Source organism: Phocoena phocoena, chromosome 10, assembly GCF_963924675.1.
Source record: "Phocoena phocoena chromosome 10, mPhoPho1.1, whole genome shotgun sequence".
NCBI lineage: Eukaryota > Metazoa > Chordata > Mammalia > Artiodactyla > Phocoenidae > Phocoena > Phocoena phocoena.
The window spans coordinates 47,723,889-47,868,067 of NC_089228.1; the positions used below are offsets into that span (position 1 = coordinate 47,723,889).

The 144,179-nt window shown below is 41.7% G+C and overlaps 3 protein-coding genes, 1 long non-coding RNA gene and 1 pseudogene across 4 annotated transcripts; 3 read left to right on the top strand and 2 right to left on the bottom strand.

The window, feature by feature from the left end:
• The first annotated feature begins 7,654 nt into the window (after positions 1-7,654).
• ZNF501 (zinc finger protein 501) lies at positions 7,655-8,470 on the top strand. The gene has a single exon (XM_065886223.1). It carries the CDS (start codon positions 7,655-7,657, stop codon positions 8,468-8,470), a length of 816 nt encoding a protein of 271 aa, XP_065742295.1.
• An 11,607-nt stretch (positions 8,471-20,077) lies between these two features.
• On the bottom strand, positions 20,078-24,299 carry KIAA1143 (KIAA1143 ortholog). The gene is made up of 3 exons (XM_065886323.1): positions 24,192-24,299; positions 21,175-21,319; positions 20,078-20,295 (listed from the first exon to the last, which is right to left on the bottom strand). The coding sequence occupies exons 1-3, from the start codon at positions 24,297-24,299 to the stop codon at positions 20,078-20,080; spliced, it is 471 nt and encodes a 156-aa protein (XP_065742395.1).
• A 227-nt stretch (positions 24,300-24,526) lies between these two features.
• KIF15 (kinesin family member 15) lies at positions 24,527-98,895 on the top strand. The gene is made up of 35 exons (XM_065885384.1): positions 24,527-24,578; positions 30,492-30,534; positions 31,026-31,209; positions 33,968-34,044; positions 38,040-38,077; positions 47,687-47,784; positions 49,117-49,296; positions 59,860-60,069; positions 61,702-61,827; positions 61,994-62,116; positions 64,071-64,194; positions 64,735-64,811; positions 65,033-65,242; positions 66,369-66,546; positions 68,526-68,667; positions 69,482-69,623; positions 76,175-76,372; positions 77,121-77,228; positions 77,494-77,599; positions 78,499-78,664; positions 81,080-81,230; positions 81,392-81,477; positions 82,455-82,524; positions 82,915-83,001; positions 83,602-83,706; positions 84,520-84,642; positions 86,440-86,586; positions 87,498-87,599; positions 87,895-88,059; positions 89,591-89,700; positions 92,513-92,582; positions 93,620-93,657; positions 97,448-97,613; positions 97,852-97,983; positions 98,315-98,895. The coding sequence occupies exons 1-35, from the start codon at positions 24,560-24,562 to the stop codon at positions 98,363-98,365; spliced, it is 4,152 nt and encodes a 1,383-aa protein (XP_065741456.1). The 5' UTR covers positions 24,527-24,559; the 3' UTR covers positions 98,366-98,895.
• On the bottom strand, positions 74,558-75,764 carry LOC136128933 (protein LTO1 homolog pseudogene; annotated as a pseudogene).
• A 17,210-nt stretch (positions 98,896-116,105) lies between the features above and the next one.
• On the top strand, positions 116,106-117,515 carry LOC136130009 (uncharacterized). The gene is made up of 2 exons (XR_010656270.1): positions 116,106-116,254; positions 116,872-117,515. It is a non-coding gene; the product is annotated as an uncharacterized lncRNA (long non-coding RNA).
• The last annotated feature ends 26,664 nt before the right edge of the window (positions 117,516-144,179 follow it).

Below are 144,179 nucleotides of genomic sequence, written 5' to 3' on the forward strand. Positions count from 1 at the left end.
TGTCCATTCCTCCAATCCATTTTCCACCTCTCATTGAAAAATCTCAACCCAAATTGCAGTTAAGCCCCAGATTCCTGTTTCTAACCTGCTCTGCCTAGGGTACCCCACTCCAGGGTTAGTTTCCACCCAGTGGAGCCTGCTGATTTAGAGATTCTTTGAAGCCTAAAAGTTAGGGGGGAAATCAGTAGGCCTAGGCTCTGTGGTATGTGGGATGTTAGGGCTATGGAGGAAGAACCTGCTATCTTGCTGAGACTGTGACATTGGGTAAAAAGAAAGGCAAGCCCAACATTGTTCCCTGGCATGTCAGCTAACAGTTCTACAAAGGGTCCCCTTTTAGCTGAAGATGGTTAGTGATGGTTTCAGTCTGGCATCTCCACTCCTGTTTTCAGCATCCTAAATGGATTCCATGTTGGGAAAACAGTCCATCTGGAAATTTGAGCAGGTAACTGCTGCATCTCATTCAGTTATTAATTGTTTACTGAGAGCCTACTCACACTAGGGATATGATGGTAAGCAGACAGCCCTATTTTCCTGAGCTTGCAGATCAGTGGGAATGCCTGGAAGTAGGTCAGGTGCCGCATTGCCCATGCCTTCATCCCTGGGATACATTTGTCAGGATGAGCCCTTATGCGCAAATATTCCTTAATGAAGATCAGCAGGATCTAAAGTTTCCCCAAAGGGGGGCAGGGGTGCTACCTGGAAGACTTGAAACGTCCTGGAAGCCAATTCAGTCAATGGGGGACTGGAGCTGGGATTTGGGGAACATGATAGGACGAACATTTATTGAGCATTTTTCAAGTACCAGGAATTCTTGGTAATTTACACGAGTTAGCCTCATTTAATCCTCACAACCCTGTGAAACTTGGTATCATTAAGGAGTGCGCACAGAGAGGTAACGCCCAAGTTCACACACTGAGAATCTGAGCTCTTGTCTTTTGGCTGATTGTTGAACAAAGATGCGGAAGGGTGTTTGCGGTTCCTCTGAGGAAGCCAATTATCCAGCAGGTGAGAATGTGTATAAGAGTGTTCTATAAGCTTTGGGAAAACCTTTAGAAGACCTCCAAAGGACCGTGACCTGGAAAAGAGTTTTTAGGAAGATCAGTGTGTTCGAATTGCTGGGTGAATTAACCTGGAGTAAGAGCTCCCTGTGGCGTCCCCCAGTCTCACTTGCGGTCAGCCTCCTTATTCTGGGAGGAGGTATACTGATGGATTTGCCACTGTTTCTGAGCCGGGGAGGAAGCCCCCCGCCCTCCTAGGGAGACAGCTGCGGTTGCTGGCGCGGCGCGGACTGGTGACGTCATTAGCGGCCCAGAGCGCCCAGGAAGAGCTGCGCGGGCGGCCCAGGAGCGCGCAGATGACAGAGGGTGGAGAGGTGTGGCCGGCGGTGCGGCGGGGAGCGCGTGGTGAGCGGAGTCGGCCGTACCCGGCTGCGGCTGGTTCCAGGAGGAACCCAGCCGGCCGCAGCCCCTCTTCATTCCGGCCGAGCAGGGCCCTTTGGAGCGGAGGCCCGGGGACCGGAACCGGCTCACCTGAAGAGGGAGGGGCGAAGGCTGTTCCAGAGCCCTGGTCTGGGAGTCGGGAGGCCGGGGTTGCATTTGCATGTACTTGAGCCAGCGAACCCCTAAGTTCCGTTTTCTGTGTTCCAGAAGCGAATACTATTCCTCGCTTTGCCACTTCACAGAGTTGTACGGGTTAAGTATATGTGCAATTTATCTCTTTCATTAAGTTTATATTCCTCTCTAATAGCAACAGGATAGGTGCTGTACAAAGACATCAATAATAATTAACAGCAGATACTATTTATTGAGTGCTTATCAGTCAGTATTCTTCTAAATACGTTCCATGTGTTAACTCATTTATGCATCATCACCCTATGAAGTAGTTACTATCAGCTCCACTTAACATTTGTTAAAAATGGAGTACAGAAAGAGTAACTTACCCAATATCACTTAGTTAATAAATGGTGGAACAGGGATTCAAACCCAGAGACCACTAGCCCTGAGCCCATGCTATATTTGTTTTCAAGTTTGGTAGAGGAAAACGGGATGTAATCAGAGTGTTAAACACAGAGTGGAAGGAGCTATAGTAGAGACGTGTGAAATTTTTCCAGAATGTTGAGGAAGTGCCTTGGAAGCGTGAAGAAAACTTTTCCTCAAGGAAGAAATATAGTGGTTCATACTTGACCTGAATATTAAAATTGTTTAGTAGAGTAACTTAATCTAATTAGAAGATTGAAGATAATTAGTTGTTCAGTGTCAAGAGGTGCTAGTGGATTGGGGTGGATTAGACTGGAAACCGGGTCACTGCCTTTTGATATGGTGGTCTTTCCTTTCTATTCAGAGGGGTTCTTAAAACCTTTCCTTTTAGGAGGAGTTCTTAACATCTTCCAACAGACAACCCTGTCTTTTGTTGGAGATTTTGCTTCAAACCGAGGCAGTCTTATTTGCCTGAAATTAATAGGCCTCTGATTTTGGGAGACTAAGTGCTGGGGTGTTGCCCTGCTATTGACTCAGCCTATTCTTAACAAGAGGGCATCTCACTGCTGGACACATAGTAGCTGCTCAGTTAGTACTTTTCACAGAAATGAATAACCAGCTTCAATCAAAGAGGGATTGGAAGGGCTTGATTTGAGGTTCTTGCTCTTTTCCATCTGTTTTTAGAGTCAAAGAATCACAAAGTGTTGGTACTAGAGGAAGCTTTAGATATCATCTAGTTTTTCATTTCACGGATTTAAAAAGTCACAGTTGAAATTGAGTGACTTGCTTCAGGTCATTAAGCAAGTTAGGGGCAGAGCAGAGACTAGAACCCAACCTCTTGACTGAGTCCACTGCTTATCTCACTGCCTTTTACTGTAGCCCCATAGTCTTTGATTTCTGAAGTCAGTGACTTCTCCGTTAGGTTTGGGGGTGGGGAGGTGCCTTTGGGCTCCAGTCTTATCTCTGGTGGAGGAATTTTTACCCCAGGATGCTTGGTCCTTAAGAGCACCTGCCCTCTTTCTTTGTGCATTGTCACATCTCACTGACTTTTTGTCATTGGTGATACATGCCTACGAGAACAAGGACATTCATTCAGATTTAAAATATTCATTTGGTTAGGGATGGGCTATTCCTGGATTCCCTTGAATCCAGAGTATGAAGGAAGTAGGCTGACAATTTATGGGTGCTCTTTCTCCTCCCTCTGTGCCTCAAATTCCTGCTCTTCCTCATGAGAAGAGTCCCCAGGAGACAAACTGTAGTCACTTGTATTCCTAACAGCTTGTCTCTGGGTAAGTGAAATCTAACTAGAGAGCCCAAGATGGGGCTGCTCAGTAGGCAGACCTAAGGTGGGACCCAGCAGTGACCACTATACCTAAACCCTGCAGACTGAAAACACAGAACCATCCAGAAATGGGACCATCTTACTTAAATCAGATTTAGAATGGCTTATTGTGAAAGAAGGCTATGGAGTAATTGGTAATAGGATAGATCAGAGTGTGCAGTAATTTTTTAAATATAAATTTATTTATTTATTTATGGCTGCGTTGGGTCTTTGTTGCTGCGCACGGGCTTCTAGTTGCAGTGACTTCTCGTTGCAGAGCACCGGCTCTAGGCATGTGGGCTTCAGTAGTTGTGGCATGCGGGCTCAGTACTTGTGGCTCGTGGGCTCTAGAGCACAGGCTCAGTAGTTGTGGCGCATGGGCTTAGCTGCGGCATGTGGGATCTTCCTGGACCAGGGCTCGACTCCGTGTCCCCTGCATTGGCAGGCGGGTTTGTAACCACTGCGCACCAGGGAAGTCTCAGTAATTTCTTATCACATGAACTTAAACTGCAGTCATCTGGTGGAACACCCTGAAACCACTTGCTGAACTGCTAAATATGATGCTCTAATGGTGTAGCGGTCAGAAACTGATAGTAAATTATTGGAAGACCCATTGCAAAGGTGATTAAGTGTTTCCTCAGAGGGTATGCAATGGGCTTCTGGCCTCGTTTGGAACAAGAGCTTAAGTAATCACAACTGCCATTGTTATTGGCCATCAGAAGGCAGTGTGGAGCCTGGGTATCTGTTAAAGTAAGTAAGAATAGTACTGGGTGAACTGGATTTTTAGGTAATGGGAACTTTTTGAAGAGATATAATAGACTATTTATGTCCTGCAGAATTCAGTCTAGTCTAGTATGTACACATAATACATGTACACATATGTGCCCATATGTGCATTGAGAGATCCTAGAAGAAAATTCATCAAAATACCAACTGTTTCTTTTGGGTGGTAGGATTTCAAGTAATTTCATTTTTGGACTAACTGACTGTTTTACAGAATGAGCTTTTTTTTTTTTTCTCCCTGTATGATTAAGAAAAGAAAACCTTTTTATTTTGGACAATAAAAATAAAGGAAATAAAGGTGTGGTTAGAGTTTTGGTTTTATGTTTAGCTATTTAAACCACTTAGAGTTTATTTTTGTATATATATGTCCATACTGGAAGTTTATACAGCAGATAAAGATAGATTTACACAAAATAGTCAATATATTAACAACCAGTGTGGTACAAGACTGCCCAATCAAATCAGTCTCTTGACTGTAAACCATTAAAAATTTTATTGGATTATAGTTGATTTACAATGTTGTGTTAGTTTCAGGTGTACAGCAAAGTGATTCAATTATACATATACATATATTCATTCTTTTTCAGATTCTTTTCTCATACAGGTTATCACAGAATATTGAGTAGAGTTCCCTGTGCTATACAGTTGGTCCTTGTTGGTTATCTATCTTATATATATATAGTAGTGTGTGTATGTAAATCCCAACACCCTGATTTATCCCTCCTCCCCATGTTACCCCTTCAGTAACCATAAGTTTTCGATATCTGTAAGTCTGTTTCTGTTTTTAAAATAAGTTCATTTGTATCATTTTTAAAAATTATATCCACATATGAGTGATATTATAAGATATTTGTCTTTGTCTGACTTCACTTAGTATGATCATCTCTAGGTCCATTCATGTTGCTGCAAATGACATTATTTTGTCCTCTTTTATGGCTGAGTAATATTCCATTGTATATATGTACCATATCTTCTTTATCCATTCCTCTGTTGATGGACATTTAGGTTGCTTCCTGGCTATTGTAAATAGTGCTACAATGAACACTGGGGTGCATGTATCTTTTCAAATTATGGTTTTCTCCGGATATATGCTCAGGAGTGGGATTGCTGGATCATATAGTAGTTCTATTTTTAGTTTTTTAAGGAACCTCCATACTGTTCTCCATAGTGGTTTTACCAATTTACATTCCCACCAACAGTGTAGACGGTTCCCTTTTCTCCACACCCTCTCCAGCATTTATTGTTTGCAGACTTTTTGATGATGACCATTCTGACCTGTGTGACGTTATATCTCATTGTAGTTTTTAAAAATTATTTATTTATTTTTGGCTGTGTTGGGTCTTCATTTCTGTTCGAGGGCTTTCTCTAGTAGCGGCAGGCGGGGGCCACTCCTCATCACGGTGCGCGGGCCTCTCACTGTCGTGGCCTCTCTTGTTGCAGAGCACAAGCTCCAGACGCGCAGGCTCAGTAGTTGTGGCTCACGGGCCCAGTTGCTCCACGGCATGTGGGACCTTCCCAGACCAAGGCTCGAACCCGTGTCCCCTGTATTGGCAGGCAGATTCTCAACCACTGCGCCACTAGGAAAGCCCCTCATTGTAGTTTTGATTTGCATTTCTCTGATAATTAGTGATGTTGAGCATCTTTTCATGTTCTTTTTGGCCATCTGTATTCCTTCTTTGAAGAAATGTCTGCCCATTTTTTGATTGGGTTGTTTGTTTCTTTTGACATAGAACTGCATGAGCTGTTTGTATATTTTGGAGATTCCAACTGTAAACCATTTGTGCAGATACTCCAGTGTGTACCAGTTGACTCTCAGCCCCAGTAGATTTTTATGTACCAACATGAAATGATCTCAAAGACACATTCCTTGGTGAAAAAAAATCAAATTGCATAGCAGCATCTATACAACGATTTTATTTATGTAAAAAGAATCAAATGCTATATATGTGTTAAAAATATGGAGAAAAAAGACTGAAAGAATATACTCCAAATTATCTCTGGGAAGGGGGTGGTTTCATTTGGGTAGAGTGGGGTGGTGATGGTTATAAAAATTACTGTCTTATCCTGTATACTTTCATATTATCTAAATATTTTAAGGTGAGGATACATCCATGTGTAACTTGTATAATTAGAAAACTAAAATAGAAGGAGGCCTCAGGGAATAAGAATGTGTTTGTGTCTCCAGACCATCCAGAGAAGAGGTTGCTCTGATGTGTGGTTCCTGAATATCCATTCTCTGATTCTGTGCACCTTTATTGAGAGCATCAGGTTCAAAGTTTGATGCCGTTAAGATTGTCTAAGTAGTCCACTCTTTCTCCAGTTCTGTGCTTCCTAAGGAGTGTCCTGATGACAACAGTTTGGTTCCCATACAGTTTTTCTATACTGGAGAGAATATATTAACCAGCTGGACATTAAGCATATAAAATTTTCACTGTAAACTGGTGAAGTGACTTTATGTTTTCTACATCACTCTCCTTGTGAATTTGATTAGTACACATCAGATTTTGAAGCATTTTTTGGCTTCAAGGGTGAGGGCCAGGTCCTGGATCATGATGCTATAGTGAAATTACTGTCCAATGGGGGCTTCTTCCTTAAGGACCACCTCTGTCTTATTTTTATGTAAACAAAACAGTGATATCTTATTTTCTTTCATTAAGCAGAACTCTAGTTTTCAAACCTAGATCCTTCCCAGTTGTACCTAGGGGCTGAATGTTTTGGAGAGAAAGAGAGGTCCAAAGAGACACCTATCAAGGTGAGTGAATAGGGAAGGATAGGTGAGATGGACCTAGCAAAAGTTACAGCCTGGATCACCTTTGAAATCTTGAAAGAGGAACTCTTCAATTTACACTGGTCTGCCAAGGTACTGATTATAGGCAACCTAAGGAAATATAATTACTTTTCACCCATTTTTGAGGACTAGAAACGGTAGGTGAGTGGTAATTTTCCCCAACACTTAACTTACCCAAGATTAATATACTTATCCCTTTCACATTCTCCTGCTATTTATCACTCTGGATGATCCTAAATTACCTGGGTCAGTTTTTAGTATTTGAGTGTTTCAGAATCAATCACAATAGGGAAGTTTATAGATTTACCAAAACCTGTCACTACTTAATCTCTTTCTCCCAATCACCTATTCTAATCTTTTCCCCAGGTCATTGTGATCTTCTTTCTCTATTACTGAGAAGAGAATAAAAATCAGGACTTCACAATGCAGGTCCTCTCTTCTGCACGGAGGACATTTTCCTTTGTGAATGTTTTTTTCAGGCAAGAAAATCAAGCCTGATGGCACAGTGTTAAATGACTTGAAAAGACATGGAGGGTCAGAGAGCCTGGTCATCAGGGGTTCACATTAGGAGAAGTTGAAGATGCATGCTGAATAAGGACTAGAAGGGGAAATCCTGCAGGAATGACTGGGAGGACACCATATGCACACAGACCTTTCACAGGAGAACAGTGTTACTCTAAGGATAATCATCTTTGAGAAAGTACCTTGTAAGTATTCTGAATCTGAGAGACAGTTTCTTTTAAACTGGAACCTATTAGACACCCCCTTCATCGTGTTACAAAAAGCATGAGTTCCAGCCAGATTTCACTGCAAGTGAAACATCAGAGACTTAAAAGACAGAAGAAACCTTCCAAGTGTAGTGAATGTGGAAAGTTTTTTACTCAGAGATCGTCTCTTACCCAGCATCAGAAGATTCACACGGGAGAGAAACCCTATGTTTGTACTGAATGTGGAACTTGTTTCCGGAAACAGTCAAATCTTACTCAACATCTGAGGATTCATACGGGAGAGAAACCTTATAAATGTAATGAATGTGAGAAAGCCTTTCAAACAAAAGCAGTTCTCGTCCAGCATCTGAGAATTCATACTGGGGAGAAACCCTATAAATGCAATGAATGTGGCAAAGCCTTTTGTCAGAGTCCATCCCTTGTTAAACACCTGAGAATTCATACTGGAGAGAAGCCCTATAAATGCAGCGAGTGTGGCAAAGCCTTCAGTCAGAGCATATGCCTTACTCGTCATCAGAGAAGTCATTCTGGAGATAGACCTTATAAGTGTATTGACTGTGGGAAAGCCTTTAATCAGAGTGCGTGCCTCAGGCAGCATCAGAGAATCCACTCAGGAGAGAAGCCCTACATATGTACCAAATGTGGTAAAGCCTTCATTCAGAACTCTTCCCTTGTTGAACATGAGAGAACTCACACTGGAGAGAAACTTTTTAAGTGTAGTGAGTGTGAAAAAACCTTCCGCAAGCAAGCACACCTTAGTGAACATTACAGAATTCACACTGGAGAGAAAGCTTATGAATGTGCTAACTGTGGGAAATCCTTCAGGCACAGCTCAGCACTTGCTCGACATCAGAGGCTTCATGCTGGGGAATAAAACTCGGGATATAACTAGGGTGGAAAGACTTGTATCAATATGAAAACACTTCTTTTTTCTAAATTCTTAGGAGATTAGGACTCAAATCTTCGCCTGGGATGAATGTTTTGTATGTTGAGCACAAGGCAATGTGTCCTAAAAATTAAGAAAATAGACTCAGAACTAGATAGTCTTAAGTTTGATGGCTTCTCTGCCACTTAATGGGTGTCTGACCTTACCGCCCTGAGCCTCAGTTTTTCCCATCCTCCCCAAAGAATAATGAGGATACTTACTAGGGTTGTCTTGAGAATAAAATGAGTGGTATATAATAACTAACTGCCAGTAATTGGTTTTGAGTGATAGATGTTGCAAAAGTTTATAAATCTGGTTATTGAAAACAAAGGTCAATTTTTTGTTTATCATAATGTATTTTTTCTTAAGAATATCCTTGTAATTGGGCTGTGACTTCATACTTAATCTACAGGCTATTTAAAATATAACATATAGATTTAAATAGGAGAACACATTTAAGACCAGTTTCTCCTTGAAAAAATTCAGATTTAATCAGAGAAAAAAGAAATGATTAAAAAAAAAAAAGAAATGATTGGGATTTGAGTGGACATTTTGGGTACTCTGAATAGTTTTATGTAGATTTTGATACCTTCCATTGTTGGGTCTAATTTCACTTCAAGCTCTGGACTTCTCGTTTCCATGAAAAAGGAAGCCTCACTAACACTAACTGAGTAAAAACTCGTGTTCAGGACTTTTGTGTGTGTTTTGAGGTGGAGTGGAATGAGGAGAAGACACAGGAGAATAGAGAGGGGGCATAAGACAGAGAATATAAGCCTGTTGATGAGGACGTGGCTTTATTTGTTTTGAAATCTAGGAGCACAACACTAAAGGGGAGCCTCTTAAGGGAAGAGGAGGGTAGGAGACGTTGAGTTCTTAGGCGCCAGCAGGTGGGGCCTACATGAGAATAGCGTCTTGGGGATAAGTGGGTGGGGATGCCTCACAACAAAGAATGGCTTCTTAGAGCTCAAAAGAAGCAAACAAATCAAAGGATACTTTAAAAAAAAAACATTTATTTTTGGCTGTGTTGGCTCTTTGTGACAGTGTGTGGGCTTCTCATTGTGATGGCTTCTTTTGTTGCAGAGCACGGGTTCTAGGCTGGTGGGCTTCAGTAGTTGTAGCACATGGGCTCAGTAGTTGTGGCTCACAGGCTCTAGAGCGCAGGCTCAGTAGGTGTGGCGCACGGGCTTAGTTGCTCCGCAGCATGTGGGATCTTCCCAGACCAGGGCTCAAACCTGTGTCCCCTGCATTGGCAGGTGGATTCTTTTCTTTCTTTCTTTCTTTTTTTCTTTTGGCTGCATTGGGTCTTTGTTGCTGCACGTGAGCTTCCTCTAGTTGCGGAGAGCGGGGGCTGCTCTTCATTGCAGTGTGCGGACTTCTCATTGCGGTGGCTTCTCTTATTGTGGAGCATGGGCTCTAGGCGCTCTGGCTTCAGTAGTTGCAGCACACAGGGTCAGTAGTTGTGGCTCACGGGCTCTAGAGCACAGGCTCAGTAGTTGTGGTGCACTGGCTTAGTTGCTCCGCGGCATGTGGTATCTTCCCGGACCAGGGCTTGAACCTGTGTCCCCTGCATTGACAGGTGGATTCTTAACCACTGCGCCACCAGGGAAGTCCCGGCAAGTGGATTTTTAACCACTGTGCCACGAGGGAAGCTCTCAAAGGATACTTTTAATGGTGCTTCATGCAATGCTAATAAGCTACTTAAGGTAAACAAGCACATCTAACACTAAAAGGTGCCCTTGTAGGAAAAGTAGGAGATATTTTCCGCATTTCCAGAGTCAGGGATAAAGAAAGAGAAACTTGACTTCCCAAAGTCAAACAGCTAATGTCAGAGTTGAATCTCAGTCTAGATCCTGGTTTTTATAGTACCAAACTCACAGGTAATTTTCCTCACTGAACCTTTCCATTGTGTGAGATGCCCAAATTGTGAAAAACAGAGGGAGAGGTATTTTTTTCAACTTAATGTGTGCTCATTGAAATACATTTATAAAATAAGAGTGGAAAAAATTAAAGTTACATACTTTCACCAAGTACATATACTGAAGTACTTACTTTAGTATATTTATTCTAGCCTTTCTTCTGTGCTTAGCTTTTCTTTCTTCCATTAAAAAAAAAAACTAACTATGGGGAATTCCCTAGAGGTCCAGTGTTTAGGTCTCCGCGCTTCCACTGCAGTGGGCCCAGGTTCAATCCCTGTTCAGGGAACTAGGATCCCACAAGCTGTGTGGCCAAAAAAAAAAAAAAAAAAAAAAGTAACTATGATTATTATATTACATCTTGCCATTTGATTTAACATAAGGATTTAGCCATACTATTACAGACTTTCTATAAACCTCGTTTTAATGGTTGCTTATTGACCTGCTCATAATTTACTGTTTCCCTTGTTTGTTGTTTAAATTAATGCCAATTTTTTCTTATAAATCAGCTAGTCCACTTAATGCAATGCCTGACACATGGTATGTGCTCACATTAGCTGGTAAAATTATTAACTCAGCAGTGAAACATGTTTGTATATAAAGCTTTTTCATCATTTAAAATTATTGCCTTGGGCTTCCCTGGTGGCGCAGTGGTTGAGAGTCCGCCTGCCAATGCAGGGGACACGGGTTCGTGCCCCGGTGAGAGGCCCGTGAGCCATGGCCGCAGAGCCTGCGCGTCCGGAGCCTGTGCTCCGCAACGCGAGAGGCCACAACAGTGAGAGGCCCGCGTACAGCAAAAAAAAAAAAAAAAATTATATATATATATAAAATTATTGCCTTAGGATTTTCAGAAGGTATGATCTTTAATTTTATTTTAAAAATTTCATTTTTTTGACTAGATAATAGAAGCTTATGGTTTAAAATTCTAAAAGCACAAAAGTTAAACAGTGAAAAGCCTTCTTGGCAGCCACCCCAGATAAAAAATATTATCAGTTTTTTGTTTTCCTTCCAGAGATAGATGATTATAAACAAGGAAACGTGTTTCCCTCCTTTTTCTAAAATAGACTTTTAAAGAATAGTTTTAGGGGACTTCCCTGGCGGCGCAGTGGTTAAGAATCCACCTGCCAATGCAGGGGACACGGGTTCGAGCCCTGGTCTGGGAAGATCCCACATGCCGCAGAGCAACTAAGCCCATGCACCACAACTACTGAACCTGCGCTCTAGAGCCCGCGGGCCACAACTACTGAGCCCACGCACCACGACTACTGAAGCCCGTATGCCTAGAGCCCATGCTCTGCAAAAAGAAAAGCCACCGCAACGAGAAGCCCGTGCACCGCACAAAGAGTAGCCCCTGCTCGCCGCAACTAGAGAAAGCCTGCACACAGCAACTGAGATCCAACTGCAGGCAAAAATTTTTTAAATAAAAATAAAAAAAGAACAGTTTTAGGTTCACAGCAAGATTGAATAGAAAGTACATGGAGCTCCCACATATGTAAAATCTCCCCATTATCAATGTCCTGCACCAGGGTGATACATTTGTTACAGTCCATGAACCTACACACTATGAACTGAAAATTCATAGTTCAAGTTAGGGTTAACTCTTTTTTTTTTTTTTAATTGAAGTATAGTTGATTTACAATGTTGTGTTAGTTTCTGGTGTACAGCAAGGTAATTCAGATATGTATGTATATATATGTATGTGCATATATATATGTGTGTATATATGTATATATATATATATTCTTTTCCATTATGGCTTATCACAGGGTATTGAATGTAGTTCCCTGTGCTACACAGTAGGACCTTGTCATTTATGCATTCTATATATAATAGTTTGCATCTGCTAACCCCAAACTCCCACTCCATCCCTCCCCTAACCCCCTCCCCGCTGGCAGCCACAAGTCTGTTCTCTATGTCTATGAGTGTTTCTGGTTCATAGATAAGTTCATTGTTGTCATATTTTAGATATCACGTATAAGTGATATCATATGGTATTTGTCTTTCTCTTTCTAACTTACTTCACTTACTGTGATAATCTCTAGGTCCATCCATGTAGCTGCAAATGGCATTATTTCTTTTTTAATGGCTGAGTGATATTCCACTGTGTGTAAATACCATATCTTTTTATTTATTTTTATACAGCAGGTTCTTATTAATGTTTTATACATATTAGTGTATATATGTCAATCCCAATCTCCCAATTCATCCCACCAACACCACCTCCTCCCGCCACTTTCCCCACTTGGTGTCCATATGTTTGTTCTCTTCATCTGTGTTAAATACCACATCTTCTTTATTCATTCATCTGTCATTGGACATTTAGGTTTTCTCCATGTCCTGGCTATTATAAATAGTTTTTCTATAAACAGAGGGGTGCATGTATCTTTTTGAATTATCGTTTTCTCTGGAATGGGATTGCTGTATCACATGGCAACTCTATTTTTAGTTTTTTGAGAAACTGCCATACTGTTCTCCATCGTGGCTGCACTAACTTACATTCCCACCAACAGTGTAGGAGGGTTCCCTTTTCTCCAACACATTAGGGTTCTCTTAAGAGTCATGCATCCTATGGGTTTGGATAAATGTATAATGACATGTTTCCATCATTATAGTATCATGCAGAATAGTTTCACTGCCCTAAAAATCCTCTGTGCTCCACCTATTCATCCCCACCTCTTCCCAACCCCTGACAACTACTTATCTTTTTATTGTCTTCAAAGTTTTGCCTTTTCCAGAATGTCATGTAGTTGGAATTGTACAGTATGCAGCCTTTTTAAAAAATTTTATTTTTTGGCTGTGTTGTGTCTTCATTGCTGCACGCAGGCTTTCTCTAGTTGCAGCGAGGGGGGGCTACTCTTCGTTGCGGTGCATGGGCTTCTCATTGCAGTGGCTTCTCTTGTTGTGGAGAATGGGCTGTAGGCGCGTGGGCTTCAGTAGTTATGGCTTACGGGCTCTAGAGCACAGGCTCAGTAGTTGTGGCACATGGGCTTAGTTGCTCCGCGGCATGTGGGGTCTTCCTGGACTAGGGACCAAACCCGTGTCCCCTGCATTGGCAGGCGGATTCTTATCCACTGTACCACCAGGGAAGCCCCTATGCAGCCTTTTTTTTTTTTTTTTTTTGCGGTATGCGGGCCTCTCTTACTGTTGTGGCCTCTCTCGTTGCGGAGCACAGGCTCCGGACGCACAGGCTCAGCGGCCATGGCTCACGGGCCCAGCCGCTCCGCAGCATGTGGGATCTTCCCAGACTGGGGCACAAACCCGTGTCCCCTGCATCGGCAGGCGGACTCTCAACCACAGCGCCACCAGGGAAGCCCTATGCAGCCTTTTTGAATTGTTTTTTTTTTCACTTAGTAATATGCATTTAATTTTCTCCATGTCTTTTCATGGCTTGATAGCTCATTTCTTTTTTAAAAAAATATTTTTAATTAATTAATGTATGGCTGTGTTGGGTTTTCGTTGCTGCATGCGGGCTTTCATTGCGGGCTTCTTTCTTAGCGGAGCACGGGCGCCAGGTGCACGGGCTTCAGTAGATGTGGCTCGCAGGCTCGGTAGTTGTGGCACACGGGCTCAGCCGCTCCGTGGCACATGGGCTCTTCCCCGACCAGGGCTTGAACCGGTGTCCTCTGCATTAACAGGCAGATTCTTAACCACTTCACCACCAGGGAAGCCCGATAGCTCATTTCTTTTTAGCGCTAAATAACATTCCATTGTCTTGTTGTACCGCAGTTTATTTATCCATTCACCTACTGAAGGATACTTTGGTTGTTTCCAGACTTTGGCAATTATGGATATAGCTGCAATAAACATCTGTGTTCAGGTTTTTGTGTGGACCTAAGTTTACAAGTTCTTTGGGTACATACCAAGGGGTGCAATTGCTGGATCACGTTTAGTTTTTTAAGGAAGCGCCAAACTGTCTTCCAAAGTGGTGACCATTTTGCACTCCCACCAGCAATGAATGAGAGTTCCTGTTGCTCCACATTCTTGTTAACATTTGCTGTTGTCAGTGCTCTGGATTTTAGCCATTTTAATACGTGTGTAGTGGTAGCTTATTGTTGTTTTTACTTGTGTTTCCCTGATGACATATGAGGTGGGGCATCTTTTCTATGCATATTTGCCGTTTGTGTATTTCTTTGGTGAGGTATCTGTTCAGGATGTTTCCCCATCTTTAATTGGGTGTCCAGCTTCCATTGCCCACAAGTTTACAGAGAACCTTCTCTGGGAGGTAGACAATACTGCCGCAGTTGTACCAGAGACCCAGCTTGACTTGTTGGCTCAGGGAGAGGCAAGGGCAATGGGAAAACTGACTCTGTGCTACCATCTCCTCAGGCGCCCAGGGCAGGAGGGGAAAAGTGTAGTGGTGCACAGCTGGATTGGCGTAGGGAGGAGAAGGCTGGGAAGGACTGCGAGTGTCAAGGCAGGACAGATGGTTTGTGTTCTAGGACCCCACACTGCAGATTCAGAGGATCCAGACTTTGGAGAGAATGGAGGCTGTGATGGGATGAGGAGCAAGAGAAGTTATGGCTAGACTTGGAGAATTTGGGGAAGCAGCTACACGAATACAAAGTTCGGGGTCCCATCCTACAGCTGAGGAACTTGGTCAGCTCTCCCCCAGCAGCTCCTGGGACCAGTACTGTGCTAGCTGTTGCCAGTCTCTAAGGAAACGTTCAAATCAATGATGATAACTCAGTGGTCCCTTCTGTCCCAGCTTCTGGGACCACATATGCCTAAATCACGTTAAGCTTGGGGCTGCCATTAGCCTAGAATGATTGTGGGGCAATGGAGGATTCCTAACCTCAGGCCTGGACAGACGCCTTCCGTCTAGCCTTTCTCCTGTCTGAAAGACTTCATGCATAACTTGGGAGAAGCAGTAGGTTGGTGAGAGTAGATGTCAGTCAAAACTGTTTCCATAGCAATGTGAGGCTCAGAAGGCAAGAACCTCTGGAGAGACAGGGCCCAGGACTGGGAAAAGAGCCACAGAAGTGGGAGCTTGAAAACTCAGAAGACATGTGTCTTGCTTCCTGATTTGACTGCATTGCCCTGGTTATCTTGAGCCATGCAATCAGATATGATTGCATTTTGCACTGTTTTGTGTCAAATGTGAAAATACCTTTGACCCTTAGAAAGTGCCAGAGACTTCCTCAGGAGTTGCAGGACTCCTAATGAGTGAAAGAAAAAATCCTGTTTACTCCAATAATACCTAAAACTACACTGTCCAATGGAGTGGCCACTCATTACATGTGGCTATTTTGTTCTCTTTTTTTCTTTTAGCTGAACCGTGTGGCTTGTGGGATCTTAGTTCCCTGACCAGGGATTGAACCTGGCCCTCGGCAGTGGAAGTGCTGAGTCCTAACCACTGGACCGCCAGGGAATTTCCTACATGTGGCTATTTAAGCTAGTTAAAATTAACAGAAGGAAAAGTTCAGTTTCTCACTCACTCTAGCCACATTTCCAGTGCTCAATGACCACATGTGGCTAGGGGCAGCAAAGCTGTAAAACATTTCCATTATTGTGGAATATTCTTTTCTTTTTAACATCCTTATTGGAGTATAATTGCTTTACATTGTTGTGTTAGTTTCTGCTGTATAACAAAGTGAATCATATTGTGGAATATTCTATCAGACAGTGCTGGCCTTGATATTTGGCTTTCCTAGGCAATAAACTTCAAAATATTTTTTGGACGCTGATACAGATTTGATGACCTTTTATTTTGACAAGTAAGCACATTAGATTAACCTGCTATTTGTTATAACCATTATTTCATAAAATAAAAACCAGAGATAAGAAACCTATAATCTCAGAATAAAGGATTTCTTCAGAAGAAAGTATAAATGGGCATCTTTGCAGTGACACTGACAGAGAAGCCCTGGAGCCTGTATTGACATTCCTGTGCCTTTGTCAGCTTGTAGGACTTGGGCCTCTTTAGTACTGCACTTGAGCCCTGTCCTTGAAAAGGGCATCAGGAAGGCCCTTTTGGAAAGTGACCTGCCCATCTCAGTGCATCATGTAAGGAGGTCATGATGTCAGTATGACTTATTACTGGTAATGTTACTTTGATCATTTAGATAAGGTGGCATCTGCCTGGTTTTCCACTGTAAATGACTTGTTTTCCTTTTGTAATCTCTGGTGGAGATATACTTTGAGACTATGCAAATAGTGATTTTTTCAGCATATTTCTGGCCACTAATTTTGACATCTTTTGATGAATCTTTCCAACACCACTTAGGTATTTGTTTACTATGGCCTCTGTAACAAACTATCACAAACTTGGTGGCTTAAAAGAACAGAAGTGTATGCTCTCAGAGTTCTAGAAGCCAGAAGTTTGAAATCAGTTTCATTAGGCTGAAGTCAGGGTGTTGGCAGGTCTGCACTCCCTCTGAAGACTTTTGGGGAGAATCTTGTTTCTTCCAGCTTCTGGTGGCCGTGAGCATTCTCTGCCTCTCTTCACATTGTCTTGTCTGTGTCTAATCTCTGTCTGCCTTTCTCTTACAAGGAAATGTGTGATGGCTTTTAGAGCCTCCCCAGATTATCCAGGATTCTCTGAGAGCCTTAATTTAATCACACCTGCAAACTTTACCACATAAGGTAACATTCACAGGTTCCAGGGATTAGGACCTATCTCTTAGGAGGCTGCCATTCAGACCACTGCAACTTCTTATTGTGGAATTTTCCAAATGGTGATTTTTTTTCTTTTTTAAAAAATTTTATTTATTTTATTTTTATTTTTGGCTGCGTTGGGTCTTTGTTCCTGCGCACGGGCTTCTCATTGCAGTGGCTTCTCTTGTTGCGGAGCACGGGCTCTAGGCGTGTGGGCTTCAGTAGTTGTGGCTCGAGGGCTCTAGAGCACAGGCTCAGTAGTTGTGGCACACTGGCTTAGTTGCTCCGCGGCACGTGGGATCTCCTGGACCAGGGCTCGAACCCGTGTCCCCTGAATTGGCAGGCGGATTCTTAACCACTGCGCCACCAGGGAAGTCCCCCAAATGGTGATTTTTCTATTTCCATCATTCCTCCTACATTTATTAATTGGGATTCTACTGCAAGGAAGACCTATCCGTTCTCCTCCAGGTGTGTCCTTTTGACATGCCCCCATTATTCTTTGAGGACCGCCTTACTTTTGGGCACAAGATGTTCCAGGCTTGTCCTTTTACTATTCCTGCCTCAGCCCTGGGATTACATTACTGGCCTATTTGTCTAGCCCCGCTCCTATGGTCCATTTCTGAGAAGCAAGGGGATAGTTCGTGAGGGAAAAGGACTAGCCTCTCTTCTCTGGCCCCAAACTCATTCACCTTTCTCTGCAGTTAACAGGACCCACTGTCCTTAGAAAGCAGTTTACGGAGGTGAAGCAATTTTCTTAAGGCTGCTTAGTGGATGTCACCTGCCACCCTACCTTGGTCTTGGGCTTTCATCATGAGATATGCTTCCTGGCTGGTAACACTTACACTTAACATTGTTAGAAATATCACCTACGGTAAAGACTTCATCAATATGGTAAGTTTCAAGATTTAAGATCTTTTAAATAGTCTTTCGTGTTACTTGTTTAAATTTTTTGTTTCATCTCCCTCATAATAGGCTTTATCAGTATTTCTCAAATTTGAGTGTGCATCAGAACCACCTGGCAGACTTGTTACAGAGAATGCTGGGCCCTACACCCGAAATTTCTGATTCTCAGGCAAGGCCTGCAAATTGGCATCTTTAGGTTTCCAGGGGTGCTGATGCTGCTTGTCAAGGATCCACACTTTGAGAACCACCAGCCTGTTAAAAAAAAAAAATTAAACACTCATTTATTCTAACTATATTTATTCTGCTCTTAATATGTTAGGTACTGTTCTGGGTACAGAGGATACAGAGGTAAGACAAAGTCCCTGCCCTCAAGACTCCCACCTGTAAATGATAAGACATACTAAAATTTACAGTAATTAAAGCAGTGGGGTGTTGGTACAAGAATAGATATAGCAGTGATACAGATTAGAAAAAACCCTGGCTCGTTATGTGAGTATACATTAAAGATAGTACTAGGAATGGCTTCGGGACTAGTCTGTATAATTTAGAGAGCCTATTTCAGGACTCACTCGCCCACTCACATGAATCACTTTTGAGGATTCTTTACACTAGGTCTTAAAATGGCTGAAAGATAGATGTGGCACCAAATTCATAACATGGAATCTGAAATTCCTAATTTCCGGCTGCTGAAGAATGGAATCTTGACAAGTCTCCAGTTTTGGTTGACTTGCAGTAATGAGGAAAATTATTAGGTAACATGAAAAACAGTTTAGCTTCCCTGGTCAATCAAAAAAAAATGCCAGTTAAATATAACTATTAAACACCATTTTCAAAGCATCAAATTGAATGCATCATGGATGAGGTGATGTGGGCTATCGTAAACAGTATGAATAAAATGGTAAAAACCACCTAGAAAGCAATTTGAAAGAAAGCACGAAAAGCTTTAGAAATATTCAAATACTTTGATCTAGTAATTCTGCTTCCAGCAACTCATTCTAAGGAAATCATCAGAAATACATTTGGAGGTTTCTGTGCACACACATTCTACCACTGTATCATTAGGCTGCATGTAACAGAAACCTGACAGAGGCTTAACTAAGATGGTGTTTATCCTCATGTATCAGGAAGTCCAAGGCTAGTACAGCAGCTCCTCCAGGCATGCCATCACGATCCAGGGTCCTCGAGTCTTTCCACTGTACCACCCAGAACAAGTGGCTGTCTTCTTCATGCCCCAAAATGGCTCTGGTACTTCTTGGTTTCATGTTTGTGCTCCAGGCAGGATGGAGAGAGGACAAAGGTTCATGCTTGCCAAATCCATCCTTTTGTATCAAAAAACCTAGTAAGCAGACTTCCACTTTTATCTTTTTTTTTTAACCATGTCATCAATAGTAGTCACCATGTGATTCAGTAGATCCTAACTTGTATCATGGTCACCTGTATTATTACTTGTTCAAGATCCACTTGTATCTCTTAACTTACCAGAGCTGTCACATGGCTACCCTTAGCAGAAGCTGGGGAAGTACTGGTAACTAGGCACATGATCATCTCCCTCATCCAAAGTGAGGTTCTGCTGAAGAGGAAGATAAAATACAGGATCTGTTTAATTACAACATTCTCTGTAGCTATTAATGTCAGGATTTCGAATTTTACTGACCTAGAAAAATGCTCATGATACAACGTCAAGTGAGAAGCAGGACTGAGAACATACAGAATACAATCACAATTTTGTTTAGAAAAATATAATTTACATACACACACATCCCACACACAGGAAATAACAAAATGTTAGTGGTAGTTAATGTCTAGAGTTAGCAGTTCAGGTCAAAAGGGTACTGATGGATAGATATGTTTTATCTTACTGAATGTTTTCTGTATTTTCTAAATTTTCTCCAGTGAACGTGTATTATCTTTTTTTTTCCTTGTAATGTTTTATTTTTATTTTTTGGCCACACCGTGCAGCATATGGAATCTTAGTTCCCCAACCAGGGATCAAACCTGTGCCCCCTGCAGTGGAAGCATGAGGTCTTAACCACTGGACAACCAGGGAAGTCCCTAAACTTGTATTATAATAGGAAAAAAAGATGTTATTTAAAAAAATACTCCGTATGTTCTTAAAGAAGACTAAGTCCAAAATATTTATTTACACTTATTCATTTTCATCTTCATTGTCAAAAGAAAGGAGGCTACTATTTTTGATTTGCTTTTGTGAGTTTTTTTTAACTGAATCCTGCTTATTTATTTCATCTTCTTCATTTGTCTTCTTCTTTTTTGAGCTTGCTCTTAAACCGGAATATTTTTCATCTGAGGAACGCTTGACTGGTTTTCGATACATAATTCTTCCATCAGCTGAAGCTGGTTCTTCATCTGCAGCAAAAAACAAAGTTAAAAAACTTTCTTTCTCTCGTTATTTTGACTTTATCGGAGAGTCAAATGGCAAGAAAATCTCATACGGTATTTATGGACATCCTTGAGTCAATTCAGTCTGGTCTTTTCCACTGCCTCTAGCTATATAGCCACAAGACATGCAGTCACTTAGTAAAAACTCATGTACAGGGCGCAGTGGTTGAGAGTCCGCCTACCAATGCAGGGGACACGGGTTCGTGCCCTGGTCCGGGAAGATCCCACATGCCACGGAGCAGCTGGGCCCGTGAGCCATGGCCGCTGAGCCTGCGCGTCCGGAGCCTGTGCTCCGCAACGGGAGAGGCCACAACAGTGAGAGGCCCGCGTACCGCAAAAAACAAAAAACAAAAACTCATGTACCGAACGAAGTATAGTGTAATATTGCCAGTCCCCAATTCATTACAATCAGACTATATTTGTTAAGTATCCCGAAAAGTGATTGTTTGGAACTCCAGCATTTCCTCCTAAATCAATGTAATAAATACTACAAATAATGAAAAAAATACTATATAGCATACCACACACCAGGCACTAATTAAATACACCTCTGTTGACTAGTTTGTAAACCAGGTATTTTTTTAAAAAACAGGATGTTTTTACTTAAATTTGCACTTAATCCTTATAACAGCCCAATAAAGTGGGCACAACTTGTCCCCATTTTACTGATGAGGTAACTGAGGCTGAGAGGTGAAATAACTTGTTCAAGGTAACACATCTGGTAAGTGTCAAAGCCAAAGTTTGAACCTAGGACTGTCTCCTTCAAACATACCATACCACTGTATAAAATGATTTCATACCTAACTCGTTAAGTTGGTAGAAAAACCAGCTTACTTTCAGACATACCTGCTTTGGCAGCCTTTATTTCTGTTTTAATTTTCATGACTTCTTCAACTGATAGGTCTCCCTTTTTTAAAACCACCACTTGGGGCTGTTCATCTTCTTTGTCACTGTGATCACCATCTTCACCTGGGAGCTGAAGCTGGATTCTCTAGGAAAAAACACAAACATAACATTTAAGTTGCTGACCTTGAACTAAATACAACCACTGTCTCTGTGAGAAACTGTAATTACTAGAGTGAGAAGGGTAACATTATTGACTAAATGTGTTTGGCAATGAATTTTCAAGTAACTCTTAAAAATCTAACCTCACCAGAGTAGGGAAGAGGTCCACCTGCCAGTTATCCTGGGGTGCCTGTCCAAGGGATCTGGTTTCCATTTCAGCAGGACCCCAGCTTGCAGTTCCTGATGTCAGCGGCCCTCTGCTTCATGTTCTGCCAGCATTCAGCCTACTCAGGGTAGTGCTGACTACAGCAGTTCTCTCTGCTCTTCATCAACCCTTTTCATGTACACCTCTTCTCAAAGTGTGACAAAAAATAACCACCACCGAAGTACAGAAAACGGCAAGTAAAAGGTCCTCCTTCACCTACTTCTGCTTATCTTTACCCCCTTCCAGTAGCTTGTTTGGTGGGTATCCTAAGTGTTAGTCTAAGTGTATAAAAATACGGAGGTACAGAAAACATTTTGTATACAAACAAGACACGGAACATACTACTATATGACTCGCTTCCTTTTTTCTTTTTAAATTATGAAATTTACCAAACATAAAAAAGTACAGAAAATAACAGAAACTATGCACTGACTCTACAGGTGCAACAAATGGTAATATTTGGCTAGTTGACTGAGATTTTTTAAAATGTCAGTCATCATATAAGCCCCACTCACCCAAGTTTTTTACTCAAAAACATCTTTGCACAATGCCTTGAGATACATATGGCATCATCTATTTTTAAAAATCACGGCCCAGTATTTATACATATGGTTATCTCATGGTTTATTTGACCAATTCTTTGTAAGTAAAAATTTTGGTTGTTTCTAGTTTTTTTCTACTATAATAAAATTTTTGCACATGTTTTTGTTCACTTTTGCAAACTTACACACAGATAAATTCCTCGAATGGAAATGCTAGGTTGAAAGGCGTGCACACCCACCACACATTATTCAAATAGATGTCAGTCCACCTCTCACAGAGCCTTCCTTGTCTCCCAAACAGGGCAACAAAGCCCTGCAGCTGTCCGACCACAGCTGTAATCTTAAACTATAATTATATCGTGATTTCCCATGAAACTCTTTTCTTTTTGTTAACAGATTCCTAGAATGATTACACTGCCAAAATGATTAAGAATGAAGTTGGTTTCGCAAACACAGGAACCTGGGACATGTCTATGGAAAAGTCTGTTGATCAAATGTGTTAGCCCGAATGACTGATATTATTTGGAAAGTTCCCCGCCCCCCTGCCCCGAGTTCTCCTAAGATAGCATTCTAAGCTGCAGTCTTCAAGGTGTTAACTAGGCACACACATGATCATCACTAGGACCTGAAGCAAACTATAAAATTAGGTCCATATTCTCCTCATTGCTGAAACCATGTCCCTTTTCTCAAACGTCATCCTCTTTGCCATAGTCACTGTTTTTGGTCCTGGGGACCAGTCACTCCCTGATCATGTTATCTCTATCCAAACATGCTCCTTGTTGCCTACTGAATAGTCCATATGGCCTCACCTCTATCAGTCCCTCAATCACTTCTAAACACAGTCAGTCCGTGACTCACTGTCTCTACACCTTTACCCATGCCGTTCCTTCCATCTCTACCTGCTGACTTACCCATGCTCAAGATTCAATCTAAATGTCCCTTCCTCCATGAAGCCTTGCCTGATGATAACCACAGTCATCTAACCAATGTAACTCGTCACCCACTACTTGGTGCCACAGGCACTGTGCTAGGAAAATATAGAGGGATTAAGATACTTAGAGTGTTCGATTTAGAGGTGGAGATACCCAAGAGAGTAAGTAGTTGCCATGCATAATGATGAGTATTGCAGATAAGATGCGGATAGAGTGAAGAGAAGAACAGAGGAGGAGTTACTGTCTGGGGGAGGTTCAAAAGGCTTCACTGAGGTGGTGACCTGTGAGGGCTGAGATGAGGCAGGCAGGAAGGTGTTAAAGAACAGGGCATTTTGGAGATCCATCTCTTTGTCCTTTCAGAGCCTGGCCCAGGGCCTGGATTTAGCACATACTCACTGGATTAACTGCACTTAAGTCAATCTTGTGTCCTTCTACTAAGTGACTTGAGGGGTGGGTCTTTGTGCAAGTGCAAGACACAAAGTGCTAAATAAATTCTCTATTTCTCCACACATGCCCTAAGCATAATACTCTTTCTATTAAAAAAGGTAGGGCAGATTTTGATGTGAATCAGTTCGGGTAGGAGCCTGGGGGAGCTTAGAAGTTGCCTCCCACCGATCCCCATTTCTAAACTATCCAGGTGTGGCTCCTTCCTGAAGCTCCTCTTCTTCTATTGAAAGCCAAGATATAAAAGGTTTTTGCTTTCCGTTTTTTTTTTTTTTTTTTGTGACAACAAGCACAGAAGGGCATTCGTTAAGGATGTTCCAGACTCAAGGCTTAGGATATCAGGTCATTTGATCGAGTGGCCTTAGTTTCTTTACCTGGAAAATGGGACGACGCTACCACCCACACTGCTAACTACAGGTTATGCGATAAGCAAGTGAAAACGAAGAGAGACGAAAATGATCTTTCTTAACTGTCTACGAAGGACGAGGCGCTTTACCTGCGTGAAGTCATTTTCAAAAACACAGCAGCACTGTGAAAACGACAAATAGCTTCCTGGGCGAAAGAGGCAGTAGTTTGTTTGAAGATGACCAGCCTGGGGTCTGAGGACACTCGGACTAGGGGCCGGGCGCGGGTGCGAGGAGAGACCCATCAGTATCTAGCCTCCAAGTCAAGCCAGAAGCTGAAATTGGCGGATCGGGCCGCATTTCTGCGGTAACGGGACTGGCCCGGGCTCACCTTGGTTTCTACCGTGGGCCCTTCCTCGTAGCCGATCCGTTCCTTGAAGCGGGCCAGGAACGCCGGCTCGGCTGGCCGCACGTACGACACCTGGTTCCGCTTGCTCATAGCCGCGCTACGGGAAAACAGGACCCCACAGCCGCCTGGAGACTGTACGGAGGCGACGGCGCTTACTCGTGACGTCACGTAGGCCCCGCCCCTGACACAGGGCCTGGCAACATGGCAGCCTCCGCGCTGGCGTCAACGTCCGACCTGAGCGCCAAATTTAAATTCGCGGCCATCTTGAGTGGGCGGAATCTCCGTGCGCGGCTGGGCTGGAAGTGAGGGCGGTCGCTCCGTCGGTCTCGGGATCGAGGGGTGAGGGCACCATGGCGTCCGGCTGCAAAAGTAAGTGAGAAGCCCAGGCTTCGTGACCCCGTCTCCGCCCCCAAATACGAGCTTTCCTGCTGGGCGGGAAGGGCAGGAGCGGACTGAGAGGCGGGGGATATTTGAAATCTCCCTCTGTCTCTCCAAGATAATACACTAATGGAACAGCTCTCTTCCCTTCCGTCTATGTGTTGGGCGCACGCTACGAGCCTGGCGCAATTCTAAGCTCTGGGGCTGAGCAGAGAACCGGAACCGAGCCCTCATCCAGGCGCTTGGCTGCTAAGCGACCTGCTGGTTCTTCCCTCCTGTTATCGGTCCTGCCGTTTCGTCGCTGGCCTCTTCCCGAGTCCGGACCCGGGCTGCCTCTCTAGGTATCTTCGCCTGAGGGTCGGCCCCAGCTCTCACTACCTTCTGCGTATTTCCACAATACTGACTTTCCTGAAGGGAAGAACTTATTCTTGTTCCAAGCATGTCTTTCTCTTTTGGAGGGTCCGCTGTGGACTCTCCTTAGGTAAGGGACTTTGAAAGCACAGAATTCAGTAGTGTCTTTATATTCTCACAGTCCTTTTTTTCTTCTCCAGGAGACCCCTTCAGTTTCTTCCTTTTTCTCATGGAAGGGAGCCTGTCATTTTGCTTTTGATAAACGGTTCAACTTTACTAATTTCTTGGTCCTTTGCTGCACCTGTATACGTGCCTCTTACATCGCCTAACCCTTTAAGGAGTCTTGGTTTTTTAAAGCTGATTTTGAGCTGATTCGATGGATCTTTGTGAATGGTATGAACGGTAACGAGGCGATGCCTATGTTAGAAGATTGAACAAATGGTGAATTTTTGGTGTTTGAACCTTTCGGTAACGTTAATGCTTTTAGCTGTCAATTGCAATTCTTTCCTGATACGTTTGTTGTTTTACTTACCTTTTAGGTCCATTATACCATTAACACCTCATTATGTTCTCTTTTTCCATCTAAAATGTTCCTTTTCCTCCCCCATTTTCAGTATTCAGGGAATATTGGCACACAAATTGGTACGTTATTGGAGCAAAATGTTGATCGCGCTTTCTGCACAATCACAGTGTTCAGTAAATCTGGACTCAAGCAAGAGAATTGATGTTTGTGATATTAGAGCATCTGTTTATTTAATGGAAAGTGACATATGTATGTGACTGTGTTAAAGGACTCTGTCCTGTCTGTACACATCAGGAAGTGATGGGAGAGCTTCTCTGGTGGCACAGTGGTTAAGAATCCGCCTGCCAATGCAGGGGACACGGTTTCGATCCCTGGTCCGGAAAGATCCCACATGCTGCAGAGCAACTAAGCCCGTGCACCACAACTACTGAGCCTGCTCACTGGAGCCGGCGAACCACACCTACTGAGCCCATGTGCCGCAACTACTGAAGCCCTCACGCCTAGAGCCCATGCTCTGCAACAAGAGAAGCCACCGCAATGGGAAGCCCACACACTGGAACGAAGACCCAACACAGCCCTAAATAAATAAATAAATAAATAATTTTTTCTAAAAAGTGACGGGAGCAAGGGTATTCACAGCTCCCCTTTATGATGGTGGTGATTTCCATGGGGAACTCTCCTGCTCCTTTAAGTTTGTTAGCAAAGTTGAGGTTGATGACATCCCAGGTAAGTGCATTCCCAGCAGGCTTAGAGACCGGGAACATGAAGTGGGAACACAGGGAAGGAGAGAGCCCATGCAGTGCTCCCTGCAGCTCTTACTTTTGTGCTCATGAAGGTTGTTTCTTGTGACAACACTGGCACCATGGGTGGCTGACTGAAATCAGAGAAATGAGAATGTGAAATAACCCTCATGAAATTGACTGAGTTTAAGAGTCCCTTTCTGAACTTAATCATATTTGGCTAGATGATCCATAGCTATCTGGACTGCAGAGTAAGCATCTAAGGTTTGTTGGTTTGTTTGTTTTTATTGAAGTATAGTTGACTTACAGTGTTTCAGGTGTACAGCAAAGTGATTCAGTTACATATTTATTTATTTATTTATTTATTTTCTGATTGTGTCATCTGCCCGCTCTAAATTCTTCTTTTTTTTTTTAACTTTTAATTTTATATTGGAGTATAGCCAATTAACAATGTTGTGATAGTTTCAGGTGCAAGGCAAAGCGACTCAGCCACACATATACATGTATCCGTTCTCCCTCAAACTCCCCTCCCATCCAGGCTGCCACATAACATTGAACAGGGTTCCCTGTGCTATACAGTAGGTCCTTGTTGGTTATCCATTTAAAATATAGTAGTGTGTACATGTCAATCCCAAACTCCCTAACTATCCCTTTGCCCCACCCTTCCCTCCTGGTAACCATAAATTCATTCTCTAAGTTTGTGAGTCTGTTTCTATTTTGTAAATGAGTTCATTTGTATCATTTCTTTTTAGATTCTGCTTATAAGTGATATCATTCTCCTTCTCTGTCTGACTTAACTTCACTCAGTATGACAATCTCTAGGTCCATCCATGTTGCTGCAAATGGCATTATTTCATTCTTTTTAATGGCTAATATTCCATTGTATATATGTACCACATCTTCTTTATCCATCTAGTTGCTTCCATGTCTTTGCTATTGTAAGCAGTACTGCAATGAACACTGGGGTGCATGTATCCTTTCGGACCATGTTTTTCTCTGGATATGTGCCCAGGAGTGGGATTGCAGGGTCATATGCTAGCTCTTATTGTTGAATTGTCTATTTCTCCCTTCATTTCTTGTCATGTATTTTGGTGCTTTGTTACTAGGTGAATATATGTTTGTTATTTTTTTTTAAGTAATTAATTTTATTTTTGGCTGCGTTGGGTCTTCGTTGCTGCATGCGGGCTTTCTCTAGTTGAGGCGAGCGGGGCCTACTCTTCATTGCAGTGCGCGGGCTTCTCATTGCGGTGGCTTCTCTTGTTGTGGACAATGGGCTCTAGGTGCGTGGGCTTCAGTAGTTGTGGCTCGCGGGCTCTAGAGCGCAGGCTCGGTAGTTGTGGCGCACGGGCTTAGTTGCTCTGCAGCATGTGGGATCTTCCCGGACCAGGGCTCGAACCCGTGTCCCCTGCATTGGCAGGTGGATTCTTAACACTGCACCACGAGGGAAGTCCCTAAGTATATGTTTATATCTGTGTTATCTTCCTGGTCGTTTGACCCTTCTATCATTATAAAAAATATTCTTCTTTATCTCTGGTAACTTTGTTTTAAAGTCTGTCTGAAACCTGTATAGCCACTCCTGCTTTCTTGTGATTGCTGTTTGCATGAGATAATCTTTTTTCATCCTTTTACTTTCCATATGTTTATATGTTTGAATCTAAAGTGTGTTTCCTTTAGATAGTATATAGTTGGAGCATGTTTTTTCATCTTAGTCTGACAATCTCTGCCCCTTGATTGGGTTGTTTAATCCATTCACATGTTGTTATTGATTTGGTTGTATTCACATCTGCCATTTTACTTTTCATTTTCTATGTGTCACATGTTTTTTATGTTTCTCTGTTCCACCTTTACTGCTTTTTAAAAAAAATTTTATTGGATTATAGTTGAATCAGCAAAATTGAATCAGTTATACATATATATATAATGCATATATCCACTTTTTTAAAAATTCTTTTCCCATGTAGGCCATTACAGAGTATTGAGTAGAGTTCCCTGTGCTATATAGTAGGTCCTTATTAGTTATTTATTTTATATATAGTAGTGTGTATATGTCAATCCTAATCTCCCAATTTATCCCTCCCCACTTGTTATACCCTGGTAGCCATAAATAATTTGTTTTCTACATCTGTGACTCTATTTCCATTTTGTTACTGCTCTTTTTTTTTTTGGAGGGGGGCCACGCCACATGCAGGATATTAGTTCCCCGACCAGGGATCGAACTCGTGCTCCCAGCAGTGGAAGTGTGGAGTCCTAACCACCGGACCACCAGGGAACTCCCTGCTTTCTTTTTTTGAAGTTTTTTTTTTTAATGATTGCTCTAGGGTTTAACATATACATCTTAACAGTGTCAGCTTTTATTTTTGGCTGCGTTGGGTCTTCATTGCTGTGCGCTGGCTTTCTCTAGTTGCAGCGAGCAGGGGCTATGTAGCTTTATTCCCTTTCACCCCCTTCTTTGGTATTATTATTAAACAAGTTACATCTATTGTTAAAAACCCAACAATACATTACTTTACCATCTTTAGTCATTTCCTTAGGCTGTTACAGCTTTGTTCCTACCCACCTTCCTTGTGCTATTATTGGCAAATATACATATGTTTCTATATGTTGTAGGCCCAACAATACATTATATACATATTATTTTATACATTTGTTTTGTAATTCAAGTAAGGGGAGGAGAAAATAGGCATTTCTATTGTTTTTTATAATTACATAATCACTGTTACCTGGTGCTCTTTGCTTTTTTTCATGTAGATTTGAATTTTACTGTCTGTGGTCACTACTTTCAGGCTGAAGAACTTCCTTTATTATTTCTTGTAAGGTGGGCCTTCTAACAACAAACTCTCTAATTCCTCTGGCCTCTGTTGTTTCTGCTGAGAGTCAGCTGTTAATCTGATTGGGGTTCTCTCATAAGTAATGACTCTCACTCAGCATTTTTACTATGATGTATCTGTGGATCTGCGTGGGTTTATCCTTTTTGGAATTTGTTGAACTTCCTGGATGTGTAGATTGCTTTTTAATGAATTTGGGAAGTTTTTGGCCATTATTTCTTTGAATTTTTTCTGTTCTTTCTCTTCTGTTCCTTCTCCTGATACTTCCCATTTATGTATGTTGGTATGCTTAATGACGTCCCACATTTCTCTGAGTCTCACCTCACTTTTCTTCATCCTTTTTTCTCTCTGTTCTTTGACTTTTATAATCTCTATTGATCTATCTTAGAGCTTGCTTGTTCTTTTTTCTGCCAGTTCAAGTCTACTTTGAGCCATTCAAGGGAATTTTTATTTCACTTGATACACTTTTCAACTCCAGAGTTTCCATTTGTTTCTTTTTTATAATTTTTCTTTATTGCTATTCTCTATTTGGTGTGGACATTGTCCTCATACCTTCCTTTAATTCTTAATTTTGATTTCCTTTGGTTCTGTACATGTTTATAATGGCTACTTTGGAGTCTTTTCCTGACAAACCCAGCGTGTAGGCGCTGTCACAGGCAGTTTCTGATGCCTGCTTTTTTTCTGGTTTATGGATCATACTTTCTTGTTTCTCTGAATTCCTTGTAATTTTTTTGTTAGAAACTTGACATCTTAGATAATACGTTGTAGCAACTCTGGGTACTGGTCTCCCCATCCTCTAGGATTTATTACTTACAGCAAGAGGAGAATACCTGGATCTTCCCAAAGCAGTCTCTCCCTGAACAGCAAAATTGGGGAAGTCTTAAGCTAAGCGTACATACATATTCATAGAGGGACTTGATTGAACTGAGGAAATTTAGCATAGAGTTGGGGCAAAGGTCGACAAGAGTCCAAGCCTTAGTCGATTGAAGTCTGGAGGGTCACCATCATAATTCCATCCTCCACCTGACTATGGGCCTTAGTTCCTGCAGAGCTCAAAGGTATGTTATTATGTATATCCCGTGAGGAACCTGGACGCTGCCCCAAGGCTGCACTGTGGTTTCTCGACTGCTCCTCCTTGTTTCTACATTTCCTCCCTTAAGGTCATTAATTATTGAGACCTGTTTGAGGGCAAGCATTGCGCCAGGCTTAGACCACAAAATGGCTTAGACCAAAATGGGTTCTCTTATGTCAAGAAAGCCATTCCTGGTTCTCTTTCTCTGGGGACCCCCTAACCTATCTGCTTACAGTTAGAATGGAGTGGAAGATCTAGGCTTGTCCCCTGTCACGCCCAGGCCAGGGAGCTGGGAGACTGAGGAGTGTCAGCAACTGAAGAATAGGCTAGAAGAATGGGGTTTTCATGTTGTACTTTTAAAAACCTTTAAAGACTTCTTATCTTTTTTTCTAGCTGAGTTACGCAGTGTGACAAATTGTCAGTCTAACCAACCAAGGTAAGGAAAAAATCTTATTGATGAGACCAAAAGAATTAGGGATGTAGTATTCCTAAAACAACCATTTAGCATAGTAAGTAAGGGTTCCTTGTTTCAGCATTAAGCTTTGTCCTCGGCTACCTGGAAATATGGAAAAATCACATCTCCTCCCCAGCCCCTGTCCCCTCACCTTCCAGGCTAAAAGATGGAATCAGTAACATAATTATCCCTTGGGATGACTTACTTTATTATTGCTATCAAAAAGGAAGTCAGAGACAAGCAGAGCTTAGAGCTGCCTTTCAGATGATTTCAAGTAAAGGCTTTTGAAGTTGGCTGACGTGAAGCAAATCAGTAAAGGGTGTGGGTTATGGGAGACTCTTGATAAAAGGTAAACGTAAATGGGTAGATCTCGTACTTTATTGGGGGAACTCAGAATAGAAACACTAGAGGCAATATGAGGCTTAGATCCTTTTTCTCCAGTAAACTTAGCTGCTATATTTTTTTGTCTTTAGTAATGAAGGCGATGCTATCAAAGTTTTTGTGCGAATTCGCCCACCTACAGAGGGTTCTGGATCAGCTGATGGAGAGCAAAACTTATGCCTATCTGTGCTGTCCTCTACGACTGTCCGGCTGCACTCCAACCCTGAGCCCAAAACCTTCATATTTGATCATGTGGCAGAAATGGACACCACTCAGGTAATGATGATTTGGGGAACTAAACTTTTCATTTGGAACATATAAGATTCTGTGATTTGGGAGGATTTCACTTCTGGTCTCTTTAGTTTGACAGATCTCAGATAAGGAAGCTCAAACATCCCATAAATATTTAAAATTTAATATTATTAAATATTTTTCTTCCTTCATCAGACTTTGTACTAGAATGACAAGCCTGCTTTATTTTCCCTCTCCAACCTGTAATGGAGGTTGATGAAGGTGTACTTTTCAGAGCCACTTGGATAATTGATAAGTAAAGTTGAACTGCCTAGTTTAAGAAGAATGTCTTTTTTTTTTTTTTTTTTTTGCGGTACGCGGGCCTCTCACTGTTGTGGCCTCTCCCGTTGCGGAGCACAGGCTCCGGACGCGCAGTCTCAGCGGCCGTGGCTAACGGGCCCAGCCGCTCTGCGGCATGTGGGATCTTCCTGGACCTGGAACGAACCCGTGTCCCCTGCATTAGCAGGTGGACTCTCAACCACTGCACCACCAGGGAAGCCCAAGAAGAGTGTCTTAGTTCTGGCTGCCATTACACAAATATCATAGACTGGGTGGTTTAAACAACAAACATTTATTTCTCACATTTCTGGAGGTTGGGAATCCAAGATCAAGTGCAAGAGATCCAGCGTCTGGTGAGGACTCACTTCCTGGCTTGTAGACAGCTGTCTTCCACTGTGTCCTCACACGGTGGAGAGAGAGAATTCTCTGTGTCTCTTCTTATAAGGGCACTACAGGCATACCTCGCTTTATTGCACTTTTTAGATACTGTGTTTATTTACAGTTGAAGGTTTGTGGCAGCTCTGCGTTGAACAACTCCATTACCATCATTTTTCCAACAGCACTGTTCACTTCATGTCTCTGAGTCACATTTTGGTCAATATTTCTTGAAATATTTTGTTCTTTTTTGTTATTATGGTGATCTGTGATCAGTAATCTTTGATGTTACTATTGTAATTGTTTTGGCATTTTTTAGCAATATTTTTAAATTAAGACATGTACATTGTTTTCTTAGAAATAATGCTATTGCACACTTACTAGACTGCAGTATAGTACAAATATAACTTTTATATGCACTGAGAAACCAAAAAATGCATGTGACTTGCTTTATTGCTATATTCACTTTATTGAGCTCATCTGGAAACGAACCCACAATATCTCCGAGGTGTGCCTGTACTGCTATCCTGAGGGCTCCACTCTCATGACTAATTACCTCTCAAAGGCCCCATCTCCAAATACCATCACATTGGGGATTAGTGTTTCAACATATGAATTTTGGGGAGACATTCAATCCATAGCAGAGAGTGATTGATTTAAGATTACTATGGTGTTGGAACTCCCTTGGCGGTCCAGTGGTTAAGACTCCGCGCTTCCAGTGCAGGGGGGCACAGGTTTGATCCCTGGTTGGGGAACTAAGATTCCACGTGCCACAAGGCATGGCCAAAAAAAACAAGATCGCTATGGTGTCAATAACTTTTTCTAATTAAGGACAATTTAGTTAAAATCTAGCTAGCACTATTCAATAGAACTTTCTGCAGTGATGGAAATGTTCTGTAAATGTGCTGTCCATTACATTAGCCTCTAGATACACATGACTATTTAAGTTTAAATTAATTAAGATTAATTAAAATTTCAAATTCACCTTTTCAGATTAATTTCTCAGATGCCCTAGCCACATGTGGCTGTTGAGCACTTGAAATATGACTAGTGCATCTGAGGACCTGACTTTTAATTTTTATTTAATTTTAATTAATTTAAGTAATAGCCACATATGGCTAATGGCTGCTGCATTGGACATCACACATCTTGATTATTCCCTCATACACATGGATGCTTTTGGTGAGACATGTAGGTCTTTAGATCTTTTTTCATCTAGGGCATGGCTGGACAATGGAAATAGAAAGTGAGGCATATATATAATTTAACATTTTCTAGTAGCCACATCTTTGGTCGTGCTGTGCTGCTTGCAGGATCTTAGTTCCCCAACCAGGGATTGACCCTGGGCCCTCAGCAGTGAGAGCACAGAGTCCTAACCACTGGACCACTAGGGATTTCCCTAGTAGCCACATTTTTAAAAAGTAAAAAAGAAACAGGTAAAATTAGTTTTACTTCTGTATCTTATTTAACCCAGTATATCTAAAATACCATTTCAACATGTAAGGAACATAAAGCAAGTTATTAATGAGATATTTTTCCATTCTTTTTTTTTTTCATGTTCAGTCTTCCAAAACTGGTGTATGTTTTATACTTACAACACATCTCAAGTTGGACTAGCCACATTTCAGGTGCTCTGTAGCCATATGTGGCGCATGGCTACTATACTAGACAATGCAGATCTACAAATTCTTGCATTGTTGATAAGGCTGCATCTATTTATATATAAAAATGAAAATAAAAATCAGATACTGATTATTTAGTATAAGCTTGTGGGAAAAGTACTGAAGAACATATAGGGCTATGTATTTTATGCTAATACCAGTATAATATTGCGTGCAGTATGCAAAATTCTATATAAACTCTAGATGTGAGGTTTAAATCTATAATTGCATAGGAGATTAATGGACATAGTTATGTTTACAGTTTTATCGTCTTAGCTATTTTAGCCTTTTTCCTATAGTAGATATAATTTTCATGTTATTGCAAATGAAAATTCACACACAAATTTTATTATATTTTAGAATGTAGTTTAGGAAAAATGTTTTCATTTTTGTGAAATGTTAACATATTTGGTGCTTAACACTTATAGGAGTCTGTGTTCTCAACTGTGGCCAAAGGCATTGTGGAGTCTTGCATGAGTGGCTATAATGGTACCATCTTTGCATAGTAAGTTGTTCACTGTTTCCTTATACAAGGGTACAATAGTAAGTGCTTCTGTTTGTTTCCTATGGCTTCTGTAACAAATGACCACATACTTAGTGGCTTGAAACAACACAAATTTATTGTCTTACAGTTCTGTAAGTCAGGCGTTTGACGCCGGTCTCTGAGCTAAAATAAAGGTGTCAGCAGGGCTGTGTCCCTTTCTGAAAGCTCTAGAGGAGAATCTGTTTTCCGACTTCTAGAGGCCATCTACATTATTTGGCTTACAGCCCCCTTTCTCCATCTTCCAAGCCAATGACATGCAACTCTTGCTCTTCCTTAGTCATGTTGCTCTCTGACTGAGGTGGGCATGTTCTTTAATTTTAAGGACTCATGTGATCTGATTGGCCCCACCTGTGTAAGCAAGGGGGAAGGGATTAAACTACCTCCTGGAGAGGATCTACATGTTATCTGGGATTCTTCTGTAAGGAAGATTTGTCTTTTTGCCCCCATTAATTAATTCATTCATTTGTATGGTATGGACTTACATATATTTATTTCATACTTTGGGTTATAATCTAATGCTACATTATGTTTATCTTGTTGCTTACATTGTTCTAGCTTGGCCATTGGGAGCTTTTTGAGGTTGGTTTCTGTGTCCCTTTGACATGTCACATCCTTTTGTTTTTTGAGCACTTCCTTTATGATGCTACAGTACGCTCCTGGCTCATCTTATATTTTCCCTGTCTGAGACCTAGAATCAGCCATTTTGGCAAGGAGCCCTGGTTCCTTTTGTTGGAGAATGGTGTTTAGAAACTAAGGGCACTCGGTGTGTTTGTGGCTACTGGAGTGTCATTGCTTCTAGGCCTTTTCAGCAGACAGAGCTAGGTAATATATGTATGTATACTAAGTCATGTATACAGACATATCTATAATTGTTTCTGTTTCTATACATTTCTATATACGGTAAGGTAAACTTGAGTTCATACTGATGTGTCTGACTCTAATCCAAGGGTTTAGCATCCACATGGGTTCATTCTAGCCTTGCTTTCTTGTTTATCTGGAACTTCCCTTGCTGACAGTGAGAAACCCGGGCTCCCACTGCTACCATCCGTTTATTTATTTGTTCATCCCCAGTACACATGTAAAGCAGTTTCAGAATTGTTAGCCTGTATCCCTGTGAAGAACAAATTTACTGCATGCAGTGTTTATGTACAGATCCTTTTTTTTTTTCTTAAGTCCTACAATTTCTAGTCAGAACCTCATTTTGTAAACTTACTTAGGCCAGCCCCTTTTCCACCTACACCTTTCAGTGCAGTATGTCATGAACTTGTAATTCAATTAGATACATTCCATCCTGGGGTCTCTGACATCCTAGTTGATGTGTTTTGTTTGTTTATTTAGTTTGCATACTTTAAAGTTCACCCTTTGTGATGTACAGTTGCATAGTGTTTTGACAAACGCAGAGACCCAAGCATTTAGCACACCTATTGAAGAGAACAGTTTCTCCACCTTCAAAGTTCCTCCTGTTTGTCCCATTCATAGTCAGCCACTTCCCCCCCCACCGCCCCCCCGCCCCCACCACCCGCCACCCGCCACCCGCCACCCGCAACCTCTGGATACACTAACAAATTTTCCATTCCTATAGCTTTGCCTTTCCCAGAGTGTCATATGATTGGAATCATTCAGTATGTAGCCTTTTGGTTCTGGCTTTTTTCATTTAGGATTTGTCTATGTTGTTGCATGCATCAGTAGCTTTTGCTTTCTTTCCTTTTTTTTTTTTTTGCCGAGTAGTATTTTACTGTGTGGATTTACCACCGTTTTTTTATTCACTCCCCTGTTAAAGGATATCTTGGTTGCTTCCAGTTTTTAGCAATTATGAATAAAGTTGCTACAAACATTCAAATACTGGGTTTTGTGTGAACATAAGTTTTCAGATCACTGGAGTACATATGTAGGAATACATTGCTGGGTCATATAGTATAAGAAACTGTCAATCTGTCTTCCAAATATATTTTGAAAGTGCATGATGATGGGAATTCCCTGGTGGTCCAGTGGTTAGGACTTGGTGCTTTCACTGCCGAGGACCTGGGTTCAATCCCTGGTCAGGGAACTGAGATTCTGCAAGGCTCACAGCGCAGCCAAAAAAAAAAAAAAAAAAGTGCATGATGATTCTGAATTTCTAAATGCTGGCATCCTTAAAATACTGCTCTAGGTTTAATGTTGGAATGTAAGCTGACAACCTTGGCAGTTCTAGAAGGTCAGTTTTTTTTACAAGGTGAATCATTTCAGATTTATTTCATAAATAGGAATATAATTTGTAGTACAATTATTTTTTCCTTTACTTCTAGCAATAGACTTCCTAATTTTATTTAGAACCAGAGGTTTTTAATAGGATGTAGTGAATTATGTAATTAATTTTGAGCAGCTGATGCTTTTTTGTGTGTGTGTGCCCTTGGTTCATCTGTAATTGGCTCAAAATACAAGAAAATAAAAAATAAGAAGTTTAAAGCTTGGGTTCATCTTGTGCACAAATTCTTCCTTGAAAATTTGCCTTTGCCTTTCATGCGTACTTTTCAGTTGTGTTCAGCAGAACTAAATATTCTCTCTTGACCCATGAAGCAGATAACCATTTTCTCATGTCTTCTCAAGAAAAAAAAAGATTTTTTTTTCCACAGAATATTTTGAGTGGTAGAGTTCAAAAATCAATTTGAAATAAGAGCCACAATTACCAGAGATTATATATCTTCAGAACTGTTTTCTTTGAAGATCCTTAAGCATACTAATTATAATATTTAATTTGAAAATTGCTTTTGGTAGTCAAGGGCAGAAATGAGAAACATATGGAGAGAAGTGAGCATTGATTTATTGCTTGGTTGAGCATACCTTCTGGTTTACCTTAGACAGTCTCAATTCTAGAGTTATTGTTAATAGTGTCCCCTTCACTTTCAAGTAGGACGCTCAACAGTATCCATTTCTTATTCTGAGTTAACTGAAGAACTTTTTTTCCCCTACTTCCGAAAGAAAGAGGTAACCAACTAGATTATACTGTTTTCTAGCTCTTGGGGCATTGAACCAAAAAGTAAACTCAAAATTTTATATTTGTGCCATGAGTCCAATGTAAACACATTTAACATCCTAACTGACATCTATCTTCAACATAAATTTTTATTTTGTTTTTATTCTTTTAATATTTATTTATATTTATTTTGGCTGCACCAGGTCTTAGTTGCAGCACGTGGGATCTTTAGTTGCGGCATGTGGACTCTTAGTTGTGGAATGCATGCAGGATCTAGTTCCCTGACCAGGGATCAAACCTGGGCCCCCTGCATTGGGAGCATGGAGTCTTACCCACTGGACCACCAGGGAAGTCCCTAAATTTTAACTTTAGTTTTTTGTTTTTCCTGTTTCTTGGTGTACCTGAGGAGATATGACACTATACAGAAAAAAAAAAAAAAAATCAAGCCTATAGCATAAGGATGTTTTTAATTGCTTTATTTTTAAATGAAGACATCTTAGTATCTTTTAAAGGCAGAATTTAGGAAGAGAATTGGTGCATTATTTAGAATAGCAAAAATTGGAAAAAAATGTCTAGTTGGTTCTGATTAAATAAATTATGATACATTCATGGAATACTATGTAGCCATTAAAAATAAAGAGGCAGATCTCTATTTACCAGCATAGAAAGATGTGTGAGATAAAAATTAAGGGAAAAAAACAGGTTGCAGAGAAGTATGAATAGCATCATTCCAGTTTTGTAAATAAAAATTAAATGAAAACTCTGATGGCCATGTCTGTATAATCCAGAAGAATTTATTAGACAGTTAAGAGTGGTTAAGTCTTAGTGGTAGAATAGGAGAGAAAGAACATGTATCATTCACTTTTTACCTGATATAATTTTAAAAAAGAAAGACAATTAGTTCTTTGTGGGGAAAATTTATATACTAGTAGACCATATTAAAATAGGGTAGTCTTCTAAATTTCATGTGTGAAAATAATATATGAAACATTCTTTTTTACAGTGGACAGACTGGTTCAGGGAAAACATTTACTATGATGGGTAAGTAAATTAGAGATTAACATTTACTGGCTTAGTCTACTCTTTTTGTGATGACAGAACTTAGTATATTTTTTGGAAAGGAATACTTTCTGGTATATGATGTTGACCTCATAAAATTAGGATTATTTCCCAAGCTTCTGTCAGAATGCGACTTCCATTATAGCAAAGTCTCTGTTTTTACCTATATTCCCAGCTCAATGCTTAGCACAGAGTATGTGCTCAATGAACAATTTTTGAAGTGGGTTTAATGAATTTTTATATATTATGTACCTGTATAACCACTACCCAGACCAAGATTCCTAGTCAGTAACTACTCCCACTGCTGTCCCCTGACATATGTATTACTCTGACTTCTGTCATCACTAGTTTCGCTTGTTTTTGCACTTCTACAAATGAAATTTTACTGTATTTACTCTTTTATGTATGGCTTCTTTCTCTCAGCCTGAGGTTTGTCAAATTCACTAATGTTATGGCATGTAGTAGTAGTTTATTTCCATTACTGTATAATAGATTATTGTATGAATATAACACATTTTCTATTATTTTTTTAATAGATCTTTATTGGAGATAATTGCTTCACAATACTGTGTTAGTTTCTGTTGCACGGCAAAGTGAATCAGCCATATGCATACATATATCCCCATATCTCCTCCCTCTTGAACCTCCCTCCCATTGTCCCTATCCCACCCCTCTAGGTCATCGCAAAGCACCGAGCCATCTCCCTGTGCTATGCTGCTGCTTCCCACCAGCCAACTATTTTACATTCGGTAGTGTATACATTTTGACGCTACTCTCACTTTGCCCAACTTCACCCTCCCACCACATGTCATCAAGTCCATTCTCTATGTCTATCTCTTTATTCCTGCCCTGCAACTAGGTTCATCAGTACCTTTTTTTTTTTTTTAGATTCCATATATATTCGTTAGCATATGGTATTTGTTTTTCTCTTTCTGACTTCACTCTGTGTGACAGACTCTAGGTCCATCCATCTCACTACAAATAACTCAGTTTCGTTTGTTTTTAAGGCTGACTAATATTCCATTGTATATATGTGCCACATCTTCTTTATCCATTCATCTGTCTATGGACATTTAGGTTGGTTCCATGTCCTGGCTATTGTAAATAGTGCTGCAGTGAACATTGTGGTGCATGTCTCTTTTTGAATTACGGTTTTCTCAGGGTATATGCCCAGTAGTAGGATTGTTGGGTCATATGGTAATTCTATTCTTAGTTTTTTGAGGAACCTCCGTACTGTTTTCCATAGTGGTTGTATCACTTTACGTTCTCACCAACAGTGCAGGAGGGTTCCCTTTTCTCCACACCCTTTCCAGCAATTATTGTTTCCAGCTTTTTTGATAATGGCCATTCTGACCGGCATGAAGTGATACCTCATTGTAGTTTTTTTTTTTTTTTCTCATTGTAGTTTTGATTTACATTTTTCTAATAATTAGTGATGTTGAGCATCTTTTCATGTGCCTCTTGACCATCTGTATGTCTTCCTTGGTGAAATGTCTATTTACGTCTTCTGCCCATTTTTAAACTGGATTGTTTGTTTTTTTCGTATTGAGTTTCATGAGCTGTTTGTATATTTTGGAGATTAATTCTTTGTTGTTTCATTTGCAAATATTATCTCCCATTCTGAGGGTTGTCTTTTTGTCTTCTTTATAGTTTCCTTTGCTGTGCAAAAGCTTTTAAGTTTAATTAAGTCCCATTTGTTTATTTTTGTTTTTATTTCTGTTACTCTTGGAAGTGGATCAAAAAAGACCTTGCTGTGGTTTATGTCAAAGTGTGTTTTTCCTATGTTTTCCTCTAAAAGTTTTATAGTGTCTGGTCTTACATTTAAGTTTTTAATCCATTTGGAATTTATTTTTGTATATGATGTTAGGTAGTGTTCTAATTTCATTCTTTTACACGTAGCTGTCCAGTTTTCCCAGCATCACTTATTGAAGAGGCCGTCTTTTCTCCATTGTATGTTCTTGCCTCCTTTGTCGTAAATTAGGTGCCCATATGTGTGTGGGTTTATCTCTGGGCATTCTGTCCTGTACCATTGAGCTATATTTCTGTTTTTGTGGCAGTACCATGCTCTCTTGATTACTGTAGCTTTGTGGTATAGTTGGAAGTCAGGGAGCCTGATTCCTCCAACTCCATTTTTCTTTCTCAAGATTGCTTTGGGGCTTCCCTGGTGGCGCAGTGGTTGAGAGTCCGCTTGCCGATGCTGAGGACATGGGTTCGTACCCCGGTCCGGGAAGATCCCACATACCGCGAAGCGGCTGGGCCCATGAGCCGTGGCCGCTGAGCCTGCGAGTCCGGAGCCTGTGCTCCGCAACGGGAGAGGCCACAATAGTGAGAGGCCCACGTACCGCAAAAAAAAAAAAAAAAAAGATTGCTTTGGCTATTCGGTGTCTTTTGTGTTTCCATACGAATTGTAAGATTTTTTTGTTCTAATTCTGTGAAAAATGCCATTGGTAATTTGATAGGGATTGCATTGAATCTGTAGATTGCTTTCGATAGTATAGTCATTTTCACAATATTGATTCTTCCAATCCAAGAACATGGTATATTTCTCCATCTGTTTATGTCATCTTTGATTTCTTTCATCAGTGTTTTATAGTTTTCTGAGTACAAGTCTTTCACCTCCTTAGGCAGGTTTATTCCTAGGTATTTAATTCTTTTTGTTGCAGTGCTAAATGGGAGTGTTTCCTTAATTTCTCTGTCTGATTTTTCGTTGTTGATGTATAGGAATGCCAGAGATTTCTGAGCATTAATTTTGTATCTTGCAACCTTACCAAATTCATTGATTAGTTCTAGTAGTTTTCTGGTGGCATCTTTAGGATTTTCTATGTATAGTATCATGTCATCTGCAAACAGTGACAGTTTTACTTCTTCTTTTCCAATTTGTATTCCTTTTATTTCTTTTTCTTCTCTCATTGCCGTGGCTAGGACTTCCAAAACTATGTTGAATAATAGTGGTGAGAGTGGACATCCTTGTCTTGTTCCTGATCTTAGAGGAAATGCTTCCAGTTTTTCACCACTGAGCATGATGCTTGCTGAGGGTTTGTCATATATGGCCTTTATTATGATGAGGTGAGTTCCCTCTATGCCCATTTTCTGGAGAATTTTTATCATAAATGGGTGTTGAATTTTGTCAAAAGCTTTTTCTGCATCTATTGAGATGATCATATGGTTTTTATTCTTCAGTTTGTTAATATGGTGTATCACATGGATTGATTTGCGTATATTGAAGAATCCTTGCATCACTGGGATAAACCCCACTTGATCATGGTGTATGATCCTTTTAATGTGCTGTTGGATTCTGTTTGCTAGGATTTTGTTGAGGATTTTTGCATCTATGTTCATCAGTGATATTGGTCTATAATTTTTTTGTGTGTGTGATATCTTTTTCTGGTTTTGGTATCAGGGTGATGGTGGCTTTGTAGAATGAATTTGCGAGTGTTCCTCCCTCTGCAATTTTTTGGAAGAGTTTGAGAAGGATTGGTGTTAGCTCTTCTCTAAATGTTTGATAGAATTCGCTTGTGAAGCCATCTGGTCCTGGACTTTTGTTTGTTGGAAGATTTTAAATTCTGGTTTCAATTTCATTACTTGTGATAGGACTGCTTATATTTTCTAATTCTTCCTGGTTCAGTCTTAGAAAATTGTACCTTTCCAAGAATTTGTCCATTTCTTCGTGGTTGTCCATTTTTTTGGCTTATGGTTGTTGCAGTAGTCTCTTATCATCCTTTGTATTTCTGCAGTGTCAGTTGTGATTTCTCCCTTTTCATTTCTAATTTTATTGATTTGCGTCCTCTCCCTTTTTTCTTTCTTTTTTTTTTTTTTTTTTGCGGTACACGGGCCTCTCACTGTTTTGGCCTCTCCTGCTGCGGAGCACAGGCTCCGGACGAGCAGGCTCAGCGGCCATGGCTCACAGGCCCAGCCGCTCCGCGGCATGTGGGATCTTCCCGGACTGGGGCACGAACCCATGTCCCCTGCATCAGCAGGCGGACTCTCAACCACTGCGCCACCAGGGAAGCCCTCCCTTTTTTTCTTGATGAGTCTGACTAAGGATTTATCAATTTTGTTTATCTTCTCAAAGAACCAGCTTTTAGTTTTATTGATTTTTGCTATTGTTTTCTTCATTTCTATTTCATTTATTTCTGCTCTGATCTTTATGATTTCTTTCCTTCTACTGACTTCGGGTTTTCTTTGTTCTTTCTCTAGTTGTTTTAAGTGTAGGGTTATATTGTTTATTTGAGATTTTTCTTGTTTCTTGAGGTGAGATTGAATTGCTGTAAACTTCTGTCTTAGAACTGCTTTTGCTGCAACCCATAGGTTTTGGGTCATCGTGTTTTCATTGTCATTTGTTTCTATGTATTTTTTAATTTCTTCTTTGATTTCTTCAGTGATCTCTTGGTTATTTAGTAGCACAGTGTTTAGCTTCCAGTGTTTTTTACACTTTTTTTCCTATAATTGATTTCCAGTCTCAGAGCGTTGTGGTCAGAAAAGATGCTTGATATGATTTCAATTTTCTTAAATTTTTCGAGACTTGATTTGTGACCCAAGATGTGATCTGTCCTGGAGAATGTTCCATGTATACCTGAGAAGAAAGTGTATTCTGCCACTTTTGGGTGGAATGTTCTATAAATATCAATTAGATCTATCTAGTCTATTGTGTAATTTAAAGCTTGTGTTTCCTTATTTATTTTCTGTTTGGATGATCTGTCCATTGGTGTAAGTGAGGTGTTACAAAGTCTCCTACTATTTTTGTGTTACTGTCAATTTCTCCTTTCATGGTTGTTAGCATTTGCCTTATGTATTGAGGTGCTCCTCTGCTGGGTGCATAAACATTTTTAATTGTTATATCTTCTTCTTGGATTGATCCTTTGATCCTTATGTAGTGTCCCTCCTTATCTCTTGTAACAGTCTTTATTTTAAACTCTATTTTATCTGATATGAGTATTGCACTCCAACTTTCTTTTGATTTCCATTTGCATGGAATATCTTTTTCCATCCCCTCACTTCCAGGCTGTATGTGTCCCTAGGTCTGAAGTGGGTCTCTTGTAGACAGCATATATATGGGTCTTGTTTTTGTGTCCATTCAGCCAGTCTGTGTCTTTTGGTTGGGGCATTTAATCCATTTACATTCAAGGTTATTATCGATAGGTATGTTTCTATTACCACTTTCTTAATTGTTTTGGGTTTGTTTGTTTGTTTTTAACATCTTTACTGGAGTATAATTGCTCTACAATGGTGTGTTAGTTGGGTTTGTTTTTGTGTGTCTTTTTCTTCTCTTGTGTTTCCCACTTAGAGAAGTTTCTTTAGCATTTGTTGTAAAACTGGTTTGGTGGTGCTGAATTCTCTTAGTTTTTGTTTGTCTGAAATGCTTTTGACTTCTCCATCGAATCTGAATGAGATCCTTGCTGGGTAGAGTAATCTTGGTTGTAGGTTTTTCTCTTTCATCACTTTAAGTATATCCTGCCACTCCCTTCTGGCTTGCAGAGTTTCTGCTGAAAAATCAGCTGATAACCTTATGGGGATTCCTTTGCATGTTATTTTTTGTTTTTCCCTTGCTGCTTTTAATATTTTTTCTTTGAACTTAGTTTTTGTTAGTTTGATTAATATGTGTTTTGGTGTGTTTTTCCTAGGGTTTATCCTGTATGGACTCACTGTGCTTCCTGGACTTGGGTGACTTTCCTTTCCCATGTTAGGGAAGTTTTCCATTATCTCTTCAAGTATTTTCTCAGACCCTTTCTTTTTCTCTTCTTTTTCTGAGACCCCTATAATTCGAATGTTGGTGCATTTAGTGTTATCCCAGACGTCTCTGAGATTGTCTTCAGTTCTTTTCATTCTTTTTTCTTTTTTCTGCTCCTCGGCAGTTATTTCCACCATTTTGTCTTCCAGCTCACTTATTCCTTCTTTTGCCTCAGTTATTCTGTTACTGATTCCTTCTAGTGTATTTTTCATTTCATTTATTGTGTTGTTCATCTCTGTTTGTTCTTTAGTTCTTCTAGATCTTTGTTAAACATTTCTTGTATTTTTCTCAATCCGTGCTTCCATTCTATATCCGAGATTCTGGATCATCTTTACTATCATAACTCTGAATTCTTTTTCAGATAGATTGCCTATTTCCTCTTCATTTATTTGGTCTTGTAGGGTTTTTTTTACCTTCCTCCTTCATCTGTGACGTATTTTTTTGCTGTCTCTCTCTTTTTTTTTAATGAGTGGGATTGTGTTCCAGTTTTACTGGTTGTTTGGCCTGAGGCTTCCAACACTGGAGTTTGTAGGCTCTTGGGTAGAGCTGGGTCTTGGTGCTGAGGTGAGGAACTCTGTGAGACCTCACTCTGATGAATATTCCCTGGGGTCTGAGGTTCTCTGTTAGTCCAGTGGTTCAGATTCAGAGCTCCCACCACAGGAGCCTCCGCCCAACCCTGTGCTCACAAATCAAGATCCCACAAGCTGTGTGGGGTGGCAAAGAAAAGAGAACAATAACAAAGTAAAAAATAAAATTAGACTAGGAAACTAATAGATATATTAGAAAGAATGTAAAAATAAAAATATAGATGAATCAACAACTGGAAGGTACGTCAGTACCACAATAGTAAAAAAGAGGAGGAGGGAGAAGAAAAAAGAAAAAATAAAGGAGCGGGGGGAAGGCCTTGGCTATGGAGAGCAGGGCCTAAGCAAGGGTGAGGTTTGGGCGGTGGGTGGGGCCAATGCTCCACCCACAGGGCTGTGGGGGGGTGGGGCTTAGGCTCAAGGAACAGAAGGGGCCCAGGCATGCCCCCCAACCCTGGTCTCAGAGGGTGGGGGACCTCACCTGGGAGCTCAGCAGGCTTCCTGGGCTTGAGTGGGTGGGGCAAACGCCCTCCTCTCCTCTCCTCTGGTCTGGGGTCTGGGAGGGCCCCTCCTACCTGCCAATCCTGATCTCCCTGTCCTCCCTCCTATACCCCCAGGACCAATGCGGGGTGGGCCTTGGAGGGCAGGAAACTGGTCTGGGAGCTCAGTAGGCTCCCTGGGCCCGAGTGGGTGGGGAAAACACCCTCTGCTTCTCTCCCCCTCCTCCTCGGTGGCCCCTCCCACCTGCCACTCCTGATCGCCCCAGCCACCCTCCTGTGCCCCCAGAACCCATGTGGCCTGGATGGGGCTTTGTGGGGGGGAACTGGCTTGGGAGCTCAGGAGCCTCCCTGACACCAGTGGGCCAGGCGATCACCCTCTGCTCCTCTCCCACTCTTCCTGGAGAGTCCCTCCCACCTCCCTCTCCTGATCTCCCCAGCCTCAGGGGAGCCGATCCTGTCTGGCCTCCATTTCTCCTCCCCCCTTGGTCCCCCTACATCCTACCGGTTCACTCTGGGATTCCTCCCATCTCTTTGGGGTCAGAGCCCCCCACCAGCGCTGGCAGGTGCCCTAGTTGTGGGGAGACGCTAACTCTGCGTCTTGCCACACTGCCATCTTAAAGGAGTTCCACATTTTCTATTCTGCTGTTGCTAGACAGTTTTAGAGCACATGAATAGTACTGTTATGGACATTTTCTTCTTGTGTGGGTCTTTTATAGTGCATATCTATTGAACTTTAAACTTCTGGGCATGGACTTGCTGGGTTATAGTATATGTATGTTCAGCTTTAGTAAAAAGGTCATGATGGAGATGCGTAGATGTGGAATTTCCCAGTGCTCCACGTCCATGTCCACACTTGGTATTGTCCATTTAAAAAATTTTAGTTGTTCTGGAGTATGTATAGTATTATCTCGTGTTTTTATTTGCACTTGTTTGATGTCCATTGACTACTAAGCACCTTTTATACATTTATTGGACATTTGAATAGCCTCTCTGTAAAATGCCCATTCAAGCTTTTATCTCTTTTTTAAAAATAAATTTATTTATTTATTTATATTTGGCTGCATTGGGTCTTCTTTGCTGTGGGCAAGCTTTCTCTAGTTGCAGTGAGCGGGGGCTGCTCTTTGTTGTGGTGCGCAGGCCTCTCATTGCTCTGGCTTTTCTTGCTGTGGAGCACGGGCTCTAGGTGCACAGACTTCAGTAGTTGTGGCATGTGGGCTCAATAGTTGTGGCTTACGGGCTCTAGAACACAGGCTCAGTAGTTGTGGCGCATGGGCTTAGTTGCTTTGCGTTATATGGAATCCTCCCAGACCAGGGTTTGAACCCGTGTCCCCTGCATTGGCAGGTGGATTCTTAACCACTGCAACACCAGGGAAGTCCCTCAAGCTTTTTTCTTATTTAAAAATTATCTTGGGCTTCCCTGGTGGCGCAGTGGTTGAGAGTCCGCCTGCCGATGCAGGGGACACGGGTTCGTGCCCCAGTCTGGGAAGATCCCACATGCCGCGGAGTTTTCTGTCTGTAGATAATATTCTAATATTATCTGTCCTCTGTGTTCATTTACTTGCATTTCTCTGCCCTGTTTTATATATTTTTTCTTCTTTTTTTTTTTAAGGTATAGCACACAGAGATGACGATAATATTTTTAAATTTATTTTCTGTAACTTTCTAGCATACGCCAGCATTTTGTTAGTTCCTTTGGTCTCTAAGGCATATATATATATTTTAAATAAATTTACTTATTGATTGATTGATTTTTGGCTTGTTGGGTCTTCATTGCTGTGTGTGGGCTTTCTCTAGTTGCGGCGAGCGGGTGCAACACTTCATTGCAGTGCACTGGCTTCTCATTTCGGTGGCTTCTCTTGTTGTGGAGCATGGGCTCTATGCACATGGGCTTCAGTAGTTGTGGCACACGGGCTTAGCTGCTTCTTGGCATGTGGGATCTTCCCGGACCAGGGCTTGAGCCCGTGTCCCCTGCATTGGCATGTGGATTCTTAACCACTGCACCACCAGGGAAGTCCCTCTAAGGCATGTTTAAGTAATACATATAGTAACTTTTGGATCTTTTCTAGTTTTATAGTTTGTTTTCTGACAAATATAGCTATAGCTTGAATTAGTATCCAAGAAATCCTGCTGTTTACATATCCACTCACATCTCCCCTTTTCCCCAACGTTAACAAAATAGATTGGATTGCTCTTCAGTTTCCTGTCTGTACAGAAATCTTGTGAAGAATTCCTATAGTATCTTTCTTACCAGCTTGGCTTTTATTGCCCAATTAACAAAACACTAGCTAATGCTCATTTTTATTAACTGTGAGATAGTTATTACCATTATTCTTTCCATTTTATAGTTGAAAACTCCAAGAGATTTAAGTAATTAGCCTGTGGCCCCACAGCCAGTGTATAAAGATCAGCCTAGGAGACAGAATGTCTTATGCAACAGTAAAGTACAGTTATTTGTTGTTTCTGCTAATTTTGGTGCCTGCAGAGGGAAAAATTTCAAGCTTGGGACTGAAATGGATTTCTTAATTTATCAAACAACAACTACTTTTAAAAATTGCTTAGTGGCTATTGTGGGCCCTTCTCTTCAGTCCCATTGATAGGCAGGTTCTATTATGCCATCTGTTACAGACCACGATTTATCTTGTTTGGGGCCTGAAAGAAACTGATTATACAGTTTGTCTTTTCTATATGAATTGCCTTTCAGTGTTGCTGTTTTGAAAGACTCCTGTTAACAGAATAAAAATGAACAGCTATATATTTTCTTTTTTACATTTTTCTTTAGGACCATCTGAATCTGATAATTTTTCTCATAACCTGAGAGGAGTAATTCCACGAAGTTTTGAATATTTATTTTCCTTAATTGAACGTGAAAAAGAGAAGGTAAAACTTATTGTAAAAATAAAGCGATTCTATGAAATACCTAGTTTTGTGTAGCTAACTACTACTAATTAGCTCATGATACATGGAGGGGCATCATTGGTAGTCTACAGTGTGGATAGGCTAGAGTCATAAAAAAAAATCTTTCAATTCTTAAGATTAAATTAAGGATTCTGAGTTTATTATTTTCTAAAAGTTTTTAGTCTATAAAACATGCATCGTCCATGAACCCACATTGAAAGAAAGAAGAATGTAGTGCTTCTTAGGCTCTCAGATTTTACAAGACAAAGTGTAAAGAAAATCTTAACTGAGGAAAACAAGTTCATTAAGCTCCATCACCTACCTGCGCCTAGGCTCACAGTTGCCTGCAGCTGTCCCTACATCTTCATGACAGCCACTAGTAATGGGCCCATCTGTACCTCCTTTGCAGCACCTGCTACCACCTGACTATGCTCTCCTTGCTTCACACGTGGTGTGGCTCCATCATCCTAGCGATGTGGCCTTCCATTTTCCATTGGCTCCCAGATTGGGTCATTCTGTTGGTTGTGCGTCTGTAGCTTAGGGAATTCCAGGCTTAAGAGACATTAGTGTTTTATGTTCTATTACCTATGTGCCAAGGAGTCTGATATATAGCATTGGTTTACCCCTTACTCCTTTGCAGAAACTATGCCTGACCACTGCAGTTAGACACACATATTATGTGCCAGTGAAGTAAGTTTAGTGACGTGCATTTCTGTGGTTAAAAATCCTATAGCGAGGCTTTTTAAAGAAAACTTTTATTTATTTATTTTTTTAAAGAGAGACTTTTAAAATACATTGTTTTCAGTCGTTTGAGGAATATGACACTTGATTCATATATAAGACAGGTGAAAATGGAATTGTTATTTTCATCACAAGGGAAAAAAATTATGTAACTGTATGGCGATGGATGTTAACTAGACTTATTGTGATCATTTTGCAGTATATACAAATATCAAATCATTATGTTATATGCCTGAAACTAGTATAATGCTGTATATCAATTATACCTCAATTAAACAAAAAATGGAATTGCCTATTTGGAATGCTCAAGTGCCACCTCCCTGTCTTTGTTCTGAGGCACTGTTGGGAACTTTAGGGCTCCTGGGACCACAGTTCGATGCCGCTTTAAAGTGTACTGATGTGCTGAAACTAGTAATCTGTATTTTAAAACTGACTTTTAAGTGTCCTGTATTGTGTAAAGGATAATGTTGTAGAAATTTTATATGTTGTAAAGAGAGTGAAAGATGAATGCTCATGAAAGGTAAGGATGAACTCATGGAAAGAATATAGCTACACCAGGCTTCTCTTTTACAGGCTGGAGCTGGAAAGAGTTTTCTTTGTAAGTGTTCCTTTATTGAAATCTACAACGAGCAGATCTATGACCTCCTGGACTCTGCATCGGCTGGACTGTACTTAAGGGAGCATATTAAGAAGGGAGTCTTCGTTGTTGGTGCTGTGGAGCAGGTGGTGACCTCAGCTGCTGAAGCCTATCAGGTACCCTGCCTTGAGCAATTTGATTCGTAGGCAACATAGCATGCTGTGACAAGCACCTTGATCTCAAAAAAAGAAAGAGTTGAGTTACTAAAAATGTTTTGTGAAGCCATAACCAGAATGTTCATGAGAAGAAATGAAAGAAGGATATGACACTGGTTTATAAATTTCCCCTTAGTTAAAATAGAAGTTTGACCCCTGATTTTGTGTTATTTTGGTGTTGTTCATTCCGGTCAGAGACTCCTAAAAACCACCTTACATGTCACTGGGGGACGGTTTGTTAGTGACCATATCCCTTTAGTTGTTCCTCCTGGGAGCTGCCCTTTTGTTTTTTGGGTTTTTTTTTAAAGGATATAGAGTTACAGTTTTATTTTATTATTATTTATCTATTTATTTATTTTATTTTGGCTGTATTGGGTCTTCGTTGCTGCGCACGGGCTTTCTCTAGTTGTGGCGAGTGGGGCTACTCTTTGTTGCGGTGCGCGGGCTTCTCATTGCGGTGGCTTCTCGTTGCGGAGCATGGGCTCTAGGCACACGGGCTTCAGTAGTTGTGGCATGCTGGCTCAGTAGTTGTGGCACACGGGCTCAGTAGTTGTGGCACACGGGCTCAGTAGCTGTGGCACAGGGGCTTAGCTGCTCCACAGCATGTGGGATCTTCCCGGACCAGGGCTCGAACCTGTGTCCCCTGCATTGGCAGGCAGATTCTTAACCACTGCGCCACCAGGGAAGCCTGGAGTTGCCCTTTTGAAGAGCTCCTGGGATCTCTGCCCTTCAGACCAGCTGGCTCTGCTCTCTATTTTCTACCCTTGTTTATTACTTGTTAGGTGTCAAAAGGCAACCTCTTTTGGCCATTCAGCTCAGAACAAAGAAACCTTTTGACAGGAATTTGCAAAATATTCTATTCATGTTTTTTTTTTGAATTTTTTAAAATTTATTTTTTTATACAGCAGGTTCTTATTAGTTATCTATTTTATACATATTAGTGTATATATGTCAATCCCAATCTCCCAATTTGTCACACCACCACACACACACACACACACACACACCGCCACTTCCCCCACCTTGGTGTCCATACGTTTGTTCTCTACATTTGTGTCTCTATTTCTGCCTTGCAAACTGGTTCATCTGTACCATTTTTCTAGGTTCCACATATATGCGTTAATATGTATTTCTCTTTCTGACTTCACTCTGTATGACAGTCTCTAGATCGATCCACGTCTCTACAAATGACCCAATTTCATTCCTTTTTATGACTGAGTAATATTCCATTGTATACATGTGCCACATCTTTTTTATCTATTTGTCTGTCGATGGGCATTTAGATTACTTCCATGACCTGTCTATCGTAAATAGTGCTGCAATGAACATTGGGGTGCATGTGTCTTTTTGAATTATGGTTTTCTCTGGGTATATGCCCAGTAGTGGGATTGCTGGGTCATATGGTAATTCTATTTTTAGTTCTTTAAGGAACCTCCATACTGTTCTCCGTAGTGGCTGTATCAATTTACATTCCCACCAGCAGTGCAAGAGGGTTCCCTTTTCTCCACACCCTCTCCAGCATTTGTTGTTTGTAGATTTTCTGATGATGCCCATTCTGACTGGTGTAAGGTGATACCTCATTGTAGTTTTGATTTGCATTTCTCTAATAATTAGTGATGTTGAGCAGCTTTTCATGTGCTTCTTGGCCATCTGTTTGTCTTCCTTGGAGAAATGTCTATTTAGGTCTTCTGCCCATTTTTGGATTGAGTTGTTTGTTTTTTAAATATTGAGCTGCATGAGCTGTTTATATATTTTGGAGATTAATCCTTTGTCCATTGATTTGTTTGCAAATATTTTCTCCCTTTCTGAGGGTTCTCTTTTCGTCTTACTTGTAGTTTCCTTTGCTTTGCAAAAGCTTTTAAGTTTCATTAGGTCCCATTTGTTTATTTTTGTTTTTATTTCCATTACTCTAGAAGGTGGATCAAAAAAGATCTTGCTGTGATTTATGTCAAAGAGCGTTCTTCCTATATTTTCCTCTAAGAGTTTTATAGTGTCCAGTCTTACATTTAGGTCTCTAATCTATTTTGAGTTTATTTTTATGTATGGTATTAGGGAGTGTTCTAATTTCATTCTTTTACATGTAGCTGTCCAGTTTTCCCAGCACCACTTATTGAAGAGACTGTCTTTTCTCCATTGCCTCTTTTGTCATAGATTAGTTGACCATAGGTGTGTGGGTTTATCTCTGGGCTTTCTGTCTTGTTCCATTTATCTATATTTCTGTTTTTGTGCCAATACCATATTGTCTTGATTAGCTTTGTAGTTTAATCTGAAGTCAGGGAGTCTTATTCCTCCAGCTCCAATTTTTTCCCTCAAGGCTGCTTTGGCTCTTCGGGGTCCTTTGTGTCTCCATACAAATTTTAAGATTTTTTGTTCTAGTTCTGTAAAAAATACCATTGGTAATTTGGTAGGGATTTCATTCAATCTGTAGATTGCTTTGGGCAGTATAGTCATTTTCACAGTATTGATTCTCCCAATCCAAAAACATGGTATATCTCTCCATCTGTTTGTATCATCTTTAATTCCTTTCATCAGTGTGTTATAGTTTTCTGCATACAGGTCTTTTGTCTCCCTAGGTAGGTTTATTCCTAGGTATTTTATTCTTTTTGTTGCAATGGTAAATGGAAGTGTTTCCTTAATTTCTCTTTCAGATTTTTCATCATTAGTGTATAGGAATGCAAGAGATTTCCATGCATTAATTTTGTATCCTGCAACTTTACCAAATTCATTGATTAGCTCTATTAGTTTTCTGGTGGCATTTTTAGGATTTTCTATGTATAGTATCATGTCATCTGCAAGCAGTGACAGTTTCACTTCTTTTCCAATTTGTATTCCTTTTATTTCTTTTTCTTCTCTGATTGCCGTGGCTAGGACTTCCAAAACTATGTTGAATAATAGTGGTGAGAGTGGACATCCTTGTCGTGTTCCTGATCTTAGAGGAAATGCTTTCAGTTTTTCACCATTGAGAATGATGTTTGCTGTGGGTTTTTCATATATGGCCTTTATTATGTTGAGGTAAGCTCCCTCTATGCCTACTTTCTGGAGGGTTTTTATCATAAATGGGTGTTGAATTTTGTTGAAAGCTTTTTCTGCATCTATTGAGATGATCATATGGTTTTTATTCTTCAGTTTGTTAATACGGTGTATCACATTGATTGATTTGCATATATTGAAGAATCTTTGCATCTCTGGGATGAATCCCACTTGATCATGGTGTATGATTCTTTTAATGTGTTGTTGGATTCTGTTTGCTAGTATTTTGTTGAGGATTTTTGCATCTGTATTCATCAGTGATATTGGTCTGTAATTTTCTTTTTTTGTAGTATCTTTGTCTGCTTTTGGTTTCAGGGTGATGGTGGCCTCATAGAATGAGTTTGGGAGTGTTCCTTCCTCTGCAATTTTTTGGAAGAGTTTGAGAAGGATGGGTGTTAGCTCTTCTCTAAATGTTTGATAGAATTCACCTGTGAAGCCATCTGGTCCTGGACTTTTGTTTGTTGGAAGATTTTTAATCACAGTTTCAATTTCATTGCTTGTGATTGGGTCTGTTCATATTTTCTCTTTCTTCCTCTGGATTCTAACCTGGCCAGTTGATTTTAAACAATTTTTTTGTATGTAATATTTGATGCATATACAGTATTGCCACATGCATATAACTTACTAAGCATAATGTTAAAATGAACTTGCAGGACCCCATTAGACAATTTAAATATCACCAATATTACCATTCTACCTGTGTGCTTCTTTCTATCTCATATCCCTGGTTCCTCCCTAAACATAAGCACTGTGCTGAATGTCATTATCATTTTCTTCTACTTTTAAATCACATATGTATGTATTTCTTAAAATGTTAGTATTGCCTGTTTTTGAGTTTTAAAAAGAGGTATGTATATTGCCTTCTATAACTTTTTTAAAGTCAACACAGTGTATGAAATTCATCTATGTTGCCTTTTTTTCACTGCTGTGTAATCCATTATATGAATATTTATAAATAAATATATATATATATCAGGGTTCATTAATTTATTCTTCCATCTTCAGCAAATCTTTTTCAAACATCTTAAACTGTGACTCTCATAGTAAGAGAGAGGTTTTACTTGTGATCCAGTGTATGTATATATGCATATTCAAAAAATAATGTTGAGATTTTGATTAGAATTGCATTGCAGTTAGAGACCAGTTTGGAGGGATTGACATCTTTACAATAGAGTTCATACATGAACATGGTATGTCTCTTCATTTAATTGGGTTTTTAATGTCTTACATTGCAATGATTTTCACCATAAAAGTCTTACCTTTTTTTTGTTACCTTTATTCTAATATACCTTATATTTTTTATTGCTCTGGTGGGGGATAACTTCTTTTTAAAATTACATGTTGTCGGGCTTCCCTGGTGGCCCAGTGGTTGAGAGTCCGCCTGCCGATGCAAGGGACGCGGGTTTGTGCCCCGGTCCGGGAGGATCCCACATGCCGCGGAGCAGCTGGGCCCGTGGGCCATGGCTGCTGGGCCTGTGCGTCCGGAGCCTGTGCTCCGCGGCGGGAGAGGCCGCAGCAGTACTGCCAAAAAAAAAAATTACATGTTGTCTGTTATGTATATAAATGCAGGGTTTTTAATAGAATGCTTTTATAATCAGCCACCCTGTTAACTATCTTATAAAATCAAGGATGTGTGTTAAATTTTGTCAGATGCTCTTTCTACCTCTACTGCGATGATCACGTGACTTTTCTCATTTAACATGTTAACATGATAAAATATTGGATTAGGTTTGTCAGTATTTTGTTTATCATTTTTCATCAGGGCTTAAGATTGAGATAAACGTATTTTTCCTTTTTCCTACTTTCCTTGTCTTGCTTTATTACAACCTTTATGTGTTTTCTGGAAATATGTGTGATTAGAATGACCTGTTCTTAAAAAGCATGTAGCACTCATCCCCAAAACATCTGGGCCTTGTGTTTAGTTAGATTGATTATTTGTTTATTTATTTATTTATTTGGTAAGAAGATTTTTAACAACAAATAAAAATTCTTTAATAGACCTATGCAGGCATTTTGGGTCAGAAGTCTTGCTAGGTTGCGTGTTCCTAGAAAAATTTTAGTTTCCTCTAAGTTTTCAAATATATTGGCATAAAGCTGTTCCTAGTATTCTCATTTTAAAAATCTTTGCTGTAACTACAATTTTGTTCTCTTTTTGAATAGTTGTGATGGTTTATATGGCCTTACTCTTTAATGTTTTATTTTTACTTTCTTTGGGTTTATCCTACTTTCCTTCCGACTTCTTAAGCTCGATGCTTAGCTCATTTTGGCCTTTCTTTTGTATTTAATGCTATAAATTTACTTAATATTACTTAAAGTTTACACAAGTTTTAATATCTTAACTGTCATATAGATCTATGTATTATTCCATTATAATTTCTTTTTTGACCCATGATTTATTTAGAAATGTGATTTTAAATTCCCCAATTTATGGGAAATTTAAGTTTATTTTTCATGTTGATAGTTAATTGCATTGGGATCAGAGAATGTGGTCTTGTGTGATTCCTAGTCTTTGAGATTTATTGAGAAATTATTTATAGATTAATACAATGGCCAACTTTTATAAGGGTGTGTTTGAGAAGAATTTACATCCTTGGGTATAGGTTTTTATATTTTTACTAATATTTTTTTGTCTGTATAATCTGTCAATACTTGAGATATATTAATCTCCAACTAAAGTGTTGGTTTTGTCTTGACTTTTGTCTATATAAGTAAATATATATGTATACATATAGAGATAGACTTTTATTAGGGGCATATGCAAGTAGTAGAATTAATATATCTTCCTTTGATTTGAATTCGTAGTTTTGTATTTATATTAACACAGTTTTCTATTATTTTTTTAATTTTTATTTTTGGCTGCGTTGGGTCTTTATTGCTTTGTGTGGGCTTTCTCTAGTTGTGGAGAACAGAAGCTACTCTTCGTTGCGGTGCGCAGGCTTCTCGTTGCAGTGGCTTCGCTTGTGGAGCATGGGCTTAAGGTGCACGGGCTCAGTAGTTGTGGCATGGAGGCTCTAGAGCGCAGGCTCAGTAGTTGTGGCACATGGGCTTAGTTTTTCCATGGCATGTGTGATCTTCCCGGACCAGGGCTTGAACCCGTGTCCCCTGCATTGGCAGGCAGATTCTTTTTTTTTTTTTTTTTTTTTTTTACGGTATGCGGACCTCTCACTGCTGTGGCCTCTCCCGCTGCGGAGCACAGGCTCTGGACGCGTAGGCCCAGTGGCCATGGCTCACGGGCCCAGACGCTCCGCAGCATGCGGGACCATGCCAGACTGGGGCACAAACCCGCGTCCCCCGCATCAGCAGGCGGACCCCCAACCACTGCGCCACCAGGGAAGCCAGCAGGCGGATTCTTATCCACTGTGCCACCAGAGAAGTCCCTAGTTTTCTATTATTAACACAGTTTTCTATTAACATATTTTGCCTTAAAAATTTATTTTGTCTGATATTGACATACCATTCAGCATTCTTTTGATTAGTTATTTGCCCGGTATATGTTTTCCCATCAGTCCTCTGTGTTTTATTGTTTTAAGTTTTTCTACAAGAAAAACCACGTAGTTATATCTTGCTTTAAAAAAAAATTTTTTTTTGTGACAGCATCTTACCTAACTTTACATAAGTATGATTGTTGATATTGTTGGACTGGTTTCTACCATCTTTCTTAGTGCTTTGTGTTCTGTTTTATTCAATGCTCTTTCCCCTTTCTTCCTTTCTTTTTTAAAAATATTTATTTATTTATTTGGCTCTGTTGGGTCTTAGTTGCAGTATGCAGGATCTTTAGTTGGGGCATGTGAACCCTTAGTTGCAGCATGTGGGATCTAGTTCCCCAATCAGGGATCGAACCTGGGCCCCATGCATTGGGAGTGTGGAGTCTTCACCACTGGACCACCAGGGAAGTCCCTCTTGCTTCTTTTTAAGATGAGCAATTTTAGGTTAACAGCAAAAGTGAGGGGACTGTACAGTGATTTCTCATATATCCCGTGCTCCCCCAAATGGGTAGCCTTCCCCATTTTAAACATTCCCCACTAAAGTGGTTCAATTGATGAACTTACATTGACATATCGTAATCACCCAAAGCCCATAGTTGACATCAGAGTTCACTCTTGGGTTGCCTTTTTGGTTTTGATCCCGTATGCAGCACCATTTGTTTAAAAAAATTTTCTCATTTGGTTGCCTTTGCACCTTTAAAGAAAATCAATTGACCGTACGTGTATGGGTTTATATCTGACTGTATTCTGTTTCATTGATCTGTGTGTCTGAATCAGTTACCAATACACAACTGTCTTACTATTGATATTGTTGCTCGATATTAGGCAAACCTGAGGATATCATAGGTTTGGTCCCCCACCACCACAATAAAGCAAATATTGCAATAAAGTGAGTCACATGAATGTTTTGGTTTCTCAGCGCATATAAAAGCACTCTTCTGTAGTTTATTAAGTGTGCAATAGCATTATATCTAAAAAAAATGTATATACCTTAATTTAAAAATATTTTATTGTTAAAAACTGCTAACCATTCTCTGAGCCTTCAGTGAATCATAATCTTTTTGCTGCTGGAAGGTCTTTCCTCAGTGGTGATGGCTGCTGACTAATAGGGATGGTGGTTGCTGAAGGTTGGAATGGATGTTGCAATTTCTTAAAATAAGACAACAATGAAGCTTGCTGCATCAGGGGACTCTTACTGTCATGAATGATTTCTCTGCAGCTGTTTGGTACCATTTTACCCATAGTGGAACTTCTTTCAAAATTGGAGTCGGTCCTCTCAAACCTTGCCCCGCTTTATCAACTACGTTTATATAATATTCTAAATCCTCTGTTGTCTTTTCAACAATCTTCACAGCATCTTCGCCAGGAGTAGATTCCATTTCAAGAAACCACTCTCTTTGCTCATCCATAAGAAGCAACCTCTCATCTGTTTTATCAGGAGATTGCAGCAGTTCAGTCACATCTTCAGGCTCCACTTCTAATTCTACTTCTCTTGCTATTCCTACCACATCTGTGTTATTTCCTCCACTGAAGTCTTGGACCCCTCAAAATCACCCATGAGGGTTGGAATCAGCTTCTTCCAAAGTCCTGTTAATGTTGATATTTTGTCCTCTTGCCACGAGTCGTGAATGTTCTTTATGGCATCTAGAGTGGTGAATCCTTTCTAGGAAGTTTTAGTTGACTTTCCTCAGATCCATGAGAGGAATCACTATCCATGGCAGCTTTAGTCTTATGAAGTATATTTCTTCGATAAGATTTGAAAGTCAAAATGACTCCTTGATCCATGGGCTGCAGAATGGATGTTGTATTAGCAGCCGTGAAAACAACATTAACCTTGTTGTACATCTCCACCAGAGCCCTTGGGTGACCAGGTGTATTGTCAATGAGCAATACTATTTTCAAAGAAATTTTGTTTTCTGAGCAATAGGTCTCAACAGTGACCTTAAAATATTCAGTAAACCATGTTGTAAACAGATGTGCTGTCATCCAGGCTTTGTTGTTCCAGTTATAGAGCATAGGCAGAGTAGATTTAGCATAATTCTTAAGGCTCTAGGAATTTTAGAACGGTAAATGAGCATTGGCTTCAACTTAGCCACCAGCTACGTTAGCCCCTAACAAGAGAGTCAGCCTTGCTTGACACAGGGTTGCCACAAACCTTCAATTTGTAAAAAACATAATAATCTGCAAAGCACAGTAAAATGAGTTAGGCCTGTATTGTTATTGCTGAGAAGTACGTCTTGAGATCAGGTAGAGTAAGTTCTCTAATTTCTTAACAATTAGTTTGGTTATTCTTTAGTCCTTTGCATTTTCATATACTCAGATTTAGTTTGTTAGTTTCTACAGAAAAGACTGCTGGGATTTTTGAGTGGGATTGGGTTGAATCTGTCGATCAATTTGGGGAGAATTAATATCTTAACAATATTGAGTCTTCCAATCCATGAGTATTCACCAAATAGTTTTGTGTTTTGTTTTTGATTTTTGTTTGTATTTGGCCTTTGCATAAGTATTTAAATAAGCAGACTTGTATTTGCTTTTTCACCTTATATTGCACAAATGATAGCATATTTTACATTTGCTTTTTAAAATTTTTTATTTATTTTTATTTTTATAAATTTATTTATTTATTTTTGGCTGTGTTGGGTCTTCGTTGCTGTGCATGGGCTTTCTCTAGTTGAGGCGAGTAGGGGCTACTCTTCGTTGAGGTGCACAGCCTCCTCATTGCAGTGGCTTCTCTTGTTGCGGATCACGGGCTCTAGGCACGTGGGCTTCAGTAGTTGTTGCACATGGGCTCAGTAGTTGTGGCTCGCGGGCTCTAGAGCGCAGGCTCAGTAGTTGCGGCACACATGCTTAGTTGCTCCGCGGCATGTGGGATCTTCCCGGACCAGGGTTCGAATCTGTGTCCCCATCATTGGCAGGAGGATTCTTAACCACGGCACCACCAGGGAAGCCCTGCACTTGCTTTTTTAAGCTAATAGTATTTTGAAATTTGTCCCATGTTTGAGGATCTCTCTCTCTTTCTCTTTGCAGCTGTATGAATGTATCATTATCTACTATTTAATATACAGTATTTAGTGTTGTGAAAAGGAAGCATGAACTACTAACCAAAAAAATAAAGATATAAACAATTTCATTTTTATGCTATGGCTGGTTAATAGAGAGGGTTATAACAGCTCTGTTTATTGAGTGTATGTGCTAAGCCCTGTGCTAACTTCTTTTGTATATGTTATTTCATTTAATTTTTTATCTACTTTTTGAGATAAGCTACTAATTTCTTCATTTTATCCAATACATATTATGACCATGCCACTCAAGAATGTAGTTCTCAGACTCTGGGTGTCCCATAGGAGGTTGTTAGAAATGCAGGATCTCAGTCTCTACCTCACGTCTGCTGAGTCAGAATCTGAATTTTAACCAGATCCTAGCTGATTAGCATTCATATTACAGTTTGAGATGTTCTGCCCTGTGAGGTAGGTACCCATATTCCCATTATACAAATATGGGACTGAGCCTTGAAAAGGTCAACTGGCCCCCAGACCACAGAACTGGTAGATAGTGGAGCCAAGAGTTGAACTCATGTTCATCCTGTTCTAGAGTCTGCAGTCTGAACCTTCATGTATCTGCTTGCCACAGGGAATAGGGAGGGAAAACAAATACTTTGTAGACCAAAAGAGCTAATAAAACTTTGGGCTTGAAGGTAATTTTAAGATTTATTTTATCTAACTTTCTCATAGTCTCGGTAAAGAAGAGGGTTCAGAGAGATTTTGCGATTTGCATTGAGTTAATACAAATAGAGAAATGGCAAAACCCATTCTAGATCCTATGCCTTCTGATTTCCTGCTTGTTTTCTTTCATGACATGGAGAAGAATCAAAAAAGGAAAGGGAAAGGAAAATAATTTGAGTGTATTCCTCATTAGATAGTCTCTCACCACTCTTTGCAAATTTCCTACTGATGTTCGTGACTGTTGTGACCACTTGGAAGTCGTGATAACGTATTTTCCTTTTGCCTAGGTGTTGTCTGGAGGGTGGAGAAACAGACGTGTGGCATCAACATCAATGAATAGAGAATCCTCTAGGTCTCATGCAGTCTTTACAATTACAATAGAGTCGTTGGAGAAAAGCCATGAAACTGTGAACATACGGACCTCCCTTCTCAATCTGGTGGATTTAGCAGGATCTGAAAGGCAAAAAGATACCCATGCAGAAGGGATGAGATTGAAGGTAAGAATGGAATTATGGTCTTCAATTCTTGACTGAATTATTACTAGAAGTCAATACCAAGCTAAGTGTTTTGAGGGCTACAAAGGGTTAAGAAATTGCTTTCATCCAAAAGGTATAGAAATTTTTGTTGTGGGGTAGGGACAGTAAACATACATGGGATATGACAAGTGTCAGTAGCAAGATATTTGAATTCATGCCAAAAGGGGTGATATTATGAGTGGTAGCAGGGGTCAGAGGAAGAAGGGTGTGACATGGCCTGCTTGGGGGAAGCATGGCAAAGTAGTTCTTGAGTTAAGGGTTAAGGACCTCATTCTAGGCTAAGGTATTACCAGAAGTTCTTGCTAATATGTATTGCTAATGTTTATATGTATGGTAATATGTACTGTCAATAAAATGTGTGTGGCGGTCCAGTGGTTAGGATTTCGCTCTTCCAATGCAAGGGACACAGGTTCAATCCTTGGTCAGAGAACTAAGATCCCACATGCCCTGCGGACAAAAAAAATAAATAAATAAAAATAAATAAATAAATAAAATGTGTGTGGATTCTACAGTTTAGAATATATAAGGGCGGGGGGTGGGGGAGAAGAGTCAGAAATGGTAGAGGAGAGGGTCTTGTTTGCCTTAAAAGTGAGGGTTTGAGCCGCTTGAGCTCTCAGGCAGTTTCAGTCTGTCTCACATTTGTGTTTCTATGGGGACATGAAGCAAAGAAAAATAGCATAAGTTCAAAATAGGACATATGCTGGGCCCATTCTAAATGCTTTATATATATTAGCTATTTAACCGTCCCAACAACTCTGGGAAGTGATCCTATTATCCTTTCTATTTTGAAGAAACTGGAGGAAATTTTCCAGGGGCACATGGCTAAGAGTCGCTGAGATTCAAATGGTAATCCAGATCCACAGACAGGGCTGTCAACTGTGACCCTAAACCACCTTTCTGAATGGTAACAGATAGTGGCAACTCCGAATTCATCACATCTTGCTCAATAATTTCTATTCCTCCTCTCTTTTTTTCTATTCTCCCACTTCTGCAGACCCAGTTATCGAAATATGCTCCCTATGGTAAAAATCCAGTGTAACACGTTTAACCCAAACATTTTTCTTTTCTCCTAAAACCAGTCTTTTAAAGGGGTTTTATTATACATTACATTGTAGAATTAGACTGAATGTTCTCTTGTAATATGTTCATTGGTGGCTTTGTGGGACATGGGAGTGGGTTATTAGTTACCATACCCTTATAATGTAGCAAACATTTTAACATAAAAGGATTGAAAAATATGCCTATTAATCCACTGCAACTTTTTTTCCTCTGTTCTCTTCTAGATTTTATCCCTACCTATAGGTCAGTTTAAAACTATTACAATTAGGAGGTGACACTGATATTTTTTTCCTTCACGTGATTTTTGTGTTTGTATTTGAATAGTACTAAAATTGCAGTGTGTGCTTTGGATAGGAAAAGGTTAGTGGACAGTTGAGGACATCTTTTTGCTGAGAAGTTAGTTACCTTAACTAATATTGTCCCTGTCTTGCCTTTCCATTCAAAATTGCCACCCTGCTAGGTATATTTTAATTCAAAATACTAAAAAGACATCAGTGCACCTCAATTTTTTGTTCTTTTTCCCCAACGCCCTAGGAAGCAGGTAACATAAACCGATCGTTGAGCTGCCTGGGCCAGGTGATTACTGCGCTTGTTGATGTGGGTAATGGAAAACAGAGACACGTTTGCTACAGAGACTCCAAACTTACCTTCTTACTCCGGGTAAAGTAGATAATTGGGTTCCTGGGCCCCTGTTTTGGTTATGCTCGCTGTGGTTGGTAGTCGGATAATCTCTCAGCCTTGGTGCTAATAATATACATTTTCTTTGCTTAAAAAACATCTTGTGGTTTCTCCCCTGAAAATGTGTACCATTCATATCATTAAACAGGATTCCCTTGGAGGTAATGCCAAAACAGCCATAATTGCAAATGTTCATCCTGGATCTAGGTGTTTTGGAGAAACCCTATCAACGCTTAATTTTGCCCAAAGAGCCAAGCTGATTAAAAATAAGGTAAAATACTGAGTATGCTTAAGTAAATTAGAAGAATGTTTAAGCTTGCAGTATCTCACTTTTGTGATTGCCCTCATATTAACATCAGCTTTTAGTTATTGTATTTCTCTGTTGCGAAAGCCTAACTCTAAGCAGAGTTTCTCTTTTATCTTTCCAAGCCTTCTGTATCGCTCATGTAATTTGAGACTAGAATAGGTCTTGTCATTATTGTTTGGCTAGTTTTTTCTGAAGGGAAGGCAAAGTTTTTCTTTTGTAATTGGGCTGGAGACTAAATTTATTTATTTAAACCACGCTATCGGAGCTGGGTGCTGGGAGCAGGAGGATCCGCTATGAACGTAATTGGATGCTATTGACCAACTTTTGTCTTTCAAGTTGTCTGTAACTCTAAGGATTCCTCATTTTTCTTTATATACAAGAAGTTTCCTTGATACTTGTGTACACCAGTGGTAAGAAAAATTCCTGTAAAGGGCCCAAGAGGTAAATAATTTCGGCTTCTTGGACCATATGGTCTCTGTCCCAACTACTCAGCTCTGCCTTTGTAGTGAGAAAGCAGCTGTAGATGATATGTAAACATATGGGCATGGCTGTGTTCAAGCAGCGCTTCGCCAACCCCTGGTGCAGACTGTCAAAAGACCAAGGAGTTCCCCACTTGCTTTGGAGAGGTTGGAGGGCTCTTTGGTTCTAGGCAAAAGAATCAAAGGGCACAAATTGGCAAATTAATTTCCTCTCTCTTTCAAAGGAGAAAGTGGTCATTGTTACCTCCCAAAATAGACTCCCTGGTGATCTTATCATGGTAAAAGCAAAGAGGTCCATGTTGCCTCTTCCCTTGGGTGAGGCAGAAGAGTATAGGTCTGGTTATTCATTCATTTTATTGGAGTATGAACCCCCGTGGGATATTTGTAATATGAGGAGGAAAATCATTAGAGCTTCCTGACCCTATCTCTTGGGACTTACTAGAAGATTTTGGAGAGTGGAGAACTGCAGGGCTAATTAGAATTATGATGTCACCGATATGACAGTGATGTCACAGTGTATAGGAATGCCTTTTAATGAGGCTGTCCATAAGAATCAGAAATAACTAGAAACGGCTTCTTAACACATGAAATAACAAAACCAGGAGCCTTATACTAGTCCCTGCCAATGGTGAGTCCTCTGCTGCAGCCTACCAAGGGAAGGTGGCTCGGATGTCTGGAATTTGTTTAAGGGTGAACAGTCCTTCCCAGTGGGCAGACCCAGCTACAGACAGGAACATGGGGACCTTGGGGCTGTCAGAGGTTTCTCCCTCACTCTGGAGTATTGGGTGTTTGATTTGGTTGGTTCTCAGCTCTTGACTCTTGTTATCACCCTCTAGGTTTTGTGAGACTTTATGAACTTCTTAGAAGTCGTCTCAAATAAGACATTTCTTTAAAACAGCATTTAGTTTGATAATAAAACAGAAATGGAGTTGTCAAACCAACTCTCCCTTCCAGGAGACTGTTAGGAAATACAGGGTTGGATTTTTCTGGAGAGGGTGGTTTCTTCCAAGCCAGTGGAGCTCAGGTCAGCTCTGCAGTTCCTTACACCTCTTTAGTGAGCGAAGACAGGGGGAGGTGACACTCATGGAGGTGTTTGCTCTTCATGGGGTGGGGTTATCTCAGGAAGAGGCCAGTGTTAGATGAATATACGTTGATCCCAGAGGTGACCCAGCCCAGCAGCGCCCAGGGCTAGTCAACAGCAGAGACCTAAGTGGGGGCTTGGGGGGGGAGGGGAAAGAGTCTCTGGCTCTTGGTGTGAAGGCAGAGGGGAAGGAAGCTCCCTCCACACTCCAGCACACTGATTTTAGAGCCCTTTGGACTGTTTGTGAGATGCAAGTGCAGTTTTGTTTGGTCTTCGTCACTCCAAATCATACAAATATAAACACGAGACTGTATGACTCAGCATTCTTTTAATGCTTTTTAAAAAAATTCTTGAACAGGCAGTGGTAAATGAAGACACGCAAGGAAATGTGACCCAGCTCCAAGCTGAAGTGAAGAGGCTCAAAGAGCAGCTGGCCCAGCTTACTGCAGGGCAGATAGTACCAGAAAGCTTTCGGACCGGAGGTACGACGAGCGCGGTGTCCTCTAACCTGAGGAAATCCAGGTGTGGGTATTAGTATGAGAGCCCTCCAGTGACAGGAACAACACAGTAAGGCTACCCAGATTTCCCACAAGTGTCTGTTCCTGTTTATTTCACCTACATAGGAACATGGTACTTTGTAACCAGACACAGTTACCACAGGTACTGATTTCTGTGAGATGTGGTGGGAAGGGGGAGTAGAAATAATTTTGAATAATTTATCCCTAATAAGTGCTAAAAAGAGATACTAGTAAATTTCATTTAGATCCACTTCCAAGATTCTGTCATATGTAATCTTCATATGTTTACTAAATTGGGTATGAGAGACTTACTTTTCTTCAAAGAATAGGTAATTTGTAGACTGGGTTAATTTGAAATTCATGATCTGGTGATGAGAGTCTGATTCTTTAAGACGAATTGAGAGCAGTCAATCAAAGGCTATTTTAGCTCATTTCTTGTTCTTAAAATTTGGGAGGTAAAACATTTTTCCTCTTTCCTTTTCTTTCTTACTGGACCCGTTACAGGCAAAGACGAGACTGACTACATGAAGTATTTCCGAGAGGCAATGTTATTTTTTAAGAAATCTGAACAGGAAAAGAAGGTAGGAAACTGAATTAGTAAAAGGGGATTCAAGATATTTTAGGCTTTCACTATGAGGAGCTTTTCCGAGTGAAATAACTGGCACAAGTAAATACAACGAAGACTGAAAAACCTAATTTTGCCTTTGAGATTAAATGTGAAGTTGGGTTTATTGCTTGTTTTGTGAAAATTTAGGGAAGCCCAGTTATTTTTTATGTTTAACCAAATTATGAATTTCTTAAGTCTTTGGTAGAAAAAGTTAGCCAATTGGAAGACCTCACCCTCAAAAAAGAAAAATTTATTCAATCTAATAAAATGATCGTGAAATTCCGAGAGGATCAAATAATGCGCCTGGAGAAGCTCCACAAGGAATCCCGGGGAAGTTTTCTGCCCGAGGAACAGGATCTTTTGCTGTCGGAATTGAGGGATGAGATTCAAACTCTGCGAGAACAAGTGAGTACATGACATTCGCAATAACTGTAAAACTAAAAGAAGTTCAAGGCAAGTATGAATCAGTCACCAAGTTGGTCAGTAAATTTTTGTAATTTAATACAAGAGAAAGTGGTTTTTGTTTTGTTTTTTTGCGGTACGCGGGCCTCTCACTGCTGTGGCCTCTGCTGCTGTGGAGCACAGGCTCCGGACGCGCAGGCTCAGCGGCCATGGCTCACGGGCCCAGCCGTTCCGCGGCATGTGGGATCTTCCCAGACAGGGGCACGAACCTGTGTCCCCCGCATCGGCAGGTGGACTCTCAACCACTGCGCCACCAGGGAAGCCCGAGAAAGTGTTTTAAATGAATTCAACTGACAGTATGATTGCATAATGTGCCCACACACACACACACACACAATTTTCTAAACTAGTAAAACCTAAAGGGAGAAGGGAGGATGTGGTGGTGGTGTCACTGCCCTGGCAGTTAGCCCCAGCAGGCCAAGCACACTTCCTCCCAGTGGGCAGCGATAACCCAGTGGGGTTATCGGAGCCGGTAGTCTCTTCACAGCTGAGCCCTTTGAAGTGTTGTTGTTTTTCCTTTTCCCTGAGAATCTGGATAGTTGACACAGGCACGTAATTAAAAAACAGGATAATCTCTTACCAGAGGGGATATCTTTTGAGAGTTTTTCTGCATTTTCCAACTAATACTGATAGATGTTTTTACTTTTATTCCTTTTGTGCACAGAAGACAGCATACACACTTTTCTGTACCTTGCCCTTTTCATTTAATGTGTCTTTGGGGGGCATTCCACCCTGGTCAGTAGAGAGTTTCCTAATTCTTTTCAGTGTGTTAATTCAAGCCGTCTACTTTGCAGGAGGAGCCTGCCACAATGTGCACCCTGTGCTTATCACCGCAGGTGCCTGGGTGAACGTTTCAGGGGTAGACGGGGAAGTTTCGAGTTACCAGACCCGAATGTAGAGCTCAGAGTTGTAGGATATGCACGTATTCAGTCTGATGGTAAAAGCTGAGGTGCTCCCCACCCCCGCAGTGCCTGCGGTGTCCACAGTGTTTGCTGTTGGCTTTTGGAAAGACTTGTTCACTAAGGTCATGTTTGTAAATACGTAGGTCTCTGATTCTTCCATGTGACAGGTAGAGCACCACCCCAGAGTTGCAAAATATGCTATGGAAAATCATTCCCTCAGGGAGGAGAACAGAAGACTGAGATTGTCACAGCCTGTGAAAAGAGCCCACGAAATGGATGCCCAGACCATCGCAATCCTGGAAAAAGCTTTCTTTGAAGTATCTGGCACAGAGAAAAATGACAAAAGTAAGACGTGGTAGTTGTAAACATGCCTTCTAGGGGCAAGGGGACTGTTTAAAAGGGCATCGATATTGCCTTGCATTGAGGGTTTTCATTTTAGCCTCTAGACCTGGTGTACAAATTTCTTATATACATACTTATTCTTTATGGAGGCTAATAGATACCCATTAGCAAAGGAGTACTCAGAATATCTCTGTCTTACAGATAAAAGATTGATTCAGATATTAGTTTACACTTTTATTAAATGGAATTTTCCTATTTTAAGTATTTGAAATGAAAAGTACTTAACTAATGACAACATGAATGAGTGTAGAGTTGAGATATTTATTCACCTGATGAACATCTGTACAGTGTGAGAGATGTCAGAGTGATCAGACTCACGGTCCAGCCAGCACGGTGATTGGTCCTGGTGTCATGGTTGCGGGTCATGCTTGCCAGTGTACGTTCTGCTCTACATTAGTTCTGTAAGTTTACTGTTACTCTCTGAAAAGTGGTTTAGTTACTGATGTGATTTACACGCTTGGCAGCTATTGGTGTTAATGCTCTGGAATTTGGTAACAAAGTCTATGTTTGGTCCATTCTTAGAGTGAATATCTTCATGGTCTTTTATCACACTCTGTTTCAGCCTTTGTTTCTCTTTAGGTTGAAATTGAGATCGTTCTAATCTTTTTATACTGCAATGATAAAGGAAAAAAATACTTTTAAAATTTCCTTTTCCAAGCCTTCTTCCATTCTGTTATGAATTAACAAAAGAATAAAATTCACAGAATGTGGGTTGTAGAGAGACCACAATTTTAGATGCAACGTTAAAATCAGGTTTTCTATATTAACTATTTTTTCCTACAATGCTCTGTATTTTGTTGGCCATTTTCCCCTTAGTAGTACCTTAACTTACTATCTTTGAAAGATACTAATGGTAATTTCTGGACCTCACCATCTTCTAAACATACATCATTCTCTAAACAATTTCTTTTTTAATAAGCAGTTTGGGTATTTACTTTAATCTTTCTTCTTTTTTTTAAACATATTTATTTTCCTCATTTTTTTTTGGCTGCGTCGGGTGTTACTTGCGTCACATGGGTTCTTTGTTGAGGCATCTCTGTTGAAGCATGCAGGATCTTTTCATTACAGTGTGCTGTCTGCTCGGGTTTCTGTCTAGCTGTGGCACATGGTCTTCTCTCTAGTTGTGGCATGCAGGTTTTCTCTCTCTAGTTGTGGTGCACAGACTCCAGGGCTCGTGGGTCCTGTAGTTGTGGCACGTGGGCTCCAGAGCACGTGGGCTCCTCTGTAGTTTGCGGCAGGCGGGCTCTCATTGAGGTGCACGAGCTCAATAGTTGTGGTGCACGGGCTTAGTTGCTCCACGGCATGTGAGATCTTAGTTGCCCGGACAGGGATCGAACCCACGTCCCCTGCATTGGAAAGCTGACTCTTTACCACTGGACCACCAGGGAAGTCCCTCTCCAAACATTTTTACATGTTATTTCCCATACTGAAACTCAGTGGCACTCTTTTCAACAAATTCAGCCTTCTAAGCAATCCCTGAAAATTAATATATTCTACCTGGTAGATGCTACCAAGTTCTTTCAGTTGGCTGCCATTGCTATTTGTTTCTTTTGCTAAAAATTCATTGGCTGTTGGCACTAATTCCTGCAAGATTCAATTGGTGATGTTTCTCTGTCCAGCAGTGTGGGTGTTATACTTCAGTCATTGTTTGCTCTTTTCACTTAATGGAAAAGGTGTTGGCTTAAATACGCCCCATCATCCTGTGGCTTCACAGCTTCTCAGAAACAACTTCTGATACTCTTTGATGCACTGGGTTGTGTCTTACGTCTCCTCTTGAGTTACAGGCTCTTGTATTTTAGGGTCCACTTTCCAATGATTTCTCTTTCCTCCTTGTGCTTCAAAATTGATACCTGGCAGAGAACTTAGAATATGTATTCTGTTATTTTTCTCTTTCAAAGACCAGGTTGTTTCCTTATTATCAGGTCAGCAAAGATTCTCTCCTAAAGCTCCGAAAGAGCCATGTCCGTTAGCAAACACTGAGAAGTTAAAAGCACAACTCCTGCAAGTTCAGACAGAGCTGAATAATTCAAAGCAAGAATATGAAGAATTCAAAGAACTAACTAGGTAAAGTATAAATACACATTCATGCTTACTATTTCTGATCTTTTAGTGTTGGTTTGTTTTGGTGTTTAGCATTGATGATTTAATTGAGCATTTACCTTAAATATTCTAATATAGCAGCTAACTTGTTTTGACATGAAGGAAAAGGGCTTGCATCTAGCTCTTTTTCTTTACTCATTTTTAAAAATTGAGGTACAGTTGACATAAACTTCTAGTCTTTAATAATATATTCAATCAACTAGATGATACAGATGTTTTAAGGGATATACCTATTGAGATGAGTATCTGTTAAAGTTACTTGTAAATTCTTTATCTGGCCAGCAAATTTAAATCACCACTGTTATGAATTAGATCAGGAATTTTAGAAATTACAGGTTTGTTAATAGTCTTTTTTTTTTGACATTCAAATTCTATGCAGTTATTTATTTTTTATTAAATTTTTCCTGTTAATATTCTCACTTGATATTCTTTGTAAAAGAAAACAAAGATAAAACACATTCATATTATAACTAAGATTAATCCTATTCTAAAATATATAGAAATGTTTGTTTTAAAAATAACATATTACATATGGAATCATTGTGGATTGTTTGGGCTTTTGAATTAGAGCGCTACCATTTGCTAGTTGAATACCTTAAACAGTCATCAATCTCTGAGCTGTATTTTACCCAACCGGAAAATCCCAGTAATAATCTGAAAATATCTCTGATTTAAAGAGATAGCTATAAAGTTTTGTGAGAATATAAACTGTAAAGTACTCTACAAATGTATGACATTACTTATTACCTGAAACACTCAATATTATAATATGTATTAGGAAAAGGCAGCTGGAATTAGAATCAGAGCTTCAGTCTTTGCAAAAAGCGAACCTTAATCTTGAAAACCTTTTGGAAGCAACAAAAGCCTGCAAGCGGCAAGAAGTTTCTCAGCTGAATAAAATTCATGCTGAAACACTTAAGGTAGGTAATCTGAAGCAATACTTCAACCTTAAGTCAGTGGTGTCTCATTTTGTTAATAATGGAGAGTCTGCACAGATTATCTCCAGATACAGATAGAATCCCTTGCCAACAGTTAACCCCAGGGTAATACTAGTCCTAGGGTTCTGATGTATACCCCCAGTGGCAGGGTCATGTAGGGAAGAATACAGCATTTGGAATCAGACCTGGGTTCAAATTCTAATCTGTCAGTAACCTTAGGCAGGGTTTCCTAACTTCTGAGCCTCATTTATTACCTCTGAATTGGAGACGAGGCCAACTTAATAACAGGGTTTTTCGAGCATTAAATGAGATAATAAAGTGCCTGGCACCTGATGGCTCTCAGTATATGGCAATTGTTGCTATAATGTGTTGTGTGCTCAAAGCTTGCAGTGGAAGAATAGAAATCCTAAAGATAAAGACCACTAAAGGATCAAGGGTAACATGGGGGATAATAGAAGGGATTGTTCCCCTAAATAACCATAGCCCTCATGAAAGAAGAAAACTCTGAACATCTGAGAATGAGGAGAGGGAAGGGGAATACATAAGGAAGGCAAAGGTCAAGAAGCTGATGCTGCTCATCCTGGTTATTTTAACTTTTGGACCAAATTCTCTGAAGGCTAAAAACACCCCTTTCCTTATACATCTTAAAAAGAATAGGTGTTTATCTCTAATGGTTATTTTTATCAGTGATGCTTTTTGTATCAATAGGATACTGCTTTTCAAAGTAATTTTATTTGTTTGAATAGGTAATCACATGACTGGAATTTTTTTTTTTTTCTTTGCGGTACACGGGCCTCTCCCGTTGCGGAGCACAGGCTCTGGACGCACAGGCTCAGAAGCCATGGCTCACGGGCCTAGCTGCTCCGTGGCATGTGGGATCTTCCCGGACCAGGGCACGAACCCGTGTCCCCTGCATCAGCAGGCAGACTCTCAACCACTGCGCCACCAGGGAAGCCGGGAATTTTTTTCTTTTATATTATTTATTTGGTTGCACTGGGTCTTAGTTGCAGCAGGCAAGCTCCTTAGTTGCGGCTTGCCGGCTCCTTAGATGCAGTACATGGGCTCCTTAACTGTGGCATGCAAACTTTTAGTTGCGGCATGGATGTGGGATCTAATTCCCTGGCCAGGGATCGAACCCAGGCCCCCTGCATTGGGAGCGTAGAGTCTTAACCGCTGCACCACCAGGGAAGTCCCATGACTGGAATTTTTAAAGGTACAAAGTGACAAGTCTCATTCTGTCTGCTGTCCTTTCAGCCAACCAAGACCCTCCTTGGAGGCAGACAATGTCACGAAGTTTTTTTGTTTTTTCTTTCTTTTTCATATTTTTTTTTTATTTTTCACAAACCGTAGCATACACATACACATCATTCTACACCTCAATTTTTTGTTTAAACATAATGATATTTTAGAGTTTGTCCCATGTCTAGAGGGAGAAAAACAAACTTTCTTCTCATTTATTTATTTTTTGGCTGCGTTGGGTCTTTGTTGCTGCTCACGGGCTTTCTCTAGTTGCGGTGAGCGGGGGCTACTCTTTGTTGCAGTGCACGGGCTTCTCATTGTGGTGGCTTCTCTTGTTGTGGAGCATGGGCTCTAGGTCCGTGGGCTTCAGTAGTTGCAGCACACGGGCTCAATAGTTCTGGCACACAGACTTAGTTGCTCCACAGCATGTGGGATCTTCCCGGACCAGGGCTTGAACCCGTGTCCCCTGCATTGGCAGGCAGATTCTTAACCACTGCGCCACCAGGGAAGTCCCTCTCTCCTTTTTGTTTTGTTTGTTTTTTGTTTTGTTTTGGCACCTGCACAAGAATATACTGTATGGATATATCATGATTTAACTTGATATATATCAAGTTAAATACTATTATTTAACTTGAAAATACTATTTTCAAGTAAATACAAGAAAAATACTATTTTTTCTTATAAAGGTAGAATTTTTAAGGTTGCTCTTTTAAAAAGGCAGCCTTTAAAATCTGTGCAGGAAATTATTTTAAAATACTTGCAGAATATCACCAAATGTTTCATAATTTGAGTTTGTAGCCCCTTAGCAATAGAATTATAGAGCTTGAAGCACTAGTGGCATTCTAGTCTACTTCTTTTTATAGCTGAGCAAACAGGATGAAGGGGATTAAAAGTTTTGCCAAGAGTAGCATAGCAATTCAGGTCTTGTTGTTGTTGTTCATTTTTAATTATGTGAGAACTTTATGGATACATTATCCTTGTTTAAAGGAAGTATACATACGTATACAAGTTTTGGTTAAAGTTCCTTTTGAGTACCACTGCCAATCTGGGTCTAATCTGGTCCTTCATCACCCATCCCCATCCCCAGGGGTAATTTATCATCAATTTGGGAATCCTTTTTCTTAGCAATTTTGTACAGTAAATATACATAGTCTGAGAAGATATGTGGAGTTATTTCATAGAGTTTTTTTTTTTCTTCTGTCATACTTTGTTTTTAAAAATAAATGGAATCATCCTACATATGTTATTCTGCAATGGGCTTTTGTTAACTCAGGAATATGCCTTGGGTCTTTCTACATGAACTAGTACTTAGAACTCTACCTCATTTTAAACCCAGGCTTCTGTGCTTTGGAATAATTCCGTGGCTTATTTAGGTGGTTTCCAGTGCAAGCATTCTCCGGGGCGGGTTTTATGAAGGAGAAGTGGTAGTTTTAGGACATTTCAGCATCCTGGCTGAAGTGCCCTCCAAGTGGCTGCACCACATTCCTTCCCAGGAAGCCTGGGAGCACTCCTTCCATAGCACTGGCCCCAGAACTGGCATTGTTTGACAGTCTGATGGGTGAAAATGGTTTTAATTCTACTTTCCCTCATTTCTAGTGAGGTCAGACCACATCTTTTCCTATGTTCATTGCCATTGGTTGGAACACAGGAAAAGATGTTTGACCTATGAAAAAGTGCCTACTTTCCTACTAGTTATTTATCTTGTGATTTGTAGGCGTTTTATGTGTTAATCTTTTGTTTGTTATGTATACTGCCAGTATATTCTGCCATCATGTTCCTTGTCTTTCATCTTTGTATGTGATACTTTTGTTATACAGAAGTTTTAAAATTTTGATATAGCCAGGTTTATTGATCTTTTATCTTTGCGACTTTCTTTTTTTGGCTGTGCCGAGTGGCTTGCTGGATCTTAGTTCCCTGACCAGAGATCGAACCTGGGCCCCAGCAGTGAAAGTGCCAAGTCCTGACCACTGGCCTGCCAGGGAATTCCCCCTTTGTGACTTCTTAAATACATTTTTAAAGGCCTAGACAATCTCAAGAGCATCAGTATATTCTACTTTCTTTTACTACTTTTATTTTATCTTATTTTTTTGCTTTAAAATATGCTGTTTATTTTTTTCTCTAATTATAAAAATAATACATTATGCAAACAGATAGTTTAGGAAACACAAAAATCCACTCAGGAAAACGACAACAAAAGCCCCTCCATTCCACCAGCCAGAGATAAGCACTGCTGGTGTCTGTGACTACGGCACATCTGAGGCCGTGCGCCCAGCCCCAGCCTCTGCAGAACTGAGGTGGGGCTGCAGGCCAGGAACAAACAGCAAGACACACGTAAGACAGCCGAGCAGGATAAAGCCGGAGTCTTGTCTTCCAACATCTAGAAGCTGTTTCTCCCTCTTTGGCACACGGTGAGGGCCAGCGTCCCAGGCCCCGCAGGGACTCCCCCCAGCAACTTCCAGGGGAGCACAGTTTACCCATATGCTCTGGAATGATTTTAAAATCTGGAGCGGATTCACGGCTACCCCTGTGCTAATCTCACTCATGGCTTCCAGATCTGCTCCCTGGGCCAGAAGCGGGTGGGGAGAGGCCTCAGGCCGGGGTGCCCGAGGGGCCTGGACACGGGCTGTCATGTGCAGAGAAATGCCTGGGAGCCACGCATCTCAGGGGGCCTGGCCTGCCTGGACCTCACCGTGTACAGACGATGCCTTTTAAGTCTGGGCAGAAGACAGAAGAACTCGCAATAAAAGGAAGGCTGCAGTAAGGCTCCAAAGTTTCTGCACATAGAACGGTGACCATTTTTGATGCTGCAGAGCCCCACCCACCAGGGGACACAGGAAGAGCATGTCCCGGCTCCCTGAGGACAGGGCTGGCCTCTCCTCCTCTCAGCCAGACACCCACGTCCATGGCCACAGGGGATGCTCCAGGGCTCCCCAGGGCACAGCGGGGACCTGCGGGCAAGGACCCTGAGCCTGTGGGTGCGACCGCAGGGTCCAGAGCGGGCACCAGGAGACAGGGGAGAGAGCCGGGTGCCGGGGTTGGAGTCCCAGCTCTACCGCCCGCTGCCCTTGGACCAGGCAGTCTGTTGGGCCTTGGTTTCCTCATCTATAAAATGGGAATAATGCCCACCTCATGGGCTTCTGAAGGGATTAAATAAAACAGGAGAAGCAGGTCACAGCACTGGCACATCTCAAGGGTAAATAAATGTCACAGTACCCATCACTCCTTCCCATTAACCTGCTTCGTGTCAACCCTGTGGCTCTCACTTTTTTTAAAACTGTCCCTCTGAGCGCTGACCAAAGCCTGGGGGGTAAAGGGGAGGTTTATCCTATCCAGAGCCAACCCGAATCTAGATCCAGCCAGGCCTGCCAGGTGGCGAGAACCCGTGAGCCAGCGGCCTGGACCCTGGACCAGAGAAGAGCAGCCCCGCGAGGGCTCTGCCAGGGCCGCGTTCAGACTGCAGAGCAGACAGGGCCCAACAAAGGATGGGCTTGTGTGGAGGGGCCCCGTGGGGGCCACTGAGGCGATGCAGGCAGACCTCAGGGGAAGGCACCGGCCAAGCTGGAACTCTCCTTGCAACACTGAATCCCTCATCATTGTTTTGCCTTTAATCACATTTTTAAACACTTAACATACAAACATCTGTTCCTTGATGTTTTGTCTTTGTTCCTCTGTCATCCTCAAAATGAAAGTCCAGAACTTTCTGCACTAATTTTAAAGTCTGAACGTTTAGTAATGAACAAGGCTGCTTAAATTTCCCTCTAATTTTGTCTAAGTCTTCGTGAAGTTTATCATAAGTAGGGTCATCATAAGGGAGTTTCTGAATCATTCCAATCAATGATTCTAAGACCTTCATCTTTTTGCTGTCTTTCTCAATGGCGGAACCGTGCAGGAGACATCTCCAAGCAAAAGCAAAACCTTGGTAGCACCTGATCTCAGATCTGATTTTAGCTCCATGTAACGTGTTATACTGTCTTCCTTCAGTCATACCCAAACTACTTCCTTATTCATAGCCTTCCTGATACCCTTCCCTGTGAAACCTCTCATCCGCCATCACGATGGCATCGAACATGTCCTGACTCCCAGCCGTGGCGGCAGCCGCCCCGCCCCTCGGACTCGGCCGCCCCGTTCTGCGGCCACAGACCCACAGAGCCTCGGGCACGGATGCCTCTTTCACTACTTTTATAATTTTCTTTTTACATTGAGATTTTTAATGTGTCTGCTATTTTATTTTTAAATGGCATGACATGTAGGTTTACCTTTTTAAAAAAATAGACCATGTTTTATATATGGAATCTAAAAAAAAAATGGTTCTGAAGAACCTAGGGAGGGGCAGGACAGGAATAAAGACGCAGACCTAGAGAATGGACTTGAGGACATGGGGAGGGGGAAGGGTAAGCTGGGACGAAATGAGAGAGTGGCGTGTACTTACATATGCTACCAAATGTAAAATAGATAGCTAGTGGGAAGCAGCCGCATAGCACAGGGAGATCAGCTTGGTGCTTTGTGACCACCTAGAGGGGTGGGATAGGGAGGGTGGGAGGGAGGGAGACGCAAGAGGAGGAGATATGGGGACATATGTATATGTACAGCTGATTCACTTTGTTATAAAGCAGAAACTAACACACCGTTGTAAAGCAATTATACTCCAATAAAGATATTTTTAAAAATAATAAAATAGATCATGTTTTTCTCATTAATTTGAACTTTCCACATATAAATTCTAATTCTGGACTTTTTATTTTCTTCCAGTGTTCTGTTTGATTATACATATGCTAATAATGCATTGTTTTAGTGACCATACACTTCCTAATTTGTTGTCTTTTTGTCTCTTCTTGCACTTTTTTTTTTTTGTATACAGTTTAGAGTCGACTTACCAAGTTTCATTTTTTAAAATCTTACTGCAATTTTTGCTTGAGACTGCTTTGAACTGATAGGTTTGTTTCCACAAGGGCATTTCTATGCAGCCTCTCAAGGATACCTTTTCTTTTTTTTCTTAAATATTTGCTAATTTGGCTGTTCCAGGTCTTAGCTGCAGCATGTGGGATCTTTAGTTGCGGCGTGTGAACTCTTAGTTGTGGCATGTGGGATCTAGTTCTCTGACCAGGGATTGAACCTGGGCCCCATGCATTGGGAGCGCGGAGTCTTAGCCACTGGACCACCAGGAAAGTCCCAAGGATACCTTTTCTTTTCTCTTGATGAACAGAATTTTAATTTTATCCTCTCTGTTCACACAATTATAAATATGCTATTTTCATGTGTGCTAATGTTGTTTTCCTAATAATTTTTTGCTGCAGATCATAACGACACCAACCAAGGCTTATCAACGTTGGTCTCGATCAGTACCAAAATTAAGCCCTGAACTGGAGAGCTTTGGCTCTGCACACACTCAGAATTCTAGCAGATTGGATAAGGATATCTTAAATGAGCCATTGCCACCTGAGATTAGTGAACAAGCTTTTGAAGCCATTTCTGAAGAGCACAGAATGGTGCAGGTACCTGTTTAGTATTAAAATCGTATATTTTTAAGGATAAGTGTGTAAAAATGCCTGGGTTAGAAATCAGCCTGCTCTTGTTCTTTTAATCTGCTTTGCAGTATTTAGCAAGTCAGTTTCCACTTTCCTTGAGCTTTGGTTCTCTCGTGTGTAAAAAGACCAGTTTGCTACTAGCTTCTAGTTCCAGAACTGGTTTACAGGGCACAGTGTTGTATCTGCTAAAGATTAAATAGTTGAAAGAATCTTGTGATCAAATTTTAGACAGCTTTTGGTATGTTTGAAATAACATGTGAAGTTTGTTTATCTCAGAATTCAGTGATTTGTTTTTTCTTTTAAGAAGTTTATCTACTGTCTAGTAAAACTTACAGGGAGCCACGTCACCCCAAATTCCAAAATTTTGCCCTTCCACAGGTATGGAGGCCTTTCTGGTGAAAGTCACTTCATATAGGCCTGAGAAAGTTTCTTAGAAGTCTCAAGATGGCTCTACGATTTAACCTATGATTTTAATTTTTATTACTTCTTTCCTTTGTGTTTGAAATTATCCACTTTGATGGGCCACAAGTATAATTCTGAAACATGAGAAATCATTAGTGTAGTCTTTGGAAATGGTTTTCTGGCTCCAAACTGGCCTTTGATACCTTTGTCCATATGAGGTTTTGAGTTTTGTATTTTTAATGCAGAAGAAATTATGGAATGTTTAAGATGTCCATTAAAAGAATTTTTGACCACTGAAGTTCTTGTGTTACAGGAACAAATGTGTGCCCTTCAAGTCAAGTTGGATGAAGAAGAGCATAAAAACCTAAAGCTTCAGCAGCACGTTGACAAACTGGAACATCATTCTACTCAAATGCAGGAGGTGAGACCGTGAGCATTGCCTCAGAAAATACATGAAACAGATCCTCAAAGTAAGAGCATCCCAGGAAGGAAATGACTTTATGAAGCCTTGGTCAAGGTTTATTTGAGTTGTATTCTCTATTTTGTTACTTCACCTACTATAATGAGACACACATCCCTAGTCTGAATTTAAGACTAGATTTTAAAAACAGAAACAAGGTGATGATTTGGAGTGTGTCTTAGCATGCCAGTATTTTTTTTCCAGTAAATTTATCTCTTTCCCAAAGCTTTTCTCATCGGAAAGAACTGATTGGACCAAACAGCAGCAAGGGTATCTCTCTCAGTTGAATGTCCTTGAAAAGCAGCTTCAAGACACTCAGACCAAGAATGACTGTGAGTCTGAACACTGGAAGCTTCCTAATCTGAATACTGTAACTCAGTATCTTTTTACTCATATGGATAAAATGTTGTCCCTGTGTTTTTGGTTGGTTGTTTCTGTTTGTTTGTTTTAAATTAGACCAGATGAGTAATAGCAATATATTATAAAGGGTCATTTTTTCCAGGACTGCTCTCAAACAAATGATACAAATGTTTGCTTAAAGTTTTAATACTGCTTTGAAAACGAAGTGTCTTGAATTCGTAAGATGAACGTTTTCCTAGTGACGAAAAAAGCGTAAAATATATTTGTATATATTCATAGATGTGGGAATATCATTTAATTCCCAGTTTTTTCAGTTTCTTCTTTCATCAGAGTATTTGCAATAGCTTATGATAAAGCTAAGGCAAAAAAGACAGCCGTTTCCTTTTCTTTGATCTAAAAAGTAACCTAATTTTAATTCCAGTTGGAATTTCCTTAGAAGACCAGAGTGTTTAACCTATTTTGGAAAGTTTTGGTGCATCTCCAAGGGTTTTCAATAAGTAAGATTAGGTCACTTAAAATACGTTAAATCTCTTGTCTTTTTTTCTTATTTGAAGAGTTTTGATACACATTCTGCAGGAGAAATGTAGAAAAATCAAATGACCTACATGTGAGGGACAGGTGTTAACTTTTTTTTTTTTGGTAGAAATATACCAAAAACCATGAGCAAGGGAGAGGAAGAAAATAGAAATCTCAGTGCTCCTAGATACCTCCCATTTAGTTGTTCAAAATTTTTACACTTAAAATGGTCTCTTCAACTTGTTTTTGCTGATTGTGGGAAGGGTACCTATCAAATTTATTTGCCTCCTTTGTAAAACATACATGTAAAGAAAAGTCTGTTAAGAGTTATTATGTGTTTGTTTGTTTGTTTTAGTTTTGAAAAGTGAGGTACATGACCTGCGAGTAGTTCTTCATTCTGCAGACAAGGAGCTGTCTTCGGTGAAACTGGAATATAGTTCATTCAGAGAGAGTCAGGAGAAAGAACTCAACAGCCTTTCTGAAAGACACATGCACGTACAGCTTCAACTAGATAATGTCAGGTAGAGTTGTTCTGTTACTGTTTCAAGTTGCCTGATTGGCCTGTAACCCAGGACTACTTGAAGTACAAGTGCTATAAACCCAACTCAAACTAGTTTAAAAAACTAAGAGGTAATTTATTGGAAATTCCCTGACTGTCCAGTGGTTAGGACTCTGTGCTTTCATTGCCGAGGGCCTGGGTTTGATCCCTGGTCAGGGAACTAAAATCCAGCAAGCCGCACTGTGCCCCCGTTTAAAAAAAAAGGTAGTTTATTGGCTCACGACATTGGGAAGCCCCAGAGGTGATTTTGGTTTCACGGACAAACTAGATTGAATCTCAAACAATATTGTCAGTGTGCATCCCCATCCCCCCATCCCCCCCAGCTTCTCTCCCTCACTTCCTCTTTCACTCCCTCCCTCCCTTTCTCTCTGCTCTTCTTCCCCCTGTGTATTGCCCTTATTCTCTTCTACTGTTGAGGACCTTGCTCTATGTGACGGGGAACAGATTGCCTCAGACAGCTCCATCTTCTGTCTCCTGGCATAACAATCCCTGCGAAGAAATTCTCTCTCCCCATTGCCGTATATCAATCCCAGAGAAAACTGGTATTGTTCTTGCTTGAGTCATCTGCTTACTTTTGGATCAATCACTTGCCAAGTGTTGGCCCAACAGAGGTGATGTGTCTGTTTCCTCTCCAGCGGGAAAGGTGTGCTCTTACTAGAAGGGACAGTACAAGGTAGACCAAATCTGTAGTTGCCACCATTGTCCACAGTAACTCCAGAGGCTGGCTAGTTAGTCAAGTGCTGGTAATCTTGAAACAAAGTAATCTAAGATTTAAATTGTTTGGTTTTTTTCCTCACTAATTTCAACCTTTTGTAAAACGTAACTTAAAACCATCTTGTGGTTTTGATGCTATTTCCCAAGTCTATGGCAATAATTTAATAATGGACATTTTGATTGTGATACTGTGAGTGTGATATGAGTGTGACTGCTTACTCTAGAAAAGCTGCTAATAGACAACCTTGAATTTAGTTTTTATAGACATTGCAAAGACTAAAACCTGTAAGCCTTGAGTGTTTTTTGAATATGCAACAAGGAATTAAAAATAGAGGAAGAAAACTTGAGGTCTGCATGTCTCCATAGACATGTTTTTGTTGGGCCTGCCCAGTATGGTTTTTGAAAAAAATTGAGCATAAAATTTTTAAAATTGAGAACTTCCTTATAAAGATCCATATTTCAGCATCCTCTTAAAAATCCGACAAGTTGGTGGCACTGGGCCCACATTCTTGTATGGCAGCCATCCTTTAGAGAGGGGCCTGTGCTAAGTCAGCACAGCCTGCACTCCCCGGCACCATTTCCCCAGCACCAAGACTGCTGGTCAATGGCTGTTTATCATCACAGGTGCACTGTTGTTTTTTCTTACACCTGGTATTAGTTTTTAACATCCAAATCACTAAATCTTATCTTGGCTCTGTTGTAAACTAATTTTGTGTGATTTTTTTTTGCACTCAACGTGACGTACATTGAGTATATCACTTACTTGGTTGCTTAAACTGTCATGGCTCTCAAAGGTGGTTAAGACCTCTAAGTGAAACCACCCAACCGCCGTGTATTTCTTGAATTATTTCACCTGCTTTATATATACAGTTTGTATCGTAAATCATATGTTCTCCCTCCCTACCATGTATTGTCTGTATATCTATCTTTAGCAACTGATTTATCTTACTTCGTAATTTGCCACTTCTGCTCTGCATGGAGTTAGTGAAGCCAGATAGATCCAGGTCTCATAGGCCTCTGTGTACAAGCTGGGACATCTGTTTTGGGTGGTCCAGAGGTCATGTTTACTAGTTTTTGGATGAACTCTGTTTGGGCATGTCACAGTATGTTGCTAAGTAGAATAAGAGGGTGAAAACCTAAAAAGCAATAAGTAATAATCATGTGACTTAAAAGATAGTTCTATCCTAAAGGAGTTTATTCTCTTGCTCAGATCAAAGCCATATTTGCCATCTTGAAAAACCTCCCTAGAGTCGGGAGAATAGGTGTTGAGTCTATAGAGTTCAGCTATCAGCAAAATTAAATCAATGGGCAGTCTTTAGTTTACATGAGGGTTAGGTCTGGAACCCCCTAAATGAATCTCATCACCCAAAATTGCCAATCAATTAAGCATGTCTGGTTGAAATCACGGGAGAAAGAATGAAGAAGTAAATGGCTGCAGGCTAACATGCCCAACCTGTCTTTTCCATCCCCGTCACACTAATATTCGTGCCTCACATCATAATGACCATTTCACAGAAGTCCGTGAGGAGCTTTACATCAGTCAAGCCTTCTGTAAGTTGGAAATGGCCTGTAGATGGGATAAAGTGAACTGCAGATAAATCTGACTAGCAGAACTACATTTAATGTCTATATATACATTTGTAAAAATGTTTTCCTGTTAAAGATTAGAAAATGAAAAGCTTCTTGAGAGCAAAACCTGCCTACAGGATTCCTATGACAACTTACAAGAAGTAATGAAGTTTGAAATTGACCAACTTTCAAAAAACCTCCAAAACTGCAAAAAAGAAAACGAGACTCTGAAATCTGATCTGAATGTAAGTTAAGAAGGATATTGGTTATTGATGAACTTGTTCTGGATGTGTGACTGTTTGACCTCTTCCTAACTTCTGTACTGGCCCATTGTGCCTGCCACGAAGAAGGTACTCCATGTGTTTGTTGACTGCACCTTAAAATCTAATATAACATTGTCTTTTAGAATTTGATGGAGCTTTTTGAGGCAGAGAAAGAACGCAATAACAAATTATTATTACAATTTGAAGAAGATAAAGAAAACAGTTCTAAGTGAGTGCTATTTATCTTTTCCGTAGTTGACTAGAATATCATTTACTACCACATTCTTTATCTTGCGGGTTTTCTTTTTTTTTTTAATTGCTAATAGCCTGTTAAGTTTTTTTTAAAGCATTCCAAAAGGAATATCAGATTTTTTTGTATAAATGGCTATGTAGAGAAACTTAATTTTTCAAAACATTTAATAACTAGCTACAGTACTTTTTAAATGAATAGCAGTTGGTGGTGATCAGAACTCGGGACCTTCTGTAAATAAATCACAGTATTTATTATTGAAAGGTGGGGACTGATTTATTTCTATCTCTACTATTTGATTTCTCTGCTCTTTTTTTCTTCTGGTCCCTTATATGGACACCATTGTCTTTCTTTTCCTCTCTCCAAATTCTTTTCCTTGGTGATCTCTCTCAGTCTCTTCGTTCCAGCCAACAGGAGGATTATTACTCTAATAAGAAGAATTTGTATTAGTGTATTCAGCAGATACTTGTAGAGTTCTTACCGTGAGACAGATTCTCTTCTAGTCCCTGCTATATACTGGTGACTCCATCTAATTGGGAAAGACAGTTAACATTTAGTCGCTCATTCAAACGCTTAGTGATATCCAGCAAGCCAGGCACTGTTCTGGTAAATGCCAGGACATTTAGAGATAAGACAGTGAACAAAATAGCCCTGTCCTTTTGAGGTTCACATTGTAGCACAGAGAGATGGGTAATAAGTAAATAGTATATATTATGTTAGAGAGTCCTAAGTACTCTGGAGAAAAGTAAACTGTCCTGGCACAAAACTGGGTTTTTGTTAAATAACTGTTGAAGAAACTGGTTCAAATTTCTGATCCTACTGGAATACAATTCCTAACACCAAGTATGTGTCTAATAAAGTTCAGTTGCATTGCATTGAATCTCTTCTGTACGAATAGACTCAGTTCCTGTTTCCATTGAATGAGTCATGAGTAAAAGATAGTTCTTCTTTTCCAGAGAAATCTTAGAAGTTCTTGAAGCTGTACGTCAGGAGAAACAGAAGGAGATGGCCAAGTGTGAGCAGCAGGTAAAAATGTCCTATACTCTCACTCTGAAATTTGAGGTTTATAACTTTTATTCCTGATGTCCAAAGAGATTTGTTATAAAAACTGTTTCAGCTTTCAGATGTTGAAAATTTATAATAAAAAGATGGAATTTTTGGTTGGTTGTATTATTTTCAACTCTTGTTTTTCTAACTCCCAGATGGCTATAATCATAATTTGTTGGTGGTTTCCTGATAGAGACCACAAAATCACTCTCGTTTAACCCAACTTTTTATTTTCAAATATTACTCCTTAGTATACACTGTTTAATATGAAAAGCAGATTTCAACTCTTTTTATGCTTTTTAAAATACATGTGTGTGGTTAACTTTGTGATTTAATTCTTTTTCTAAAAATATTGATTTTTCCCCATAGATGGCAAAAGTACAGAAACTAGAAGAGAGTTTGTGTGCTACCGAAAAAGTAATCAGTTCTCTGGAGAAGTCTAGAGATGCTGACAAGGTAGGTAGAGGTTGAGGCTATAGCCCCCTGCATTTTCCTTATAAACGCTGCCTTCACATTCCAGTCTCCTGCTCCCAGGGTTAGCTAGCATTTCTGTATGCACTTAGGCCTTGCTCATCTTCCAAGGTTGCTAGAGAATGAAGCCTTTAAGTTAATTTTCCTCATAACTTCAACCCAAACTGTTCTATCACTCTTGATGGCAGTGTTTCTAAAACACATCCCTACCCCCTTTAACTAGGATGCCGTCAGTGCGACCTTTTCTCATTGATTGTGAGTGCCACGATACAAATTCTCAAATCCCTGGTGTTGGCTTTAACTAGAATAATAAACATTACTATGTATGTCTGAACATAAAATTAGGTGTACATTCCTTATATGTCTAGCTCTTATTCATTCATGAAACCAAAGCAAATGATTAACTAAAATATTAGAAAACCAATAAAATATAAATTGGTAACATTAATAATGTAATGTGACACATGGTATTTTGCTAAAATAAAATTGACTTCTATTGTCATTTGGAAAGATAAATGATTTATCATTAAAAAAAGATCTCCTTGCTGTCATTGGGTATGAAGATATTGTTTCTGTCCTTGTCAGGAAGTTGTAGCTGACCTCATGAGCCAGATCCAGGAGCTAAGAACCTCAGTCTCTGAGAAAACAGAAACCATAGACACCCTGAGGCAAGAACTGAAGGACATCAATGTAAGTTCTTTCGCCAACAAGATACGAAATTTGAGCACGAGGCACAGTTCACAGACTCGTGGTTAACCAATGCCCCACAGAAAAAAGGGTTCTGTGGTCACCCACGTTTGAAAATATGTAGTAGTGAAAGCTCAGCAGGCTTGGGTATCTGCAGAACCTGCAGGGCCTTTAATATGCTGACGTGTGTGCTGTGTGCATCTCGGGAAGGCAGAGTTGGCTGCAGCATTTTTCAGGTCTCACTGACCTGGGAACAGTGCTCTCTGTGCACATTTGGGAATTGCTGATCCAAATCAGATCAGAAACAGACTGGCTGTTGCCTCTGATGGTTAAGGGAATGTGGTGTTCCTTAATTGCTTCAAGAAAAAAAATAGCACATTTTAGTTAAGTTCAGACATCAGTGATTTAGAAAGTGAGTTTGTTTCCCCATTATTGGACTTTATCATTTCCTAAAGTAACTACTTACTCTTCCTGCATATAAATGGTGAATGCTTCCTCCATCCCTTGGGTCAAGGTAGTCTTTTGTTAATGTTCCTCACTCCTGTGCTCCAAAGGGAGCTTGCTGCACTCCACTGATTTCTGATAAAGATGACAAAACCAGATGTTTTTTCACTGATACCTGTGGGACTTTTCCACTTCTTCTTGCCATTCATCCATTAACTCTTCCACTCCTTCATTCAACAAGTGGTTATTGAATTTATTTGTGTTGATCTGGTCATCACCTTGGAACTCAGACTCATTCTTCAGTTATTATAATCTAAAAATAAACTGATAATAAAGCAGACAGATCTTGTATCATCATTTTCTTTTCTGTAGGGCAAATATAATTCTGCTTTGGTTGACAAAGAAGAGAGCAAAGCATTGATTAAGAGACAGGAAGTGGACATTCTGGATCTGAAAGAATCCCTTAGACTGAGAATACTCTCCGAGGACATAGAGGTAGATGTTAACACATCATCACCCTTTTTGGTTTATTACTTGTCAGTATGTTTCTGTGTGTTATTAGTGAATAAATAGAAGACTTTTAAAAAGGAGTAAATCATAATTTGAGCCACTTTCCCTAAGGTAGTTAGGCAATTGATAGATAATACTAAGATTGTTATATTTTGTTTAATTGATTTATTTTCATTCATTTGTGCTAACACCATGCTAAGTTCCTGTAACTCACCCTCTTCTGAAAAGGAAGCAGAGTGGAAACTGCATTTACTTGGATGCAGTGGTAGCAGCAGGGAGCAAAGAAAGGGCTGGTTAACCACAAAATTGCTTCTTGTGTTTTAGCTAAAATAAGTTTTAATTATCTTGTTGTTGATGTAAATGTATCTTTTAAAAAATTAAGCAGTACTGTCGTGTGGTTCAAAATTCAAAATATATAAAGCAATATACATTCCCTCTTGTATATCCTTCCAGAGATATTTTTAGCTAATCCTATATACCTTGAGTTTTCCTTTTTTCACACAGATGGTAACCCACTGTGTATACTGCTCTGAAGCTGCTTTAGAAATAGTTTTCTTGCTATCCATGAAACAAATTCAACAAATATTTATTGAACCCACCTGCCATACAACCTGTACCTGTTTGTCATTTGGGAATGGAAGAATGATTGAAACACAGTTACTTACCTTGAGGCATGCAATCTAGCTTAAGAGGTAGATGTATTATGATGTAACAAATGACTTGGGAGCACAGAAAAGGGAGGGAGAGGAGCAGTTATGCCTGGAGAATTCCAAAGAGCTTCCCAGAGAAGATAGTATTAGTATAAGACTTTGCTAGGGAGGGAAGCCTGGCACCTGTGAATGTTTGTGGAGCATCCTCATAAAGGGGAACAGTTGGGTGTGACTGACTTGAGGTGGTTGGCTTTTTGAGCAACCCAACAATAATCTAGATATGAGAATTAGATGCATATAATAGTGAAAAATTCAAATCAACTGAAATATTTAGTGAAGGGTTAAATGGTGGTGCATCCATAAGATGAAATAGAGCCCACTCAATGAAAATGATATAATAAAAGAGTAAGTATATGTGGAGATGTTTGTGATCTATCAGGTACATGTGTGCAATACACATACTGTATCTATGACATATATAATACTGTATGTTTAATGTAATGTACACTATTATGTATATCTGTGCACATATACATGCACATTTGGAAAGTTAGGGGGAATAGATTCTGCTCTAATTTGGTAGAGATTACATACACTGTGTACATAGGAATTATGTATGCAACCTATAGGACTTCTAATTCTCTCTGCCACTTCCCATCAAGCTACTCCCCTGAAAATTTGATGGCCTATGACACTGTATCACAGTCTGGTGAACTGGCCAGCCCCTCCCCAATTAGCTGAGGGGTACTCATCTTTACAACTGTTTACCTTCCCGTGTATAATGGACTAGAACTTATTGGTGAGACAACAGGTAAACTAGAGACCCATGCCTGGAGTCCTCCCAAGGAAGGAGAGATCAGCTGTAAGAGGTTACCTGGGGTTGAGGGGAGAGGGGAGCAGACTGGGATACTTATATGAATTTACTGTAGTACTTGTCTCTGGACCTCATGACTTAAGTATTAACTGTTTGGTTTGTCTTGGAATGGATTAGCATACAAGCAAAAAAAAAAAAAGATTCTCACTTAAAACTTTCTTAACGTTTTAAAAATCATACATAGTAATGATTTTCAAATCAATATTGGAGCACCACAATTAAAGAGAGTCTTCCCCTGGGGGGATTGTCCCCTAACAGAGGGACATGCTCTGTGAGGACCTGGCTCACGCCACTGAGCAGCTGAACATGCTCACCGAGGCCTCGAAAAAGCACTCGGGGCTTCTGCAGTCGGCCCAGGAGGAGCTGACCAGGAAGGACGCCCTCATCCAGGAGCTTCAGCATGAGGTGAGATGCAGGGTGATCGTCGCTCAGGATGGGCTTTGGGGGTTGGGGGAGCACGACTGTGTGGCGGTTGAGCTCATGAGGTCCCTGCCTCGGCTAATTCTCTACATTCAGAAAGGTGGGCTAGCAGGGTGAGTAGGTAGTGGGGCAGCAGCGCTGTCGACTCTTAACAACCTGGTTGCTTCTGTATGTTCGGACTTGGTGGCTGTCCTCCTGCCCACCCTCTGCCCTTGACACGTGCCAGCAAGTTCTAACCACTGTGGCAAAAGTTATGCCTGACTTTGTTTTTTTTTTTTAATTTTAATTTTTATCTTTGGCTGCGTTGGGTCTTCGTTGCTGCTCATGGGCTTCTCTAGTTGCAGCGAGTGGGGGCTACTCTTCGTTGCGGAGCACAGGCTCTAAGCGCTTGGGCTTCAGTAGTTGAAGCACGTGGGCACAGTAGTTGCGGCACATGGGCTCTAGGGCATGCGGGCTCAATAGTTGTGGCTTGCAGGCTCTAGAGTGCAGCCTCAGTAGTTGTGGTGCACAGGCTTAGTTGCTCCGTGGCACGTGGGATCTTCCTGGACCAGGGCTTGAACCCGTGTCCCCTGCGTTGGCAGGCGGATTCTTAACCACTGCGCCACGAGGGAAGTCCCATAGCTGACTTTTGTCCTCTCTTTTGGCTAGTGTAGTTTTATAATATATTTTGTAACTTTCCTCAAATGACCCTTTGATTACTTGTGAAGCTTAAAAAAGAAGTTTCTTTTAAAGTGTAAATAAATTTGTGAGAGAAATGTCAAATTATCAATCAAGCCCTGAAAAAATAATGGAAGAAGTCCATTTCTGCATGCCTTGGGAGGATTGTCTGTTCTAATTGGACCACGTACCTGTATTATTTTCTAACTTGTAATCTTATATCTGTTCAATTTTCCCAGCTAAACCAAAAGAAAGAGGAAGTAGAACAGAAGAAGAATGAATATAACTTCAAAATGAGGCAACTAGAGCATGTGATGGATTCTGCCGCCAAGTATCCCCAGGTACTTTTCATAAGAAAGAGTGCATTTCAGGAGGAATAAGCAGTTTTGTGAGCGATGCAAGTTGGAAATTGCTAAGACTAGCTTTGTCTTTACAGAAACAGATTTTCACTAACAGCTTTTCTGCTTTTTTTGATAAAAAGGTAGCAGTGTTTTATTTGTTTTACTTGGACAAGAATTAGAATAGCGAGCTATATATGTAGCCTGTGTATTTTCTACGTGCTTGGCAAGTGTATTTACAATGAAATCTTTATAACCACTTAATCAGGTATTTGGATGAAATTTGATTTTATTTTAGAGCCCTAAAACACCACCACAATTTCAAACACATTTGGCGAAATTCCTGGAAACGCAAGAACAAGAGATAGAAGATGGGAGAGCCTCCAAGATTTCTTTGCAACACCTTATAACAAAGCTAAATGAAGACAGAGAAGTCAAGAATGCTGAAATCCTCAGAATAAAGGTGACTGGGTAATTTATTTCAATGAATTTAATGTTTCAAAATAAGCAGTATCTTTCATGGTGACTGAGGATCCAAAATTCAAAAGGGACAGAACTCCAGGGTAGATGGAGAAAAGTCTTCCTCTCACCCCTGACTCCAAGCTGCCTAGTTTGCTGTCCCTGTAGGCTTCAGGTGTAGCTAGTTTCTTATTTATCTTCTGAGAACTTTTCAGCAGCACCTATAACCAGGCGCGTAAGCATTGTCTCCCTGCCCCATTTGTTTTTCATGCTATGGTGTCATATCATACAGGCTGCACTAACTACTCTCATGACAGTGCTGTCCAACTTTTAGATTTTTGCCAGTTTAATAGCCGAAGCATGTTATCTCATTGTATTTTTAAATTTGTATTTTTCTTATTAGGAGTCAGATTGAGCATCTTTTGGTTTTTTGTGTCTATGAACTATATCCTTCACCCATTTTTCTGTGGTTGGACTTTTTCTTAATTAGGTACAAGCATTCTTTATATGTCAGAGAGATTTGCTTTTGTCTGTTTCTCTTGTTTGCCATTTCTTTAAACTTCCTTCTAGTGTTTTTCGCCCCGTACTTGGGGGGTATGGTTTTTGTGTGTGGGAGAGTATATTTAGGGTGGTGTTAGGGGTGGGAAGTGCGTGGAGAAATGCCTGAGTAGGTGTAGTGTGGGCGCAGAAGGGTGTGTAGGGAGGATGCGATGCCCCATAGAAGATAGTCTGTGACCTCATGGCTCTGCAGTGAGTTTTTGTTTAGGAACAAAATTAGCCTACTGTGTAGGAAGACAGTATCACTCTTAAACTTTGTTTCTCATAGAGGGGATCATTCCTGGCTTTTTTGTTCAGGGCGGCTCTCAGTATGCTGCTATCTCAGGAATGTGGCATGATCTTGGTACTTAGAAGAAATTGGATCAGGTTAAAAGAAATCAAACAATAGATAAGCAGAAGTAAATCAAAACGTTCACTCCTTGCAGACGAGTATTTATTTCCTCTGGGTGGTTATGCTCATGATTTTCAAGTCAGAATCCAATTAAGTATTTTGAGGCTGTGGCACATCAATTTTTAAAAATTAGAATCTATTAAATAGAATCAAATAGAACATTTACCAAAGTAGTAGATGCTTTTGTTCATCTTTTCTCATAAAGGAATTTTAATGAATTAAGGTTTGTTTGGGGTTTTTTTTGGCCGTGCCGCCTGGCATATGGGATCCTAGTTCCCCAACCAGGGATCGAACCCGTGCGCCCTGCAGTGGAAGTGCAGAGTCTTAACCGCTGGACTGCCAGGGAAGTCCAAATTATGTGATACTGATAAGAGACTATGTTTAAGACAATGGGGGTATGAAAATTAATCACATTCGGAGCCCCTGAGAGCTTCTCATAGTCTACTTTTTCTCCAGTGATACCCAGAGCAGTGTTCAGTGTGTGGAGGGAGCTTAAAAGAGGAATACCTGTCTCATCACGGCCTGGGGAGCAAAATAATGCCTACTGTAAGGTGTTTTCTGAAAAGACCTGGTTTGATGTTATTAGGAGCAGTTGTGTGAAATGGAAAACCTACGCCTGGAAGCCGAGCAGTTGAGAGAGAAGAACTGGCTCCTGCAAGGTCAGCTGGATGATATTAAAAGACAAAAGGACAACAGGTGAGAAAGAGCCTCGAGCAGTCTGTGAGCTAAATCTTGGCCTGCCTGGGGATAGTTGAGTGAATGAGGTCAGCATAGGTTTCACAGCGTGTGTGATGTTTCTTGCTGATCCAGGAGCCGCTCCAGGTGTTGCTTCTCAATCAGGTCTGATGAGGGGGTTGTTTTACCAGAGAGGGAAAATAAGGTCATCACCATCTTGCCCACTCTGTTTACTTTTGTATTGCTATAGAGCTATTGAGATGAATTTCAAACACGTGAAATACTTGAACCAAACTGTCTACTTGTATTTGAAAGGGGTGAGGCTGGAGCAAATATGTCAACAAGACAAGGCTCAAGGTTCTGCCAGCAGAAAAAGGGAGAATTTTCTTGGTTTTGCTTCTTGGCTTCTGGGGAAGGGCACGTTCCTAGGAGAAGCTGTACAGGGGGGCGTTCTGTTAGGTCTCTGTGTGGGTGTGGGGGGTGTGTGGGTGTGGGTGTGGATGTTTGTGTGTGTGTGTGTGTTTGTGTGTGTGTGTGTGTGTGTGTGTGTGTGTGTGTGTGTGTGTGGTGTGTGTTTTGGCCTCAACTCAGTCTTCTAGTTGTATCTGATAACAGCACAGCGTCTTGTCAAGGGCAACCGCACCCAGGTTATATCGTGTCTCTGACACTTGAAAGTTGTGTGACTTTGGACACATCTTTAAACCTCTTAGTGCCTCAGTTTCCTTAGCAATAAAGTGAGGGAGATGACACCTCTTATACAAGGTGTTTTAAAGACCAAAGACAACATGTGTAAAGTGCTCGTTACAGTGCTTAGGAGAGGGGAGCCACTCAACAAATGGTGGCTGTTAAGTAGACACGGTAGATTTATGATCCCACCCCTGAGTGAGGGATGGAGATGAGGGTGGTCTATGAGACTACGCAGGAAGTTGAGGTTTGTCAAAGGGGGTCTGTATTGGGGATGGAAGCCCTTTGTGAATTCGGCATCCCAGGTTAGGGGTGTCTGCCTCTGCTGCTGTTGTCAGAAGATCTTAACAGGCGCTTCCCACTCCCGCTGCTCCCCATCCCTGTCCAGAAGCAGCCCTGACGTGCACTGTCCAAACCTAAGTGAGACAATGGATATTTGAGGTTGGTGATGGTGGCTGTGCTAACAACCTATTCCTAAATGTTTCTTTGCTGGGTGGCGGGGTGTAGGGGGATCTTAGTTCCCTGACCAAGGACTGAACTCCAGCGCTCGGCAGTGAAAGCTCAGTTCCTAACAACTGGACTGCCAGGGAATTCCCCTAAATGGTTCTTTTCAAGTTTTAGTGAGCATAGGAGGTGCTCATTTTATTAAGCATCCTCTTGTAGGGATTTCACTTCCCCTTCTGGGTGATTTTGATGCAGGTAGTCCACAGTCTGCTCACCTAGTTTCCATATGCTCCACCCCCATGTCCAGGCATATTAAAGAAAAGCATTGTACCTTTTATCAAGAGTTAGTTTGAGCGTGGAACTTAGAACGTTACCAGATCATGTATAAAACCACAATTTAAAATACTTTATTTCATAGCCTTATGTCCCATTTGTGAGGAGCCATACAGAACCTTCTTCATGAATTAGAATAGAAGAAAATTATAGCCCAGGGGTCAGCCTGTTTGGTAACTGAAGTTTCATTGGAGCAGTCCGGTTCTTTCATATAAATATCACAGTGGCTGCCTTTGCATTACAGCAGCCCAGTTGCATAGCTGTGCCGGAGACCTTATGGCTCCCAAAACCTATGTCTGGTTCTTGACAGAAAAAGTTACCCACCCCCCCATATTAGACAACAGAAAACACATCTGCCCTAATGTTTTGGGGTGTTTTCCTCACTACCATTTTTATCTAGGCTGTCAGATTCATTAAGTGGAAGAAACTAATGTAGCTTCTGTTTTCCTTCAAGGAATGATCCTTTACTCACCAGTGAGAGAGAGATTTCTAGAGAAGCCAGAAGCCTTCAGGCAGGTTCTCCTAGGGGGGTGTCTCCTGATCCAGGGGCTGCCCACAGAAACTCAATTTATTATCCAACCTGGTCAGGCTCACAGAGATGGCCTCACATTAATCAAATTCACATGATACTGATGTATAGTCCAGAATGTAATTTTCTTTGTACAGAGGAGTGTTTCTTTTCCATGACGGGATTTATGTCTGGTGCTCAGAGAATCCCCTTCTTGGTGTCAGCATGTCTGGGAAGCCCGAGTGGCATCAGAGAATCTCCAGCTGACTATGATATCCAATGCAGGGAATTCCCTGGTGACCGGGGGCACGGGTTTGAACCCTGGTTGGGGAACTAAGATTCCGCACGCCGCGTATCGTGGCCAAAAATAATAAATAAAAAAGGCTACAGCAGTCCCAGACCTGAAATCTAAAGCAAAGAGGGGGCATCAGAGGCTCCATGGGACAGGCCAAGTGTGAGGGGCCCTCACCGCCCCCATGTGTGTCCTGTGTTTCCCCACCATCACGACCCAGCCAGTCACATTCATGCCAGGTACCTGGACTGTCCTTTCAGCCCCATTTTGTTCACATACGATCTTCAGATGATACCGCTCTAAGTTAATACTTTATTCTCAACCAAACCCTGTCATTAGATTTCCCAGCTTTGCTCATCTCACTTTTGTATGGAAGGAATCCCGAATGCTGGGGAGGTACCTTATTTCATCCTCATGTGTTGATCACGCTTATTGACTGTGCTAACTTGACCTAATCACCATAGAATTAGCTCTTCTTTGCACATCTTGGCGTTGCTGCATGTAATAGATACAAAATCGATACTTGAATATATTTGACACTTTTCCCATCCTCCCTTCCTAATCTAACGCAGTGAACAGAATCATTCAGACACGCAGCAGCTGAAGAATGAACAAGAAGAAATCAAAGAAAGACTTGCTAAAGTATGATTTTTTTTACATAATAGTTTTTTTCTTGTGTGAAAAATGCTTTTATAGTTAGCATTTATGGTTATATATTTTAGAAACCATTTTATTATTGAAATTTTGTCTTTTTTGTATTCCTGTTAAGTTTGATATTTACCATCAGTATTTAGCTATAGCTGAGAATTAAGAGTGAATTAGTCTTCATGCCTAGACGGTAAGCCTACTGCTCACACAGAATTCTCCATTTAGAAGCAAGTATCGAGTGCCTATTTGAGGCTTTAAAGGGCACAATACATGAACGGTTGTAAATAGGTACCCCCTTTATGTGTGTGTAGCTGGGATTGTGGAAAAGGATGTCCCTTTTTTTTTTTTTAGTTGAGGTATAGTTGATTTACAATATTGTGTTAGTTTCTGATGTACAGCAAAATGATTGTTATACCTATATGTGTATTCTCTTTCATATTCTTTTCCATTATGTTTTATTATAGGATATTGAATATAGTTCCCTGTACTATACAGTAGGACCTTGTTGTTTATCTGCTTTATGTATAGTAGTTTGTATCTGCTAATCCCAAACTCCAAATTTATCCCTCTCTCCCCCTTTCCCCTTTGGTAACTGTAAGTTTGTTTTCTATGTCTGTGAGTCTGTTTCTGTTTCGTAAATAAGCTCATTTGTATCTATTTTTAGATTCTACCTATAAGTGATACTATATGATATTTCTCTGACTTACTTAACATGATAATCTCTAGGTCCATCCATGTTGCTGCAAATGGCATTATTTCATTCTTTTTTATGGCTGAGTAATACTCCATTGTCCATATGTACCACATCTTCTTTATCCATTCCTCTGTTCATAGACATTTAGGTTGCTTCCATGTCTTGGCTGTTGTAAATAGTGCCATTGTGAACATTGAGATGCATGTATTGTAAAGGAATTTGCTTTAATTGGTTTTATTACCATTAGGGAGAGCGGACTGATTACTTTCAGTCTTTTGTTTAGCAATGTTAAGAACTTAAGTCATTTTTTCTTTCTCTTTCTTTAATCTTCTTATAGAATAAATTGGTTGAAGAAATGCTAAAAATGAAAGCAGAGTAAGTACACTCTTTTGTAATTCAAGTTCTTGTTGATCATTTCTTTATTAACACCAACCAGTATTCCTCTAAAGGAAGAAATGCTTATAATATCCACAAGGTAAGTAAATTCTTTCCTTTCTGCAGTAGTATGTGAACATAATAGATATTTACAAAATTCTTTTCTTAAATACCACTTGCTAAAGGGGTTCCTCACATGAAGCCATTCCAAAAAAAAACTTAAAGAAATAAGTGCTAGGAAAACCTTAGCTTCCCTGGGGGAATTGATGGGTTTTCTCCTCATGTACAACGAGAACTATATAACCGACCACGTTTCCTTCTCACTTCTGGTTTCCTCTGATTTAAAACCTTGAGGCCCTCTCAGACCCATAGATCAATACTATGAATTCTTCTGGTCTTGACCTTATGTCTCTTTATATGTTTTCTATGGACATGATTTTATTTTATTCATATACTTCTTATATTTTAATTTATGTAATCTTATAAACTGCCTCATTCTTTGATAAACAGGATACACTGTATTTTCTATAAAGTTCAAAATAAGTAAACTGGTTGGTATTAACAAAGTGATAAAACGTTAGAAAGATATTTTACTCTCTGAATAGAATAGATCTGATCAGGAACAGTGATTCTCAAACATTTTCACTTGTTTTACCTCCTAAAAGAATTTTGAAACACCATATACCCTCTTGTACATTTTTGGAGTTGACTATGTCTAAAATTTTTCATTGTAAGTTTAAATTATTGCAAAGGATAGAAGTTTTGACATACTGAAAATAGTGACATTTAGAAATAAAGCTTTTGTGGTGTTCTTTCAAAAGTTATCCAACTGATTTGGTACTTTCTACCCATTTAAAAAATACTTGAAGAAATTTGTAAGTCTAAAATTTTACACTGTTCCTTTTTCCTTTGAAATTAAGTTTCCATTCTATACCCATGCAGAATTATATCCTAATTTAATATATTGTTTGGAAAATTTTTTGTTGACTGCCCTATCATAACTCAGCAATGAAAATATGTATGCAAATTACAAGTAATTTGTAAAAATTTATTATATTCATATGGCTCTAAGTGTTATATTTTTTCTGGATTGAGTTTTCATTACAATTATTAAAGTATCCTGAATTTATTGTAAATTTTTATGAATAATTATTATACAAGTAAAATTTTATTGGAAATGCATCTCTCAATGCATTTTATCTTAATGCTTTTTCTTTAATTAGCTCATTCTGTTTCACTTAATTCTGGAATCATACAATATTCACAATCAATTCTGTTCCTACTTTTTTGTCTTTATAGATATAAAGGCTGAGAAATCTTATTCACATACTAAGTAAATAACAATGGAAGGAGTTTTGTTAGAATGTTGTCCTCCAATTATTTGAACTCTATCCAGGTTAATATGCCAGAAGTTACATAGTGATGTCATCAAAAATTCTTTTTAGGGACTTCCCTGGTGGTCCAGTGGTTAAGACTCTGTGCTTCCACTGCAGGGGACATGGGTTCAATCCCTGGTCAGGGAACTAAGATCCCACATGCCGCATGGTATGGCCAAAAAAAAAAAAAAAAAGTCTTTTTAATGATCAGCTGACAAAGACCACCCAACTTGTGAAAGATTTGTTACTCAGTTATTGAGTCATTTGCATCATAGAATCATATACTTAATAGAGTATAGGTGTGGAACAGAACTTTGTTCAACACTTTCATCTGCATTTGAGCAGTATGGGGACTGGCTCCTTGCCAGTTAGCTGTGGGCTAGGACAGAAATCTGGATCACTTACAGGATCTATGAGAATCCACCTGTATAGTTTGTAGAAGTATAGATAATAACCATTTGAGACCTTCTAGCAAAAAGAATAAAAGCTATCTAAGCTGATACATAATTTATTTCATGATCTAGTAAACAGTGCTACAGTGTCCCTGGGACTACAGGAGCCCACACAGTGGCAAGTGAAGCAACCTCCAGAAAATGGCACACATGGTTTTATCAGTCCCAGCCTACAGCAACAGTTTTAAACATTGCGTTATCCACGTGTATGTGACAGTGCTTTTAAAAAGCTACAAAGAACTGAATACCAAGCCAACAGTGGTGTAGGCAGATGTTTAATTTCACATAACAAGAGGTTTGGAGCTGCATTGACCCAGCCCCTTCCCATTCTTCTGCTTTTGGTACTCTTGCTTGTGACCTATTGACTACAAGATGGCTGCTGCAGCTCCAAACAACATAAACAGGATCACAGCTTACAGTGTTGTGGGTTCAAAAGGACTTTCTTTTTTCAGGGAAAAAAACTCCCAGAAACCCTCAAGATTCATCGTGTCTCCTTATCCAGAATTAGCATGCCTGCAGGGCAACCTGAGAAAACCAGTATCTGGCAGTGGGGTAGAGATAACCATGGTTTTAGCTCAGACCAGTTATTATTTACTAATCTTTGGGAACTGGGTGTGCTTCTCCTCTCCCTTTCTTGTCCTCTGAATAAACTGAGTTTTTATAAAAAGCAAGGGATTAGCTGTCGGGTAGGCAGCTGCGGTGTCTGCCATGCCACAAAGCCTTTTCATGAAACGAAAGCAAAACACATAAGACAAAAGCAGAACAGCTCCAGATGAATTGGGAGAACATCAGTGCCCTCACTCCCACACTGTCCTCCTGAGGTGCCACAGAATGTAGTCTGAAAACACCACCAAAGAAATTGTTGGCCTTAAGTGGTATTTTTAATTCTGTGTATTACATCACTTAAATCATCAGCTTTCTATTCCATATGCATTGTAAAATAAATAAAAAGCATTTGTTTCTTTGGGAAGCTTATAGGATTCAGTTTGTTTTGTGAAATTCTATATAATTGTTTGGTAACCCTTCTTTTTTTTTTTTTCCTTTTGAACACTATTCTTTTTTTTAACATTTTATATTGGCGTATAACTGATTAACAATGTTGTCTTGGTTTCAGGTGTACAGCAAAGTGATTAAGTTATACATATACATGTATCTATTCTTTTTCAAATTCTTTTCCCATTTAGGTTGTTACATAATATTGAGCAGAGTTCCCTGTGCTATACAGTAGGTCCTTGTTGGTTATCCAACACTTTTTTAAATATAGCAGTGTATACATGTCAATCCCAAACTCCCTAACTATCCCTCCCCACCTCCCTTTCCCCCTGGTAACCATAAATTCATAATCTAAGTCTATGAGTCTGTTTCTGTTTTGTAAATAAGTTCATTTGTATCATTTTTTTTAGATTCTGCATATAAATGATACCATACGATATTTGTCTTTCTCTGTCTGACTTAACTTTATTCAGTATGACAATTTCTAGGTTCATCCATGGGTAACCCTTCTTTTTAATGTTTATTTTCAATTGATAGTTGCATAAAGTGTATAAATTCTAAATAGCACATCCTTGAAGAAATGACTAGTGTCCCACCATCTGAGAACCAGTTTTTGAAACCAGAAATGATTACTCTAAGATATGGGGCACTGAATAAACCATGCAGACTGTAATAATGCTTAAGTAACAGTTTGCTCTGAGGGCTAGATCTAAAAGTTTCCATTCTAAATTTCTGTTGTGTAAAAAACGGTTTGTGGAACTTTCCAAAATGAAAGTTTTGGGTAAAACAACCATAAAAAAGTGTATCTGCAGCTCTTGCTGTCTTCCTGTGCTGTCAGAAAGGGGAGGGCTGGATATTAGTGATACTTTCAAATAAAAATTCTGGGCTTGGGTGACAAGTGTCTGATTTGAGTACTGTTTTATAATTACGTGCCTTTGGGAGACCATAACGTGATAGTTACTGTTACAGCCTAGAGCAGCTCCAGAGTGCCCTTCAGAACAAAGAGACCGACTACGTTACAATGACTGAGGAAGTTGAACGAGTTAGAATGTTGGAGTCTAAAGCGTTCCAAGAAAAGGAACAACTAAGATCAAAGCTGGAAGAATTGTATGAAGAAAAGGAGAGAACGTGCCAGGTGCATTTGTGTGTTGGTTTTTATTAACAGAGCCGATCAGCATAAGTCTCCGGGCTGCGATTGGGCATCCCGTGGTTTACAGTTGCTCCTCTGCACGCAAAGATGTGTGGCCACGAAAGCTGGGAACCTGGGCTCTGTCTCTCCCTCCCTGTGCTCTTGGAAGGCACGACATAATGTTATTGTAAAATAAAAATTAAAAGCAGCTCATTTTCCCTTCCCTGGATTGATTTACCTGCAGGAGATGGAAATGTTAAGGAAGCAGGTGGAGTGTCTCGCCGAGGAAAATGGGAAGTTGGTAGGTCACCAAAACCTACATCAGAAGATCCAGTACGTCGTGCGGCTGAAGAAGGAAAACGTCAGGCTTGCTGAGGTAAACTCCTGAAAATTGTGCCGAATAAACTCATTCTGGTTTTTAAATGATGATTTAGTTAAAATTTAATTTAACTATTGACTCACTTAACTGCTTTCTTCAGGGAACCTCCTGAATTAAAAAAAAAAAAATTCAGCCATTGCTATTGTAAGCATAATTCAGTCAGTTATCATACACATGAGATTCTTGTTTACTGTTAAAGTAGTTTACAAACGGAAAATTATAGTCCTAGTTTGAAATTTAAACTTAATGAATGCCAAGAATAACTCTTCCTGCAAGAATTAGAGCCTTGATTTTTTTTCTTTTCCTTTTCTTAAAAATTACTGACCAGGAGTCAGAAAAGTTGCGTGCTGAAAATTTATTTTTAAAAGAGAAGAAATGAATGAATCATAAGGATCCCGATCAACTACCTACCTTGTTTGGAGACTTCTTTCCCTCTTATAGAAGTAAGACCTCTCCTTGCACACTTAGCAGAGCTGAATTAAGAGCCACGACTATTACCTGTGTATGTGGGGGTTGGGGGGGCTGACTCAAGTTTCTTATGAACTCTCTGCACCTGTGCACACCTGTGGCAGCCCGCAGCCTGCAGTTAGAGGTTACCGTTTCAAAGCTGTAAATATTGAGAAAACCTTTTGTCTTTTTAAAATAAAAGCCTGTAGCTGCAGTTTTACAGTGGATGTCAGCCAGATTATTTTTTTCCTTCAGTACTGCCATAATCTCCTTTGAGTCTTGCATCAGAAGCTCCAACAATATGCAGGTTCCAAAACTTACAGTGAGGTTAGTGATGGTGCAGTATGCATGAATAGCAAACTTGTTAATATAGATTATTTTTGTATTCCTACTTGAAGTGTTCTCATGGGCCATTTTTATGACTGTTAATATGGCCATTTTTCAAAATGTAATAAAATCTTTTAAAAATAAATTGTTTAATAAGGTGATTTATATTGTTCATTCACCATATGCTTATTGAGCAACTATTATATGCCAGGCACTGGTCATCAGTGAACAAGGCAAACAGAAACCCTGTCCTCAAGGAACTTCTGTGTATCAGCGCTTCATTCTTTCTTATTGAGAGTAATGTTCCGTTGTATGGACACGCCACATTTTATTTACTTACTATTCGATGGGCATTGTGTTACCAAACCAAACTTGGGTCCATTCACCCTCGTGCAGCCAATCTACTGACACCGTGTTTGTGGGGTTTTTTTGTTTTGTTTTGGCCGTACCGTGTGTCTTCTGGGATCTTAGTTCCCCGACCCAGGCCACCACAGTGAAAGAGCCAAGTCCTAACTACTGGACAGTCAGGGAAGTCCCTCAGCAAAGCATTTTTTAAATTAATTTATTTATTTACGTATTTATTTATTTTTGGCTGTGTTGGGTCTTTGTTGCTGCGTGCAGGCTTTCTCTAGTTGCGGCGAGCGGGGGTTACTCTTCATCGTGGTGCATGGGCTTCTCATCGTGGTGGCTTCTCTTGTTACGGAGCACAGGCTCTAGGTGCATGGGCTTCAGTAATTGTGGCTCATGGGCTCAGTAGTTGTGGCTTGTGGGCTCTAGAGCGCAGGCTCAGTAGTTGTGGCACACGGGCTTAGTTGCTCCGCAGCATGTGGGATCTTCCCAGACCAGGGCTCGAACCCATGTCCCCTGCATTTTCAGGCAGATTCTTAACCACTGCACCACCAGAGAAGTCCAGCAAACCATTTTTAAAAGGAAGATGGTACTTCCCTGGTGGTCCAGTGGTAAAGAATCCGCCTTACAATGCAGGGGACCTGGGTTCGATCCCTGGTCAGGGAACTAAGATCCCATGTGCCGCGGGGCAACTAAGCCCGTGCACCACAACTACTGAGCTCACGCACCTCAACTAGAGCCTGCGTGCTGAAAACTACAGAGCCCATGTGCTCTGGAGCCTCCATGCCACAAGTAGAGAGAGAAAAACCGGCACGCCACAACTAGAGAGAAACCCACGTGCCACAACAAAAGATCCTGCATGCTGCAACTAGGACCCTGTGCAGCCAAAAATAAATAATAAATAAATCTTTAAAAAAAATAAAAGCAAGATGTGGGAGAGGCATCTCAGGGTTTGTGATAAGTTCGTGCCCAGTTCTCTGACTGGTTGATGGTGAGGTAACAGAGAAGTGTCACAGGGGTTAACACTATCAGTCCTTAGGTGCCAGTGGGTCTGGGGGCTATGCATTCAAGGTCATCAAGTAATTAACTTCTTCCATTCGGTGGGGGTTTTAGCATCTATAAAACTACTCAGAGAATGTGCTGTCAGATGCTATTATCTAGATGCTTAGAGAGGAGCTAAAGCAGAGGAAGTGGAGGAAGGGTCTGTCCCAGGAAAGCCCTGTAGGGTCCTGCTCAGTTACAATTTGAACTGTTGGCAATTTTGGGCTACTATGGATAACAGTGCTCTAAATACTCTTGCTACGAAAATGTTTCACATCTCTTGAGTAGATACCTAGGGATGAAATTGATATCAGGTGGCCTCGGCCTGCAGCGTCTTGAAGCAGGATTTCAGTTCCCCAGCCAGAGATTGAAGTCAGGCTGCAGCAGTGAGAGCGCTGAATTCTAGCCACTAGACCACCAGGGACCAGTGACCAGTCACAAGGCCCTGGCCTGTCAGCAGTGTAGAAATGAATTTCTACATAGAGTCAGAAAGTAGTGAAACAAGTAAAGCATTTATTAGGAGGAAAAAGAGTACATGTGGATAGACACATGGGCGGGCTCAGAGAGAGTCGTGCCCTCATGGTAGTTTGAATCACTTTTATGGGGCATTTCTTCTGGTTTTCCTTGGCCAGTCATCTTGCTTTGCCTGGTTCTGAGTCCGTATTTGGTATATCTCAGTGTCTTCGCCATCTTGGAGAGGCAGCAGCGGGCGGTGGCCTGAAGCAAGATCTTAGTTCTCTGCCCAGGAACTGGACCTGGGTTGCCTGGATGAAAACCAGGAATCCCAGCCGTTAGTCCACCAGGGGCTAGAGGCTGGAAGCTAAATTCCCCTGGCCCTTGCCTCCATTGAAAAATGCATTTCTCAAGGAGGCAAAAACTGCAAAAACAGGTACAAAGTTTATTATTAGAGACACAGCACAACAAGTGGGAGAGCACACAGAGAAACTGTTTAGTTAAGACAAGCAAGGCACAGATGCACACCCGGAGAGAAAGGGTATGGGCGTCCCCCCTAATGAGGAGGAGCACAGTAAAGAGGCAGTTAAGTCATTTATATAGGGCAGTTCCTCCGGGTCTTTGTTTACCTTTGGCCAATTATCTGGTTTCTTTTTCCACACCTGACCTCCCCTAGGACTCTCCCTGACGTGTGCACAGCTTTTTTCCAAGATGGGTTCCAGCCCAGAGACCTTGGCATCACCTATTATGGGGTGGTGCCCCCTCCTTTTTAACCCCCAAGGAGCCTTTCTGCACATGTGCAGTGTCTCCCTTGCCCCAAGGATGGGGAACATGTGACCTCTCGATCCTTTACTCAGACAGGGTTTAGCCTCTTTCTTTCTCCGCTGTGACTGTTATCTTAAAGTGTCCTCAGGAGACAAAGTCCCGTTATTTACCCTGTTGCTGTTGTTATTTCTATCTCGTAGTGCAAACAGGAGGCTGGTTGTAAATACCTAGCCTAGAGCCCACCTGCCTCCTTCCTCAGGAAATGTAAACAGGAGGCCAGTTGTAAATGCCCAGCCTGGAGCCCAACTATCTCCTGCCTCACTCCCATGTGTGCACATGCATCTCTTAGCCAAGGTGGATTCTAGTGAAGAGGCCTATGGGTAGCTTGATATCACATACTATAGGGTGGTGCCCCCACCCTTTTTGACCTTCAAGGAGCCTTTCTCTGCACATGCACGCGCACGCGCGCGCGCGCGCGCGTGTGTGTGTGTGTGTGTGTGTGTGTGTAGTTGGGATGGTCTCCTTGACTTTGAGAATGTGGTCTCTTATCTGGGCAGGGCTTAGCTTCTCCTCCCTCCTACTGTTTTGGAGTATCTGTCCACAGGGCACAAACTCCAGCTGCTCACCCTGGGGCCCATCTATCTCCTGCCTCAAAATTGCTGGGTCCTTTCAGCCTCTCCCAAGTTCTCCCCATTACTTTTCGGCAGCAGCACCATGTTCCTTATCGGGAAGGGACCTTGTGTTGTGAGACAACTCACGCAAGCGGTTTGCATCGTGCCTGGCCAAGGAGGGCAGTTTCGGTTAACGGTTCCCTCACACAACCATTCTTTCTCCTGAGAAATGGACTCGGCTTCAGAGAATGCACATCCGAGATGAACCTAAAACCAAGGTCCCCAGCTATCTGCATAGAATGAGGCCTGGGCTTCGTGAATATATATATATTTTCCTTTTTCTCTTTTTGTGAGGGTGTATGTGTATACTTCCTTGTGTGATTTTGTCTTTGTAGCTTTGCTTTTACCATTTGTCCTAGGGTTCTGTCTGTCTGGTTTCTTTTTTTTAGTATAGTTTTTAGCGCTTGTTATCACTGGTGGATTTGTTTTTTGGTTTGGTTGCTCTCTTCTTTCTTCCTTTCCTTTTTAAAAAATTTTAAATTTTTTTATTTTAATAAATTTATTTTATTTTATCTTATCTTATTTTTCTTTCTTTCTTTCTTTATTTTTTTCTCCCTTTTCTTCTGAGCTGTGTAGCTGACAGGGTCTTGGTGCTCTGGCCGGGTGTCAGGCCTATGCTTCTGAGATGGGAGAGCCGAGTTCAGGACATTAGTCCACCAGAGACCTCCTGGCTCCACACGATATCAAATGGCAAAAGCTCTCCCAGAGATCTCCATCTCAACCCTAAGACCCAGCTCCACTCAATGACCAGCAAGCTACAGTGCTGGACACCCTGTGCCAAGCAACTAGCAAGACAGGAACACAACCCCACCCATTAGCAGAGAGGCTTCCTAAGATCATAAGGTCACAGACACCCCAAAACACACCACCGGAGGCAGTCCTGCCCACCAGAAAGACAAGATCCAGCCTCATCCACCAGAACACAAGCACCAGTACCTTCCACCAGAAGCCTACACAAGCCACTGAACCAACCTTAGCCACTGGGGGCAGACACCAAAAACAACGGGAGCTACAAACCTACAGCCTGTGAAAAGGAGACCCCACACACAGTAAGTTAAGCAAAATGAGACGACAGAGAAACACAGCACATGAAGGAGCAAGGTAAAAACCCACCAGACCAAACAAATGAAGAGGAAATAGGCAGTCTACCTGAAAAAGAATTCAGAGTAATGATAGTAAAGATGATCTAAAGTCTTAGAAATAGAATGGAGAAAATAACAAGAAATGTTTAACAAAGACCTAGAAGAACTAAAGAGCAAACAAACAATGATGAACAACACAATAAATGAAATTAAAAATTCTCTGGAAGGAATCAATAGCAGAATAACTGAGGCAGAAGAACGAATGAGTGACCTGGAGGATAAAATAGTGGAAATAACTACCACAGATCAGAGTAAAGAAAAAAGAATGAAAAGAATTGAGGCCAGTCTCAGAGACCTCTGGGACAACATTAAACACACCAACATTCGAATTATAGGGGTCTCAGAAGAAGAAGAGAAAAAGAAAGGGACTGAGAAACTATTTGAAGAGATTATAGTTGAAAACTTCCCTAATATGGAAAAGGAAATAGTCAATCAAGTCCAAGAAGGGCAGAGAGTCCCATACAGGATAAATCCAAGGAGAAACACCAAGACACATATTAAACTATCAAAAATTAAAAACAAAGAAAAAATATTAAAAGCAACAAGGGAAAAACAACAAATAACATACAAAGGAATCCCCATAAGGTTAACAGCTGATCTTTCAGCAGAAACTCTGCAGGCCAGAAGGGAGTGGCAGGACATATTTAAAGTGATGAAACGGAAAAACCTACAACCAAGATTAGTCTACCCAGCAAGGATCTCATTCAGATTCGACAGAGAAATTAAAACCTTTACAGACAAGCAAAAGCTAAGAGAATTCAGCACCAGGAAGCCAGCTTTAAAACAAATGCTAAAGGAACTTCTCTAGGCAGGAAACACAAGAGAAGGGAAAGACCTACAATAACACCCAAAACAATTAAGAAAATGGTAATAGGAACATCCTTATCGATAACTGCCTTAAATGCAAATGGATTAAATGATCCAACCAAAAGACATAGACTGGCTGAATGGATACAAAAACAAGACCTGTATATACACTGTCTACAAGAGACCCAATTCAGACCTAGGGACACATACAAACTGAAAGAGAGGGGATGATAAAAGATATTCTATGCAAGCGGAAATCAAAAGAAAGCTGGAGTAGCGATTCTTATATCAGACAAAGTAGACTTTAAAATAAAGACGATTACAAGAGACAAAGAGGGACACTACATAATGATCAAGGGATCAATCCAAGAAGAAGATATAACAATTATAAATATATATGCACCCAACATAGGAGCACCTCAATACATAAGGCAAATGCTAACAGCCATAAAAGGAGAAACCGACAGTAACACAATCATAGTAGGGAGCTTTAACACCCCACTTTCACCAATGGATAGATCATCCAAACAGAAAATAAATAAGGAAACACAAGCTTTAAATGATACATTAAACAAGATGGACTTTATTGATATTTATAGGACATTCCATCCGAAAATATAGAATACACTTTCTTCTCAAGTGCTCATGGAACATTCTCCAGGAAAGATCATCTCTTGGGTCACAAATCAAGCCTTGGTAAATTTGAGAAAATTGAAATCATATCAAGTATCTTTTCCGACCACAACGCTATGAGACTAGATATCAATTACAGGAAAAGATTTGTAAAAAAATACAAACACATGGAGGCTAAACAATACACTACTTAATAACGAAGTGATCACTGAAGAAAGCAAAGAGGAAATTTAAAAATACCTAGAAACAAATGGCAATGGAGACACGATGACCCAAAACCTATGGGATGCAGCAAAAGCAGTTCTAAGAGGGAAGTTTATAGCAATACAATCCTACCTTAAGAAACAGGAAACATCTCAAATAAACAACCTAACCTTGCACCTAAAGCAATTAGAGAAAGAAGAACAAAAAAACCCCAAAGTTAGCAGAAGGAAAGAAATCAAAGATCAGATCAGAAATAAATGAAAAAGAAATGAAGGAAACAATAGCAAAGATCAATAAAACTAAAATCTGGTTCTTTGAGAAGATAAACAAAATTGATAAACCATTAGCCAGACTTATCAAGAAAAAAAGGAAGGAGACTCAAGTCTAGAATCAGAAATGAAAAAGCAGTAACAACTGATACTGCAGAAATACAAAGGATCTTGAGAGATTACTACAAGCAAATATATGCCAATAAAATGGACAACCTGGAAGAAATGGACAAATTCTGAGAAAAGTGCAACCTTCCGAGACTTGAACCAGGAAGAAATAGAAAATATAAACAGACCAATCACAAGCACTGAAATAGAGACTGTGATTAAAAATCTTCCAACAAACAAAAGCCCAGGACCAGACGGCTTCACAGGGGAATTCTATTAAACATTCAGAGAAGAGATAACACCTATCCTTCTCACACTCTTCCAAAATGTGGCATAGGGAGGAACACTCCAAACTCATTCTACGAGGCCACCAGCACCCTGATACCAAAACCAGACAAAGATGTCACAAAGAAAGAAAACTACAGGCCAATATCACTGATGAACATAGATGCAAAAATCCTCAACAAAATACTAGCAAACAGAATCCAACAGCACATTAAAAGGATCACTGATGAACACAGATGCAAAAATCCTCAACAAAATACTAGCAAACAGAATCCAACAGCACATTAAAAGGATCATACACCATGATCAAGTGGGGTTTATCCCAGGAATGCAAGGATTCTTCAATATATGCAAATCAATCAACGTGATACACCATATTAACAAACTGAAGGAGAAAAACCATATGATCATCTCAATAGATGCAGGAAAAGCTTTTGACAAAATTCAACACCCATTTATGATACAAACCCTGCAGAAAGTAGGCATAGAGGGAACTTTCCTCAACATAATAAAGGCCATATATGACAAACCAACAGCCAACATCGTCCTCAATGGTGAAAAACTAAAAGCAATTCCACTAAGATCAGGAACAAGACAAGTTTACCCACTCTCACCACTCTTATTCAACATAGTTTTGGAAGTTTTAGCCACAGAAATCAGACAAGAAAAAGGAATACAAAGCATCCAAATCGGAAAAGAAGTAAAGCTGTCACTGTTTGCAGATGACATGATACTATACATAGAGAATCCTAAAGATGCTACCAGAAAACTACTAGAACTAATCAATGAATTTGGTAAAGTAGCAAGATACAAAATTAATGCACAGAAATCTCTTGGATTCCTATACACTAATGGTAAAAAAAATCTGAAAGAGAAATTAAGGAAACACTCCCATTCACTATTGCAACAAAAATAAAATATCTAGGAATCAACCTACCTAAGGAGATAAAAGACCTCTATGCAGAAAATTATAAGACACTGAAGAAAGAAATTAAAGATGATACAAATAGATGGAGAGATATACCATGATCTTGGATTGGAAGAATCAACATTGTGAAAATGACTATAGTACCCAAAGCAATCTACGGATTCAGTGAAATCCCTATCAAACTACCAATGGCATTTTTCCAGAACTAGAACGAAAAATTTCACAATTTATATGGAAACACAAAAGACCCCCAAAAGCCAAAGCAATCTTGAGGAAAAAAACGGAGCTGGAGGAATCAGGCTCCCAGACTTCAGACTATACTACAAAGCTACAGTAATCAAGACAGTATGGTACTGGCACAGAAACAGAAATGTAGATCAATGGAACAGGATAGAAAGCCCCTAGGTAAGCCCACGCACATATGGTCACCTCATTTTTGATTAAGAAGGCAAGGATAGGGGCTTCCCTGGTGGTGCAGTGGTTGGGAGTCCGCCTGCTGATGCAGGGGACATGGGTTCGTGCCCCGGTCCAGGAGGATCCACATACTGCAGAGTGGCTGGGCCCGTGAGCCATGGCTGCTGTGCCTGCGTGTCCGGAGCCTGTGCTCCGCAATGGGAGGGGCCACAACCGTGAGAGGCCCGTGTACTGCAAAAAAAAAAAGGCAAGAATATACAATGGAGAAAAGACAGTCTCTTCGGTAAGTGGTGCTGGGGAAACTGGACAGCTACATGCAAAAGAATGAAATTAGAACACTCCCTAACACCATACACAAAAATAAACTCAAAATGTATTCAAGACATAAATGTAAGGCCAGACACTGTAAAACTCTTAGAGGAAAACATAGGTAGAACATTCTATGAAATACATCACAGCATGGCCCTTTTTGACACACCTCCTAGAGAAATGGAAATAAAAACAAAAATAAACAAATGGGACCTAATGAAACTTAAAAGGTTTTGCACAGCAAAGGAAAATATAAACAAGACAAAAGACAACACTCGGAATGGGAGAAAATATCTGCAAATGAAGCAACTGACAAAGGATTAATCTCCAAAATTTACAAACAGCTCAATATCAAAAAAACAACCCAATCCAAAAATGGGCAGAAGATCTAAATAGACATTTCTCCAAAGAAGATATACAGATTGCCAACAAACATATGAAAGGATGCTCAACATCACTAACCGTTAGGGAAATGCAAATCAAAACTACAATGAGGTATCACCTCACACCAGTCAGAATGGCTATCATCAAAAAAAAAAAAAAAGCCATCATCAAAAAATCTACAAACAATAAATGCTGGAGAGGGTGTGGAGACAAGGGAACCCTCTTGCACTACTGGTGGGGATGTAAATTGATACAGCCACTATGGAGAACAGTATGGAGGTTCCTTAAAACACTACAAATAGAACTACCATATGACCCAGCAATCCCACTACTGGGCATATACCCTGAGAAAACCATAATTCAGAAAGAGTCATGTACCACAATGTTCATTGCAGCTCTATTTACAATAGCCAGGACATGAACGCAACCTAAGTGTCCATCAACAGATGAATGGATAAAGAAGATGTGGTACATATATACAATGGAATATTAGCCGTAAAAAGAAACAAAATTGAATTATTTGTAGTGAGGTGGATGGACCTATGGTCTGTCATACAGAGTGAAGTCAGAAAGAGAAAAACAAATACCGTATGCTAATACATATATATGGAATCTTAAAAAAAAAAAAAACGTTTTGAACAACCTAGGGGCAGGACAGGAGTAAAGACACAGCTGAAGAGAATGGACTTGAGGACATGGGGAGGGGGCAGGGTAAGCTGGAACAAAGTGAGGGAGTGGCATAGACATATATACACTACCAAATGTAAAATAGATAGCTAGTAGGAAGCAGCTGCATAGCACAGGGAGATCAGCTGGGTGCTTTGTGACCACCTAGAGGGGTGGGGGGGGGGGGGGTGGGAGGGAGACACAAGAGGGAGGAGATATGGGGATATATGTATATGTATAGCTGATTCACTTTGTTATAAAGCAGAAACTAACACACCATTGTAAAGCAATTATAATCAAATAAAGATGTTAAAAAGAATTGCTGGGTCATCTGGTGAACATGTGTTCATCTTCTTTTTAACATATTGTCTAACTTTTCCAAACAGACCATTTGGCTGCACTATGTTATGTTCACAACAGCAGTGTGTTCCAGTTCCAGAAGATATGTTTCCATATCTTCACCAACACCTGTTACCGTCAGGTTTTCCTGTAGTCATCTTGGAGGGTATGAAGTGGCATATCACTTATATTTTCCTAACGACTAATGACATCGAACACTTTTTTTTTTTTTTTTTTTTTTTTGCGGTACGCGGGCCTCTCACCGTTGCGGCCCCTCCCGTTGCTGAGCACAGGCTCCGGACGCACAGGCTCAGCGGCCATGGCTCACGGGCCCAGCGGCTCCGCGGCATGTGGGATCTTCCCGGACCGGGGCACGAACCCGCGTCCCCTGCATCGGCAGGCGGACTCTCAAACCACTGCGCCACCAGGGAAGCCCCGAACACTTTTTACATATAGTAGTCAGCAATAAAAAAAGAGACAAACTGATACATGTTCCTACAATATGCAGGAACCGTGGGGGTGGGGGGAGGAGAAAAAAGCATGCTAAGTGAAAGAAGCCAGACCCAAAAGACAACATATTTTATGATTCCATTTATGTGAAATTTTCAAAAAAGGCCAAATGATAGAAAGCAAATCACTGATTGCTTGGGGATGGGCACAAGGGAAACTTTTCTTTTTTTTACTGTGCTACACAGCTTGTGGGATCTTAGTTCCCAGACCAGGGATTGAACCCAGGCCCTCAGCAGTGAAAGTGTGGAGTCCTATCCACTGGACCGCCAGGGAATTCCCACAAGAGAACTTTCTGATGTCGCAGAAATGTTTTAAAAGTGTTTTGTGGTGATGGTTGCACAAATCTATAAATTTAATAAAAATTAAACTACATTCAAAATGGGTTAATTTTGGGACTTCCCTGGTGGTCCAGTGGTTAAGAATCTGTCTTCCAGTGCAGGGGACATGGGTTCAATCCCTGGTCTGGGAACTATAGATCCCACATGGCGAGGGGCAACTAAGCCAACGTGCTGCAACTACTGAGCCCACATGCTCTGGACCCCAAGAGCCACAACTGGAGAGAAGCCTGCATGCCACAACGAAGAGCCCAAGCACCACAATGAAAGATCCCACGTGCCGCAATGAAGGTCCCGTGTGCCGCAACTAAGACCCGACGCAGCCAAATTAAAAATTTTTTAAAAGGCAAATTCTTAATGAACTGATTCAGGAAATGAAAAAAAATTTTTTAAGTTACTTTTATGGTTTGTAAATTATACCTCAATAATACTGAAGAAAAACTATTTTAGAAAATTAATGCATAGTTGAACTTTCAAGGAATAGTAATAGTAAATCCCTAAGAGCCAGAAATCAAGAACAAACTGAAATTCAGTGTAAAGTAAAGAAGAGACACTGACTGCCTTGGAGGTAGGAGAAGGTGGTGCAGTGAAGCTGGTAATAAAGAGGCTTGGATCTTATCACCTCGTGAAATAAAATTCATATTTTATGGCAAGACAAGAAAAAATATAGCACTTCCTGGTGGCACAGTGGTTAAGAATCCACCTGCCAATGCAGGGGACACAGGTTTGACCCCTGGTCTGGGAAGATCCCACGTGCCGCGGAGCAACTAAGCCCGCACACCACAACTACTGAGCCTGCATTTGAGTCCATGAGCCACAACTATGAGCCTGTGTACCACCACTACTGAAGCCTGTCTGCCTAGAGGCTGTGCTCTCAACAAAGAGAAGCCACCACAACAAAGAGTAGCCGCTGCTCGCCACAACTAGAGAAAGCCACAACTAGAGAAACCAGCAATGAAGACCCAACACAGCCAAAAATAAAAAATAAATTTTAAAAAATATATACATAAACAAAAAAATCTTCTGTGCCCTTTGGCCTCCTCTCTCCCCTGACTGCATTTTTTTTTTTTTTTTTTTGCGGTACGCGGGCCTCTCACTGTTGTGGCCCCTCCCGTTGCGGAGCACAGGCTCTGGACGCACAGGCTCAGCGGCCAGGGCTCACGGGCCCAGCCGCTCCACGGCATGTGGGATCTTCCTGGACCGGGGCACGAACCCATGTACCCTGCATTGGCAGGCGGACTCTCAACTACTGCGCCACCAGGGAAGCCCTCCTTGGTTTTTAGATGCATCACTCCAATCTCTGTTTCCGTGGTCACATGGCATTCTCCCGTCTGTCTTTTCTAAGAACACTAGTCAGATTAGGGCCCACCCTAATGATCTCATCTTAATTTGACTACATTTGCAATGACTCCGTTTCCATATAAGGTCACATTCACAAGTACTGGGGATTAAGACTTCAATATCTTTTTAGGGGGCACAATTCAACCCATAACGTCACTCACAGCAAGGAAAAGGAGATAAAGCTTTAGGCCAGCTAAGGACAGGGAGCTAGAACTGAAAGTTTTGCAAAAAGCCAGAACCCAAGGAGTGCAGGGATCTTAGTCATCCTGGCAATTCTGCTGCCTGGAACAGTCCTGATCCTGAGTACGTATGTGCTCATTTGTTTAACTGGGCAAAGAACGGACACAAGTTGGAAGCGTAAAGAAGCCCCTGTGTCCTTGTCTTGTTGAAGTGAGGTTTTTATTTTCTGACAAACAAGGAAAATAAAGGAACAATGAACAGGCTAGAGAAGCAGCATAAACTGGCCTGAAAGAGTTAATCAATCCTAGTTTTATTTTAACTGTTACTGATCTGTAGTGTCTGTAATTAGCTTTGTCCTTCACAAAGCTAACCTCTAAGGCTGACTCTGTGAATTACATCCTGCCCCTGGTATATACACCCCCTACACTCCCTTTGTAACAAATAACCCCTTGGAGTGTTCTGCATTTCAGCAAGAAGGTCCTGGGCCAATAACCCAGAGATGAACAGAAATTAAAGCAGAGAGAAGAATGCAAGACCTTCACTACTTTGATCCTTATCACCTACCCCAGACTGCAAGCCCCACCTAGAAGACATTTCCTGATTCCCCAGGGAGGAGGGCACAGTTCTTGAGGCGTCAGCCTGCTCTGCTTGGCAAAGAACAAAGCTACTCTCTCTTTTTCCTCCACAACTCTGCCTCTGTATTTCTATTCAGTGTCTGTGCAGAGAGCTAATATTTTGCCATCAAAGTGAAGGGAGGAAGAGACCGAGGTACTGTTGGAGAGAGGGCATAAAAGAGACAAGACAAACATTCACTCCCTAGGTCATCACAGGCCACACCCATCCCTCCTGTCTCATGGGAGGGGGGTGGGGAACTTCACACATTTAAATTCCCTCCTTGGCCCCTAAGGCCTCTTAAATTTGTGACTTTAGGCCCTAAATTTGAGGCAGAGTTTGAATGGGTCTCCCAGAACTCGATAGGTCATCTATTGTCCATAAGCCATCTTTGATGTCTGTTTTCATTGCTTTTTAAATAAATGTGGGGACTTCCCTGGTGGTGCAGTGGTTAAGAATCCGCCTGCCAATGCAGGGGACACGGGTTCGAGCCCTGGTCCAGGAAGAGCCCACATATTGCAGAGCAACCAAGCCCGTGCGCCACAACTACTGAGCCTGTGCTCTAGAGCCTGTGAGCCGCAACTACTGAAGCCGGGGCGCCTAGAGCCCATGTTCTGCAACAAGAGAAGCCACCACAACGAAAAGCCTGTGCACCACAACGAAGAGTAGCCCCCACTTGCCGCAACTAGAGAAAGCCTGCGTGCAGCAACGAAGACCCAATACAGCCAAAAATAAAATTAATTTAAAAATACCATCAAATAAATGTGGGATGAGGTATTCCTTCCCCTTCACACTCCCAGTTAAGGGTGCTCTAGTTAACACCATGGTGCTGTTAGTAAGTTTTAAAATTTTATCTTTTATAATCAAATCATAGTCTGTTCACTCAAACTTTCATAGCAAGGACAGGAGCCGGTCACAATATTGGGCACTGTGGCAGAACAAAGAGAAGACGTGCATAACATCTGCCTGATGGAGCCCAGTTAGGGAGGTAAGTATGTTGCAAGGCGTGTGAGTGTGCTAAGGGCAACGATTAATCACAGACTCGCTACTCAGTGTGGTGTGTCCCCCGTCCACCCCCCACTCCCCCTGCCGCCTGCAGCGTTAGCACCATCTGGGAGCCTGTTAGAAATGCAGAATCTTAATCCAGCTCCAGACCTGAGTCAGGATCTTCATTTTAACAAGATTGCTAGCAGGTGATACGTGTGCCCATGGGAGCTTTTGTCCAGGAGGCAGAAATTACTTCCTAGCTGGGTGTCCAAGGATGGTATCAATTCAGCCATCATCACCAGGACAAGGCCCTGTGCTGGGCACTGGGGACCTAGAGAAGAAAGAAACATGTCCCTGCCCTCAAGGAGCTCACAGGCTAGCAGGGAGGCAGACAGACAACCACAGGAGTGGTGTAAAGGTAGGGGAGTAGCAGAGTCTGCTTTACGGAGGAGGCGGCTCTGAGATGCTCGACCTCTAATGCTAATAGAGGCATCATTTGTTCTAAGAAAACTTATAAAGCAGGCACAGTTGATCCAGCACAGCACCACTCAATTTCCTGTCGGTTCCAAGTAAGGTAAGAGCTTTCTGATGGGATCATCTTTGCGCTGGGGTTCACACAGCTCTTTGCAAAGTGGCACAGTGCCTCTCAGAGCCTCGCTTTTCACAACTACAAAAATTGGCCAGTTTGAAATTTTAATAGGAGTTATCAGGGTTATCCATGCTTTTATTGGAGCCACAAAGCCACGTTGTGAGAGGATGGCACGTAAGGACTAACATGAAAACTTACTGAATGGAAAAAAAACAATGCTGCTGGACAGTATGTGCACTATGAAATCATGTTTAGAAAAATAGTCCCATACATGGTATATGCACTATTTTTTAACGTGTGCTATATATAAAACTATACCTGTAGGAAAAGTACGGTAATAACTGACTTTCCTGGATAGTGTAATTAGCCTTTATACACTTGAACAGCACTTCATTTTCAAAGAAACGTACTACTTAAACGAAAACATTTTAAAAGTTAAGTACATTGGAAATTGGAAGTAATGTTAATCCCAATTATCTGAGTGGAGTGATTATGGATGAAATTTTCTAATATACTTTCTAAATTTCTTACAATGAGCATATATCCATCAGGGCCTTTTGAATTGTCAGAAGCCCTAACCCTAGCCCACGTTCTTGCTGAGTCTGCAGGTCTTTGGCGCCCTCTGCCGAAGTATCTCTGAGGTGCATGTCGATCTCCTGGGGGGTCTTGTTAAAAAGTAGATTCTGTTTCAACGGGCGTGGGGCGGGACCTGGGAGTTAAACAGATTCCCAGGGGACCCGATGTTGGACCACACCTAATGACAAGGATTGAAACTGCTAGGCCACGAAGAGTTAGTCTACATCAGCAACCACAGTACCACAGCCACTGTCAGCCTTGGACATCGGTCCAGGACCGCGCCAGGGAAAGCCTAAACCTAACGCGGAAAGGAGCCAACGCCGGGAGAAGGAGGCCTAGGACTCTGCCGGCGGCCCCGCCCTTCTAGGCCCTCGGGGAGCCTCTATTGGCCACCGCACCCACGTGAGCGTCGCGTCACGTGAGGCCGCAGTCCAGCGCGAAGTGTGCTCCTCCGAGGGTCCGTGGCTGGCGCAGCGGGCTCCAAGGTGGGATGTCACAGGCCGAGAGGGGCAGTGTGTGCGCAGCCTCCTGCACCGACGCCTCCGCCTGATTCCCTCCGCGTCCCCGGGCCAACGCGTTGCGGCGCCGCATTTGGGGGCACCTAAAGTCTGTTCTCCGATTGGGTTAGTTCGCTTTTCGGGAAGATGCACACCTCCTACATCTACTCTCTACCTTTGTAAAAATATATATATTTATTTGGCCATGCCGGGTCTTAGCTGGGGCACGTGGGATCTTTTTAGTTGGGGCACGTGGGAGCTAGTTCCCGGGACCAGGGATTGAACCCAGGCCCCCTGCATTGGGAGAGTTTTAGCCACTGGACCACCAGGAATGTCTTCTCTATCTCTCTTTTTTTTTTTTTTTTGTGGTACGCGGGCCTCTCACTGCTGTGGCCTCTCCCGTTGCGGAGCACAGGCCGCGGACGCGCAGGCCCAGCGGCCGTGGCTCACGGGACCAGCCGCTCCGCGGCATGTGGGATCTTCCGGGACTGGGGCACGAACCCGTGTCCCCTGCATTGGCAGGCGGACTCTCCACCACTGCACCCCCAGGGAAGCCCCTCTGTCTCTCATTTTGACTGAGAGAAATGTTCTGGACATTTCCCCCCAATGCTGAGAACTCCTGAACTACCTTCCCATGTCTGCTAAGGTGTACGTCTTTGCCGCTTCCACCCGAGTCATAGGCCAGCTTCTGCTTGTTAAAGAGGTTTCATTGCATCTGCAGCCCAGGGTTAGGCCCTGACCTAAGAATCAGTAGACAGGCTGATTCTTTAGGTGTAAGCCTGTTTAGGGCTAACCCAGTGGGAGCTGCCATGCTTGCGGTTGGTATCCTGCTGGCTGTAATTCTTGGAGTGAGTGGTCCAAAGTAAGATGAGTGACTGTGAGCCATGAGGTTTTTCTTGTCTTCTCAGTTGTGCAGTGGACCTTCATAAGCCTTTACGTAAGCAGGCTGGCACTGGCACATACAGTGCTTCTGTGTAAATCATGCAGAGAGACTCCTTCCTCGAGACACTATATATTCAGTTGCTGGGAAACTGTTAACGAGAAATGAGAGTATTAGGTTTAGATGGACACCATCCCCCCAGAGGAAGCAGCTCTGTCTGCAGGCAGGTTTAAAACTCAAAACCAAGCAAGCGGTCTGCATATCCTTTGTGTAGGAGGCTTCTTGAAGGTCCTCTCTTCTCTCAGGGCTCTTCTTTAAAAAAGAAAGAAATCTGCAAGTTCTCCAAGTGATGCTTGGGATCACCATTCAAATAGTCCCAGGTGTGGTTTCCCCAGGAATGGCTGTGTCCTGGTTCAGAGCAAGGAGCCACACTACCTGGGCTTGAATCCTGGCGGCTCCCCCCAGCTGTGGCACTTTAGGCAAGTTACTTAATGCCTCAGGATTTTTATCTGTAAAATGAAGTTAAGGAACAAATGCAAATGTACTTAAAACAATTAGCAGAGGGCCTGGCACACAGTAAAAGCTCAAGAATGCCCAATGGGACCGGCCCGAGTGGGATGTAGCCTTCACAGCATGGCGGGGAGACAGGACTTATACATGCTTTACCTGCTCCCGGGAAGTGAGGACTCTGCCCCTGATTTACTCATCCCTCATATCGAGTAATAAGTACTTGGCCCTCTGGGATTGAACTTCAAGCCTTGGTCACTGTGGGGGCAGTAAGAGACTGGTGTTCAATAGAAAATAACTGGATAGGAATTCGCATTTGACCTCGGCCCAAGGTCACATGGCTGGCAAGATGGCCAAATAGCTGTCTTCTAAGAGGTTGTTTCAGCTGTTAAATGGGTGTGCGCCCTGCTGAGGGTTAAGTGAAGCCCTGTGCAGGAAAGCTCTGAGGACCCCCAGGCTGTGGTGGCCCGGCTGCCAGCAGTAGCCATGACCCTGGCTGCTGTGAGGGGGTCTGCCGGTCATGCTGCCCAGGGCTGGCCGTGGCTGCAGTGACACTTTCTCCTGCAGGTGAACGTGGGCTTCTGCATCTTAGGCATTATTGTGATGGCTACCACCAATTCTCTGATGTGGACGTTCTTTAGCCGGGGCCTCAGTTTCTCCATGTCTTCAGCCATTGCATCTGTCACAGTGACTTTTTCAAATATCCTCAGCTCGGTGAGTAGCCTGAGCGTACAGTTTCTCTGTCCCAAACCTGGGCTCTGGGAGGGTTCTGGGTGGGTTGTCCTTGGGCAACCCCTGCTTCTACATAGGAGAAGGGCCAGGAACTGAAGCAGAGGTTGGGCTGTGTCTTGACTCCCGGTGGCTGCTCCTTTAATCTCTAACTTGGAGGAATTCTCAAGTTAGATGGGGATGAAGTCCAACTGTCAAAAGCCTACTTGCTTGCTGCTCCTCAGGGGTCTGTGAACTCAGGCAGGAGATGCGGAGGGTCGAGGTTCTTCTCTCCCAGGTGGGGCTGAGCCATTCAGCCCTGCAGTCCAGGCAGGGAGGACTTGGTGGACCAGCTGTGTGCTGGGCCTGGCTGCCGGCCTCTGCTGGGCTTTCTTGTGCACTTTGCTGGGTCCGATGCTGTGAGGAGGTACCCTCCCCACTTCTCCAGGTGAGATATGCTGAAGGTAACAGATGGGTTTCAGGCCCAAGACTTCCAGCTCCAGACCTTCCCTCCCACCCTAGGAGGGCACTCAGCCACAGGAGAGTCAGGTGGTGCCCACCCACCGTGGTCGCATCCTGTGGGTACGTGCCTGCCCAGCCTCACAGCTCTCTCTGTCCTGCAGGCCTTCCTGGGTTTTGTGTTGTATGGAGAGTGCCAGGAGGTCTTGTGGTGGGGAGGAGTCTTCCTCATCCTCTGCGGACTCACCCTGATCCACAGGGAGCTCCCACCACCCAGGAAGGCTCTTCCACACAAGCAGCAGTAGCATCAGCGGGCTGGGCGGACCCGCTGGAAAGACAGCGATGGCGGCTCAGGCTCGGGTTGGCGTGTGGGGACTGCGTCTCAGGGCGATCTGGGTGCGCAGCCTTCTGACCCTCGGCCAAAGAGAGATGCTTCCCAGGGAACCAGGCCTGTGACCGAGCAGCCTTGCGGGTGGACAGCTCCGGCTTCTGTCAGGGGAAGTACACCGCAGCAGTGTTCTGCCCGAAGCCTTCTCGGTCTGTCTGCTCGGTGCTGTTGATTCTCACGCTCCACAACCCACCCAGTGAGCCATGGCAGGTGTGGGAGACCCTGGGGTTGGTGGGCTTCCTGTATGGACTTCAGTCCTGTTGCCTAACAAAGGCCAGTCATGGAATTGTGGAATCAGTGACTGGTGGGGCTTTCGACAACTTCACACTGATATGTCAGGCCGTCAGCGTCATGCTTCTGGATTATGGCAAGAGAAGGAAAATTAGATTAATAAATACTTTTTTTGTAAGTTAAAACTGCCAGGTGTGGCATCTTAATTCTTTCCTACTTTTTTTCCTTTCCTAAGTTTTTGGAGTAAGAGCAGCCAGGGTGAGCTGCAATTCCCGGAGGGGGAGTTGAAACTCCTCCGCTTCCAGACCTGCGGCCTGACTGCTCTCTGCCTGCGTGGTTCCTTCCTGACTTCACGCAGGCTGGTGCTCTTCAAATTCAGGAGCATCTGTCCATTCTCTTGGTCCCAAGGAGAAAAGCTTGACCTCACTTTGGGGCCTAGTTTTATTTTACTTATTAGGAAAGGAAACTGGCCCAGAGGTTGCTCCCACCCCCTCATGTTACCTCTTCTGCCTTTTGGCCCCATGACTTTTTTGTATCTTACGCCATGTGAATCTAATTCCTAGTTCAAAACAGTCTGTTTGCTGCCTGCACCCTCTCCCCGTGCATAGCTTCAAGTGCGATGCTCACCTGCCCCAGTTCCCCGGGGCTCCCCTGGCTGTCTGACAGCCCTCCCAGCTCTCCTGAGCCTGACTGCCGGCCCCAGGAGGTCTCCTTTCACATCCCCTGCAGGAGGGAGGGCCTTCTTAGCCACGAGGCTGGGGGAGAGAAGGGTCGTGTCCAGCGGGCCCCTCCTCCCCATGCACATAGCACCTTCATTGCTCTCCTCCATTACTCGTGGCAGTGGCCGGATGCTCTCCAGAGCTGTTCTGTGACTCCCAGTGACTTCGCTGTGGCCCAGCCCCCTCTCCAGCTGCTCCCTTGCTGCCTCCTTCCCTCCCCCACTCACCGTGCCTGAGTCACCCACACGTCTGCATCTCAGCAGTTCTCGAGGCCACCACAGCCAGTCGTGCCTCCATGCTTTTGTGCCTGCTTTTCCCTTTGCCTTGGATTCCCTCCTCCTTCCCCTGTCCCTGGAAAACTCCTTCATATCCAACAGGGCACAATTTGCTGTGCTTTCTGAGCTCCCACAGGGGCCAAGGCCAAGCTGTGAATCACAGAATGGTAATTGACTAGCCCCACTTTGACACATTGAAGCATCCCAGCCTCACTGGGAAGGGAGGTACTCTTGTTACTCTCATTTTAGAGGTGAGGAAACTAAGCCTCAGAGAGGTTGGGTCATTTGCCCAAGGTCACACAGCTAATGAATGCCCAAATCACTGTGTGACTCCAGGGTTCAGCTCTTAATCCATACAAGCATCCTGCCTCCCCCTTCAGCACGTTAAAGCCCCGGAGAGGTCCTGTGGACAAGGAGCCTGTTTTCCAGTGTCTAATAACACTCCCCAAGTCTCACCTCCTACCCCTCTGAAGGTGATGCTCCCTGGGACACTCTTCACAACTCCATGATCAAATCTGACCCCATTATTCTACCAGTAAGGAAGATGAAGGCCATTCAAGGCTCTGCAGGGTGTGTTCACATACGTGAGTCAGGCACCCTGCCAAGGCCAGACGTGAAGGCTGCTGAGAGCTGCTGGCCGGGCCTCCCTGAGCAGTTCACGAATAGGGCAAGAAGAGGTCCATCTCAAAGCAGACGTTGTCCTGAGGGGACCCAGCCTCCCATCCAGATGCCTGCTGGATACATAAAGATGCTTGGTGCTGACCCAGACCCTCTCACTCTCAACAGATGTGCCTGCAGGAGACCACGGGACACAATAAGATGTTTGTCTAAGAGGAAGGTTTGTCATTTTTCAAAAAGAAAGACACGTGTCTCCACCTAAGAAGATGAGGAAGTGTTCACTGTGTCTCTTTACTCATTTCAGAGGTATCGTATCTTTTTTTTTTTTTGCGGTACGCGGGCCTCTCACTGTTGTGGCCTCTCCCGTTGCAGAGCACAGGCTCCGGACGCGCAGGCTCAGCGGCCATGGCTCGTGGGCCCAGCCGCTCCGCGGGACGTGGGATCTTCCCGGACCGGGGCACGAACCCGTGTCCCCTGCATCAGCAGGCGGACTCTCAAGCACTGCGCCACCAGGGAAGTCCCAGAGGTATCGTATCTTGATACGAGAATGAACTGTGTATCTGTATTTGTCTCTCTGGTGTGCACCCTGGATGATGGGTTGGAGTTTGTTTGCTCTGGAGCTGACAGTTTGACGTCCAGGTTCAACAGCCAATGGCCTGATAGGTCAGTGTTACTATTTTTTTTTTTCTGGTTTTAAAATTTTACTTATTTCTTTTTTAACGTGTGTAATTCAGTATTTTGTTACTATATTCACAAAGTTTTCAACCATCACCACTGTCTAATTCCAGAACATCTTACCACCACAAAAAGAAACTCCCACACCCATTAGCGGTCACTCTCCATGCCACGGTACCCCAGCCCCCTGGCAATCAAATCTGCTTTCTGTCTCTATGGATTTGCCTATTCCGGACATTTCATAGGCATAGAATCATACAGTATATGGCCTTTTGTGTCTGGCTTCTTTCATTTAGCATAATATTTTAAAGGCGCATCCATGTTGTAACATGTATCAGTACTTCATTTCTTTTTATGACTGAATGCGATTCCATCGTGTGCACGTACCACGTTTTGTTTAGCCATTCACCTTGTGATGGACATGTGGGTTGTGTCCACTTTGTGGCTATCGTGGGTAATGCTGATAAGAATATTTGTGTACAAGTTTTTGTGTGGACTTGTCGGATTAGAAATGAGCTTATAGCTTCTGATACAAGAAGACAAGATTTTGCTCCTGCAGATTTGTGGATGTGGATTTACTAACTCCTCCTTGTCTCCACAAGAAAGGGAGGAAAGTGTATCAGGATGCAACGTCTTTATGATTTAGACAGGGCCTCGCCTCCCTTCTTCCTCAGAACCGGGAGATGCTCGCAGAGCTCGGTCGGGGGCAGGTTTGAATCCCCAAAGCAATGCTGACGAGGCTCTCCTTCCAAAAGAGACTACCAGCTTCCTTTGGAAGAAGAGGACATAGTTTTCCCCCACCTCTGGGAGGCACGCCCGTGCCATAAGCACACAGCGACTTAGGCCCTACTGTGTGCCAGGCGCTGGCGGCACTGAGGGATTCGTGGTGCAGAGCCTTTCCTCACACATTATCCCAGTTAAACAACAGCTCTCTGAGCTGCTCACCCGTTCGTTGACGCGTGCATTCATTCATCTGTTGAGCACTGACCGTGTGCCAGGCCATGGGCTGGGGACACAGAAATGAGAAGATTCCATTCCTGGCTATAAAATCAGTCCCCTGTGAGTTTCATTTTGAAATGTATACCCGTCTCTCACCCCTCCTGTTGTTTTCAGGCCCGTCCCTGCCTTTCTCTCTTCTCCCTTCTCTTCATCCCGTCATCTCTGGGTTAACGTGAAATTCGGTCCGTGCCTATCTTTCTAGGAGAGTTTGCATTTTGAACTTCCTGTCCCATGGTAGGGCCTGAAGCCTGTCCTCTCTGTGAGTAGAGAGCAGAGGGTCTTAAGTGGGATGTCCCAGACCCCAATATCCCAGGAGTTGGCTGAGATCCATCACTTGGGAAGGCCAGACCGTGGCGTGGTTTGGGAGCTGCAGTACTGGGGCCTCAGAGTCCCAGTGGCCTGTGACCAGACCCTGGTGTCACCTGTGCCAGGCAGGGAACGTGAAAATAGACGACTCTTTGGGACCAGCTGATGGATAAAACTCCATCACACAAGGAACTGAGTTAGAGCCACATCTCCTGAGGCCCAGAAGTTCTGGGCAGGAAGAGAGAAGGAAGGCGTGCTGGTTTCCTCGGCTGACACCCGATATATCCCACCCTCTCTGCACTGCCACTTTCCATCTGTAAACTGAGGATGTCAGAATGGACACTCTCTAAGGTTCCCCGTAGAGCTCATTTTCTGTAGAGTATTTGGAATTGCCCTCACCTGATTACAGCACCCTTTACTGAGCCTGGCACCATAGAACCTGCTTTAGACACATGACCTCCTACTCCCCCAACAGACCTGTGACATGGGTGTTCTTATCTCCATTTTCCAGATGAGGTGATGGAGGCACAGAGAGGTTGAGTAACTTGCCCAAGGTCACACAGCAGGTCTGTTGAGGGAACCAGGACTCAGGCCCAGTTCTGTCTGACCCCAAAGTCTGTTCCCCTTGGATGCTTTTACACTCACTCTGGCTTGGAACCAGAGAAAGTTCATCTTGTTCAAGCCCCTCACTGGTCAAAGGAGATAAAGGAGGCCCAGAGAAGTGAAGCAGCTAAAACCCAGACCTCCTCCCTCCCAGGCCAGGATGCTTTCCAGAAGACTTCTCTTTGTTTCTGTTCTAAATAGTGAATTTAACTTTTGAATAGGTAATTCATGCACATGGTGCTAAATTCTGATGATGGAAAAGGAAATACAGAGGAAAGTAAGCATCCCCCTCCCATCCCTGAGCCCCCAGAGCAGGACCAGGGCCTCCCTGCAGACAGAGCCCAGCCCCAGGTTTTTGTAAGTGCTGTGTGCACTAGGGCTTGGTTTCTTTTATTCGGAGGATGGCAGAAAGCTGCTGACCCGGTTCTCATTATTCCAAGTGACCGGGGTACCTCTGCCTCTCCTTATGGCAGCAAAGGTGACTGTCGGGTCCTGGGTACCTTACTCCTTTTTGTTTCAGCTGCGCCACAGGACGTGTGGGATCTTAGTTCCCCAGCCAGGGATCGAACCCACGCCCCCTGCATTGGAAGCACAGAGTCTTAACCACTGGACCGCCAGGGAAGTCCCTGGGCACCTTACTCAGTCCCTTCACTTCTCAGGCGAGGAATCAAACAAAGCCGACTTTCCCAGGGACATGCAACGCGTTACTGCAGGGTTGGGGCTCCGTCTCAGATCCCCTCTCCCCTGGTCTGGGACTTCTGCTGCCACACCAGGCTGGCTCCTTTCAGTAGAATTAACATCACTTAAGAAAATGACAAGTGCCCCTGTGGAGAGCAGAGCATTAATGTCTATCAATATTACAAATGTTTAAGCTCTTTGGCCCAACATTTCCACTTCAAGGCATTAAATCCTTCCTATAGATAATACACATATACAGGTAAAATGATCTCTGTATAAGCTTATTCTTTGCAGTGCTGATTGTACTAGGGAGATGTTGAAAGCAACCTAAATGCGTATGCAAATGAGCCAGGTCTCCACATGCTGATGGAAAGATCTCCAGTGTTTCCAAGATACAGTTTCCATGGAAAGACTCAAAGCGCAGAACACATTGCTCCCCTTTGTATGAATTAGAAGGGAAATTATGCATCAACATATTTGCTCCTCAGTGCATATAACATCTCTGGAAAGCTCTAAAAGAAACTAGCAACTAGGATGCATTAAAGTGGCTAAGGGTACTTTAAAAATTCTGAACCATGTGGAGGCATTATTTGTTCAAAATATAGGACAAAATTTTAAAAATCACAAGTATCTCTAACTTTTTCAACTTGAAATGAAAAAAACAAAGAAAACTAGAAAGTTAGTTAAGGTTAGTCCAGCTCTTCTAGAGGAGTTGATCTTGACGGTAGCTGGAATGGCTAGACACACACAGGTGAGGTCACGGGGCCTGGCCCTATTTTGGGGTCACATATGAGACAAACGGGTGTCATTCTCCATTTTCTTTCCCTTTTAAATTGGCTCATCTTGGCTCCTGGTTCCTAGGTCTGACATGTAAGATTCCAAGGTTTTATTATTCGTAATCAATGCCCCTTTCCGAAACCCCACCCATGGCAGCCAGGGCAGGATCACGACTAACCCAGGACGGCATATTTAGGGCTCATTTCCTCCCTGGAGGATGGACTCCGAGGAAGCCCCGGACATCAGGGCTGGAGTCTCCCCCGGAGAATGCAGGAAAGAAGCTGAAGGGCTTGTGGGCACATCCAGCAGTGAGTGGGTGAAATCTTGCCTTGGCCAACTACCTCCAAACCCTTGTCTTTCATCTGGAGGGTATGCAGGGCCTCCACCCTCTCACCCCAACTTGTGGCTGTGTGGCCCTGCGCTGCTCCCTGTTTTATCCCTCTAAAAAATCTTTCTATTTCAGCATAATTTCAGATGCACAGAAATCTAGTCAGCATAGTAAGAAGATTTCCCATATAACCATCACCCGGATTCCCCAAATGATTCCACGCTTGTGACTCCCCCGACTCCAAGCCCCTGTGACCTCCTGGCAGGCTGTGTTCTGCAGACTCCACTCTTGTTTGAGAAGCATCTCCAAAGGCAAGGAAGTCTGCTCTGAAAAGCTGCAGAGAGACAAACTCAGACCCTCCGAGCTTCCAGCTGCTTCTTTCTTGGAGTGACATTGAAGAAGGAGACGAAGACAATATGAAAAATTATCTTAGAGTGAAGGTGTTTCACAGGAAACAGGAAACCTAGGAACAGAAAGAAAAAGGTAAATAAAATTGACTTCATAGAGGGCTTTCCTGGTGGCGCAGTGGTTGAGAGTCCGCCTGCTGATGCAGGGGACACGGGTTCGTGCCCCGGTCCAGGAAGATCCCACATGCCGCGGAGCGGCTGGGCCAATGAGCCATGGCCGCTGAGCCTGTGCGTCCGGAGCCTGTGCTCCGCAATGGGAGGGGCCGCAGCAGTGAGAGTCCGGCGTACTGCCAAAAAAAAATAAAATAAAATTGACTTCATAGAAGTTAAAATATAGGTGTGGCAAAGCCTCCAGAGTCAGAAGGTAATGGTGCTGTGAAAAGTATTTCCAATACACCTAATAAGCAAAAGCTATTCTGTAGTATAAAAAGAGCTCTTATAGATCTATTTTAAAAATGACCAACATTCCAAAAGTTAAATGGACTAAGAATAGTACTAGGTACTTCAAAGTATCATAATATATGAAAAGGTCTTCAATCTGAGTAGTAATGAGGGTGATCATGAAACCAAATTGAAACAGCTATGAGATTTCATTTTTTCACCCATCAGATTGGCCAAGATTAAAAGTTTAGTAGTAAACAGGGTTTTCATTTTTTGTTTTTAAGGCATCTTCCCATCTTTTTATGGGAGTGTCACAATGAAGTCTCTGGAAGGCTCTTTGGCAACATTTACTGAAGGTAAAGATGCACAGACCATGTGACACAGCTGTTCCACTTTGGAAGATTTGTTACAAATAAGTGCAAAGACACATGTCCAAGAAAGTTATAGCATATAAGAAGAGTGGAAACAATCTAAACACCCACCCAGATGCAATAGTAGCTTCCAGAAACTACGGCATCTACTAGGGTGGTTAGGAAATAAATTCCAAGGTAGAATTTAGAGGAAAAAGAAAAGCCAGATACAGAATGGTATGTTGAGAAAGCTCCCACTTGAATAAATAAATATTTGTTTATGGCAGAGAAAACTGGAAAGATACTTAGATGCTTCATATTGATTGCCTCGAGAGAGGATCACTGGGGTGGAAGAGAGATTTAATTTTTGCAGTGGACATTTCTCACTTTCTGTCTGACCTGTTTGGGATTCTTTGTGATTCCTTTCTTCTTCTTTTTTTTAAATATTTCTTTTATTATTTATTTAGTTATTTGGCTGCACTGGGTCTTAGTTGCGGCATCCAGGATCTTTTGTTGTGGCATGCGGGATCTAGTTCCCTGACCAGGGATCGAACCTGGACCCCCTGCGTTGGGAGCACGGAGTCTTAGCCACTGGACCACCAGGGAAGTCCCTTTTTCTTCTTAATTAGAGAGGAACGGTAAGACAACTTTTCTTCAGTTATTGTTTCTTCCAATTCTTATAAGTGACATTATCAAAGTTATTCTCTTTACTGTGACAATTTGACCAGGTGAAAGCCTGCAGAATTCCTAAGTCATGAGGTTGTTTAGGCATTTACATGGAGTGAACAAACACACATGACGGTGATGGGTGTATAGTAGATACTGTATAGTTAGGAGAAAAATATTCCAATTGAGTAATGCTGCAGCATGAGGTAAGAGACAGAAAATGTATTAAATGTAGAGTTGCATAAACTCTGCAAGTGGAGAGAGGATAGCTGTTCTCTGGTTGCACAACTGACACTCTGAATTTAGGAGAAAAATCGACTTGTTTCACTTCCTCATTATTTCCAGTTCTTCTATGTAACCTCATTGTCATCCTTGCTACATATGAATGCCAGTCATTGTCCTTCTTTGCCTTTTGTTAAGGACACAGGGTTCTCACTGCTCTCCTCACCCCCAGTCATCCATGCAGGCCCTGGTAGTTTCTGATGTGTGCTTTCAGTATTTTTCTAAAACAATGAGAAATTTAAGTGACGAATTAAGGTTCGCGTGCAACACTGTGATCACTTAATTGTGGTAAGAGTGGAGCAGCTTCAATGGACCAGAGTCTTAACTCAGGCAGTTAGCGCTAGGAGATGTGTGAAGACTGATAAAATAGGATGATGGTGTTTTTCTTAGAGAGATGCGTAAGGCTTGTTGAAAGTAACTATGGAGAGTTCTTTGGAAATGGAGGGAGGAAACTGCAAGGAAGCTCCCTTTAATCACTCCAAGGTCTTAGGCACCTAGCGGTGGTGTGTTCTGATGTACAAATGATGGAGATGGAGACTTGGCAAATGTGCTGGGTTTCTGAGAATCTGGGAAATCAGATTCTGTCCTTGTGATTTAAACAAATTTCTAGGCAGAAAGACTGAAGACTAGATGCTGTTAGTATACAGAGATTATTACGTTTTCCCAGGCTTAGATTGGTGGCAGTTTGACGGAGAGGGGGTGTTGAATGAAACAAACTTTGTGAATATAGCTTTAAAATATCACACGGCAACCTAGATGTTGGAGATGAGGAAGCCTTCTGGACACTGTAATAGGCAGGTCAGCAAGGCATGTGCTGTGGTTCACAGAAAATGAGGTGCCAGGAACATAACTGCAACATAGATTATGTCCACTTTAAATAAGTGACCTTCCACCCACATGTGGCAGGGACCTTTCTCTTAACAGAGTGATAGTCTTATCAAGAGTTCTGGGTTCTGGGACTTCCCTGCTGGTGCAGTGGTTAAGAATCCACCTACCAATGCAGGGGACACAGGTTCGAGCCCTGGTCCTGGAAGATCCCACATACCGCAGAGCAGCTAAGCCCATGCACCACAACTACTGAGCCTGCGCTCTAGAGCCCGCGAGCCACAACTACTGAGACCACGTGCCACAACTACTGAAGCCTACACGCCTATAGCTCGTGCTCTGCAACAAGAGAAGACACCGCAATGAGAAGCCCACGCACCGCAACCCGCCCGCTGCAACTAGAGGAAACCCACACACAGCAACGAAGACCCAACGCAGCCAGAAATAAATAAATAAAAAGAGTTCTGGGTTCTGCGTGAGGCGTCACTTAGTTGTGTGAGAAGTTCACCAGTCAGAGGCAGTGAGCCTTTCTTTTTTTTTTTGTGGTACGTGGGCCTCTCACTGCTGTGGCCTCTCCTGTTGCGGAGCACAGGCTCCGGATGCGCGGGCTCAGCGGCCATGGCTCATGGGCCCAGCCACTCCGCGGCATGTGGGATCTTCGCGGACTGGGGCACGAACCCGTGTCCCCTGCATCGGCAGGCGGACTCTCAACCACTGCGCCACCAGGGAAGCCTGAGCCTTTCTTTTTTAAACAGTTTATTTAGTTTCTAGACTAGAAGTTCCCAAGTTTTTCACAACCCGCGTTGTCTTTGTGCTTATCTTGACTGGAGTGGAAGGAGGATTTTTTTTCAGTGGTGGTAATTGATACAGTGGAGTTGGGTAGCAGGTTATGCTCACATTTAACGTTGGTATAAATGAAATATAATAATGTGTCATTTTCTGTAGCTGGTAGTTTGTTTTCAGCTATACCAAGAATGGACTAATGCATATGTATAAAAAAGAAGATGTACGTTTGGTGCTATGTACACAGGGAATAGGTAGATGCTCATAGCTGATAAAACGGCTGTGAAAACTTATAAGGTGCCTTTCTGGCCTTGTCTACATGCAGGCATTGTGCACATTTTTGTTCTCTCATAATTCCAGTGTGGTTGCCCAACTATCAAGCATCGAACCATGTTCCATGCAGCAAGAAGGAGCATGTGTGAATCTCATAGGACATAATAGAGGTTTTGATTTGAAGCCACTCCTTTTCGACTTGGGAGACATAATGCTCCCCCGATCTTCTTTTTCCATATCATTGGTCAGAATTCTATCACATGGCCACTCTAAGAAGATACACGTTCTGTAGCACAGGCCCGCATGTGAGGAGATATTTGTGAATGGCTGATGTTACCTGAACTCTTTCACAGAGCCTGACCCAAAGGATATTACAAATGGTTAAATGTTGGAATTCAGGATTGTGTGGCTGGTACCCAAAGGAGTGCTTTGTAGGGGACTTTGGCTTCATTTGGGCCAGTTCCCTTCCTCTGTTGTGTGTGAGTCCTGATGTCACCCCTTGAAGGGGCCGTCACCTGACAGGAGAGGTGATGATGTTATTGATGATGATGACTTGCATTTCTTTGAACTTGTTAAGAATAAAATAGCTTCTAGTATAATTGTCCCAGAAAATTGTGTTTCTGTTAAAGTGCTTTTTATTTTATTTTTTAAAACAGGCAAGGTAGGGACTAAATGGGTTAAAAGAATATGAACTCTGAAGGTTAAGTTTCTGTTGGGCAGGTTTAGGAAAGACAGTGAGGGGAAATACCCCAGAGACAGGGAGAGCAGTGCACACAGGGGGCTCCTTCCCCAGCCCCGCCCAGATCTACGCCCTCAGGAGGCTGTGTCCAGGTCTGTCCTACCCTGGGTCCTCCCCTCCCTGCACAGGTTACAGGAGATCAGTGTTGGGCTGGCTGCTCCTCCCACACCTCAGCGGCAGATGGTCACATTTTGCTGAAACCCAAAAGCAGATGTGCGGGAGCAAAGACCTCTATGTTTTGGAGTCTTTTTTTTTTTTTTTTTTTGATGTTGGCTGTGCTGGGTCTTAGTTGCGGCTCATAGTTGCGACATGTGGACTCTTAGTTGCAGCATGCATGCGAGATCTAGTTCCCCGAGCGGGGATCAAACCCGGGCCACCTGCACTGGGAGCACAGAGTCTTACCCACTGGACCTCCAGGGAAGTCCCCGAGTCTGTTTTTTTTTTTTTTAATAGAAGTGTAGTTGATTTACAATGTTGTGTTAATTTCTGCTCGGAGTCTTAATTTCTCATTAAATCCTGCACTTCATAAGCCATGCCATCTGGCACCCTGCTTTCCATTTCTGCAGATCCAGTATTTGTACAAGTTCAAAAATGTAAATAAACATGTATGTTGTGAAATGATGACCACATTCAAGCTAATTAACATACCTTTCATCTCACTTACTTGCATTTTTTGCTGGTGAGAACACTTGAATACACTCTCCTAGCAAATCTCAAGTATAATATACCCTACAATTGTTTCACCAGGCTGTGCTTAGAGTTCCAGAATTCATTTATCCTGCATAACTGAACTTTGGTACCATTTGAGCAGCATCTCCTGTCTCCCCCATAGCAAGTTCCAGACAGTCAAGATTCTGCTGTTTTATGAGTTGGTCTTCAGTATAATTCCACATATAATTGAGATAATACAGTATTTTCCTTTCTGTGTTGGCTTATTCCACTTAGCATAATGTCTTTCAGGTTCATTCATGTTGTCTCAAATGAAAAGATGTCCTTTTTTTTTCCAGGCTGAATAATATTCATTCTCTATATCACATTTTTTATCTATTTGTGCTAGACACCAGGGAAACAATAATAGGACAGCACGTCAAATTTCTGGATGCCTAAATTAAATACAAAACAAAAATTGGTAACATCAAATTTTACTGAGAATGGGGAGGAATTTTAAAAAAATTTTTATTGGAATATAGTTGCTTTACAATGTTGTGTTTCTACTGTAAAGCAAAGTGAATCAGCTCTACGTAGACATATATCTGAGAATGGGGAGGAGTTAAAATTACCATGTATTGCTGATGGAAGTATAAAAATACAGCCAGTTAGGAAAACTGATTGGCTTTTACTTATAAACTTAAAACTTTACCATATTAGAAAAAAATAAAAGTGTACATAAAACAATGAAAACTCTCTGAACTTCTAAGACACCCTTCCTTTTCTGATTTCCTCCAGCCACCTATAGGTAGCTTCTTTTTAAAAAAAAAAATTTTATTTATTTATTTAATTTATTTATCTTGACTGCGTTGGGTCTTCGTTGCTGTGCACGGGGTTTTCTCTAGTTGCGGCGAGTGGGGACTACTCTTTGTTGTGGTGTGAGGGCTTCTCACTGTTGTGTAGCATGGGCTCTAGGCATGTGGGCTTCAGTAGTTGTGGCATGTGGGCTCAGTAGTTGTGGCTCACAGGCTCTAAAGCACAGCCTCAGTAGTTGTGGCGCACGGGCTTAGTTGCTCCACGGCATGTGGGATCTTCCCGGACCAGGGCTCAAAGCCGTGCCCCCTGCACTGGCAGGTGGATTCTTAACCACTGCGCCACCAGGGAAGTCCTATAGGTAGCTTCTATTGTATGCAAACAGTTTTTTTAAAATCAATGATAGGGAAACAGAAGAAGAGACAAAATGGTGAGTCCCAGTATCTACACCCTCATGGTTATTATGAGCCTCTTAGTGCCAAATTCCCAGGGTGTTATGAAGGTGAACTCCCATAAGAGCTGTGAGGTTTCCAAAACAGTGCACCATAAACTACTTGTAAACACAGAGTAGATGCTCAGTAGTCATTGCACTAATGACTATATACATGTTGTTTTCCAAATAGAGACTTTTTCAGATGTTACAGCCTTTATTAGCCTTCTGTAAACCTTAAAGTGCCAGCCAAACATGGGATCCTTTAAGACCATGATGGTGGGTTTTAGTGAAACCAACAGTAGCTGTCTTGAGATAAGGTGGTTGGTGGAAGGGGCTGAGGTGTGGTGTGCCTGCTTTCTCTAGTGCTACTAAAAATGGATCTGGGGAGCAGCACAGCACGAGGAAGAAGCTTGTTAGAGCTGCCAATTCACAGGCCCCACTTCAAGCCTGCAGAATCACAGTTTCTTCCGTGGGTGCTAGAATGCTTTGTATGCATATTAAAGTTTGAGAGGCAAGATTTACATAAGTGCTTATCCCTCTAGACTTACAATAAAGATGACGTGGCGAGTTTCAGTTACTACTATTACCTGTGACCTCCTTCACAGATTCTGCCTGAGAGCACACGTTTAAGAATATGAAATGTACATGACTTACAATATTATATTTGATTCAGGTGTACAACATAGTTTCAGGTGAACAACATAATTTATATAGATTACAAATAAATTTGTTTTAATTACATGTTCCAGGCAATTCCAGGGTGAAACCAAGGTTATGCAAGAGGGCTCTCAGATATTTTTGTGGTGTGAGAGTTGAGGTCAGCCTTCAGTTCAAGGAAAGGTAATAGAGTCTGTGTGGTGCGTCAGGTGTCTGCAATCCACGTTCCCCATTGCTGCTGCAGAATTAGTGGCTGACTGTGGAAACAGGACAGGAGAAAATCATGTTTTGGTCTCCACGTAGGAACTCATTTTTTTCTGAATGTCTCAGGTGACAAAGGATAGGAGAGTGTGGGCTTTTCTGCATTTCAAGGTCATCCTGCCTCTGAGAGTGGGGATAGCAGATGAAGGGGCTGTGTTGTTGTCCTCAAAGAGGTACAGGTGGGCTTCTCTGGTGGCGCAGTGGTTGAGAGTCCGCCTGCGAATGCAGGGGACATGGGTTCATGTCCCGGTCCGGGAAGATCCCACATGCCGCGGAACGGCTGGGCCCGTGCGCCACAACTACTGAGCCTGCACTCTAGAGCCCGCGAGCCACAACTACTGAGCCCACGAGCCACAACTACTGAAGCCTGCGTGCCTAGAGCCCGAGCTCCGCAACGAGAAGCCACCGCAATGAGAAGCCCGTGCACTGCAACGAAGAGTGGCCCCTGCTCACCGCAACTAGAGAAAGCCCGTGTATAGCAACAAAGACCCAATGCAGCCAAGAATAAAAATAAAAATATAAATATATATATATAGGGATTATATATATATTCAGTATATAACTGAATTCCCATTAGGATCACATGATCAGTATTAAGAACTAGCACCACGTGTGTGCTCCCCAGAGAATCTGTCTATTGGTCCTGTGGGAGCTTCAGTGTTGCTTTAATTAAGTGCTCCAGGTGATTCCAAGGAGGGTTAAGCACATGGTCTTCTGGGTACTCTTGTGAGAGCTGAGGCAAGGCTTTAGTCTAAGGAGAGGCAACAGTCTGCTCTACATGGATTTGGAAGGGGAACGTTACTGTAGCCCACATACCCTGTGTTAGCAGTATTTTGGGACATTTATGAGGAGACAACATGTGTTGACAACAAAGAACAAATTCACAGCTGGTCTCCATGTAGGAGCTGTTTGTTCCTGACTCTCCTGAGACAAAGGACAGGAGAGAGTGGCCTTTTCAGGATTTCAAAGTCGGCTTTGAAAGTTTGGCCTGTGGATATGGTGGGAACAGATGAAGGAGCTGTGCTGACGCCACAGAAGGCATATTCTCAAGGTGCTGACCTGATTCCTCAACATAATATTGAAGAGAAAACGACCCAGAGCAGGCGGAAGAAGAGGAGAAAATGGCAGCTTCTCAGGTAAACGTCCTGTCCTGGGTCAGAGGCTGCGTCCTCTTTTCCTCCTGAAACGCCGTGGATTGGGAACATACAAATCATTAAGTCTCTACTGACTTCTTGCCTAGTGAGGTGGTTTTCACCTACTTATGTTTTTTGTTTATTCTGATAGTCACGATCAGCTCTTTAAAATACTCTCTTTTGTCCCAGAGCCTTTTCTCCTCTGTCTGCATCCAGTCTCCCTACAGAGCATGAAGAATTATCACCATGAATTAATAACTTTCAAGTATTGAAAATATTCCCTTAGTGAGACATCAACAAGGGAAAGTATTGGTATCCAAGATTCCCACTGGGATGGAATTAGGTGTTGGGATTTTAGGGAAGTAGGTGAAAATGTAGTGATTACTTTACATCTGGATAAAATATTCTGTTTGAAACAGGATTGAGAAATTGCACATATAAACAGGATGACCTTAGTAATCTTGAATCCCTCATAAAGTTTTGCAAAAAAAAGTAGGAGAGGCAATTTATATGTTGTTAAGAAAGGCTTGCTATTTACATGAACTTTTAGGAATAGAGCATATGGGAGGTTTATATGGATTGAAATTTGCATAAAACTGACATTTTTCATGATCGATTCAGGTTATGATTTCCTTATTTTTGCCAAAAATGCCCAAGTAGTGATATTGTGTCCTTTGTGCTTCAGTCATCTGCTATCCGTGTGTCCTATAACATCTGACCTTTACTGGTTCAGGTGCTTTCCTTGAGATTCCATCACGGAGAAGTTCATGTTTTTTCCATTTATCTTTAGTAAAGGTCTTAGAAATAGTGAAGGACGAGCATAACCGACTCAGTTAATGTGGTAATGCCATTTCTTTTTAGTTTCCCTTTGCTTGTCATTGGTTTTGAAATATGAACTCACAGCTGTGTTGAGTAGAGATACTGAGAGTTGAGTCCAGCCTGTGGTTCAAGGAAATGTAATGGAGTCTGTGTGGGTGCGTCAGGGCCCTGCATCCCACATACCCCATTGCTGTAGCAACATTTGTGGCTGACTGTGAGACAGAAGGGCGTATGAAAACAGGGAAGGAGAATATCCTTGGCCTCCATGTAGGAGTGCATTTCTTCCTGAATCTGTCACGTGACAAAGGAGAGGGGAGCATGGTCTTTCTGCATTTCAGGGGCCTCCTGCCTCTGAGAGTGGGGGTAGCAGGTGAAGGCACTGTGCTGATGCCCTTAAAGATGTACAGGTGCCGTGTATCTACATAATATTGCCTGAGAAAGGAACCTAGAAGTGGAGGAGGAAGAGGAAGAAATGGCAGGTTCTCAGGTAAAATCTGTGACCCAGGTCAGCGGCTGTGTCCGCTTTTCTTGCTGAAATCCCATGTATTTAGAACTTGCAAACATTTACTTCTCTACCTCTGGTGGTCCTGCCTAACAAATTTGTTTTCAATACCTTTCTTCCTAATGATAGCCAAGGTTAGATTTTTAGGATATTCCTCTCTTATATCCTATCGCCTTCTCTCCTTTTCTCCATCCAGGCTCCCTTTAGAGCATAAAGAATTCCTACCACGTATTACTGATGTGCAAATGTTGAAAATGTTCCCTTTTTGTCATATCAACTTGGGGATGTGTTGATACACAAGATGCCCGCTGAATATGAGGTTGGGTCCGGGGATATGAGTGAAGAAGGAGAATATGTAATGTCTACGTCCTGTCTGGATGCAGCATCAGTCTATGTAGACAAGGATGATGAAAATGCACCAATAAAGCTGATTGCTATATGGCCCAGCGTAACCCAAAGTTCTGAAAAAGAGAGCTCCCAATTGCCTCAAGGAAAGACTTACTATTTAAAATACACAGGAGTGCAGGACATGAGAGTTATATGTGGTATTAAACGTGCTTAACCCTGTTCGTATGATTAATGTTTTTCGGTTTGTTTTTTTGCAAAACTATCCCAGCATTGATGATGAAGCCCATGTGCATGGGTCAGCTGATAGCAATTTGTCCCATTAAAACCGATGTTAATTTTGTTCACTTGATTCAGGGGCTGTCTGCCAGATTCAACTGGAAAGCTAACAACTTTCCAATTATCATTAATAGGGTCTTGGAGGGATTTACTGAGAGATGTGTATAAACCATTGCATTTCATGCGAATACTCCCCCTGTCTACTTCATTTCCCTTTACTTGTAGATTGCTTTGGAAAATGAAGCCTCTCATTTTTGTTCAGGCTTTTGGTAGTAAATGTTCTGTAAATTTCCTTTTTATTCCACTGTCATTTCACAGTAATTCTCTTATTTATTACTTATTGTATCTTCAGGAAAAGAACACAAGAGTCCTATAGTATATGTTCAAGTATCCTAAAATGCTATAATATAATCAGCACAAATAAATGAAATCATTTCAAGGAAATAGGGATTTGTTGATGCAAAGAAAGTCTTCACGATGTTTCATCTGTCATTCTCGTTTCTTGAGTTGATCTGCATCTCTCACTCTAGATCAGTGATCATTCTAGATGTTTATAAAATGAAACAAGATATTGTTGCCCACATCGTAAAATCGGCTATCCATTCCTTATTTTTGATTGAGTAGTACTTGGAAGTAGAGTTAAGGGTCTGCAAATTAGAAATGCTTCCTATGTGTTTTAAAGGGGCTGTCAGGAAATGCTATTTGGTGAAGTAATTTTCTATAACTTATAGTGTCCTCTCTTCTCTACTGAACACAGTCCTGTATTGGAAAGTGTAGAATTCCTGGGATGAGTCATGTTCCTTTTTTTAATAAACAGGTCTTGCTGTCTCTAAGCTGAACCTGGTCACCTTTTTTGAGCAAAGGAAAGAGCCCTGGGATGTGAGGAAAAGGAGACAACAGTCATACACCCAGATAGGTGGGAATGAATAAAGCAGAGAGCACAGGGGTGATGTCCCAAGATGAAGGAGGAAATTATTTTGAGAAGCCCAGGTGTATGTCTCTTGCTGTCACAGAGGTACTTATCCTGCTCCACTCGTATCCTGCTCCTAAACCCTCTAAGCGTTTTCCTTTTGCTCCAGTGACCTTCCACGGCAATCAGAGCGAGAGCTGAAGGCTTCCCCATGGCCTCTGAGGGTCTGCACGTTCTGGCTGCTATTCCATTGCTTTTGGGGACCTGGGAAAATTTGTGCACATAACAAGGTTCTTTTATGGAGTTTATGTGAGTTTCTCCTCCCTTGTCTTTGGAGGTACTTGTCTCCTAGAGACACGTACACATTCCACTACAACCCTGGGAACATGAGATAGACTGACCGTCCCCCATTCAAGTCTATGTAGAGCAGGCTTCCCCATGGACCAGACCCTGTACTAGGTCATCAGAAATGAACCTGGGAGCCTCACAGTGTTTACCCAGTCTCACGGTTTAACCTGGGCCACTTCATTAAGATCCTGGGCCCTGCCAAAGACTAATTGACAGAAGCTATGGGGGTAGGACACAGGGGGTGGTAGTTCTAAGAAAATACACAAATGATCCCAATGGGGAGTCAGGCTGAAAATGACTTTGGGGAACATTGCTCATCGGAATTTCACGTCTATACGAATCACTTACGGATCCCATTAAAAACAGATACTGGGGCCTACACTCAGAGGTTATGACTTTCCAAGTCTGGGATGAAGGTCATTAATTTGCACTTTGAGCGACCACTGAAGTTGCTTCTCCCAGACCTCGTTTCCCCCAGCATTAATCTAGAGAAATCAAGGAAGTGCCTGAGTGCCTTACACCCAACCACCCTATCTGAACACAAAGACGGCTTGTTCCCAGTGAAGACCACTCACAACTTCTGAAAAGATGACATTCTCTGCTCACCACTTTCAAATTGAGCAGGGACTAGAGAAAGCAGTGGGGTCTGAGCAAGACTGTTATGGGGAAACAACATTTATTCATTCATGAAAGGAATGTTTCATGAGGACCTACCGTACGCTCACAGGTATGTGGGGATGCGCTGTGTTCAAGACACTGTGATAACATCCTCACATTATGAGAGTTGATTGTCATAATCTGCTGGGAAGTGGGTATTCTATGTTCATCTTTCCCAGGAGGATTTAGATGTCGGGCTTGCCTTTCTGGGAGTAGAGATGATCTTTTTCTCTTTTCGTTCATTATCACTGATGATAAAGATAAAATCTACCCACCAAATTTTAAGTCTTTTGCTCTCCTTTATCTGAGTCTGAGTATCAAAAATTGTGAATGCCAGATCCATTCACAAAGGTGGCAGAGTTTTCAGGAACTCTGGTCTCTGAGCTGCTCTAAAAAGCATGACCAAAGAATGGGGCAGAGCCATGGCAGGACTTTTTTTTTTGGTTGCTTAAGTGGACATTTAATTTATTTATTTATTTTTGTTTTGGGGGGGTGGTTTGGCCGCATGGCTTGTGGGATCTTAGTTCCCCAACCAGGGATTGAACCTGGGCCCTGGCAGTGAGAGCTCAGAGTCCTAACCACTGCACTGCCAGGGAATTCCCTAAGTGGTCATTTTAAACAGAACGAACTGACATTCACTATTATGCTCTGCAAGTCTGATTTTGAAAGAGGGACTATATTTTGGGTGGGAATTCTGAAGCAGCAGAGCTGTTCCCACAATGTTAAGCCTGAAGTATGAAACAGGAATCTGTGGCATCAGATGGGCTGCTCTAGAGGTGGGACTGACCAGTGCCTTATGAGTTTATATTACTCAGGGTGATTCTGGGTGGCCAGTCCCTGATTCCAGCCTGCTCTTGGGTCATATGCATTGTTAGAGGTACTAGAGTCAAGTCCTTATGAGTTTCACCTGCATTCCCTGTGTGTGCCTGTGTGAAGGTTTGGGCTAAAGAAGAGGCTAAAAACCCCAGGGGGAACAACACGGGTCAGAGGGAGAACTGGTCTGTGCTACAGATTGTGGTACCAGCTTGTCTGAACTGCGAACTCAGGTGTGTGGGCTCCATTAAAATGGAGTTCAAGGCTGGCGATCTTGAGCCCCGGGCTGGTGAAGGATGTTTTGGCCCTGGGAGGGGCGGGTGTGTGCCAGAAGTCCTCTGTGCACTGCTCAGCACGTGGTGGGAGACTCTGCCGGTGCAGGCAGTGTGGTGTTACTATCAAGGGTGCAGTCTGGTCAAGTGAGGGCACAGCTGTGCTGGTGTGTTGTTGGCGTGAGTGAGTGGGGGCAGGGAGAAGCGGGGAGAGACTTCACCCTGAGTCCTCAGGCCACGCTGCACCTGAGCGAGGTGTTTAGGGACTAGACGAGGAAAGTGCTCAAAATGAAATGCGGCCCTGTGTGTTAAAATGTTAATTTACGCACATTCCAATTTTCAAGAGCTCATTTGAGCCGACCTCTGTTCAGTTCCAGCAGCCTCAAATCAAAGGTGGTTAGGAGCACTTTATCTGCAGGAACTCGGAGAGGGGTTTTTCTAAAGAAGACACCACATCAAAGCAAGGATAATAATTGATTGTATCTTAACCAGTCACCTCGGTTTGGGAAAGCCTCGCTGGCTGTGTGTGATTGGTTGTTCTTAATTTATTTTCTCAGATTAACGTGCCTTGACTCTGAATTAAGTTTTGTTTGCTTAAATAGACTACCAAAGTATGAGAGTCACCTCAGCCTAATGGCCTCCTTGTTTAATTACTTTAACACTGGAAACGCAGTAGGTGGGATATTACACTTTTCATCCATTTGCAAGGTGATTTAGCAGTTGTCCACCTAACGTAGAAATGCACAGTCACGTTGGTGCAACAGTTTCATGTCCCAGAACCACCCAGATAAGCCACATGTGTAGAAATCGGAGATCCACATTCTGTGATAGCAGGACAAAGACAGATGCGTCTATGTAAATGCATAACTAGGGAGGGTTTCAGCAAAGTCTTTCTATTCATAATTACCATGGAATATGATGCTGTGTTTTTGGGAATGCAGGAAATCCATTTCTACTGGTGAGAAAATATCACCTTCATATACCATTAGTTAAGGAAAGCAGTTTGATAGAAAGTTTGATTTGACAATATGTATGTCAGTATTGAACCATGTACATAATGTTTTAGTGTTTGTGTGTGTATGGATGGATATTATACAAATTCAAATGTAGTTTGTTACACATGGAAATTGCATAGCAAGGAGGATATATTTGGAACTGATGATGTTACATGGAGATAAAATTTTATTGCTTCTGGGGGTGGTTAATGTGCATTTTTACTTGATTTTTAAATATTTTATAATTTCATATTTTGTAATGTTTATTATTTTATAACTAAATTTGTCCTTATGTGTAATAGTTTTCTATCACTGCCGTAACGTATGACCACACACTTAGCAGTTTAAAAAACATTCTACAGTTCATAAGTTAGAAATCCAGTGGTCTTGGCTGGGCTTTCTGTTTACAGTCTTACAAGGTCAAAAATCAGGGTCTCATGAGGCATAGGTTCTTATCTGCAGCTTCCAGGGGGAGATTCCACTTCGAGGACCGTTCAGGTGCTAGGCAGAATCCATTTCATTCTGGTGGTTTCCATGTGAGCCCTCCATGGTCACACCTTGCATCCGGTGTCCCTAAAGGAGAGAAGAAACACTGTGTCATTGTTCACTCAATTTTTTTTCTCTAATCCTTTAGTGTGTATTCATTTGAAGGGATTATCACAAGTATTTTATGTAAGCAAGGTTATTACCTCAAGGTCTCAAACTAGAAACTATTCACAGTTAGGTTATGATTTGAATGCAAATCATGGAATTAGTGAATAGTAGAAAAAGTTAGTGACCCTTAATCCACCTGCTGCAACTACCATTACCCTCCTCCATCCCTCAAGTCCACCATCCTCTATTCCTCGTTGTGACCTCAGTCTCTCTGCCTCTGTGACCTTTAGATATCTCTATAAGGAATTCTTCCCCTTCTAGGCTTCTTTATTGCTCTCCCATGTCCATCTGTGCATTTTAGACCTCCATCCCCATGAAACCTCTATCCCCCGGACTCCAGAGCTCTCAACCCAACCTCCTCCCCTTCTACTGCTCCCAAGCCTTTTATCCTTCGTACCCTCCTTCTCTGTTGCCCTTTATCCTCCTCTCCTTCCAGTGACTTCAGCCCATGTCTCGTGTCCTGTATGTCTAATGCCCTCAAATGTTGTAGTCGTCAGTTATCTAGTGTCCTTAGTTTCCTCACGACCCTGCACCCATTTCCCCCAACCCTATAATTCCTGACTCTGCAATTTCCTCTGCCACTTTTTTGAATAGTTGGAGAATAGGTGTTAACTGTTCTCTAAATGTTTGGTAGAATTCACTTGTGAAGCCATCTGCCTGGACTTTCGTTTGTTGAAAGGTCTTTTTGTTTTTTAATAACCGATTCAATTTCATTACTGGTAATTTGATTATATGTTCTATTTCTTCCTCATTCAGTCTTGGTAGATTGTACATTTCTAGGAATTTCTTCTAGGTTGTCCATTTTATTAGCATATAATTGTTCATGGTAGTCTCATGCTCATTGGTGTTTCTGTAGTGTCAGTGGTACCATCCCCTTTTTCATATGTGATCTTACCAGTTTGGGTCCTCTCTTTTCTTTTTCTTGATGAGTCTGGCTAAATTTTGTTTATCTTTTCAAAGAACCAGCTCTTAGTTTCATTGATCTTTTCTACTGATTTTTAATCTCTATTTTATTTATTTCTGCTCTAATCTTTATGGTTTTTTAAATTTTATTTTACAAACTTGGAGCTTTGTTCCTTTTCTCACTCCTTTGGGTGTAAGGTGAGGTGGTACATTTGAGATTTTTCTTGTTTCCTGGTAACTTGTGTCACTGTAAACTTCCCGTTTAGAAGTGCTTTTGCTGTGTCCCGTGGAGTTGGATTGTTGTGTTTTCATTTTCATTTGTTTCTAGGTATTTTTTAATCTCCTGTTTGATTTCTTCAGTGATCAAAATCTCACAGCATTTGTAGTCTCACAGCATTGTGTTTGGAAAAGATACTTGATGTGACTTCAATTTTCTTAAATTTACTGGGGGTTGTTTTGAGGTCTCGCATGTGATCTATCCTGGAGAAAGTTCCATGTGCAGTTGAAAAGGAAGTGTATTCTGTCGCTTTGGGATGTAATGTGCTACATATATCCATCTGGTCTAATGTGTCATTTAAGGCCAGTGTTTCCTTATTGATTTTCTGTCTGGATGACGTGTCCATTGTTATAAGTGGGGTTTTAAAGTTCCCTACTTTTATTGTGTTACTGTCAATTTCTCCCTTTATGTCAGTTAATATTTGCTTTATGTATTTAGGTGCTCCTATGTTGGGTGCATAAATACTTAAAATTGTTATATCTTCTTGGATTGATCCCTTGATCATTATGTAGTGCCCTCCTTTGTCTCTTTTAATAGTCCTTATTTTAAAGTCTAATTTATTTGAGAGTTTCCCTGATGGTCCAGTGGTTAGGACTTGGCGCTTTCACTGCTGTGACCTGGCTGGGGAACTAATATACCACAAGCCACATGGCCAAAGGAAAAAAAAAGCCTTTTTAAAAAATCGCTTAAAAGTTCAAATACACTGGTATGTGGAGCATGAAACACTTATTGGGATATACTGAAAGATGCAAAAAACTAAAAATAGAAATACCATGTGACCCAGCGATTCTATTCCTGGGTGTATATACAAAAAAAAAAAACACCCAAAAACACTATTTGAAAAAGTTACATGCACCCCAGTGTTCATAGCAGCACTATTTACAATTGCCAAGATTGTAACCTAAGTGTCCATCAACAGATGGATAAAGAAGATGTGGTATATATGTACAAAATACTACTCAACCATGAAAAAATGTGATTTGCAGCAACATGGATGGACTTGGAGGGTATTATGCTAGGTGAAATAAGTCACAGAGAAAGGAAAATACTGTGTGATATCACTTATGTGGAATCTAAAGAATACAACAGATGAGTGAATACAACAAAGAAGAAACAAACTCACAGAGAACAAACTAGTGGTGACCAGTGTTGAGGTGGGAGGTACAAACTATTGGGTGTAAGATAGGCTCAGAGATGTATTGTACAACCCAGGGAAAATAGCCAATATTTTATAGTAACTGTAAATGGAAAGTAACCTTTAAAAATTGTATAAAAATTTTAAATTTTTAAATAAAAAAATTAAAAGCTTCAATATTCTCAAAGAATATTTGTAAAAATGGATATGCTTTTCTCTAATTTTTACCTTAATCAATGCACTTTAAAGGTTTGAGAAAGTATAAATATGTAAAGGGGATGGGTGGAGAGAACAAACTCTGGAACCACAATTTATAACACGCACACATTGACACACAATAAAGAAAAAATTCTGATCTGTTGATTCAGTTATAAGGTGCTTTATTAACATAGATCATGACTTCCTTTGTGAATCATCAAATGTGCATTCATGGCATCATTTTCAAAGGCTTCAGTCCATTCCCAACAGAAAATGTTAATCCACCCTCCGTTGCTGCCTTTGGTTTATTTTCAAACAAATCTGTGATGCAAACAACTTCATGCTCTGGATCTTTGGGGGTAGGGAGTCTCGGCTCACCTGAGGACAGGTGGTCATGCCCTGCTCCGGTAGTCCTGTGGGTCAAGTGGGCCCTGAGAGGAGAGGGGGCTAAAGGACCTGAGGACTAAGGGTACCTTTGGGTAGATTTCTACGGGCCACCCCTCACACAACCCTAAACCCACCATGTGATTTCCACCAACCTAGCAGCATCTCCCTTAGACAACAGCAAGGCCACACCTATTCCAGGAGGGGCTCAGCCCCTAGGAATCAGGCCCAGGGAACCTGCACTTCTGGAAGTTCGTACCTGAAACCTTCACGCTACTCAGTGGTCTCAGGTGCGCTCTGCCTGATAGCTCTCGCTCAGTGCTACTGGATACGGGTCTGAGGAGTAACATCTGCACCAACAACAAACTTGTTAAAGATGCCATTTCATGAGCCCCACAGGAGAGTCATCATCTAGAGTGGGGCCCTGATTCCCCCCAAATCTGTAAGCACCTTAAAGCTTTGGAAGAAATGTTTGCCACGTGGCTCCCGTGCACTTTCCCACTAGTATTACATGGTGAGTATTTAGAAATAACATCACCTGTGCCCTCCCCACTGAGTCTATCCATCTGCGTGGGAGCATCTGCATTGTTTTAACTCCAGGTGATTCTAAGGTTAGGCCCTGTTTAAGCACGAGGGCTGCTGGGTTCATTGGTGGGCGTTGCTTCCAGTCTTTGGTCCTTTTGCCATTGGAGAGGCATTGGTGTCTGCTCTACGTGGGATTGGAAGGGGCAGGGCCGTGTAGCCCACTTGCTCTATGCTGTAGCAGAGTTTTGGGGCCTGTGTGAGGGGAGAGCACACGTAGACAGGGAAGAGAAACCGCACAGTTTGGTCTCCATGCAGGAGCTCATTGTTCCTGAATCTGTCTTCTTCAAAAGGTTGGCATTTCACGGTCCTTTTGCCTGTGGGTGTGGTGGGAACAGGTGAAGGAGCTGCGCTGATGCCATTGAAGACATATTCTCAAGATACTGATGTGATTCCTCAACATAATATCGATGAGAAAACAACCCAGAGCAGGAGGAAGAAGAGGAGAAAACGGCAGCTTCTCAGGTAAATGTCCTGTCCTGGGTCAGAGGCCGTGTCTGCTTTTCTCCTGAAATGTCATGGATTGAGAACCTGCAAACGTTTCATTTTCTACTTCTGATGTTCCTGCCTAGCAAGGTTGTTTTCAACTACTTGTGTTTTTTCCTTCTTATGAGTCAGTCAGCTCTTTACAATACTTCTCTGTGTTCCAGAGCCTCTTCCCCATTGTCTGCATCCAGGCTCCCTACAGAGCATGGAAAATTCTCACCATGAATTAAGGACCTTCAACTATTGAAATTATTCCTTTTATGAAAGATCAACATGGGAAGGCATTAATATCCCAAACTCCCTCTGGGATAATTTCAGATGTTGAGATATTAGTGAAGAAGGGGAAAGTGGAATGATTAATGTACGTCTGAATGCAACGTCAACGTAGCACCACAGGATTAACGCACTTTTTTTTTTTTTTTTTTTTTTTTTTTTTGCGGTACGCGGGCCTCTCACTGCTGTGGCCTCTCCCGTTGCGGAGCACAGGCTCCGGACGCGCAGGCTCAGCGGCCAGGGCTCACGGGCCCAGCCGCTCCACGGCATGTGGGATCTTCCCGGACCGGGACACGAACCGGTGTCCCCTGCATCGGCAGGCGGACTCTCAACCACTGCACCACCCGGGAAACCCTTAACACAGTTTTAAGTGGGATGGCATTAGTGGTCCAGATAACTCAAAGTCCTAGGGGAAAAAAAAGTAGGAGAGATTTGCTCTCAGATCTCAATATACAGGCTTCCCTGGTGGCGTAGTGGTTGAGAGTCCGCCTGCCGATGCAGGGGACACAGGTTCGTGCCCCGGTGCGGGAAGATCCCACATGCCGCGGAGCGGCTGGGCCCGTGAGCCACGGCCGCTGAGCCTGCGCGTCCGGAGCCTGTGCTCCACAACGGGAGAGGCCACAGCAGTGAGAGGCCCGCATACCGCAAAAATAAATAAATAAATAAATAAAATCTCAATATGCAATATTGATAAGAAAGACTATTTAATTACACTATTAGAGTCAGAGAACATGGGAGGTATATGTGGACTGAAATTTGCATAAAACTGACATTTTTTCATGATAGTTTCAGATTATGGTTTTCTTACGTATTTTCACCCAGAATACCACAGTAGGGATAATGTGTCTTGTGTGCTTCAGTCACCTGGTAATGATTTGTCCCATTACACCTGACGTTCATTGGTTCAGGTGCTTTCTGCAAGATTCCTCTGCTATGAAGTTTATATACTTCTTTTATGTTTAGTAAGGGTTTGGTGTGATTCACTGAGAAATGTGCATAAACCATCATGGTAAATCTGGAAACTCCAATTTCTTCTTAGTTTTCCTTTGCTTGTAGTTTGCTTTGGAAAATGAACATTGTCCCCTTTGTTTATTAAAGATATTGGCTTTTCAAGTGGAGGTTGTAATCAGTCAAGGCTTGTTCTTGTAAATTTCCATTATACTCTGTGCTTATGTAACAGACATACTCTTCTTTATCACTTCTCTGTATTTTCCAAAAAGTTTACCAGAATCATATTATTAATGTATGCTCAATTGTGTTAAATTTCTGAAATATAGCTCAACTCAAATGATATTTTCAAAGACTCAGAACCAATAGCTCTAACTTATTTTATATCCTTGTGTGTATGTCTCCCCTAGTGTATTTGTAAAATACAAAGCGCATCATCCACAA

What these genes read in the sequence shown, in the direction of transcription:
- ZNF501 (XM_065886223.1), top strand. Translation starts at nt 7,655, where the DNA reads ATGAGTTCCAGCCAGATTTCACTGCAAGTGAAACATCAGAGACTTAAA.
- KIAA1143 (XM_065886323.1), bottom strand. Translation starts at nt 24,299, where the DNA reads ATGAGCAAGCGGAACCAGGTGTCGTACGTGCGGCCAGCCGAGCCGGCG. An exon ending in GGCCCACGGTAGAAACCAAG is followed by an intron (nt 21,320 to 24,191) that starts GTGAGCCCGGGC and finishes GTTTTTTCCTAG; the next exon opens with AGAATCCAGCTTCAGCTCCC. An exon ending in AATAAAGGCTGCCAAAGCAG is followed by an intron (nt 20,296 to 21,174) that starts GTATGTCTGAAA and finishes TTTTTGCTGCAG; the next exon opens with ATGAAGAACCAGCTTCAGCT.
- KIF15 (XM_065885384.1), top strand. An exon ending in CACAGAGAAAAATGACAAAA is followed by an intron (nt 66,547 to 68,525) that starts GTAAGACGTGGT and finishes CCTTATTATCAG; the next exon opens with GTCAGCAAAGATTCTCTCCT. An exon ending in GATAAAGAAAACAGTTCTAA is followed by an intron (nt 81,478 to 82,454) that starts GTGAGTGCTATT and finishes CTTCTTTTCCAG; the next exon opens with AGAAATCTTAGAAGTTCTTG.